Genomic DNA, 135,762 nt, shown 5'->3' with positions numbered 1-135,762 from the left:
ATGACATAAAAATTGCATACTAGACAAAGCCTTAACTTTTGTTTAAAAAGACCTCTGTAGGATTGACCAAGTAATACGTGCACTGAAGAACAAAGTTAGTGATAAGTCCATGATGTTCTTCCCCCGGGCAGCAGGGGCGGATCTAGAGAAATTTTTTTAGCGTGGCATGAGGGTGGCAAAGAAATCAAATGGGGTGGCAAAATCAAAGATTTTTTCCCAAACACATATGCAGGTGGTTACATATGTTTAAAATGATTCAAATGCAGTAAGTATACACGTTTTTGATATAAATATAGTCTATAACTTAATTATTGTCTGTAGCCCACATAATTACACACTTTAGTTACATAAAACATGTGAGTTTTTATTTTATGTACTGTATAGCCTGTATAATAAATAAATATGTAGCCCAATAAGTATAAAATCCAGAAAGCTACACAACATGGGGCGGTTCATTTACAAACACAAGTCTAACTTAAGTTTCACTGGTTTTTTTTAGAAAACAATCACATTGTTAGATGCTTATGTAACCCATGGTTATTTTATTGACAATTGTATTGTATTTTTATTCTAATTTTAAGTGTTACTGTTTTGTTAAGTGCTGAGTTTTCCCATGTACCGTGAATGCACCATAGCGCTGTGCGTGGTGACTTTCTTTCACTGCATCCGCCTGCACGGAGCTAGATGCACAAAGCTGTGTGGAGATTCAGTCCTGTAACGTGTTGCGCTACGGAATTAATGTTTTCTTTGAAGAATATCCTGGCTGGTTTTTTTGTGGTAGAAATCTGCTGCAAGGACCGAGTGGTGCCATCTAAGGACTGGATGCCACTGGAGGTGCCTAGAAAGGACATTCTCAATCTGGAGGCCACCTGTTTCCTTGGAGGGTGGTAGGATACAACGATTTGCAATTTTTTTTTTTTTAAGGATTAACGTTTTTACTGAGATCTCAGGACGCTTTATGTTGTTACTTTTTTTCCTTTTTTGGGTCAGATCTGATTCCACTTAGCACAAAAAACTGATGCATCTAAAAGCAAAACTGTGACTAAAGACAATTAACACTTACTAAGAACACTGAATACGAAGTGCACTGAACTGAAATGGACAGCCTACCTAATACATTTATGGACACTTTAAATGATATATTGTACATTGTTGATATTTACATGTTTGAATTGATTTAAATGTTTTGTTCATGTCTATGTTTTCGACCATTTAAATGTTGAATACAGTCAGATCACTTTTTTTCCTTTAAGTTGTTGTCAGTGTCTCATTCTGAGTGGAGGGTTTTTCCTTCTTTAAGTTGAGTTACCACTGCCAGTCTCCTTACGATCCTAACTGAACCCAACAAGAGTAGATTCTGAAATATTGTTTTTTCTTGACTTTGGATGACAGATTACTGTGGATTTGATTGATTTTTGACTACTCAGTTAAAAAGGGTGACAACTAGTGGCGAGCCAGCCAGGAGATTGTCATAGTGGTTTTACCTCCAACTCATATGACACACTGAGTGATACGTTTATTTTCGAAAATGGCACTTGACCTTTGTGAACGCTTTAGAGTTGATAGCCAGAAAACCCTGCTTATTACAGGTATTGAAAGACACCGTAGTGAACATGATATAACTAATGTTTTCGAAGTGAATGGTAAGATCTCTAACATCGTCAGGGTCCCTGATGAGCCACATCAGCCCGAAGGCAGAACACTTATAGTGTACGAGTCTGAACAGGCTATCTTAAAGATAGACCCTTCCACCTTAGGGGAAGTTGTCAGCCCTGTAGACCCTACAGTGAAATGGGTTTCCAAAACGGTCAGAGATATCACCCAAGAAGAAATGGGCAAAGAAGTGGCCCGTAGATACCTGAAGGAACTTGAGTTTATGGGGGGCAGTGGGAGAGCAGGCTTCCTTAGCATTTTCCAAGGCGAGTTGCAGGCCAGCCCCACACCCCATACTCAGACACGACCACCCATTGACCATAACATTAATATGACAGCTGACAACATTCCCAATACTGATTCAAGTGAACCCGTAGAACCCACAAGTGCTTTCAGCCCACGTTCTGACGCTTTTGCTGGTCCAGTACATGTAGACGAGAGCATCTACAACCCGTCGCATATTCAGAAAGTAGTGGTTGAACATGTTATTCGTAATGAGCCAAGTCACGCACCCCTTGCTCATGCTAAGATACGTACCTTCTCAGGCCGACTTCCACGGCCCAATGGTGAAGTCGACTATGAGACATGGCGTACCCAAGTCGATCTTCTACTCAGTGACCCTTTTCTGACTGATGCCCTCAAAGTGAGGAAGATACTTGAGAGCTTACTTAGCCCTGCATCTGAAGTTGTAAAGCCTCTAGGGGTCACTGCATCACCAAGTGCTTATGTCACTCAGCTTGATTCAGCCTTTGGAGTTGTTGAGGACGGTGAAGAGCTTTTCACTGCCTTCCTTGGCTCGAATCAAAACAGCGGAGAAAACCCATCTGCCTTCTTGAACCGTCTTCACAGCCTTCTCACACGAGTCATTTCTAGAGGGGGAGCCCCTCCTGCAAATGTAAATGAACTGCTTCTTAAGCAATTCATTAGAGGTTGCTGGGACCAAAGCTTGATAATAAGTCTCCAGCTTGAAGCAAAAAAGAGCTTTCCACCCTCGTTTCCAGAGCTTCTCCTCATGTTGAGAACCGAGGAAGAGCGTCGTTCAGCCAAATTGGACCGCATGAAGAAACATTTGGGTGCAACAAAAGCTGCTGCACATGCACATTCAGTTTTTAGTATGCCCACCTTTGACCAAGTACCACTTGCAACTCCTACTCCAACTGACAGTGAAGCTGTGAAACTCGAACAAAGAGTCAATGAGCTCACAAAGCAAGTTGAACAGTTAACTTTAACTCAAAGGCAAAGGAGCACCACCCCAAGTACTGAACCTCTTGTAAGCACTAAATCCAAATCTGTGAACCCAAAACCGAATGAAACTGCCAAGCTTGAAAGTCAAATAGCCGAGTTGACCAAACAAGTCCAAATGCTTGTCCAAAGCCAAAGACATTCAACCAAACCAGAGAACATTGAGCCCACAAATTCTCTAGCTGTTAATACCAGAAACCCACGGGCTTTTGCTAAAGTACCTGGCACACCCCGGGCATGGTTTTGCTTTAAGTGTGGGGAAGACAATCATATCGCAGTAAGCTGCACAAATGATGCTAATCCCACACTTGTCCGAGAAAAGCATGCAGAGTTGAGAAAGAAACAGGCTGATTTTGCTGCACGACAGGCCACAGCCCCGTTTGCTTTAAACTAGCGGCAGCTCCTGTCGTGGGACACACAGGAGCTGAAACCCTTGATTCCCCCAGTCCCGAGACATTAGCTCGTGGTCCTGAAGTGCAAATCACAGAACCCATTCAACCCATAGACAGCCTAGATCCTAACTCCCTCTTGCCTCAAGGTCTCATAGGCCCACGCTGTGCAGCGTCAGTACTCGTTGATGGGGTGCCCTGTGAATCCATAATGGACTCAGGCTCACAGGTTACGACCATTTCTGAGTCTTTTCACAAGATGCACCTTTCCCACCTTCCCATCCAGCCAATACATGCTCTTCTTGAAATTGAAGGAGCAGGAGGGCAAAACGTGCCATACTTGGGTTATGTTCAGACTTGCATTACATTTCCTGAAAGCATTGCAGGCAAAGAACAACAATTAGCTGTTTTGGCCCTCGTTGTTCCTGAGTGTCACTTTAACAGTAGAATTCCGCTGTTGATAGGGACAAATGTGCTTTTACGGGTTTATGGACAGTTAGTACATCAAGATGGTCCCAAGTTCATTTGTAAGCTACACTCTAAGCAGTTTGCAACGATCCTTCAACATGTTGCCCAAGTACAAAGAAATGATACTCATTCCTGCCATGTCACGTTGCATAGCAAAGGGGCAGTGACAATCCCTGCAAGACACAAACAATGCCTAATGGGAAATGTGAGATTAAGAAAGAACAACCGGAACACAAGTTTTGTCCTTGAGCCGCACGAGAAATACAAGTTACCAGGTGGATTGCTTCTTGAATCGGCTTTAGTAGACATTCCTTTTAATTCCAGCAGTAAAGTACCTGTCATTGTACACAATGTTAGTGAACATGCTGTTACGTTGCAGTCAAATAGCATTGTCGCTCAAGCTTGTGCAGCCCAACATGTTTCCCCACTAGCATCGAGTCAAACTCGGAATCCTCCAAGTCGAAATGAACCAAACAGCGACAACCTCACATTCAACCTTGATGATTCTCCCATCCCAGAGCAATGGAAAGAGCGAATTCTGGGAAAACTGAGGTCCATCCCTGAAGTTTTTGCTCTCGATGACATGTCCCATGGCCACACCACAGCTGTGAAGCACCAAATCAAATTGAACAATGAAACACCTTTCAAAGAGCAGCCAAGGCCCATACACCCAAGTGACAGAGAAGCTGTCAAACAACATCTGAGAGAACTACTGGATGCAGGCATCATTCGAGAGTCACAAAGTCCTTTCGCCTCACCAATTGTATTGGTAAGGAAAAAGAATGGCTCGATAAGGCTATGCATAGATTACCGTAAACTAAATCTAAGAACTATTCGAGATGCATATGCCCTGCCAAATATTGAGGAGACATTCACAGCTCTGAGTGGAGCTAAATGGTTTTCGGTCATGGACCTTAAGTCCGGTTACTATCAGGTGGAGGTAGCCGAGGAGGACAAGCCTAAGACAGCCTTTGTGTGTCCTCTTGGCTTCTATGAATTTAATAGGATGCCACAGGGTGTTACAAATGCCCCAAGCACCTTCCAACGCCTGATGGAGAAGTGTGTGGGTGATCTCCACCTCACTGAAGTGCTTGTCTTTTTAGACGACCTCATTGTGTTCTCAGACACATTAGAAGAGCACGAATCCCGGCTAATGAAAGTTCTTACTCGCTTGAGAGACTACGGTCTTAAATTATCCCCAGAAAAATGCCACTTCTTCAAAACATCTGTGAAGTATTTAGGGCATGTTGTGGATGCTCACGGAGTCCACACCGATCCCGAAAAGATCTCTGCTCTGAAAAGTTGGCCGCGCCCATCTAATTTCAAAGAGCTCAAATGTTTTTTAGGCTTCGCTGGATACTATAGGCGTTTCGTCGAAGGGTACTCCAAGATAGCCAAACCGTTGAATCGTCTCACTGCCGGTTACCGGCCACCGAAGAAGAGAGGCAAGATTTACAAGAGAGAACCGCCCAGACTTTCTTACAGTCCCACTCAGCCTCTCGGGGAACAATGGACTCATGAGTGTGAAACCTCCTTCCGAACAATAATCGAAAAACTGACTTCTGCACCAGTTCTTGCTTTTGCCAACCCACAACTCCCCTATGTATTGCACACGGATGCTTGTCGGGATGGGTTGGGAGCTGCGCTCTATCAGGAGCAAGAGGGGAGGCTGAGAGCAATTGCTTACGCTAGCAGGGGGCTTTCTAAGAGTGAACAGAACTATCCCACACACAAACTTGAATTCTTAGCCCTCAAGTGGGCTGTGTGTGAAAAGTTCAATGACTACCTTTACGGTTCTAGCTTCACTGTACTCACCGACAATAACCCGCTAACTTATGTTTTGACAACTGCGAAATTAGATGCGGCAGGACACAGGTGGCTGGCTGCCTTGTCTACTTACAATTTCAATATTAAGTACAGGGCAGGTCAAGCAAACAAAGATGCTGATGGGTTGTCTCGGCGGCCCCAAGAGCCTCCTCGTGAAGATGAGGCATTTGTCAAAGAAAAAGCTCGTATTGATGACATGAAAGAACGTCTCATTAACATGCCAAACAATCTTGACCATGAAACGTTTTCTGCTTTGTGTCAGCGTCATTCAGTTTCATGCCATTCAGAAACCCTCTCAGTTGTCGAGAGTCTTGCTATTGACCCCAGCTCAGTCACTGAGGCTTATGGAGAAGACATCTTACCCTCAATGACAGATGCTGATTGGTGCGCTGCACAAAAGGATGATCCTTCTCTCGCTCGTGTTATAGCCCTGTTGGGAAGAGGCTTGAAACCCAGCCCCAAAGAAACAAATCTTGAATCGTCAGATGTTAAACTCCTTCTGAAACAATGGAACAAATTCGAGCTCAGTAATGGCGTGCTTTACAGGAAATTCAATGACAGAGATTCCCTTGTGTACCAGTTAGTACTGCCCCAAAAGTACCGTGACAGAGCCCTGAAAGGTGTACATGACGAGGTTGGTCACCTCGGGTTTGAGCGTGCCTTACATCTCGCTCGGGCAAGGTTTTACTGGCCACGGATGGCTCAGTCCATTGAAGAGAAGTGCAAGAAATGCTCACGTTGTCTCATGAGAAAGGCCCTTCCCCAAAAGGCTGCTCCACTACAGAATATTCAGGCAACTTACCCCCTTGAGCTAGTGTGCATTGATTACTTGTCTATTGAGCCAGATAGTCGGGACACCAGAAATGTGTTAGTGTTGACAGACCATTTCACAAAGTTTGCAGTCGCGGTCCCGACAAAAGATCAAAAGGCTAAGACCATAGCCAAGGCTCTTTGGGATCACCTTATCATCCCCTATGGTATCCCTAGCCGTCTGCTTAGTGACCAAGGCAGAGATTTTGAATCTAAGCTTGTTAAAGAACTCTGCACATTGATTGGGACAAGTAAAATTCGCACGACGCCCTATCATCCACGGGGAAACCCGGTGGAAAGGTACAATAGGACTCTCTTAGACATGTTAGGCACACTGGAGGACAAAGACAAGTACCATTGGAGAGACTTTGTTAGACCATTAACACATGCTTATAACTGTACACGAAATGACACAACAGGGTACTGTCCATACGAACTTATGTTCGGCAGACAGCCGAGGTTGCCTGTTGATCTCGTCCTTGGTACTCACCCGGGCAAAACCAGTCCAAAGTCTTACTCTGACTATGTTAAAAGTCTTCGCCAAAACCTCCAAGAGAGTTACACCCTTGCCAGCGAACACTCACAAAAGATGGGTGAGAAAAATAAAATGAGGTTTGATAAAAGATCAAAGCTGCAGAACTGTTTCAGGTGAAGAGAGTTTTAGTAAGGAACGTGAACGTTAGAGGGAAGCACAAACTCGCTAACCGTTGGGAACAAAATATTCACATTGTTGTCAAACGTGTCAAAGACAGCCCAGTGTATGTTGTCAGACCGGAAAATGGAGACGGTCCCCAGCGTACATTACACAGGGATTTGCTTCTCCCTTGCGGGTTCTTACCTGTTGAAGGTCAGATTGGATCGGACTCCCAAAATGGAAATCGAAGGAAAATGAGAACCAGGAGTAAACCAAACCGCACAAAAGGCAATGATAATGGAGGAGAGTACAGTGATGAGATGAGTGATGAAGAGGAATTATGTATTGGCACATGGAATCCACAGATCATCACAAAAGGCCCTTACTTTCAACCTGAGTCAACTCATCCTAAAGCCCAACAGCAGATGGACAGTCATCCCCCTGTATCATCCCCTGACACTGTTGTACCGGAAACGTCCTTACCTGATATTGGCAAATCTACCTTGACACAACCTGAAGTCTCTAACACAAGTCGTGTGGACTATGTTCCTTCCGATGCTAGGTCTTCAGACCATGTTGTGATTGACATTCCCGAACCCGACTTGACACCTACCATGACTGACGCAGATCTCACTCCACAAGAGCCTGCAGTCATTAATGATGATACTGTTAGTACTGATGCTGGTGCTACAGAACCAGTGATGTTGAGGCGCTCTGACAGAGAAAGACGCCCACCTCAGAAGTTCACTTATGATGAGTTAGGAGAGCCGCTGACCTTGGCTATTAGCTCCTTTTTCCAAACCTTAGGTGTTGCATTCTCCAAAACTGTCATGTCACCTCCACCAGGTCCCAGTTGGTCAACGATGCATGAAGGGACTCATGCCGTTTAGAGGGGGAGAGTGTAACCCATGGTTATTTTATTGACAATTGTATTGTATTTTTATTCTAATTTTAAGTGTTACTGTTTTGTTAAGTGCTGAGTTTTCCCATGTACCGTGAATGCACCATAGCGCTGTGCGTGGTGACTTTCTTTCACTGCATCCGCCTGCACGGAGCTAGATGCACAAAGCTGTGTGGAGATTCAGTCCTGTAACGTGTTGCGCTACGGAATTAATGTTTTCTTTGAAGAATATCCTGGCTGGTTTTTTTGTGGTAGAAATCTGCTGCAAGGACCGAGTGGTGCCATCTAAGGACTGGATGCCACTGGAGGTGCCTAGAAAGGACATTCTCAATCTGGAGGCCACCTGTTTCCTTGGAGGGTGGTAGGATACAACGATTTGCAATTTTTTTTTAAGGATTAACGTTTTTTACTGAGATCTCAGGACGCTTTATGTTGTTACTTTTTTCCTTTTTTTGGGTCAGATCTGATTCCACTTAGCACAAAAAACTGATGCATCTAAAAGCAAAACTGTGACTAAAGACAATTAACACTTACTAAGAACACTGAATACGAAGTGCACTGAACTGAAATGGACAGCCTACCTAATACATTTATGGACACTTTAAATGATATATTGTACATTGTTGATATTTACATGTTTGAATTGATTTAAATGTTTTGTTCATGTCTATGTTTTCGACCATTTAAATGTTGAATACAGTCAGATCACTTTTTTTCCTTTAAGTTGTTGTCAGTGTCTCATTCTGAGTGGAGGGTTTTTCCTTCTTTAAGTTGAGTTACCACTGCCAGTCTCCTTACGATCCTAACTGAACCCAACAAGAGTAGATTCTGAAATATTGTTTTTTCTTGACTTTGGATGACAGATTACTGTGGATTTGATTGATTTTTGACTACTCAGTTAAAAAGGGTGACACTTAAATTACACAAAATGTCAGAAATCTGCACTGTCATGAACAAAAATTTAAACCTAATTTTTCATCGTTTGTTGGATTAACCCACTGAGGTCTGAAATACAACCGGCCATTTTTGACTCCTTTTGAGTTTACGTTTGTATTTCACCCTCAAATTGTTTCATTTTATTTTTTCCCCCTTGCCTTGTTTGGTATCATTCTTTTCAGCTCAACTGAATTTAGTTGTTTTTTTCACTGACATACTGCATTAGTATTACTGTCCTGAAATCACACAAAGAACTTAAAATCCTAGTAGTATTTTTTACTGTAAAAAAACATAGACATGTTGAGTAAATTTTTATAACTTGAAATGCAAATATAATATAATTGTACATTTTGTAAACATATACAACTATTTACTAAAAATGCAGCCAATACACCTGCCGAGTTTTTAAATTTTGCACAACCATTTAAAAATATTACTAAAACTAAAATGAGAGAACAATAATAATGGATTGCATTTATATAGCGCTTTTCGGGACCCCTCAAAGTGCTTTACAATTCCACTATTCATTCACTCTCACATTCAAACACTGGTGAAGGCAAGCTACAGTTGTAGCCACAACTGCCCTGGGGCACACTGACAGAAGCGAGGCTGCCATATTGCGCCATCTGGCCATCACCAGTAGGCGGTAGGTGAAGTGTCTTGCCCAAGGACACAACGACCGAGACTGTCCGAGCCAGGGCTCGAACTGGCAACCTTCCGATTACAAGATGAACACCCAACTCTTGAGCCATGATCGCCCCAACAATCAGGTTTCGCAATAAGATGCTCCTTACTGATGTGTGCCAGTAAAAACAAAGTTTGTCCACCAAAAGACAGAGGAGAACAGCACAGGGATAAACCCGCAGGCCTGACAACAGGTGGTGTATCACTCCGCTGGTGTTCTACTTAGTGACAGTGTTTACGTTGCAAATGTGCCTTTGTGACATTCATTAGTGCCCTTGTTCTGACAAAACGTCCTACCTTGTCAAAACATCCTACCGTAGCGTAAATTTATGGTCTTGTCTATCAATCCATGCTACCTTATCAGAATATGCTACCTTACGTGGTTAATGGCTCCGTCGTATAGGTAGGACGTTCAGATGGCCAAATCACACTATTTTCTTTTTCTTTTTTTGCCTGTCCCGTTTGGTTCTTTTGCCATCAGAATTATTGTCTAAAGGTGAAGGAAGATGCCCAACGGATTTACTTTACCAAATGGACCATCCCAGCCTTGCCGTAATGGTCTATTTCAGGGGTGTCGAAGTCCAGGCCTCGAGGGCCGGTGTCCTGCAGGTTTTAGATAACACCCTGGGTGAACACACCTGAATCAAATGAGTAGTTCATTACCAGGCCTCTGAAGAACTACAAGACATGTTGAGGAGGTAATTTAGCCATTTAAATCAGCTGTGTAGGATCAAGGTCACATCCAAAACCTGCAGGACACCGGCCCTTGAGGGAGGCCTGGAGTTCGACACCTGTGGTCTATTTGATTCACCTTTTATTGTTTATTTTATTTTTTATTTTCACTTGCTAAATACGGGACAAACTTGAATGAGGAAAAGAAAGGGGAGAAAGAAAGAGGGAAAGAAAAACAGCGGAGAAGAGGGACGGGGATAAAGGGCAAAAAACTAAAAACCAACAAAATAAAAAGACAAAAAATACATATATCAATCACCTGGATCACCTGTTGAGAAAGAAAAAAGAAAACAAGCAGAAGAAAAAGAGAGCAATAGAATAAACAACATCACGATGATCTATGTGAATATAACAGTAAATACTAAATATTAAACATTATTGTGCAGCACGTAAGATGGACAGCACACAGTGTGCTTTGAGGTAGGAGCCAAAAAGGGTGTAGTTTGTGTGTGTGAGTCCCCGTGTGTACACCTGTGAGCATGAGCGTGCTTGTATTAAAAGGTTCCTTCATGTAATGATTTGCTAGAGGGTGTGGGGAGCCACAGCCCCGTCCTCCAGGGCATGAAGCAGGTATGGAGGAGATCAAGACTCCAGACATCCAGAGGCCCCCAGAACACAAGAGACCAAGGAAGACCAACAGAGGGGCAGCCGCGCCACTATCCCAGAAAGAGCTGAGGAGAGTCCCAGATGAGGGGTCACTCAGCAGCCGCGGAGCAGAAGCCAGGGGGGGTTGCAGTGACGTGCCCATAAGCTCCACCGGCAGCCAGCTGTGCCAGAGTGACCGAGCCCCGGGCCGAGGGCACCCCACCCCCGAAGTGGCCCGAGCGAGCCCCAGGCTCCAGGCCCAAGCAGCCACCAAGGAGTGAGCCGGTGTGTACCTGGGCGCCCACCCCCGGACACAAAGAACCACCAACACACCGACGTCTGAGGGCGTCTGCCACTGGCAGGGGGAGTGGTGGGGGGAGATACGCCTCCATACCTTGGAGGACCTGAGATGTCCCCAGAGAGGTGGCGTCTGATACCCAACCTGACATATGGACACAGACATACAGGCACACACAGATACAAACATCCATTCCCACCCTCATGCTCTCATATGCAATTACTCAACACTCACCCAAGACAGACATAAAGAGACGCTGCACACACAATCACACTCCCCAAGCGTACTCTAAGCCCCAAGTCTAGGTACCCTTGCCCCTGGAGGGGGAAACTGCACCCAGACCCAGGTGGTGTTACCCTTTTCCCTGGGGTGGAGAGAAGCAGACTGCCCCGACTCGGCAGCAGCAGGGAGGCCCCACATTCCAGACCCCAGTCGGACGGCCAACTCCTCCTCCTAGCCCCCCCGCACCAGCAGCCGCAGACAACGGGGGTGTGTGAAGACTCCAAACCTGCCTCCGCCCGCTCATATGTAGTGTTGATGCATGTGTGTTCTAAGGTGCATTTAAAGCCCGGGAGGGCATGGAGCTACCTGCCAGAGCAGCAGGTAAGCGCGTAGCCCCTCCTGATAGCCCTCAATGTCTACATGTATTTAAAATTGAGAGGTGGGCAACGGCACCAGGGGTGAGGTGTACACCCTGATGGTCTTTTGGATTCTGTGTAGCGTGCCCACCCCCAAGATCCTATATGTATGTGTAATGAGAGTGTGAGTAATGTGAATGTCTAAGTTGTGAGATAAAATTGAGGCACAGGCAGCCAGAAGGGGACAGGGGGGGGGATGCCTCCCCTGCACCCTGGGGCAAGTGACCCCTCGCTGGGGCCAGCTCCCCCGCTGACCCCAGTAGGCACCCCCATACTCTGCAACCCACCAGGGCAAGGGGGCCCAGGCCCATCCGGACCGGGGCCCAGTACAGCACCGCCACCTGGCCCCACAGAGCCCGGGACAGTCCACCCGACCCCACCACAGAGAAAACTACACCCACCCCGTCATCCACTCATCTTCCAGACTACACAAGACAATAGACGCCCAGGCTGAGCTCTTCCTCCACCTCTCCTGTATCTCCCCCTCCTGCAGAGTGAGTTCCTGAAGAGAGGAAAGCTCCTGCAAGATAGGTAGCATGTTCAGATGGCCAAATCACACTATTAAAACATGCTTCTTGTAGGGCTGTTCGATATAACGATATATATCGGATGACGATATAAAAACGTTTGTTGTTTTATTTTACGCTATCGTTTGTTTCGTGGTGTCGCAAAATAAACTGTTTACGGCAATATTTTTTCATTATTTTGATGGTCACTGTAGTGGCTATATTAATTTCTTAAAGTTCTCTCTTTCTCTTGTATTTAATATAACCACACTACGGACGGAAAAGCGACTGTTTTATGCGTTGTCGTTAGCAACAACGACGGTAAAACCACGGCGTGTCCGCTTGTTTATTTTCCACATAAACCTTTCACAATAAAGCTCAAGATCCTGTTGAGACTTTTCAAAATAAACTGAATCACGTGAAAGATGCAGAGTATTTACGGATGAGAAGCAAAAAAGAGCCGCCAGGTGCTAAAAAAATAAACCTTAGACTCAAACGTTAGAACAGGCTTTTCCCCGCAGCACGCTGTGTAATAAATACTCACAAAGAAAACGGCGGCCGTTACAACCTGTGTCTAAAAATGTATCGTTTCATGCATCAGTTAAAACACTCGAGTCCAGGTACGCGACGCCCAGCTGGAAACACTTCACGCAAGTCGAGCTGCCCGACATTCACAGAATTTACAGAAAATGTTACATTTTTGTGATTTATATTGTTATCGGACGATAGATGTCTTAATATCGGGATATGAGATTTTGGTCATATCGCACAGCCCTAGCTTCTTGCTTGGCTTTATCTCTCATCCCTCTGTTGTTCTTTCTCTCTCCTTCTGTTTACTTTACTCCCAAGTTCTCTTTTCTTCTTATTTCTCTTTCCCGTCCCAGAGTCCGTCCGTCCTGATTGAAATAACTTGAAATAAGAATAAATAATAAAGCTCGAATAAACTATGACAATCAAGTGGATCACTATAGCAAAAGGTCCACTTGTGGGGAAAAAAAGGAGAAAAAAATAATTAATTAAATGTCTATGTAATTTATTAAAACTGGAAATAATTTATTGCATGTTTTCATTAAAATAAATAGACATCCATCCATCCATCTTCATTATCCGGGGCGGGTCGCGGGGGCAGCAGCCTAATCAGAGAAGCCCAGACCTCCCACTCCCCAGCCACCTCCTCCAGCTTATCCGGGGGGACACCAAGGCGCTCCCAGGCCAGCCGAGAGATATAACTTCTCACCCTATCTCTAAGGGAGAGGCCAGCCACCCTTCGGCGGAAGCTCACTCAGCTCCCTCTTCACCACGACGGATCGGTGCAGCCGAAGCCGCAGCACCAATCCGTCTGTTGATCTCCGGCTCCCTTCTCCCATCACTCGCGAACAAGACCCCGAGATACTCCACTTGGGGCAGGAACTCATCCCCAACACTGATGACATTTAATTGTTTATCTATTTATTTATTAATTCAAGTTTCAGTTAATTATGTCATATTTAATTCATTCATTTTGGAACTCCTGGCCCTGTTTTTCTACATTTTAAAAAACTTTTTTTCACTTGAGCAAAGAAGTTGAATCCGTACTTCAGCTTTTACTTGAGTATTTTTAATACTATTGGTACTTCTACTGAACTACAGAATGTCTGTACTTTTGCCACCTCTGGTAGTAGTAGTATCTGTGTTATTTGTGGTGGTTTTCAGAAACCAGAAAGTTGCTGTGAAGCTAATGTGGACTCACGTGCATGTTACAAGAAACAGCCCTCCTCTTCCTCAGAAAAAATACAGATAAATCACTTATTTACAGACCAATGGCTGGTCAGTGGTCTATGACGCTCTCAGCTGAGATGCAGAAACGAAACTTAACGTCCCCTCGTGGTGCCTTCAAAGACCCCTCCTGAAGTCATGTAGAACAGAAAGCCCAACCTTCTCGTCGGTACGCTTTCCTCCTGTCTCAAATGTGTGCCTCCCGTCTCCTAACATAGTTTATATTTATGGTCATTAAATTCACGAGAGGAGAGGAGAGGAGAGGAGAAACACAAGCACATGGATTCTCACTTTTACCTGTTTTCATCGGGGCCCTGAAGGCAGCAGGAGAAGGGCTGTTTGTGGTTTGTGTAACTGAGGTGAGAGCTTCACAGATCGGTCCACGCACTCTTCGTGTTCAGTCATCACTTTGCTGAGTCTGAGGAGGAGGAGGTCTCTGTTTGCTCCAACATGAGGTCAGTCTGCCAAATCTTTGATAAATAATCGGTCATTTATCACAAGTTGAACCACCTGAGTGGACTTTAAATCCAGCAGGAGTTTAGTTTACCTGGCGCTCAGGTGCACGGAGAGGGATACAAAGAAACACAGTCCAAAAATCTGTGAATCGTTGGTTTCATATTAGAAATTTTAATGTTTGATTAGTTGAACTGAATACTGGATATGACATATGACATAATAAGAGGATGAGGTGACTTTTTGTTTGTGTTACATGGTCTCATTGGTACTTTCAGTACCAGCTGTCATTTGTCCCTTGTTACTTGTCACAGGTTGCACTAACACTTTAACCTCAGGACTCTCACCCTTCGGTTCTTGTGCAGTCGACCCTTTATATCGCATCAATTTCAAAATACTCTTGTATACATTTAAGGCTATTCATCATCTCTCTCCTCCATATCTCTCTGACCTGGTTAAGATCACCGCCCCATCTCGTGCTTGCCTTCTTCAGTGCTCAACTCTTCAACAATATTAATTCCACATCATGAACACTGGTAACTGAAAAACAGGGTCAACTGATGCATCTTGTCAGGGTCCTGGGTTTTTTGATGAAGTGTTTTGAGTTTCCTGTGTTTTTTGTCACTTTGTGTTGTAAATTATGTCCTCATTGTTGGTCTTTAGTTACTCCCTTAAATTTAGTTTTTTTGTGTTCCATGCTTAGTATTTCCCTCTATGTATTTTGGTTCTTATAGTTCTCTGCTTTATGGTTTATGTCTCTGTGTTTCTTAGTTGCTCTGTCTCCACCCTGTCAAGTTCACGTATCAGTGTTGTACTTCCTGTTTTACTTTGAAGGTCTGTCTCATGTGAGTGTATCCTGCTTTGCTTCCTTGTCTCGTGAGTCCTGATTTCTCCCAGCTGTGCCCTCCTTCTGTGTCTCATTCCCTCGTTACTTCCCAGTGTATTTAAGCCCTGTGTTTCTCTGAGTCAGTGTTGTGTCATTCCTCATGCTGTGTGTTCCCTTGTGTGCCTCACTGTGTAGTTTAGCTTTGTATCCTTTCCTTGAGTCTGCAATAAAGTGGTGCTTTTGAGTTTAATTCCAGTGTCCCTGTGAGTTTGCGTTTGAGTCCTGCCTGAACACAGCCGAAACATGACACATCTAACATCAATAACTAAACTTTTTAACACTGGCATGTGATCAAATGAATTAAACAAAAACAAATTTTGTGGTCTCATATCCAAAAATATTTAACAGAACAATATCAAAAATATTCGACAAGGACAAACCTGTGTATCACAACATTAGCTGTCCCCCTGTGTTTGTGTCTCTCTCCACATCTAAGGTTTCTTCTGGTTCCTCAGTGTGAGGTTCAAACCACAGGTCTACTTCACATCACTGATTTCATTGATTGATCACACAAACTGAATTTTCTCAAGGAGAGGAGCTGGGAAGTGTGGGTGAACTGGCATGAGAGTTTCTGAGTGAGGTTGTTTGATCATGTGCTGGTCGTAGAAACAGGATCCTCAGGTGTGTCAGAGCACTGGGTGAGCATCGGTTCAGCCAGTCCAGGTTTGATGCTCTCCCTCTGATGGTCCTCACAGCTTTTTTCTTTGTGACTCTCTTACAGTGAAGATAGCAGCGCTCTGCTCAGCAGGCTGCAGCAGTTGCAGTGTCACTTCACCTGGGATCTGAAGCCGGACGTGTCCCCAAAAAGACTGATCACCCGAACAGAGATTGACATAGAGTTTCATCAGAGTCCGTATAAAGGAGCAGGTTGCTCCTACAGCCTCTTGGCTTATTTCAGGTACAGTTTCTGTAGCTGTCTAATGAAAGAAAAGCTAAAGTGGATTTATTCTGCTCATTCAAATCTCAACACTTTTATTTCTGGGACTCTGATAGAGACGAGAGGAGCTAACATTAGCCAGAAGAAAGACAGTTTTTCTCACTGAAGTCCGTCTGACCAAAGACAAATTTGACTGTCAAAGGAAACTGTGGTCAGCATCAGCAGGATTTATATTTGAATGATAGAGAGATTGTTTTGTTTTCAGGATCAGATCCAACCCTGAGCTGTGTTTCTTCTGCTAATGTTACCTATCAGCAGTGTTCCTGCTGCTAACACAGATGAATTTTATTTCATGTAACAACATTGTGTCTGGAGTAGATATGGCTGCTCATGTTCAACTCACTTCATAAGTTAACATTATGAATGAGTAATTACCAGATTGATAGCAAAGCTACATCTAGAAGAAAAATTTCAGCTTGCTTTACGTTTACTTCATTATTTCAACCTTAATAGATACACATGATAGGAAGAGAAAAATTATTGGAGTATTGGACTAAAGTTTCTGATTCTGTAAGAATCTTGATATAAATCTGTTTCCTGAAGTTTGTTTGGACTCTTGTTTTTCTGGTGGAAATGCAGTAATTATCTAACCCTGGAGTCATGAACCTCAGATAAAAACCTTAATGAATCAAACTACCAACAAGGTGTAGTTGAACCCTCAAGTCGGTTTCTTGTCAGGTGTTGTAAACACCAGTTGTAGAACATCTGTTGATGACCTGTTGGTCCTCAGGTATCTTCAGGATCAACGAGAGGAAGCGCTGTCACTTTTAAACCAATCAGAGGAGACCATCAGGGAGAGTTATGGTGATGAGAGTGAGAAGCGGCTCATTGTGACGTATGGAGACATGGCCTGGCTGAAATACCATGATGGAGACTTTGCACAGTCAAAAAGCTACTGTCAGAGAGTCGAGGACATACTGGTATGTACACCAATCAGATCAAACATGATGATCACTGCTGTTGAACCTCTGACGCTTCCTTCTCCCTCTGCAGGTGAAGTATCCCACTGGTTCATCAGGAAGTCTCCTTCCAGAGGTGTACGGGGAACAAGGCTGGGCCTATTTTAAGGTGTCGAGGTCTTCTATATCAAAAGCCATCGACTGTTTTCGTAAAGCACTTGAAGTACAGACTCATGATGTTGAGTGGAACACCTGCTACTCCGTTGTCCTCTTTTGCGGAGAAGAGGTCAGTTTTATGATAAGAATTTTTTATTTATTCATAAGGAACCCCATCAGCTTACACAATAGTGGTTGCTGATCTTCCTGGGGCCCAAGCCATCAAGTATAATATAATAAAACATTATACAATAAAGATGATTGTAATAAAGATGCAAAACATCCACATGATTTGGCTCTTACATCCACAATAATCGTAAAAATATAAGCATTGAGGCACAATACACGCGGAAAACAGGTCACAACATTACCCTCTTACAATATTTACAATATTTATTAAAACTGTGTAAATAGGCTTTTAAATGTTTATTATCATTATTATTATTATTATGAAAAGTTGCTAGTTGTCTAATTGCATAAGGCAGTTTATTCAACTTAAAAGATGCTCTGAATGTAACAGAGTTTTTTCAAAAAGTTACTTTTTGCTCCAGGAATCACTAAATTGCTAAAAATGATGTAGCATAATTATGTAGTTTATCTGGATACTGCAGCTGAGCACAGAAGAAATGTGGTGTATTTAACAGTATTGCTTTCTTTACAAATAAAAGTAAGTCATAGTTTAATTTAGCTTTTACTGGAAGGCAAAAAAGTTTATTGTGCATTTTAAAAATACTGGTATAGTATAAACATCTTAACACTAATCTTAACACTAAGAATGAAAAGTTTATAACCTTATATGGGTATATTCCTCCTCAATTCAAATTCGTTATTGTCCCACAAGGGGAAATTAGTTTAGCAGCAGGATAAAAGTAAACAGAACAATAATATGAAATAATAATGACAATAATAGTGATAGAAAGTCCAAGGACAGTTATTTGACATTAGGAGACGAGATGCAGTGGGGATAAAAGAAACCTGGAGTCTTTTGGTCTTCCTCACAGGTACTCTAAAGCAACAACTCAAACTCACTGTGAAGTGGATGGTTCAAACAATCAATAATAGAATGAGCCTTACTCAGCACATTTCTATTGTAAATGGCCAAAAGTCCATCTTGCCAGCATGCTGAAATTTTCTTGCAGTTTTTACCAGAAGTCCCAACCGATTCTTATTCTTCACCGTCAGGTTACCAAACCAGGCAGTGATACAAAAGGACATCACAGATTCAATAAAACTTCTATAAAACAAAGACAACATCTCAGATGAGACATTAAAAGATCTGATTTCCCTTAAAAAGATCAGTCTTTGTTGAACTTTTTTAGTAGTGGCATCAGCATGAGATTCAAAACACAGTTTATGGTCAAGTACCAAACCTAGATATTTATAACTCAACGATCCCAATATCAGCAGCTTTAATGACAGTAGGTGATGAGATATAAGAGGACTTCCTAAAATCAAGACAGCACCAAATGATGAGAGTAAACTTTAGTTGCTTCGGTTACTTCAGCGTCATATAATTTTTAATAACTAATATTTAGTCAAGCAAAAGAAACTGTGGACTAACCAGTTTCTCATCTGCAGTGGGTTTCAGAAAATTTACAGAAAGATGAGGAATCCCAGGCCATCAAACAGCTTCGCTTTGCATTGGAGATTAACCCAGATAACGCTGCTCTGCAGTGCATGCTGGGTGCGAAGCTGGCGGCCTATAAGAAATACGAAGAGGCTGAGAGTCTGGTGATGAAAGCGCTAGAAAATGATCCTGATAACCCTCATATCATCCGCCACTCAGGAAAATACTTACGTAATCAGGTAAGTCTGCAACTTTGGTCTTATAAATTCTTACTTCTGCTTACTGGGTCTTTGGCTTAGTAACAGCAGACCAAACAAAAGTTAAGAAATCCGTCTGTAGAGACTCATCCTCAGTTTTTTTAAAACGTTTTCTTCATAGAAAAACAGTATTTACAGTATGTCAAGGCACCTGCAGTGATATACTTAGAAATTAATTCAATGTTAACAACTTGGTGACAGTGGGGAGACGAGACCACCAACAGACTCCAACTCTGCCTGACCTGAGGGTAAAGGTACCAGATGATAGAAGTCCAAGATTCTAGTCTGGAAATCTTTCTGGGGCCACCATTCATGCCATTAGCTGCTGTCTTTAAATGAAAGCACATTCACCATCAACTTTAACCTCCTAAGACCTGAACTCTTCCATGGCATGCATTTTTAATTTCTCTTTGATATTTGGGCTGATTGGGACCCGATGAACGTAAAACCAAGATTTACCAGATTTTTTTTTTTTACCCGATTTTTGTTTCTAAGAAAAATGAGAGCCACATATAAGAACATTCGTTTTAAATTTTTATAAAACAGAGGCAGTATAATGTCCTCGTAAGTGGATATCAGGCCCTTGTGGAGCTAAATTTAGTATTTTGGTCTAGACAACCCAAAATGTGATGTCCACATGTGTGGACGCCAGGTACTAGGAGGTTAAGGCATCCTCAACCATACAAGCCTTAATAGAGCATCATCAACAGCAGCCAGGTCAATAAAGACACTTTATTTAAAGGTTATAAAACCTGTCCTCATATGAATCTCCAAAAGTTTGGTGTTCATTTTGGGCTCCTGGGAGTTTTTAGAACAACTCTGTGATCTCTGGGGATGCTGGCTGGCTTTAGGCTTTCATTTCCTTTCCTATTTTGGGTGTTTTTGCTCTCCTTAATCCTGATACTGTACTGATTCAGGGACAGGAACAACCAACCATTTAACCTGCGGTAGACAGTCAACTGTGGCGTCCACTGCTGCAAATTTGTATTAATGTTTTACAGGAAGTTTCATAAATTTCCCATGGTAAGTACAGACACACTGATTCAATTTCAGATTTATGAATATCCATCCATCCATTCATCTTCTTCCACTTATTTCAATGTGGAGGAGCAGCGGCTCTACTCTGAGCCCCTTTTGGACGGCCCAAACTCCTCACCTTATCTCAAAGGGAGAGGCCAGCCGCCCTTTGGAGAAACCTAATTTCTGCCCCTTGTATCTACAATCAGATTTGGTCACTAGTCAAAGTTTGCGACCATAGGTGAGGGTATAGACGTAGATCGACCGGTAAATCAAGAGCTTCACTTTTATGCTCTCTCTTCACCACATCTGACCGGGCCAGCATCACAGCAGCTGCAGGACCAATCCATCTGCCAATGTCCCCTCACTTGTGAACAAGACCCTGAGACACTTCAATTCCTCCACTTGGGGCAGTAATTTGTCCCTGAATCAGAGTGGGCACTCCACCCTTTTCTGGCTGAGGACCATGGCCTCTCATTTAGAGGTGCAGATTCTAATTGCTGCCACTTCACACTTGCCTGCAAACCGCTCCAGTGCGAGTTGGAAGTCAAAACCTGATGAAGCATATAGAACCACATCACCTACAAAAAGCAGAGCCGAAATCCTGATCCAGCCCTAATTATATGCTTTAGGAAAAAGGAAAGTTTTAAGCCTAATCTTAAAAGTAGAGATGTGTCTGTCTCCTGATTGTCTCCTGAGCTTGGAGTCTGGATTTGTCTGAGGGATTCCATTCGTCTTTTTTCCCCTTTCCCTCCTTGTTCCAGGACAAGTTTTTTTCTTTTTTATAGACTTTCATGCATTTATATAAGTTGCTGGTGTGAGCAAGAGAGAATTTCCTTCTAAATTCATCACTTTTCCAGTGTTTGCATTTATTGTCAGGGCTCTGTGTGCAGGCGGATGGAGAGGTGGATCCAATCGCAGGACTCAGACACTGAATTGTAACTTAAACCTCAGCTTTATTGCTGGCACGAAAACAAAACATAAACTGAGCAATGGTAGCGAGTACTGAACACTAACATGGAAACACACAGGCATAGTCTGATGGTATGACGCGACACCGGGTTGAGGAAAACACAGGGCTTAAATACACAGGGTAGTAATGAGGGAATGGGCAACGGAAGGGAGACACAGCTGGGAGAGATCAGAGCTAACAAGACGGGGGAACCAAGCTGCACACACTAACATAAGACAAAGACTTTCACAATAAAACGGGAAACATGAATTACTGAACAAGCACGCAGACTTAACACTGAGAGACAGAAAATACCACATGGAACTCAAACAATACATGAAACCACAAATCCTAAAGCACGGAATAAACAGAAACATGAACTCTAATAATAACCATCATCACCACCACCACAAGAGAATGAGAAAACAATCCAAAACACCAAGATAACTGAAACACAAAGTACCAGAGAAACATAAAGAATAATCCATGATGCAAAAGTAAACCAAAACATAATAAACTCAAAATACTGGGTCCGACGGACCCAGAACCGTGACATTTATAGCTGTTAAGAGAGTTTAAGCCATTCTTCTGTTATTTTTCTTCTTTTATCCTCAAATTGATCTGAGTATTTGTATCTGATTAGTGTTTTTAAATGTGTTTCAGAATCGACTGGATGAGGCTGTTGTTGTGTTTGAGCGAGGACTGAAAAGGGGCACTCAGTTATCTTCCTTCAACTACCAGCTGGCTCTGTGCTACAAGCAGAAAATGATTGCTGAGGAGTGTCGCAGGCCCTTCAGCAACAGAGGTACACAGAAATATACTGCATGTTTTTCTTTAATTAACACAACTCAAATCATCCTTTAATGCTCCACAGAAAAGGTGCGTAAGTGGAGGCGTATTTGTATCAGTCACCTTGAAGAATCTGTGAAGAGGAAGAGACCTTTTGTCCGGGCGTGGGCTGATCTGGCACTGCTGTGTGCAGAGGAAGGGGATATGAGCAGGTACCCGTCTAAACAAAGCTGCAGGGTTTCCTTCTTTCTTTCCTCTGGCTGTAGATTCCTCATCATCTCTTTGTTTCTCAGGGCTGAGGAGGCCTATCAGCAGTGCTTGGAGAAGTTACCAGAGGTGGAGGAGGAAAAGGATTGTCAGACTATCCATCAGCGCTGCGGTGACTTTCATCTTTATCACAAAAAAAATGAGGCTCAAGCCATCGCTCACTATACCAAGGTAAGTTTCTAGGTGCCAGACTCTGATTGGTCCTCACTGAAGAAAAAATGAAGGTGACAGGTAGCTGATTCATCAGGGGGCAAATTACACCAAGGTGAGGCAGCTGATGTCCAGTGTTAGACATGCAGCTGCCTCTTAATGTTCCACGTTTCAACCCAAGAATAACAATGACAGAAGAAAAACTAACAGCCCTTGTTTGGAGGGTGGAGGTGTCGGGGCAGTAATGTGAAACATTTCACCGCTCACATCTACCACATGAACTTAGTATGGATGGATTTATCTTCATGATAGTTTTCTGCTGTTTTCTCTCTGCAGGGGCTGCTGATACCACTGAAAAAATATGAGTGGAGACAGTGTGCTAAGGTGAGCACTAGAGACATAACAAAGGTTACGTGTTATACAAACTCAGTGTTGTTACTAACTCATGCGGTGTGAGCAAAACCTCATATCAAAGCTCCCTTGATTTAAATGATTTGTTCAATACCACCTACTTGTGCTCCTGAGGACTGTTTTCAACTTAGGTTTTGAAAACTACTGGTGACTGCCAGTGGTACTGTCTTTCACTAGGTCTTGTGAGATGTGGCATCCATCACACTTTGGACGAAACTCCTTTCATTTCAAAAAGTCTGGCCAAATTTATGAAAAACCCCCAAGTCACTATCCAGAGTTGCAGTTTTGTTTGTTTTTATATTGCTCCTGTCGTGTGTCACTCAAGAAATCGGGTCATTACTGGTGTACGATCGCCAATCGCTTCTGAACCTCCGAAGTTCTGGACAAAATACAGCTCCATTTTCTAACGGAGGTCAGAATTCATGGTGTCCGCTGCTGTCACATATCCCAACTTGCCTATGCCGTGCAGTCATGCTACCTCCCCGGCGAAGACGTCGGGGTAGGTGCAGTGGTCGGCTGGTTAAACTCAAGATCTTTTTAGCGCACCACCCCAATACGGTCAAAGGAATACAGAGATTATTTCCTGGAGTTTTTGTGCACCGACGTTTCCTAGACCCCGTGGATTCCTGCCTCATCCCCGTGGTCTGCCAGGATGACGCGCCGCTCCGTGACCCCTGTCCTGCCCGGCTCAACGTGCGCCGGGCGAACCTCCGCAATCTGAGGCCGCTGTGTTGGACTCCCTGTGCCGCTGGGGCTTATACCTCATCCCCGGCTCCTGTCAGGATTGGGCTGGTAAACGCCAGATCGCTGGTGAACAAATCTTTTATTCTGAATGAGTCATTCATCTCCTGGAAACTGGACTTCATGTGTGTCACGGAGACTTGGCTTAATACTGGTGAGTCCAGTACTTTATCTGAACTTTTACCAGCGGGTTGTTCCTATTTTAACACACCAAGGACATCAGGGAGAGGAGGAGGTACGGTGGTTGTTTTTAAAAAGGATTTTAAATGTAAACAGTGTGCTTTACAGCCCTCGTTTTCCAGCTTTGAGCTCACGTGTTTTGAAGTTAATCGCTCTCACTCTGTGCTCTTTGCTGTTATTTATCGTCCCCCTAAATACAATAAGAATTTCATAAATGACTTTTCAGAATTTCTAGCTGGGATTATGCCCAATTACGATCATGTTCTTATTGTGGGAGATTTTAATATCCATGTCTGCTGCCCTGATAAACCTCTGGTGAAGGAGTTTTTAAGCCTCATTGACTCTTTTAATCTGGTCCAGTCCGTACCTGGTCCTACACATGAACACGGACACACACTAGACCTGGTCTTGTCACACAGTCTACCTGTGTCTAACGTGGAAGTGACTGACACTGCCTTCTCTGACCATATGGCTGTATTATTTGATGCTGTGTTTTCACGCACTACAGTTCAAACCAGCGCTCCTGTTCGCCGCTGTCGGATTATTAACCCTTCCACTGCTGCCCAGTTCGCAACTGCTTTTAACCAGCTGTCTATCCCCGCCGATCGTACTCCCTTGGACACAGAGATCCTCAGCTCCTGGTTTCAATATTCTTGCCTTACTATTCTGGACTCTGTGGCACCATTAAAAACCAGGAAGCCCAAGGCTAAAACTGACCCTTGGTTTAATGACGCCACTCGGGCTGTGAGGAGGGAGTGTCGTAGAGCTGAACGCAGATGGAAGAGGGACAAACTGCAGGTGTCTCTTCAAATCCTAAAGGACTGCTGGCGCCTCTATCAGGATACAGTCAAAGAGGCTAAAAGAAAATATTTCTCTAAGATCATTTCCTCCAACAGTCAAAATCCACGTGTGTTATTTAAATCTATTGACTCAGTCTTAAATGCTCCACAAAGTGGCTGTTTGGAGGCCTCTCATAAACTGTCTAATGATTTTATGTGTTTTTCATTGAGAAGGTTGCAACCACGCGGGCTCTCATTTCTTCCCTGAGTCTGACCCCTCTGTCTTGATCCCTTGCTCTGCTGTTTTTAACCAGTTTGAGCCTGTGTCCCTTTCTTATTTAGAGGATGTGGTCAGCCACCTGAGGCCCTCTGGTTCCCCAAATGATCCTGTCCCACCACAGTTTTTTAAGGAGATTTTTCCTAGCATAGGCCAGGCTGTTCTTACTGTTATAAACAGCAGTTTAATATCTGGTGTAGTCCCTGCTAATTTTAAGCATGCGGTAGTACAACCCTTGCTTAAGAAACCTGCCCTGGACCACACTGTATTGGCTAACTACAGACCTATCTCCAAGTTGTCCTTTATGTCTAAAATCTTAGAGAAAATTGTACATTGCCAATTGATGGATTTTTTAAACTCTTAAAGGTTTTTAATGATATCCTCCTTACCTGTGACTCTGGTAATCATGTTGTTCTTGTCCTCCTTGACCTAACAGCTGCCTTTGACACTGTAGACCACAACATTTTACTGTCTCGCTTGCACCATCTTGCAGGCATTCGTGGTACTGCTTTGAAATGGTTTAGGTCTTATCTTTGTGACAGAACTTTTAGTGTTAACTTTTTAGGGTATGAGTCTTCCTCTGCCACTTTTCAGTCTGGGGTCCCGCAGGGCTCAATTTTAGGGCCTCTGCTTTTTCATTATATTTACAGCCCTGGGAACCATCCTCAGAAGGCATGGAATATCCTTCCACTGCTATGCTGACGACTGTCAGATTTATCTGCCTCTGAAGCAGAAAGAGGCCTTCTCTATTAAGCCACTTCTAGCATGTCTAGAAGACATTAAATCTTGGATGTCCCTAAACTTTCTAAGGTGTAATTCAAGCAAAACTGAGGTGATTCTGTTTGGTCCTAGTGGACCTTGTGAACCCTCTGCTATTGATTTGGGACCCCTGGCAGAGTATTTTAAATCTGTTGTTACAAACCTGGGTTTTAAGATGGACAGTGATTTTAAATTAGACAGTCAAATTAGGGCTACTGTCAAGTCCAGCTTTTACCATTTAAGGTGCTTGGCAAAGATAAGACCTATTTTATCCAGGCCGCATCTTGAAACAGTAATCCATGCTTTTATTTCATGTCGTCTAGATTACTGTAATGCTCTGTATTGTGGAGTTAGTCAGCATCTTCTCTCTCGTCTGCAGCTCGTCCAGAATTCTGCTGCACGACTTTTAACCAAAACTCGTAAAGGAGAGCACATAACTCCCATCCTGGCTTCACTCCATTGGCTGCCTGTATATCATAGAGTTCATTTTAAAATCCTCATGTTTGTTTTTAAATGTTTAAACGGTCTTGCCCCAACTTACCTCTCTGAGCTTCTGCATCCTTACTCACCCCCAGGTCTCTCAGGTCAGCTGACAAGCTGCTCCTGGAGGTACCCAGGTCCAAGAGGAAGCTCAGAGGGGACAGGGCCTTCTCTATTGCTGCTCCTAATCTGTGGAACAATCTGCCCCAGCACATTAGAGAGGCCCCTTCACTGTCCACTTTTAAAACACATCTTAAAACCCATTTTTACTCCTTGGCATATGACACAGTCTGACCCGATTTTATTGATTTTATTGTTTTGATCTAATGTGCTGATTTTATTGTTTTAAATGTAATTCTCATCATCATTTTTATACTATTTTATTATTGTCTTTGCTATTTGTGCTAATTTTATTTATTTTAATGTCATTTTAATAATCATTTTTATATATATATTTTATTTATTTTTATATTATTATTTTTCTTATTTTTTAACATGTTCAATGTATCACTTTGGCATGTCATGATCTGCTTGCTTGCTTGCTTGCAGTCTTACACACCTCTCTATAGCTTTTCTCCTTCTGTTGTTCCCCGAAAACTCTTCCCCTTAGAAACATTTTAAGCTGGTAATCAGGCCCCATCTTATCTTAAAGACCTTATGGTACCATATCAGAGCAATTCAATTAGAGCAATTCAACCTCAGACTGCGGGCTTACTTGTGGTGCCTATACTATTTAAATGTAGATCCTTTAGCCTCCAGAGTTCAAATTTCAAAATGTCGCTTTTTTAATTAAAGCATAATGACTGTAATGTTTTCTCCCACTGAAAACGTTACGTCCAGATGAACAGACTCTACTTCTTTGGAACATAAATTAATATTTCATTGTTCCTCTATTTTTTCCTGCAGAAACTGAAGCAGATCGCTGACAGACGTCTGTCAAAGAATCAGGGTGATGGTGAAGCTCTCGCTCTGCTGGGTCAGGTGGCCAGAGCTGAGGGCGACTGCAAGAAAGCTGCTTTTTTTTATGAGAAAGCTCTGAACTATGACAAGGACAATGAAGAGTACCTGTCTGCTCTGTGCGAGCTGCGCCTGGAGCTGCAGGGATCATCCTCTGATTAATCATGATCAATGCAAAAACTGGCTATAACAAACTCTTACAATCTTATATGCAAACCACAGAGTATTTTGATCTTGTTTTGAGAGCGAGACACTCAGAAAGAGCAGGATGGAATTAATCTTTTAGAATGTGTATTTTATCTCTTAGCTTTTAAATCATAAAAGTTGTTATTTGCATATGTAATTTTTTTGTTTTGTTTATATATCTTGGAGAAAAATATTAAATGTTGCACAATTTTTAACAGAAGAGTATTCAAAAACGATAAATAGGAAAGTTAGGAGAGTTTAAGTGTTTAAGTTTAAGTGTAGAAAGGAAAATCATGTCGAAATACTTTTTTGCAGAATATAACTAATGTTGATTAATTCATAAGAATAAGAGAAAGTTTCCACCCTTTAACTGCAGCCAGGAGGTGGCAGCACATCTCCTTTCTTCTTAGCTTTCTACTCATCTACATGTACCACTGCTCTCATCTCAGTCTACAAGGTCTGGATTGATTCTAATGTAGAGGACAGAGTGTGTACAATAACACACATAAAGATAAATAGAAAAACCTTTTTTCTGTCTCTCATTCTTTTTCCTCTGACACCATGAAAACTAAAGAAAACACACAACAGCACCAGGGGCAGTCAGTGTTAACCCAGACTGAACCAGTGTGCTAAGCTCATTCATGATGATTTACATGTTTGATTTGTCAAATATTTTATGACTGATTCATGACACAACCCTCCCCATGTATCTGAGCTTGGCACTGCCACTAGGAGTACACTGGACTGTGTCCTCCCCATGTCTGTGTTCACCATGCAGAATCTAATAAGCCAAAGTTATCAGACAGAGCTGGTGCAGTAAGTATACATGACCTAGTGGTTCACTGTGCAGTTTCCCACCACCAAGAGGCTAAGCTAGCGAGGACCCTTGTCTCACGTCAATGTTTCTAGTTTTGCTTCCCGTTGGTCTCCTCAGGTGTGATTACTCCCTGCTGTGTCTCATCCCCTCGTTTGCCCTCAGTGTATTTTAGCCCTGTGTTTCTTTCTGTACCCTCATGGTTGTGTGTGTCCCTGTGTGCCTTTCTGTGTGTCTAGTTTATATTATTTCCCAGAGTAGTTTATATTGTTTTACCAGCCAGAAAATAAAGCTGTGTTGTTTTGAGTTTACTCTTCACCTCTGTGAGTTTGCATTTGAGTCCTCTCCTGCCTGCACACAGCCAGGAACCTGCCCGGTTTTCCAGACAGTCAGTCACACACTCCCCACTCTGACCAGCTCTGCTCTGGCTCAAAATCCTCAGCTTAACCACAAACCCCTATATATTTATGAATCATATCTGGCCAGCTCTGCCTCGTGCAGCGGGAGCCTTCATGTGAAAATCTGTGTAAACAATAACCTGGCCCCAGAAGTGGCTTCATATTAATTTCTATGAGGTGAAATGTCTTCCTTTTTCTCCTTTTTATCCCACTCACCCAAACATTCAGTATTTGATGATTAACCCCATTTTAGGGAAAGTCATGAAATATGAGATCTTTGGGTTTTGTTTTTTTTTCTTAAAGCTTTGAGGTTCCAGTGGTGGTTCTACTGTTAACAGAGTGGAAAGCCAATACAGACACAAACAACATGATGCAGACACTAGCAGCACGACTACAGGGAGGGTGTGAGACTTTTTGCAGGATGATGCAGTAACAGAAACTTGTTCCTGAATGCAGAAAAGACCCCAAACAAAACTGGTATTTGACTTCAGAGGAAAGCGGCCCATGCATGTGGAGCTTGTGCAGCATGTAAGATTCCTGAAAGTCTGCCCTTGACCCCGTACACCTCCTTCATTGTATAATTAAAAACAGTAAAGGTTTGCCATTACCTGAACGTCCTCATGAAAGAGCTCATCTCAACTCTGCACCTGTCCTTTCTACTTAACTTTATTCTATATTTTACAGCCTCAGATCACAATGGAACATCTCAGTAAAAGTAAAAATGAGATAAAAGGAAGATTTCTGCCTTTATTTCTGTTAAGAATGCTGCAGAAAACAGTTAAAGCGTCCAGATGTGCCGTTGCAGTGCAGGAAGGGTTCTGCATGGGAAAGAAAAATTTCACATTACATGGAACATATTTTTCAGATTTAGAGATTCTCTACAAAGTGATTACATCTGCGATATCCATCAAATGTTTCAATAATTTTAACAAATGTATGTTCTTACTGGTCCCAAGAACCAGTGTGTTTGAATGTATTTCTTTGAACTGTGTCTCAGGGTTTGCATCTGTTTTTAATTCAAAGCAGAGATTTTTTTGTTGAATTTGTTTTTATTTATCTTGTTCTTATTCTAATGAAATTGCACATTCAATGCATATAAACATATTTCATCATATAGTATTCATCATTTTCAGTCACATGACCGACTCACCACCCTGTTGTGCAAAACATTACTTCATTGTGACAGTCAGCAGTCCTGCAGTCTTTTTCTTTTTCACCTGTCCTGAGCCAAAACTACTTGGATCACCTATCCATGGAAGAAAACAAAGATATGAAGAGAAAGTATGAATTTCTGGGGGTGTGATAAAAAGATATAAGCATTCATAGTACGGACAGCTAAGTGTAGTTTCAATCTGGATGGCTAAATAATACCACTGTATAAAAAGACAAGAACAAGAAATTGTTTATCGTTAAAGCCAATGTAAGCTCTACCTATCCAGCTGAAACAAATCGCATGCAAGCCTTACTTTTTGTTGACTTGAACATTTACAGTGTACGGCCAGAAAAGTTCTGGTTTTCTTGCTCTACTCTGTCATAACTAACAGTATGTGTTGCTATGGAGAAGCAGGCATTGGTGTGATTTGGTCTGTAAGGCAGGGTTAGGAGAGGTGTGCTCACATGTGGGTGTCATACTCTACATTCTTCTGACAGCTGTAAATAAGCACTGATTAGTGCATCCGAGAGCACAGCAAACATCTGGCACTTTAGTTAAACACAGTTTAACTGTGGGCAGGATTAAATATTGTAGGAGTGGGATTAGAAATACTCCCACATACAGCTCTACTCTGAACTAACCTGAGTTTAATTTCTCTTTAGTTCTGATCTCACTGCTGAGCTGCACCACAAACCAAGGTCAGTAACTTTCCTCTGTCCCACTGTAAACATGACTCACTCTTCAAGGAGACTGTGGGACACATTTATTAAGACCATGGTACAGCTAACTGCAGACAGACTCGCCTTCAGTCCCATGAGTCATGGGCGATCGTGGCTCAAGAGTTGGCAATTCGCCTTGTAATCGGAAGGTTGCCGGTTCGAGCCCCGGCTCTGACAGTCTCGGTCGTTGTGTCCTTGGGCAAGACACTTCACCTGTTGCCTACTGGTGGTGGTCAGAGGGCCCGGTGGCGCCAGTGTCCGGCAGCCTCGCCTCTGTCAGTGCGCCCCAGGGTGGCTGTGGCTACAATGTAGCTGCCATCACCTGTGTGTGAATGGGTGGGTGTGTAAAGCGCTTTGGGGTCCTTAGGGACTAGTAAAGCGCTATACAAATACAGGCCATTTACCATGAGTGATACCTATCCTCCTCCTCGCAATCCAAAGGTTTTCATTTCCTACTTACTTTAAACATACTAAAAATCCTGTTGTTGATGTTCAGCCGATATTAAGAAATTAAATTTTCTTTTTTAAAACATCCAATACTCAGAAATGGCAGCTGATTTGAGGAGTTTAGTGTTTGTAAGGGGTGTCTGATTGCTAAATTAATTAAACATTTCTATATTTCCTCCTCACAGCTCGTCTGACTGTGAGTCCCAGCAGCTCTCAGTTCTTTAAAGGAGACTTTGTGTCTCTGAGCTGTGAGGAGGACGACAGCTCTGCTGGATGGACTCTGAGGAGAAACACAAGCAGAGACACCAGAGCTGAGTGTGAATACTGGGCAGAGGCTGCTGGTTCTTCCTGTAACTTTAGCCACATCGTCCCATTGGATAATGGAGTTTACTGGTGTGAGTCCAGAGAGGGTCCCATCAGTAACATGGTTAACCTGACAGTCACTGGTAAGCTGAGTGTGTGGAGTTAGTGTTGATGAAGCTGTGTGTAAATGGATGAAATGCTGTAGTTTGTCTCTGTGTTGAGGTGGATCAGTGATCCTGCAGAGTCCTGTCCTCCCTGTGATGGAGGAGATGACGTCACTCTGCTCTGTAAAACAAAGACCACTCCTCCAACCTCCCAGCTGCTTTCTATAAAGATGGCTCCCTCATCAGGAAGCAGCCTACAGGTCACATGACCATCCAGCATGTTTCCAGGTCTGATGAAGGCCTCTACAAGTGTGACATCAGCGGTCATGGAGAGTCTCCATCCAGCTGGATCACTGTCACAGGTGAGGCTTCTGATTTGTTTTTTCTTCTTTTTTTGCAGTTTGTGTGTGTCGGGGGGACCCAACAAACAAAACCTAAAAGATTTTTTTTTAAATCAATTCCAGGTTCTCCCACATCTCCTCCTCCATCAACCTCCACTGCCTCCCTCTCCTCCTCATTTTACTCTCCTCCTCCTCCTCCGCCGCCTCATCCGCCTCGTCCGCCTCCTCCTGCTCTGCGATCCTCTCCTCCTCTCTCTGTGCTGGTGTCTGTTCCCTCCATATTTGGGCTGCTGCTGGTTCTACTGGTTGTACTGGTGAAAAGACGTGTCCGGAAGAAACCTGAAGGTGAGACACACATTCTGTTCACACTTAATGTGAACATATTAAATAGTTTAAAAGGAAAGTTCACCTGTAAAATGAATCAGACATCTCAAATTGTTGGCAATTCACACTAATCTAAGTGGAAACAGCGCTTCAGACCAAACACATGTAGTTGTGATTATGGGGCGAACTTTCCCTTTAATGACGCACAAGAATTTGTGATCACATAGTGTGGGTGTGAACAGAAGCTTTCTGTTTTATGACTCACAATCTTTGTGTAGGACTCCCTGGCATCAAGAATGACAGAAGAGTCTCTAACGGGTGCAGCCATTTATTTCCTCACCAAACACATAGGCTCATTCTCTGCACATCGCAGAGCAATGTGAAAACTTCAAAATAAGGAAAAATTGCTTCTCGCACAGTCCCTTTGAATTATGCTTTACTAATAAGCAATAACAAAAAATAAGCTTAAATTAAGTCAGGTTAATTTAAAAACAAGCAATTCTGAGATTTACAGTCACTAATTAAATAAAACAAAAAAGGTCATTTTAAACTGCATCAAGGTGCTTCACAGTTCAATTGAATAAAATATAACATCACATATCTCACTCTGCTTGCCAAGGGTGCAAACTCCAGTGAACACTTAAACATTTGGTTCGTCTCTCATGGGCTGCTGCTAGCTTGAGTGACACGCATGTCTAAAAATAGCATAAATTCTGCTCTACAAGTGTGACATCAGCGGTCATGGAGAGTCTCCATCCAGCTGGATCACTGTCACAGGTGAGGCTTTTGTTTATTTTGCAGATTTTAAAACCAAAGTGACTCAAACTTATTAGAAAGACTGTTTTTTCTCTGTAGTTGCAGGTTCCTCTCCTCCTCAGCGATCCTCTCCTGCTCTTTCTGTGATGATGTCTATTTCCTCCATATTTGGGCTTTTGCTGGTTGTACTGGTTGTACTGGTGAGACGATGTGTTCAGAGGAAACCTGAAGGTGAGACAAACATTCTGCTCAGACTCTCTGAGTAACGGTTATAAAATCAGTTTTAAAGGGACATTTAACTTCAAAATCAAATCTACAGTTTTTGGCTCCTGAGTGCCACAAAGCTGACATATCAAACATTTCAAACTAAAATCATCAAAAGTGGATACAAACCAAACACATGTAGAGGTGATTCTGAAGTGACCTGTTTAAAAACAACAACAACAAAAAGCAGTCACATGATGCACAGGAAGCATTGTTGTCTGTGTGAGGAACTTTTCAAATTGAAAGTTACATTAAATTAGCAACTAAACTATTCTGTCCTTCAGCATTTCACATTAAACATTATATATTTAATATATTTAAATATATACGTTTAATAAATTACAAATGTATACACATTTTTTCTTGTTTTCCTGTGTGTGAACTGTGATGCTACATATGAGACTTTGTGGTTGAAGAGTTTCCATGTGAAGAACATGTGCCGCCGTCCAGTTTCCTGTTTTTTGACTTAAAAACTTGACATGGTGTTACTATTTGTATTGATATAAGACATTATTAGCTGATTTATAAATCTTAATGTTCCAAATGTTGGAAGTGCAGCAGTATCAGTTCTGTTATAAGTGAAATCTTTGGATTTGGTTTTAACGAGAGAGATCCTCCAGCAGCAGCAGCCATCTACTCATCAGTGAGAAGAACAGCAGCAGACGACCGATACGGGTCAAAGAGGAGTAAAGGTACAGAAAGTTTACTGCTAGATTCATTTGAAGGCAGAGAAGCCCACAGGAAGTCAGAATATTGAACAATAAATAAAATCATTGTGGAAACATTTGAACTTAAACACAGTTGAAGCACAAACTTCACTCTGGAGTTAATAAGACCTGAAACAGCAGGAACCAGAGAACAGGACGAACATTTGATACTGAGACTGAAGCCTGTTTCACTCGATCATGTGACCAATGATGTTTCATACGTCTCAGTGAAACACTGGAAGTGAGGTGACTGTTTCAAATCTTTGGTGCTGGTTCATTAGTTATAAGGAGACATGAAAAGCTCGGTGTGTCCTCGCTGCCTCATAGTGTTGAGAATTGTAATGGTTAAACCAGCATCATGTTCTCTTAATGAAAGAAATCCCAGGATGTCCTATTGATCATCACCACTGTAAATGGCTTCCACTAAACTGCATGAGAACTTTTCACAAACAGTCAGTCAAAGCTCCAAAACACCGATATTGAAATAACTGTCGTCTCACTCCACAGAACAAAGCTGTCATATCTGTCTAAGGCAGGTTTCAAGTGATTAGAAGGATTAACATGAAAACACGTTTAAACATTTTATCGGTAAATGGACAAAATGCTGTAACACTTTCATGTGTGGACAGCGATTCTCAGAATGAAAAATCTATTGCTTTTATATTGAAATTTCAATCAATAACATATGTAGTTGGATGCCATAACTGGAGCTGATGATCCTACCCCATATCACTGGCCTGTCTTTGAGGTTTGGAAGCTTCAAATCTTTTTTCTTTACAGGCCTCAAAAGCTTCACAAGGCTCCAATCGCAGCTCTCTAGTGAGATCTTTTTCCTGAAATGCTTTTATTTCTCCTGTTCTGGTTTCATCCAGCTCTAAAGTACCGTTCTTGGATTCTATTAGTGTAGCTTTGCATGAGTCACAGTTCAAATAGAAGAATAGAATAGAATTGTCACGGTTTGCGGGTGCAAGCAGTGTGGAAATTAATTAGGACCAGGCAGCGGCAGCTCAAGTGTAGGTGAGAATTTATTAACAGTGATACAAATAAACAGGAATGGCGGGTGACGCTAACAGGTAAACCTAAACTGGGAAAACTAACAAAACAAACCAGAAACGAAGATGCAGGGAGGTCCGGGGAAATCACACATGGAGAGACGCAGGGAGATCGAGGGGAAACAACACAGACGAACCAGCCACGAGGACGAGTGAACACACACAATAAATACACACCAGTAATCAGGGGGATGGGAAACAGGAGGGAACACACCTGGGAGACATAACAGCTGACGAGGTGGGGGAACGTAAACAGGACACACTGACATAAGACACAGACCGTCACAATAAAACAGGAACTACACATACAAGGACACACACGGGCCGAACAGAGTAAACACTAAACAGAAGAAGAACAGAACCAAAATCACACCAAATAGAAAAACACAAAACGCTGGGTCAAACGGACCCAGGATCATGACAGTACCCCCCCAGCAAAGGCTGGCCCCAGACAGCCCAACACAAGAAAACAAAACAGCCAGAAAAACAGAAAACCAACCCGACCAGGGCGGGTGGCGGGGGCCCAGGAAGGAGGCCTCGAAGCAAACAAAAACAAAAAAACAGAAGCACGAGAAAGTAAAAAAAAACAAACAAAACATGAGTCCAAAACCAAAAGAAAGGAAACACACCAGAGCACAGGAAAACAGAACACCGCAGGGGGCCGGCCGTGAGGACGGCAACGTGGACACAGTTCAGGGGGCCAGCCAGGGGGCCGACAGCACCGGAGCCCAGACAGTTCAGGGGGCCGGCCGTGCGGAAGGCAGCGGCGGCCACGTGGAAGCAGTTCAGGGGGCCGACAGCACCGGGGCCCAAACAGTTCAGGGGGCCGGCCGTGCGGAAGGCAGCGGCGGCCACGTGGAAGCAGTTCAGGGGGCCGACCGTGAGGGCGGCAATGGCGTCGTCGTTGGCGAACGAGGTGATGGAGCTGGTCCGGAGGCCGACCGTGCGGAAGGCAACGGTGGCGACTCAGGCGAAGGGAGTCTGGGGGCCGCCCACGACGGTGATGGCGCCTGGCCAGTGGCCTGGAGAGTGGCCGGTTAGCTGAAGGTGAAGACACGGAGGCTGGACCAGACGACGCTGAAGACACGGAGGCTGGACCAGACGACGCTGAAGACTCGGAGGCTGGACCAGACGACGCTGAAGACCCGGAGGCTGCTGCTGGCGTAGCTGATGAGGCCGCAGGTGACGGCGTGGAAGCCGGAGACAGAGGCACTACAGCTGGCGTGGACGAAGAGGCTGCAGCTGGCGTGGACGAAGAGGCTGCAGCTGGCGTGGAAGCCGGAGACGGAGGCGCTGCAGGCGGCGGCGTGGAAGCTGGAGACGACGTAGGCGGTGGCGCTGCAGCTGGCGTGGATGGTGAGGCTGCAGCTGGCGGCGGCGTGGAAGCCGGAGGCGGAGGCGCTGCAGGCTGGACGGATCCCTCGGACCCTCCAGCGGAGACAGGAGACAAAGGCCGGAGCGATCCCTCGGACCCTCCAGCGGAGACAGGAGACAAAGGCCGGAGCGATCCCTCGGACCCTCCAGCGGAGACGGAGGCGAAGGCGGGCGGTCCCTCGGACCTCCAGCGGAGACGGAGCGAAGGCGGGCGGTCCTCGGACCCTCCAGCGGAGACGGAGACGAAGGCGGGCGGTCCCTCGGACCCTCCAGCGGAGACGGGAGGCGAAAGCCGGTGCGGTCCCTCGGACCCTCCAGCGGAGACGGAGGCGAAGGCGGGCGGTCCCTCGGACCCTCCAGCGGAGACGGGAGACGAAGGCCGGAGCGGTCCCTCGGACCCTCCAGCGGAGACGGGAGACGAAGGCCGGAGCGATCCCTCGGACCCTCCAGCGGAGACGGGAGACGAAGGCCGGAGCGGTCCCTCGGACCCTCCAGCAGAAGCAATCACTAAGCCAGCGGCCATGAAGGCCACTAGCAAACACGAAAACAACTGGCACAGCACTGAGCACTGGCTCTGCCCAGGCAACGCTGACAGGATGTGGTTCTCAGGGGGCTGCTTAAACTGCAGGGGTCCAGAATTGGCTGGGGACCGAGACCCAGCCTCTGGGGAAGCCCTGGAGTGGCTAACTGTGCCAACGGCGGCTAAACCCTGAAAAGTACACTGCGTAGACATAAAGCCTTCTCCCTGCATGGAGTGAACGGGTGAATCTGGTAATACTGGAACCTGAACTACAAGTAACGGTGACACTGGAGGCACAGGGGCCTTACCTACAGGTGACACTGGGGGCACAGGGGACTGAGCTACGGGCGGCACTGGAGGCACTGGAGACTGAGCTACGGGCGGCACTGGAGGCACTGGAGACTGAGCTACGGGCGGCACTGGAGGCACTGGAGACTGAGCTACGGGCGGCACTGGAGGCACTGGAGACTGAGCTACGGGCGGCACTGGAGGCACTGGAGACTGAGCTACGGGCGGCACTGGAGGCACTGGAGGCACTGGAGACTGAGCTACGGGCGGCACTGGAGGCACTGGAGACTGAGCTACTGGAGGCACTGGAGACTGAGCTATGGGCGGCACTGGAGGCACTGGAGACTGAGCTATGGGCGGCACTGGAGGCACTGGAGGCACTGGAGGCACTGGAGACTGAGCTACGGGCGGCACTGGAGGCACTGGAGACTGAGCTACTGGAGGCACTGGAGACTGAGCTATGGGCGGCACTGGAGGCACTGGAGACTGAGCTACTGGAGGCACTGGAGACTGAGCTATGGGCGGCACTGGAGGCACTGGAGACTGAGCTATGGGCGGCACTGGAGGCACTGGAGGCACTGGAGGCACTGGAGACTGAGCTACAGGCGGTACTGGAGGCACTGGAGACTGAGCTACTGGAGGCACTGGAGACTGAGCTATGGGCGGCACTGGAGGCACTGGAGACTGAGCTATGGGCGGCACTGGAGGCACTGGAGGCACTGGAGGCACTGGAGGCACTGGAGACTGAGCTACGGGCGGCACTGGAGGCACTGGAGACTGAGCTACTGGAGGCACTGGAGGCACTGGAGGCACTGGAGTCTGAGCTACGGGCGGCACTGGAGGCACTGGAGGCACTGGAGACTGAGCTACGGGCGGCACTGGAGGCACTGGAGACTGAGCTACGGGCGGCACTGGAGGCACTGGAGACTGAGCTACAGGCGGCACTGGAGGCACTGGAGACTGAGCTACGGGCGGCACTGGGGCCTGGACGACAGGCGGCACTGGGGCCTGCACTGAGGGTGAAGCTGGGAGCACTGGAGACTGCACTGAGGGTGAAGCTGGGAGCACTGGAGGCTGCACTGAGGGTGAAGCTGGGAGCACTGGAGGCTGCACTGAGGGTGAAGCTGGGAGCACTGGAGGCTGCACTGAGGGTGAAGCTGGGAGCACTGGAGACTGCTGCGGGGCAGCTAACTGAGCTGAGAGCGGCTGCGGGGCAGCTAACTGAGCTACTGGAGGCTGGGCAGCTACTGGAGGCTGGGGAGGAGTGGTGGAGCGAGGCTGGGACGAGGAGGTGGGAAGTTTGTGTAGCTCCGATCTTGAAAGTCCCAAAAACAAAGCAAAGGATTGCAGCGGAGTAAGCCCAGTGTCTTCCACCACATAATCCTTCTTTCGCCGCTGCTTGCTCCTCCTGCAGGGCCTGAATTCTGAAAGCCGCGGTGGAGTGACACCAGAAAACTGAGCTGAGAGCGGCTGCTGAGCAGGCGATGAGCTGTTCACATAATCATCTGCCGCACAGAAGACAACCCCAGAATGAACAGTCACACAGTCCGGAAAAAAGTCCTTACTCACCACAGCCGGCGAATTAAAAGTCCGAATGTCTGGCTGTGGGGTGGTGCGCCGGCGGCGCGATCGACATTTCCTCCCCGCCGACGGCTCCAACAGGCCAGGCAAGGTCACATCCGGCGAGTCGGGCAGCGAGGCAGGAGTGGCAGAGAGAAGGTGTGGTGTGAGGTGGAGAAAGGCCTGCATGGTCGGGGAAAGAGACGCCAACAGCCATGGCAGGCCGGAAAAGAGACGTTGTAGCCGGCTTTCCACTGCGTGGCGAAGCTCTTCCGGGGGGTGTTCCAGCCACAGGCTGAGAAGATTCTCCACATTAAAAATGATGTCGTCCCGAAGCTCCTCGGACGGATTTACTGCTGCTGGGTCCATGGTGGTTCGTGCTGTCACGGTTTGCGGGTGCAAGCCGTGTGGAAATTAATTAGGACCAGGCAGCGGCAGCTCAAGTGCAGGTGAGAATTTATTAACAGTGATACAAATAAACAGGAATGGCGGGTGACGCTAACAGGTAAACCTAAACTGGGAAAACTAACAAAACAAACCAGAAACGAAGATGCAGGGAGGTCCGGGGAAATCACACATGGAGAGACGCAGGGAGATCGAGGGGAAACAACACAGACGAACCAGCCACGAGGACGAGTGAACACACACAATAAATACACACCAGTAATCAGGGGGATGGGAAACAGGAGGGAACACACCTGGGAGACATAACAGCTGACGAGGTGGGGGAACGTAAACAGGACACACTGACATAAGACACAGACCGTCACAATAAAACAGGAACTACACATACAAGGACACACACGGGCCGAACAGAGTAAACACTAAACAGAAGAAGAACAGAACCAAAATCACACCAAATAGAAAAACACAAAACGCTGGGTCAAACGGACCCAGGATCATGACAAGAATAGAATAATCCTTTAATTGTCCCACAAGGGGAAATTTGGTTGTAATAGCAGCCAAAAAGACAAATATACCAACAAACAGTACACAGGACACAGAACAGAAACATACACAATTTTTTTTCTTACATATTCACATCAAGAACAATGGTTACTATAAACAGAGTACTGTACCGTTATTAAATTAAATAAAATTAACAACAGAAAAGAGGCAAACCAGGTTGTAGTGCGAATCGGTTAATTAACTTATTGCAGTTAAAGCGCAGATGTAAACATCTGTGTTTGTTGGGAGCAGTTCTGATTGTACAGTCTGACAGCTGCAGGGAGGAAGGACCTGCGGAAACGCTCCTTCATGCATCGAGGATGCAGCAGTCTGTCACTGAAGCAGCTCTGCAGTTCAGCAACATTTACATGCATGGGGTGGGAGACTCTGTCCATCAGAGATGTTATTTGGCCAGAGTCCTTCTGTCTCCCACCACCTGCACTGGGTCCAGGGTGCATCCCAGAACAGAGCTGGCCTTCCTGATGAGTTTATCCAACCTCTTCCTCTCAGCTGCCGATAAACTGCTGCTCCAACATACAACACTGTAAAAAATGACAGATGCCACCACAGAGTCATAGAAGGTCTTTAAAAGCGTTCCCTGGACTCCAAATGACCTCAGCCGCCTCAGCAGGTAGAGTCTGCTCTGACCCTTCCCGTAAAGAGCATCAGTGTTGTGGCTCCAGTCCAGTTTATTATTCAGGTGAACACCCAGGTACCTATAAGAGTCCACTATCTCAATGTCCACTCCCTGGACGTTCACTGGTGTCAGAGTGGTGGGTCTGCGTCTCTGGAAGTCCACCACCAACTCCTTGGTTTTCCCGGCGTTGATCAGCAGGTGGTTCTGCTGACACCAGTCTACAAAGTCCAGAGTCCACTGTCTGTACTCTGAGTCGTCCTCACCTGTGATGAGGCCGACTATGGCAGAGTCGTCAGAGAACTTCTGTAGGTGGCAGCGTGGGGAGTTGATGGAGAAGTCTGCAGTGTAGAGGGTGAAGAGGAACAGTGCCAGCACAGTTCCCTGTGGGGCCCCCGTACTGCAGACCAGCGTATCAGAGACACAGCCCTGTGACCTCACATACTGTGGGTGTTCTGTGGAAAAGTTATCATTGGTACAAAACCTCAGTTCATGTTGTCTTTCTTTAGCATCTGTGGGAACTGAAAGTTTGTATAACAAAACAAACAACCACCCTTATTTCACAAATGCACAATCATACAGAGTACAACATGTAGTGAAATGCTTGTGTCTAAGCGGACATGCAGATGAGGCTGCGCCATCTCAGGGGCTTGTCGAACGAGGACCCTTACTGGATACCACTGCCAGGCGGGAATCAAACTCGAGACTGCTCCAAGGGGGTGCAGTCTTACAAGTAGCGGTTTTTGATACGGGCAACACGAGCGGTTGCCCGGGGCGGCATCGTGGTGGGGGGTGGCATCACGGACATCGGCAAAAAATAAAAGTAAAAAAATTGCTCGTACTCATGCTGCCCCGACATCATGCCAGCGCATACCGGGAATGGCATAGGCACCGATCGTTTTTCTATCGCCCATTGGCTGGGAGTAAGGGCGCCCTCCGTTTGCGAGGTGCGCCTGCATCTTGCGGCACAGGGAGGAGAGGGCGGGGCGGCGGGGGATTCTCTGGCTGGCTGGAGCAGCATCTAATAACCAACTTGCAAAATAAAACAAAATAAAAACAAACCAACAAACACGAAAACACCAGACATTATGATACAGACTTATAATTTGCACCGATGTTTTTTTCGAAATTCTATACGCGAAAAGTGAGCTTTATGGCTTTTCCTATAATACCTGATGGGCCGGTCTCTAGTCAAAATGCCCGGGGTGAATTTTTTGTCCCAGTCCAGCCCTCATACCGACCCGGTACTGGTAATTTTTCTTATGCAGATGAGGCTTTATTTCTGTACCATCATTTAATTCCAGAGATTTTTAAGTTTGTTTGTTTTTTGCACTTGTTGACTTGTAAAAGCCTATATGACATATTTTATTTCATAATTCATTAACCGCACAGAGAAGGCATCGTTTAAGTATGTTAATAAATATGTTTCTTTAAGCAAGTTCTTCATTACTGAGCTACGTGTCCTCTTTTTTTGAAATCAAAATATGGTCATCCTATATGGTGCAGAGCTTAAAAAGCTAGTTAGCACTTTGATTCCAATAAATCCAAAAGTTTTGGTTTGAAAAGTTTAAGGAAGAACTGTTGGTAGTGAAAAACTGAAAAACCCCACTCAAATCTAAACTCATATTAATATATATACATACATACTCTTCATGATGCAACAAATGTATGTTACTGATAAAGTAGAACAGTCAGAGTGCTAGCTTATTGGGGGTAGAGCCTTGAAATTTGCTTTTCCAGATTAGCCAAAAATAAAAATATAAGAAAACCAACAAAAACTAGGAAATAATGTCATAACTAGCCAGAAATAATACATCAACTATGTATAACTACTACAAATGTATACATTAAAATCAGGCGGGATAATCAAGAATTTAAATTAAAACATGTTTTTTCAAATACAGCACACAGTCCTGCTAATACCTAAAGTTTATCCACTGCACTCATGGTGAGCAGAAACATTTGGTTTTCTGTGCAGCATTTGAACACAGAACAGTCCAGCTCTGTGATGAGGCCGTACTCATGATCAGGTACAAATTTACTGCAAAGCCTTTTATTTGATATTGCTTGGATTATTTGGTTTCATGGCTTAGCAGCGTTTTGTTTTTACAAGCTGCAATGTGTGAGTGTTACATAGTTTTGACACGTGAGCAGCTCTGTTGTCATTACACTTCCTGTTTTGAAAAGTAAACTCAACAGAAGTGTTAAAGTCACTTCAGGTTAAAGCCAGGTGTCTGTGTCCTCGTGTTTGTAGCTCTAATTCATGAAAACTCCATTTTAATCTCATCCTAATTGATGATTTTCATGTCAGTCACATGATGTTGTTTTGTTTTGGTAGAGAGCGATCTACCTGCAGTTTATTCATCAACAGATGACATCAGTTATGGAGAAATCACCATCAGGACAAACAGCAGGCACAGAGGTACAGCTGCTCCTCTTTGATACTGGCTCCAAAAATGTGCTCACATGAAGGTAAAGGGTAAACAGATCAGATCATTAAGACTGTAATAATATTATTACAGGACAGAGAGGAAAGGTGGAAAGAGAAACAGTTTGACTCCTGACATCTAAACGTTCTCTAATCTGTGTGTTTGTGTTCAGATCTTCCACCAGAGCCAGCAGTCATCTACTCCTCACTGAAGCTGAGCCACACACATTCAACACAGTTTAACCAGTCTGACCAGTGTGACCAGTGAAGTCTATCTGGCTGCCAAACACATCCCTGCTCTCCTCTCTATATTATTTATTTAATCATATTCTGTGTGTGTTTAGTTGCACTGAAATTAGTGATGAAGTGGAAATAAAATGTTTTTTGATATAAAGCAGTTTCCCCCCGTGCTGATGCAACATCAGAGATTCAAAAAGTTTCTTACCTGAAACAGAATGAACAAAGTTCAGCCTGCATGTCTGTAGAACTCATTTATGTAAACAGCTGCAGCACATTAGCATACAACACTCTTTTATGTTTTAGCCTTTCACCTGACCTAGAATCATTTTAAGGAGTGGTATCACCTTCAGGCTTCTCCTTAAATTTCTTCTGTTTGCAATTTCTCCTTTAGCAGACAGCACTTCCTCTCTGCTGAAATGCAAACAGGGGGGTCGAGGTAGCAGGTATCCTGTCCCCAAAGCATCATTTCAAACAAGTGCCAATGAAATATGTCAATGACACAAATGCATCAAACTGCTTTGCCCAACTACAGCTGGATTTTATCATTAGAGGCACTGCCACAAAGCAACAATCACACAATGTGTTGCTACACGTGCACCGAAGTTCCTGACAGGCTTCATTTCTTGGGCCACTTCTAAATAAATTCATGACATGTTGCAATGTGGCAGATATCAGAGCTTTCTAACAGAAGCAGTGACGGGCACAGACTCTCATCATGATAAAAACTTGTAGATTTAGTTATTATTTTCAAGTTGGGCACCTAGTTGCTTTTCTTTTGTTCTCTTTATTCATTCTTATAATAAGTCTTCAGTCTGTGCTGTAAATATGTTGCAATAATCCACTGCTGTGAAGAACCACAGGAATATCAGACTGGGCTCTCGACTGTTTAACAGGAATTAAACCTCCACCTCTCAGTTGCTGCATGAAAAACCTGATGAACAGCTGCCAAACAGCCAACAGTGGTGGTTTAATTTAGGTGGTGGCCACATTATTCATTATCAAAACATTCAATGACCCAAAACATATGTGTGCCACCTTCAACTTTGTTCAAAGACAGGCTTACAAATCAGGCTTTTTCTTAGTTATATGCTGACTTACAAATAACTAAGAAAACTAAAATATTTGATAACATCTGGCAGTAAAACGTCTTTAACGCAGAATCAAAAAAAAAGTTGTTTGGCTCTCAGTCATCCAGGTCATTGTAGTCTAAGGAGCTTGGAAAGAAAAGCGTCTGGACTTCTTTAAGTTGCTTGAAGACGTTTCACGTCTCATCCAAGAAGCTTCTTCAGTTCTAAGGTCAAATGGTGGAGAGTCCCAGATTTAAACCCAGTGGGAGTTTCCCCCCAAAGAGAGACAAAAGGACCCCCTGATGATCCTCTACCTAATCACATGAGCCAAGGTGTGAAAACGGGTGTGGGTCACAATCAGCCAGGGTTTCGGGTGAGCAGGATGTGAGTGGGCGTTAAGGCGTCTGGGGAGGGAACTCAAAACTGGATTATAGATGGCAGACAGTTGGTGTCGTAAACCACCGCCTCTGTTCAAAGATGGTCGCTCACAGTGGACATAAATGGCTTCTTTCACTCCTCTTTCAAACCATCTGTCCTCTCCAGTGTTGGTCAAGTTACTTGAAAAAAGTAATCAGTTACTAATTACTGATTACTTCCCCCAAAAAGTAATCCCGTTACTTTACTGATTACTTATTTTCAAAAGTAATTAATTACTTAGTTACTTAGTTACTTTTTAAAAACACAATTTACAACCTGAATAGGTGATAAAGCGATAGATCTTTCAGCCCAATTCTACTTTTTCTGCATAATCCATCATACAAAATGTAATCAAATGGAAAAGTCTCTTTTTAAAACTTGTTTTATTAGTTTTAATCTTTTAACTTTATGCATCAAGCAAAAATTAAATTATATGCAACATTCTCTGACTGGAAGAAATTTGTTTAACATTTAAACCTATTTTCTGCACATTCCAGCACATAAAATAAAATATTTTTTGTGTTTACACTCACTCTTTCAAATAGATGCAAGTAAAACACAGCAGAAAATAAATAAAATCAAAGACTAGCGGTCCTGTTGCTCTATTTTCACCTGTAAAGCAGGAGTGGGGTAGGCGGAGGTTTACCCTGGTGCAGGTGTGCTGCAGCGGTCAGTGGAAGAATCATGAGTTTCTCTGTGAATTTCACATTATGTCATAGCGCACTCGGTGCTTGCTTGGAAGTTTAGGGTTTTTTCGCTGTAAAAGAAGTTTTCTTCCACGCACAACGGACACTAATGTTTTTGTCACTTTTATGGAATCAAACTCAAAATAAGGTCAGTACTTCCACGCTTTAAAACGCTGCATGCTACACTCTGTCCGCACTCGATATATTATGATCTGCAGACAGCTGTTGTCACGAACGTCGCACTCGCCACGTCACTGTCATGAGACATTCTCGCAAAAATCACGGTTTTAGTAACGCAGTAACGCAGCGTTCCTACGTGAAAGTAACAGTAATCTAATTACCGTTTTTGCAATAGTAATCCCTTACATTACTCGTTACTTGAAAAAAGTAATCAGATTACAGTAACGCGTTACAAGTAACGCGTTGCTGCCCATCTCTGGTCCTCTCTGTCCAAAATGTGAACATTGGCATCCTTGAAAGAGTGACCTTTATCCTTATACTCCCACTAGGTTTAAATCTGGGACTCCCCACCATTTGACCCTAGAACCTTATTTGTTCCAGGTTTAATTCTTTGTTTGACTTTAATCTCCCTGTGAATATGATGCACTAACCCACTGCTTTAAACAACCAAAGGAATAAAAAACTGGATTTAATGGATTAACAGTGATTTATTTTTGCCTCTTCTTATAGGAATCCTGCTGAATCAGCACCAAAGACCACACAGCAAACCCTCTGAGCTTTGCTTCAGGTTATCATGTCATCATCAGAGCAATCAGTGAGAACAATCTGATGTGTGTTTACTTAAACTCAGTGAAAGGCTTCCTGTCAGCTCTGTGCTAACGTCTGATAAACCTTCTTTAACTAGAACTTAGAACAAAGATTAAAGCTGTTTGACTCTTAAAGCTCAGGCTGTTCTCCTAAGACTTTTATGACATTAACTTCTTTTTTAGCGGACGTAATGTAATATAATCACTCAGTGAACAGTCGTTCAGCGGTGTGACTCACAGGAAAAACTTTCCCTGTGTGCAGCAAATGATAATGATATCATTGGTTGTTTTAGGCTGTTTTTTTTCTTTTATTTCTATATTTTAAAATAAAAAACTGTCACATGTTGGGTTATTTTGAAGAGAATAATTATCACCATCAGATAACACAGGGTTAGGACTGCCAGTTTATTTACACTCCAAACTCATGAAGAGCATAGCTGACTAAGAAGTCTCCTCTCCTCTCCTCTCCTCTCCTCTCCTCTCCTCTCCTCTTACTTCCCACATTCCAAAGAGCACCCACCTCCTTTCCTTCATGATTGTACACGCCTTCTAGAAGCATCAAGCATCCCCAAATTTCCGACAGATGTGTGATAAAAGAGGAACACGCACTTTCCTTCCTTCATTCATTCAAACATTAGCTCTAGATACAAGTTTATATAAAAATCTGAATTTATCAATAGATTCGCCGATTCAAACCTAATTTTGAACATCATTTATAGAAAACAGATAAAACAATGGTGCGATCGGCAAATCTGTGCCCTGGAATGGCTGTTTTGATAACTGCGTCACACCTGTGGATTCTGTCCTCTGCCTTCCTCCTGGAGTTTACTTCTGCAGGTGAGATGTGTTAATAATGCTTTCGATTATGCTGAGCGAGTTCTTACATGGTGACATGTTTTTTCAGGTGTTTTCTGCTGCTTTTAATAGTTTTCACTTGACATACTTTACCTACATAACCCGCCAGGAGGTTACTGATGTTTATTCATTCATTCATTTGCTGATCAGAGAATAAAAATGATTACGAATCAAACAGTTATGATGCTTCCTGTGGAGAGAACAGAAACTATGTCTGTGGCTGTTCTGTTCTCCTAATCTTAAGGAGCTTCAATTATTCCTTTATTGCGCAGTTTAGCACAGGATAGGAAAAGTGAGTCAGTGAGTCAGTCATTATATGCAGTAAAAATATATAGAAAACAAGAGAGCAACACAACGCCCCCTGCTGGACATAGAACAGAATAAACCTTTATTGTCCCACAAATGAGACATTTATATTTGTAGAGCAGTCCCATATACATAAGCAACTGAAATTCACATACACAGATAAAAATGTAGGTAAATATATACACAAGAGTGGGTGGTGTATGAATGCTCCTGGTGAAATATACAGTGTACAAACAAGCTGTTAACAAGCAATTAAAAACATGTGATCCGTTAATTAAACAGGTGATGAGTAAGATAACCATGTTAAGCTGCATCATAGAGTCTGACAGCTGCTGGTAAGAATGACCTGTGGTAGCGTTCCTTCCTACACTGTGGGTGTAAAAGTCCACTGCTGATCGAGCTGCTCAGTGCTCTCGTACAGTCTCATGCAGAGGGTGGGAGGTGTTGTCCATGATGGATGTTAGCTTAGACAACATCCTCTCCTCCCCAACCTGCTCGATGGTCTTCAGTGGACAGTCCAGCACAGAGCTGGCCCTCCTGACCAGTTTGTTGAGTTTCTCCCTGTCCCTCTCTGCCATTCCACCACTCCAACAGACCACAGCATAGAAAATAGCAGACGCCACCACAGTGTCGTAAAACGTCCTTAGGACTGTCCTGTTCACTCTGAAGGATCTCAGCCACCGTAGCAGGTGGAGACGACTTAGACCCTTTTTTAAAGTGCATTTGTTTTCATGGACCAGTCCAGTTTGTTATTGAGGTGAACACCCAGGTATTTGTACTCCTCCACCGTTTCAGTGTCCAAACCCTGGATGTTCACTGGTGTAATAGCGGGTGGCTTCTTGCTGAAGTCAATCACCAGCGCCTTCTCTTGCTGGCATTGATGCAAACATGGTTCTGTTCACACCAGCTGACGAAGTCATTGATGACCCCCCTGTACTCCAGTTCGTTTCACTCCGACACCCGACCCCCAAAGGTGGCGGCGTCTGAGAACTTCATGAGTTATACTAAAACTTGCTGATGTCAGCATTGTTGTGTAAATGGAGTGTATTAAATTCATTTGTTTCTGTGCCTTTAAGAAGTTGTATGAAGTTATATTGAAAAAAGTATTTGTTATTTTTTAATTCAACTGTTTTATGTAAACATCAGTAATTTACCATCTGCCATGATTGGAAAACACTGTCAACCTAGACTAGCCTCTGTTGTTCAGTTTATTAACGGACATATTAAAAATAGGAACTAGATGTAAAACTATGATATTAAATAACATTTAATACTTGTGTGATAGTTTGACCAGTGTGCATAACTCCAGTGTCTTCTGATTGGCTACTTTAGAAATGAACAGTTATACTTGGATCCCTTTAACCTCTCTGCTCTGTGTTTTTTCCTCTTTCAGACCAGAAAAACATCACAGCTGAGTCTGGACAGGACGTCACTCTGACATGTCGAGCTCCAAACAACAACTTCATAATTGTACAGTGGAGCAGAGCTGACCTGGGAGATGAATATGTTTTTGTGCACCGGGGCGGTAAATTTGTTCCAGATGAGCAGCATCCATCTTTTAAGAACCGGGTGGATCTGCAGGACAGACAGATGAAGGATGGAGACGTGTCTTTGATTCTGAAGGACGTGACGATTAATGACACTGGAACATACGAGTGTCGTGTTGTCCAGGAAGAGGGAGGACCTATGATTCTGATTAACAGCACCAACCTGGTTGTTGATCCTCCAGGTGAGTGAGTAGAGTTGAGTGTGTGTGTGATCAGAGGTGAAGCTGCTTCCTGGTTGTTGATGTTTGTTTCTAAAGATGTTGTTGATGAGACTTTGTAGAAAGCAGCTGGTCTGAGTGATGTGATCAGAGTGCAGTAGATAATGTCTGACAGCAGTTTGAAGAGGAAATGGATTCTGTTCTGTTCTTCACTCATCACCTACCTGACAGCTGACACCTCACACCTGTTTCTCACCTGCAGGTCAGACAGGAGGACACACAGAGGATGGAGGGAAGGAGGATGGAGGAAAGAAGGATGGAGGAGAGAAGAGTGGATCTGTTGGACTAATAGTTGGTCTGTCAGTTGCTACTGTCCTCATTGTTGCCACTGTTGCTGGTTTTTTGATCTACAGAAAACATAAGAAGCAGAAACAGGATTCATACCAGCCTCCTGTTGAAATGCACCATGTTTGAAATGTCTCAGAGCTTTTCAAAATGAGCTCTCAGTCTCCTGGTTTTTCTCCAATTTCCCATCATTGTCACTGAGCACAGTAAAAAAAAACTGATCTGAGGACGTGTTTATCATGAAAAGAGCCCAAAATTTGGTTTTCAGGGTTTTTCTAAAGGGGATTTATTTCTGTGACTGAAAAAAAAAAACTGACTGAAATCCTGGATTTTCCTCTGTTCTTTACTCATCACCAGCTCACACCTTCTTCTCACCTGCAGGTCCTCCAGGAGGACATGGAGGGTTTGTGGGACTGGTAGTGAGTCTGTCAGTTTTGGTGTGTTTATTCTTGTACCCAATGATTTGATCTCTAAAAGAAGAAAAGGGAACGGTGCTGAATATGTGATTTCTGCTTCTCAGAGATCCTGTTAAAGTCTAAAGACATTGGGAGGGTTTCAAACTGTTTGAAGCAGGGAAACAGGTACTAATGGTGCAGCACTGACTGATGTGTTTGTGGATATGAACTCGTACACATGAACATACCTCAGGTTCATATCTACAAATTCATGTCCCAGGACACACACTTTACATTTCAAGCTTTTAATGAGTGAAATTTTTTACATTTGGACATCTGTGGGGTTGGTGATGGAGGGAATCATTTAACAGCTCACAGGTTTCTATACTTATGAATTAAAAATGTATCACTTTAAGCATTAAATCTATTAAGTTAGATAAAGATGAGGGTTTGGGATAAAATTGTTTACACTCTTTAATCTCTGTTTCTTAGTTGTCATGGTGATGCATCCTTGGCAATGATAAATGAAAAATATCTCAGAGTGAAACACTTTAGTTACAGTCATGTTGACTGTCATGAACATTTTTATAACTCCCTCTTTAAAACTCTTGTTACTGTGTAAAGTTTCCTAAATTTACACAAACAGGGATTTTAGACTTTTAAAGGGACTTTTGCACAGCTAAAAATGGCAAATTTTGTTTTATGAAAACTGAAGTTAATGCAGCAATGACTGGAAAATGACCTGTTCTACAAAATAGACCATCTCAGTACCACTGACTTTATGGTATTTTTTAAATTTGTTTATTTATTTCCTTCAGCAGGTACTTGAACTTCCTTCAGTGGAAAATGGAAACAGAAGTGTTACAGAAACCTGTGTTTTACATTTCCTATTTGTGAAACTTTGTCTTTTTGTGAATGCTGTGATCTGTATAAAAAAAACACTGTTGCTGTTTGTGCATGTGTCAAGTCAGCCATTAAATCCTGACGGTATCAGAGTAAAAAAGCTGGTTTAGATTTCATTTGTTTGTTTCTCACCTCTCCTCCAGGAGCTGCTGAAACAGTCCAGGTGTCTTTTTTCTGCTCAGTTTCCTGGAGGAAAGTGTGCAAGGAAGGAGGAATGTTGTGCAGCATGTGTTGATTTGATCACTTACAGAGCAGCTTCACTCATGTACTGTCTGTGTTCACCTGTTTACATTTTCTGTTAATGATACATCAACCACTGCCCGACTGTTATGGGGTTCAGTCTGGTGCAGAACTTTTCCCTCATTTGTTCCCTGGTTTAATTCTGTTATTTGTTTGATTTTAATCTCCCCGTGAATCTGATGCACTGAGCCACTGAAGTAGAGAATCAAAGAAATAAAAAACTGGACTGTTGACTGTTTAACAGTGATTTATTTTTGCGTCTTCTCACAGCAATCCTGCTGAATCAGCACCAAACACACAGCAAACACTCTGAGCTTTGCTTCAGCTCATCATGTTATTCATCATCAGAGCGATCAGTGAGAACAATCTGATGTGTGTTTACATAAACTCAGTAAAAGGCTTCTTCTCACTTAAGTCCCTCTTTAAAACAGAGCACGTATAGCACACGCTGGATGCTGACATTTATCACACTGTGATGTTTGTTATCAGAGGATCATTCTGCACAAACCCCTCCAGTGTGTCTAAGGCCCACTGAGGAGTTCAGAAAGGACACAAGGAGAGAGGAGTCTGTGTAGTAGTAAACTGTGGTAATTAAATAACATTAAAATACAACTAGAATACAAACAGTGCTCCACAACTATTTTATAAATGAGAAATCCTTCAGCATGAAGCTCTGAGATTGATTTTCAGATAACAGGCAGAAAGACGGAGGAGATCAGGAGGCACAAATTAGAAAGAGTCCTCAGTTTTCCCGCCCCTGTGCAACAAGAGCCAATCAAACAGAAGCAGGAAACATATTAGCCTGTTTAAGTAAGTAAGTAAAAGTAAGTAAAGTAAAATTTTATTTATATAGCACCTTTCAAGATAAAAATCACAAAGTACAGAGGCAGAAAACAGACATTAAAATCCAAAACAAAACAAAATCAACCAAAAGCAAGTTTAAACAGACTGGTTTTTAACTGCTTTTTAAAAGACATGACTGAGTCCACAGATACAAACGCTCTGTCACCTTTTGTTTTTAACCTTGTATGCGGGACAACCAGCAACCCCTGGTCACAGGACCTCAGGGACCTGCTGGGGTGATAAGAAAGAAGAAGATCACTTAAGTAAGTTGGAGCTACACGGTGCAGGGCCCTATACGTCATGATTATGATCTTAAATTGGACCCTGAACTTGACAGGTAGCCAATGCAGTTGAATCAGGAGGGGAGTGGCATGGGAGTGTTTGTGATGCTTTGTCAGAAGCCTAGCAGCAGCATTCTGAACATCCTGCAGCCGTTCCAGGGAAGCATTACTTAAGCAAGTAAACAAGGAATTACCATAGTCTAAGCGAGATGACACAAAAGCATGAATAATCATTTCCAATTCGGAACGTGACACAATGGGACTCAGCTTAGCGATATTTCTTAAATGGTAAAAAGAAGAGCGAACCAAAGATTTAACGTGTGTGTCCAGCATCAGAGCTGTATCAAATGTAACACCAAGGTTCCTAATGGAGGATTTAATATAAGAAGCAAGAGTGCCTAGATTTTTAACCACGAGGGGAACAAATTTCTTAGGAGCAAAGACAATGACTTCAATTTCATCACCATTTAGTTGAAGGTAATTAACAGCCATCCAATCTCTAACGGAATCCAAGCAGGACTGCAAGATTTGGAGCTTAGAAACATCAGGTGGCCTAAAAGAGATATATAGCTGAATATCATCTGCATAACAATGATATGAAATATCAGAGAAAGAGCAAATAAGTTGCAGAGGAGGGAGTAAATACAACAAAAACAATAATGGTCCCAAGACAGAGCCCTGAGGCACCCCATAGGCAAGAGAGCTGACGGAGGATCTGAACTTAGAGGTAGCCACAGAGAAAGATCGATTTGACAAATAGGATTTAAACCATTTCAATGCGGTACCTGATACACCCACCCAGTGGTTTAATCTATCTAACAAAATAAGATGATTAACAGTGTCAAAAGCAGAGGTCAGATCCAGCAACATCAAAACAGTGCACTCTCCAGCATCATAATGCATCAAAATATCATTAGACACTCTAAGAAGTGCAGTTTCGGTAGAGTGAGCCTTACAAAAGCCAGACTGAAATTTATCAAGAACGTTGGGTTCATGTAGAAAATCCGTGAGTTGCTTGGCCACAACCTTTTCTAAAATCTTGGCAATAAAAGGCAATTTTGAGGCTGTCCGCTACACTTTTCATAGTGAATATAAATCTGTTATAAAAATGTGGAATTTGATCTATGTTGTTAGAATGTAAACAGCAGAGAAAAAGAAAAAGATCATTTTATAGAAATGGATAAATTTCAAAAAGTTGATTCTGTTCATCTGGACGTTTCAGTGGGAAAAACACTCATCCAAGTGACTTCTGCAGTGAAACAGGATATAAATAAAAGGGATGAGTTCTTCAAAGAGTCCTACTTCCAGGCCTCCTCCTGACACACTGCTCTCCTCTACATAAGTATGGAACGCCAGGACTGCCATAATGAATTAATTAAATACACCATTAAATAATTAATTAAATGTGGCAATAATTAATTAAAATTGGAATTAATTAATTAAATAAATAGTTATGACACATGTAATTAATTAATTATTGACACATTTAATTAATTATTTAATGATATATTTATTTATTTCATTTTGGCAGTCCTGGCGCCTGGCTCTCATCTTGAATTAATTTTATCTGTCAGCCTCACCCATCAAACTCAGGGGGCGGGGTTAACGCTGCCCATGCAGCTTCTCTAACATTTGATTGGTTGCCGTGCAAAGTAAGCCAAAACAGGTCGATCCTAGATAATCGATTGCTTCTGTAGACTTGAGGCAGCCAGGTATCCCAGAATGCGTTTCAAATCACAGGCAGCAATGGTGGTGGTGTAGTTTTAAAATACCCCGTTTTTCTGTCACCAACTACACTTTTAACAGTTTTAGCCGCGAATGTCGTGCCGTAATCTTTACATGTCTGGTCAGGTTGTCAACATAGAACATGTTTGCAAAAGTGCTCAGATGTTTTCAGAGATTTCACTGCTCTGCTAACAGTCAGCATGCAGAGTGCACCGAGGGGGTTACGTCAACCGGTTTACATATTCCACTCTCCGTGTTCCACATTTTGCATTCGCAGATTCTCATTTTCACCAAATGATCGTCTCTTTCCAACTGGTCTTGTGTCTCTGTGCTTCTGTCACATAAAGAACGAGCTGACATTTTTCTCAGCGATCAGCTCAACAGACCCTCAGTTTACCTGCATGCATCCTCCTCCTCACCTGACAGCTGTTTAACACCTGCTGCTAATTCAAGAAACACGCCCACGTTAGCTGGTGATAGTCACAGTTTAACTGGGCAGTTGTTGCGCGATATAACGCAGCGGCTGATGTCCAATCACCGGCACACAGCTTTGAAACCTCACCTGAGTTTTAGCTCTCAGTGGTTAAACGCTGGACTTAATTCACTCAGGTTTTGTCTGTCGGGTCACGTTTACTTCGTTGTTTTATTTACAATTGAGCAAATCGGTCTGGCTGAGGCTAAAGTTACGTTTCATAACTGCATAGTTTTACAGACGTTTAATGGTTCACTGGCACATGTGTTAGACTGAACCATTCGCTTTTCTTTATCTGGTGTGTTTCGGATTTAACAGTGAATTTTGAGATTAAACTGACTTTTAAAATGTTTTTATACAAAGAGGAAAGAGAAGGCGCATTTCCACCGAGAGGAGCAGAGTTTGCAACAGCATGTTCATCATGAAGACTGCAACCTGGACAGAAATATTATATCATCTGTTTTTTAATAGTTATTCAACTGTATTCTAAGCACCAGCTATCTGCTAGAATTTTTAGATTTTACTTAACTAAAAATAAATGAGCTTAACATATAATTTGTGTGATTTTTTTTCTCTCTCTCTCTTTTTTTTTTCTTTTTCGGTCATGTTATGTTTAACTGTCAAAGGTTTGTTACAAACTATGAAACACATCATGCAGACTTCTGGATGTTAGAAGAAAACTAATACTGCTCATGAATGAGACTAAAGGCAGGGAGGTGTCCTTTAAAACTAAACATGTTAGTAGGACCTCCCTATTTATATCATAGTGTATGATATAGCACGTGTATTTCAGTAATAGCCTACTGATTTCAGTGCAGTGGTGAACAGTCACACAGCTCCGTGGGCGTTATCTGTGATACTCCTTAACTATAATTTATCCAAGTTAACTTCAGTTAACCATTCAGACAGTTCTTTTGCAATGAAAAACATAAACGCATGCTGCCGGTAGGCCGGTTGGCAAAGCAGATTTTTAGTGATTTTCTCACTATCCCTCTTCTCATCCCTCTGTTGTTCTTTCTCTCTCCTTCTGTTTAATTTACTCCCAACTTCTCTTTTCTTCTTATTTCTCTTTCCTGTCCCCGACTCCTGTCCGTTCTGATTGTAATAACTTGAAATAAAAATAAATAATAAAGCATGAATAAACTATGACAATTAAGTGGACCAGTATAGCAAAAGGTCCACTTGTGGAAAAAAGGAGAGAAAAAATCCACGCCCTCTAACTTTGATTGGTGAGGCTGATTCAATCAACTTCAATGAGCATACAGAACACCCTCTGAGCTCACATAAATCCCACAATATTAATTATTAGAGCGAATAAAATCGAATGTACACCTTTTGTCACAGCTTTGGTGACAAACTTCAGACACTAGGTGGCAGTACACGTCCGTTGTCCTCACGGTCACTTCATTATCACAGCCAAACCCCCGCCATGCCTCCACTGCTGTTCCGAATGACTGACAGTTCATACAGGTGAAACATTGTGATCTGACCGCCCTCTATGGAGCTTTGTGGTCTTTGCATACCAGGTTGTGATACAGACACACAGAATAAAATCAATAGAAGTTGGTATACCAAACCACCTCAGCTGCTGCAGAAAGAAGAGCTGCTGTCTTGTTGTTTTGTGATCACATCTATGTGATGTGACCAGCTGAGGCCAACCTGAAGGATGTGACTCTCTCTACCTCTGTCCCCTCAATGTAAATGTGGGTGTAAATTTGAGGAGTGGACAAGGGTTAATTTACATTTAAACACTATAACTAAATTACTTGTGAAATCAGTACCTCAGATCTGAGTAAAGGGCCTGTTCTTCCACCTCGCTTGACTTTCAAATGTGGATGCAAAGTTTCTGCTCTCTTGTTACTTGTGTACACTTTCCTCTGTGTTTCCTGTTTAATTTACTCTCTGATTCAGGATTCTGTGCCAAGATGAGATCACAGCAAACAAGTATAAGTTAAGGTGTTTGGGATTCGGGAGATTTCATTGATTATTATAAGTTATAATGAATTTTTAAATAAAGAATAATGTGAGAAAAAGAAAGTAAAACATTACGTTTTGTTTTATAAGAACGAAGTTCGTGGGGGGGGGGATGCTTTCAGTTGGGAAAATATTTGTGATTGTAATCAATGAAGATAATTTAATTACTTATAATGAATATTTAATGATGATTTAATAATGTAATCCATCTGAACCACACAATGTACACAATGTATGTGTGTATCTGAAGGAATAATAAGAAGTTGTAATGTAACACACACGTGTGTTGTGAGGGCAGATTTCCATTCATGGGGCCATCTGCTGCATTTGTTCATGTGATATTACTCAGCCAGAGGAAAAGAGATTCCTATGCCTTTGTTTTCCCTCAACAGTATGTGGTCTTTCTGTCATTCACACACAGAAACTAATAGTTAAATAAACAAAATTAAACTTAGTAAATCCATACTGGCACTCAACAATACCAAACAAAAAATCTAAACTTGCACAAGTAAATCCACCTTAGAAACCAGGTGAAATGAAATGATGTGTTACATTCTACACTGCTATGCTTGTGCAGGTTTGGCCTCCAGTATGATCATCCATGGTCAAGAAAACTGTAAGGGGACTTGTAACAGCTGTTGAAATGCTAGTGTTTCACCACTATGGGGAGCTCTTGTAATGCTAATGTCATTAATAATACCAGAGTGGTGAATCAGGGGAGTGTCTCTCAGCATTCAGCATTTAATTGCATTTTTTTTTTTTTTAATTCAAACTTAAAACTGTTTGTTCCTGCCATTCAGCAGGAGCGGGAGGTAAGCAATAGAAGGGAGATCTGCTGTTGCTATTAAAAAAACCTAGATAACTCACTTAAATATTATGATCTAAACTACTTACAGACAAAGCGTAAGAGGAGAGTGGACTCAGCAAGCAGTGGATCAGCACCACAGATCTCTGATTAAAACAGGCCCTGTGCTGAATTTGAATTTCAAATGTGCAAACAACGTTTCTCCTCTGCTGTTATCTCTCATCTCATCTGTGTACTCTCTCTTTTGTGTGATGGCTCTGCACAGTCAGAGCAAATAAACCAAAGAAGTTTAACTGAGGCTGTTTCAGATTGAGGGGATTGGTGATTGTCAGTTATCTGTAGCTCTCTTTTGAAGAGGAGAGATGTTTATTTATGGACTTTTACTATTTATGTGAAAAACGCTCTTCAATCATATTTAATAAAAGCAGAGTGGTGAATCAGAGGAGGAGTGTCTCTCAGTGTTCATCAGCACTGCCACACACACACACACACACACACACACACACACACACACACACACACATCGTGTAATCCTGTCTCATCATGTCTGGAATGCCGTTCAACCATTTCTTACAAACCCTTGAGACTTCATGATGTTTCATAATAAAAATGACTACATAATGTTTGCTAGTACTGTCATGGGTTGACAGTCCTCGCTGGGCAGCCTGCTCGTTTTGTGTCTGTGCGTGTTTTTGTCTCTCCGTCGGCCTCTCTGTCTCCCTGGGTTTATGTTTTCAAGGAGGTGCACACTTCCGGAAGCAAATACCAGAAGGCCTCAGAGCAGGAATAATATATTTATTGGTTTCAAACTAATATAAGGTCAGTTTTGTATCCATGAATATCATTAATCAACATGGCCTCCCTCTGGGTTTCCCTCTTTCTGCGTTGCATGTACTCTTGAGCTTCAGTCATAGTGCTTATCTGGCCTCATCATTACTTTTACCCTGACGTGCTTTACAATTATGTAGTGTTCATCATGTAGATGACACATTCACTTGATATTAAGATAAGATAAGATAAGATAAGATAAGATAAGATAAGATAACCTTTATTAGTCCCACACGTGGGAAATTTGTTTTGTCACAGCAGGAAGTGGACAGTGCAAAAGTTATGAAGCAAAAATTAGAATAAAATAAAATAAGAATAAATACAGCACACAACTGTACAGAATAGAATAAAATAAAATACTATATACAGTAGAATAAAATAGAATAAAATATACAATAAGATAAAAATAGAATACAAATGCTAACACCACATTATTGCAAACAACAGCAACAGCATTACCCACACGTGCTGTAATGCAGCGACTGCTTTCATTCACATCCTGCAGGGAGTTTCCCTTCTACACTGTTGCTTAGTTCATGTTAGAAGAACTAGAACATGTGCAATATAATTACTTCCCTTGTTCAGTTCATTCACTTCTCTATTGTCTCTACAAAGGAAATGTTTTGTTTAGTTAATGGATAAGAAACGGAAATCCAGTCTTCATATGCTTCATAAGCAGGTGTGATGCAGCAGTGTCATGAAGGTTTATTAATTTAATATGTTTGAATGTTGAGTCATCTCTTGCTGAATCACTGAATTTATAGTATTATTAATTCATATTTGGGATACAGGAGTTATTATAAGTCATTCTGAAAAAGGCTCTAAGAGAGAAAAATAAAGTAAAGCTGTAATGTAGAGGCTGAGCCTGGGTTTGAAGTCAGTGAGGCTGACGTGATGCTACTGTTGTGAATGAAAGTTGTTGTATGGGGAAAGTCCAATAACTCCATCCATACTGATCTTATGAGCTCAAGCATTTACTGCTTACCATGATTTCCATGTCACAGTTCATCATCCAATATAAATCACTGCAGCAGAGCCGTCACAAACAGGACCAACAACAGCCTAATTTAATGTTCCTACCTTAAATACAATTATTTACAAAGAAAAAAGAAAGAAAGTCACACATAAGTTGATAAACAAAGGACGAAAATGGAGAAAGTAAGTTTTAGTTTTACAAGAAATGGGGGAGCGTTGGGCTCCACCTACTCTGTAGCAGTTTGTCTGTCAGAACTGATTCACTTTTTTTTCAGTCACAAAAGAAAAAATAAGTAAACAAGTGAGCTCATAGCAAACAAAAAAGCTGGAAGCCAGAGGTCAGATTTAAACATTAGGGGACTTTTCTTATAAACAAGACAAACGGACATTTTGAGAAGATGATGTCATTGTTGTTGTTTACCTAGTTATCTATGAGCTCTACTAACTGGAGCACACACTCATGTAGGTCACACCTAAACTTGATGACACAGATTTACTCACCCTGATGCTGTCAATGAACTTCGAAACTATATCTAGTCAGCCTGACGAGGAAACGGTACATATACTGTCAAAGAACATGCAAATAAGACTGGTTGACTCACAGCCCTGATCCCACATTTAGTTTTTTAAACCATCTTATCAAGTTACTGAGTTCATGAGTTGCTGCTTGTAAAACAAATTACAGGAAAAGAAAAGAACAGGTTCAAACTGATAACACAAACCATTGTTAAAACTGATCTGACCACATTTTAATATCAACAGTTTTCCTTCAGACAGTTAAATGTTCTTTGGATTCTTAAAGACTTGAATAATGAGTTTGTTTTAAAACAGAAGAAAAAAACGATTACACTTTCATGTATGTCTTTTGTATCTTAAAACTGCTTCCTCAAACTGAACAGTGGGTCTGATGAACCTGAACACAAACCACAAAAACTCCTCCATGTTGTTTGCATGTGACTCCTAACAGTCACAGGCTTGTTAGCAGTTGTGCAGGTTACATTTTAAATGTATAATTTCTTTGTATCATGGTTAAAGGTAATATTCAGGTTTATTAGCAGCTTTGAATGGACAGAATCATCCTGTGATGCAAAGTTATGGCTTCATGTAGGCTACATGTCTAACCTGCATGAGATCTGAAACATATTATTAATAGATAATTTATTCTCACCAGATAGTTATAATATGACAGTCTGAAAAAGTTATATCCATCATATTAACAAAATTTTTGTCCTTGCCATTGTTGAGCAAGTTTGACTAGTGTGATCACTGATGCTGTTCCAGGTAGAAATTAAACTGTGTGGGCCCAGCTGTCATTTCTGTGTAGTGTGCACACTGAGTACGATCCTCTTTCTCTGTAGAAACCTATACACTTAGCATGTGAGAAATTACTGTGATATCACTTCCCTTATAATGATGACATGACCCTGACCATGTTCTATCACTCGGTGTTGGAGAGCGTCGTGTTCTTTGCAGCTGTGTGCTGGGGAAGTGGGGTGAAGACAGCTGATGCCAACAGGCTGAACAAACTGATTAGAAAGGCTGGTTCTGTCCTGGGTGTCAGACTTGAGAACCTGGAGGAGGTGTCCGAGAGGAGAATGCTAAAAAAGCTTCTTTCTATCATGGACAACCCCTCCCACCCCATGCACGCCCCCATGATGGACCATCGGAGCAAACGCAGCAAAAGACTCATTGCCCTGAAATGCAGAACTGACCGCCACAGGAAATCCTTTGTGCCGGTGGCAATAAGACTGTTTAACTCTTCCTCACTCTGTAGGTGATTCTCCTGAGATGATTACCAATGTTATACTGTTCCCTCCCAGACCGTGCAATATTACCCAACAGTACTTATTGAATATTTGTTTTCATCCCCCCATCATACGCTGCTACTCCCTTTATTCTATTGCACAATACTTTGTCACTTTCTAGAACCGCCTGCACTGATAGTTCAGTTATTTATTCACCAGGATATAGTTATGTATATTACTTTGTTAGTGCAAGACATAGTATCGGATAACTCTATCCTACTGTATATTACTGTACACTATTCTTATTGTATATATTGTATATCTTATATCTATTTCATCTGTTCCTCTGTCTCTCCTGCTGCTTTGAGCATGTACATGACAAAAGAATTTCCCTCGGGATAAATAAAGTTGTTCTTATTCTTATTCTTATAAAAGACCAGAAAAACATGAAAACAGACATTTTGTTGGGGCTGAGCTGAAATAAAAATTCAGTCACTTTAAATCAAAAGATCTTTACTTTTTTTAAAGAACATGAACGATTTGAAAAGCAGAGCTTACAAAGTTTTAACACCTGAACATTGTTAATAACACACATGACACACTGAGAATTAACTTTGACATCATTTATTTCCTCATTATTTGAGCATTTCTGATCAATTACAGAATATTAAACATTATGATCTTTTCAGATCTGCTTCTGGCAGCTGAGGATTCCTGAAAGATGTGTCATGGTCTGTTTGTATTCTGCTCTTAGGTTTTGGTATAATTACTGAGAATTATGTGTAATAATTTATCAATACAATAAAGAAACAGAAATAAACTAATGAGAACATTTAATAACAATGAACGTCTGATTTTACTGATCACACTGTTGCCTCTGTGATGAAGAGGCACCTGTCAGACTATTTGATCTGTTTTCTATTAGTGTGAAGTTTGTTCTTTGACACTCAGCAGGACAACAAGCATAAAAACAATGAAATGACAGTAAATAGATTTTCATGTATGCAGCGCTAAAGCTGAAATAGACTGATTCTATTTTCTACTAAAGCTTCACTAACTGATAGCAGAAGGAACATTAGTTGGACATTTTGTAATGAGGCAAATAAATAGGTTATAAAGCATGAGGTAGATTAAATAGTACTGCAGTAATCTGAAAGCTCAACTGTCAGATTTTACTTATGAAACATTTCATTAGCTTATAATATAAATGTAGTTTAAGACCAGCTTTTGTTCAGTACAAGGAGGAGGTGAAAAATAGTTTCAGGTTAAAAAACAAAAGAGTCACACCAAAAATTGAGAGACCAGCTTCCAGCCTCTGTGAGTCCTCCTGTCTGACCTGCAGGTGAGAAACAGGTGTGAGGTGTCAGCTGTCAGGTAGGTGATGAGTGAAGAACAGAACAGAATCCATTTCCTCTTCAAACTGCTGTCAGACATTATCTACTGCACTCTGATGTTTCTCTCTGGAAGCAGTCCAGCTGTTTCCTGAGGAGGAGGATGAAGTTTTCTCAAGTGTCAGAGTGACATCAGGGATCCTTGTGGATTAATCGTGACAGTTGTTTGCTTTCAGCTCAGTTCTGTCATTGTATTCAGCAGCAGGAGATTCAGAGTTTAGAAAACTCTCAGACATTTCAATCTGTGGTTCAGCAGGAGGAGGATGTGAGTCCTGATTACATTGTAAATGTTTTCTATAGATCAAAATAAGAACAACAGCAGCAGAAAACACCACAGCAACAATTGAAAGGCCAATGACGAGTCCAACAGATCCAGCATCCTTCCCTCCATCCTCTGTGTGTCCTCCTGTCTGACCTGCAGGTGAGAAACAGGTGTGAGGTGTCAGCTGTCAGGTAGGTGATGAGTGAAGAACAGAACAGAATCCATTTCCTCTTCAAACTGCTGTCAGACATTATCTACTGCACTCTGATCACATCACTCAGACCAGCTGCTTTCTACAAAGTCTCATCAACAACATCTTTAGAAACAAACATCAACAACCAGGAAGCAGCTTCACCTCTGATCACACACACACTCAACTCTACTCACTCACCTGGAGGATCAACAGTCATGTTGGTGCTGTTTATGAGCTCCAATGAGTGTGTTTCTTCCGACCAGACACGACACTCGTATGTTCCAGCATCATTAATCGTCACATCCTTCAGAATCAAAGACACGTCTCCATCCTTCATCTGTCTGTCCTGCAGATCCACCCGGTTCTTAAAAGATGGATGCTGTTTGTCTGGATGAAAGTTCCCATGCCGATACATAAGGACATATTCATCTCCCAGGTCAGCTCTGCTCCATTCTACAAGAACAATGTTCTTGTTTGGAGCTCGACATGTCAGAGTGACGTTCTGTCCAGCTGTGATGTTTTTCTGGTCTGAAAGAGAGAACGTAACACAAAGCAGAGGTTAAAGGGATCAAATACGATTATTAACTTCTGGAGCTTTTATATCACAATTATAGAAACAATTAAGTTTAAAACTAAAGTGACCATTTAACATTTTTTTCTTCTTTTGATGAAAAAACGCTTGTTCACACTTTTACTAATTAGTAGTTAATAAGTAAACCAGAGTAACTACAACACAAAACAAATAGAAGTGTTGTAAACAGCACAGTCAAACTCATGCTTTAACAAATGACGGATGGGCTGTTCGCTTTAGTTCCTAGCTCCTCTCTGCTTTGCTGTCAGCCCGGCAAATAACTACATCGGTAGGCTATATGCAAGGTCTGCTGGGTAATGTAGTTCCAATAAGATAAAAGGGCCTTTGCTACACGACAAAGACAGTAAATGCTGGATGGCACAAACTTCCTGCAGCCAAATATGGATAAGACTGAGTTGTCATTGGCCGCTGTGTATGTAGCGCACTCACAAACACATCTAAGCCACCGATCTATAAAACTGGACCAATAATGTAAAATCCTCACAATCACTTCTGATTAAGGAAGCATGAACAAATCTAGTAATCTGCTTTCATCTTCTCTAGATTAGATCACTGTAACTCCTTATTCACATGCTTTACAACAACAACGTTCACACAAACTACAGTGCAAGAAAATCATATAGAAATACAACAGTTCACAGATTACACAACTTCAACCTGCTCTTGATAAAGAAAGAGCTAAACGGCACCATCTTAAATCACTTGAAATGTGTCACATGACCAACGTCTTACAAGTAATGTAAGATGGCGTCGCAGTCTCTCTCTTTTTCCTCTTTAAACGGAACAAAAACAATAACAACGGAAATTCTGCAGTGCTTGAAACATTCTTTCTTTTCTATTTTTGTATTAATCTCAATATTGAGTTTAAGACTTTAGTTTTGACTTTTACTGCCTCCTCTGGACTAGATATATCGTGGTATCTCAGATCTTGTAAGCTGTAGCATTGAGCTAACTCTCTCTCCCCGAGAATATCAGATTGAATAATCATCATCGTCTTTCAGGTCCCTCTTAAACACATATTTTTTTTTAATAAAAAGGACACTTTCTGTGCCTCCACTTTGTTATTTTGGGGTTATAAATATTTAAAGAATAATAAAGACAATTTTATACCAGCACCCGCAGCTATTTATCGTGTTCATTTCAGATATAGTGCTGACTTAAACAAACTTCAGCCGTGGACACACAACATGAAGCATTAAACAGAGAGCATAATATCGCACTGGGTATGACAAACTCAAACTCAAATCAGGAAATTCAATAGAATTGAGGTTTATGATGTTTTAAAAAAAATACATGCTAATAGTTGTATATACGTGATGGTGTTCATGCAAGGTTTATATCTACGCTATGATCATTATATTAAAGAGAATTGCTTTTAATTTTATTTAATACATATCTTAAAACCTTCGACACCTAGTATGACCGTGAACCCTCGATTGTAATATGATATATATATATATGTATATATATGTATATATATATATATATATATATATATATATATATACATATATGTATATATATATATATATATATATATATATATATATATATATATATGTATATATATGTATAAAATTGTTAACATCAACAACAGCAATAATAATAATAACAATAATAATAATAATAATAATGACGATGATAACACCATTTATTTTGAAACACTAACCCTAGAAGTATGTATACAGTTATGACCACATTTCATTATCACTGGTTAAAAGGAACACACAAAGTGCTCAATTTACAAGAACTTAAATATCTGCTCAGTTTACCGTTATGGACGGATGCCCGCAGTTCTCCGACAAACAGCAGAGCCCAGAGCAGTTCAATACAAAGAAAATCCATCATACTTTCTCTCCCTCGATAAACCATCAAAGATCTGTGTATCACGGAGAGTGATAATCAGTGTTGTCTGTAAAGCCAAAGTCTTCCTTAATGTGGACGCCTCACAAACCACTGTTTACAAACCAAACAGGCCTTGTGTGATAAATGTAGCTTTGATCAGGAGCAATTGGATTGGCCCATTGTTTTCACTTATATGGACTGCCCATCTGTCGTGAGCAGTTATAGGGACTGCCCACAACAGACTCTTTGCCTAAACCACCGGTCGGTCTAGTTTGTCCTGTTGTTCCTCTGTAAGCAGCCACGGAGAAGAGGGAAGTTGAAGTGAAGTAACACAGAGCAGTGAACAGAAACTGAGTCTTAGGAACAATGAAGCGTCCACTGCAGCTGCTGCCTCTGCTTTTCACAAATATTGATCTATGAAGTTGTTGTTTTGTTTTTTCCTGATTGTCTTTAGATGACATAGTAGGTCAGTAGCTACTACCTGTGACTGTCAGGTCCCAGCTAAACTCACAGCAGAGCACAGTTAAAGATTCAACGTTCAGGTTTACCAGCTTTAACCAGGCGTCCCTGTTTGCCTCACATTAGCTGGGAAGCTCGCACTGTGAACTAAGCAGGTAAAAATAAAAGGAAAAAAGTGACAATGAAAACAATTTAAACACGACCTCACCATTAATCTCCCTCCATCGTCTGTGGAGGGACGCAGTTGTTCCACTGTCTCCTTTAGCTCCATTTAAAGGTCTTCAGTATATTTCAAATATATCTGATAACATCAATATAATCTCCAATTCTAAAGGTATGAAAAAGCACTGAGGGTGCTTATTGAGCCACTGCGGAAAGTCCCTAAAGTGAAAGCAACAGCTGTGTTATAGCTCAAATATATGAAGGCGTGGTTGTAGCGATGCCTCCAATCACTGCCAGACCCAGTCTTCCTGGAATGAAGCGTCTAACCAAGTTTTGCTTTTCAATGAGCATAAAACAAAATATTAACATCACACTGAGGTTACTGAGTGAGTTTCATTTTGAATGTTTATCAAAGGAGGGACAGAGAAGGTCCCACCCAGCAACCCTAAGATCAAGTTTGTTGATCAGCGGAAAATTCCAACAGTTATTCTGTGATATTAATTCTCAAATTAAATGCAGAGAAAAGGCTCGAACTTTGGAGGTCAAAGGTCTGTTTAAAACCCTCACACTGCTCGTATAAACAGGACAGGGTGGGATTAAAAACAAACGCGGTGGAGAGTAAGGAGAAACACGCAAACATTTGTTCATAGTCCTGATACATACACACAGTAAACATATCTGTACTTGACTGGAATGCAGTTCAGCTGCTGGGTGGAGAGAATTATCACGGTCAGTGTTTCATGGAATAGACTGGTTAGAGCTTCACTTCCATTCAACCTACATCAGATCTCTATGTATACGTCCTCCCTGTGTTTCTACAAACACATTCACATATTTTTGCTTATAATCTGGATTTTCTGATCCAGAAATACAGTCTTCATAATGACACAGCTGCCGTGCGAGCAGACTCACATTGAAACTGCTGCCACTTTGTTTCTGAATGACATGAAAAAATGCTATATTTGCCTCTACAGTGTTTTTGTTTATTCAAAGTAATCATATAAAATCAATGAGAACAACAGAGAAATTTTCAAATAAAATTCAGATACCTGAAATTCTACTTAAGTACAGTAATGAAGTATTTTTATTTCACTACTTCCCACATCTGGTCTTATCATGTTACAGCAGAGGATTTTCAGTTTCTCCTCTGTTGTTATCTCTCATCTTATATCTCTCTCCTTTGTGTGATGGCTCTGCACAGTCAGAGCAAATAAACCAAGGGGATTGGTGATTGTAAGTTATCTCTAGCTCTTTTTTGAACAGGAAAGATGTTTATTTATGGACTTCTACTTTTTATGAGAGAAATGCTCTTCAATCATATTTAGTAAAAACGGAGTGGTGAATCAGTACCATGCTACAGACACCACTATGAAATAACATAAACCTAATAAAATGGGATTTATAATTCCAAATAATGTTTCCAACAATGTTTTTAAAATGTAAAGATGTAGAAATGGATTACATCATGTTAGCTAGTCGACTCTATTTAACATTGAAACCAGGTGAAACAGTATCAAAGGTTAAAATGCTTTAAAAAGTAAGGAACAGAAATGTCACAGCAACAATAAAGCAACATATTTAATTAATAAAAGTAAGACTAAACAAAGAAATCATGGAGGAAACTTCAGAAAATGTACAGTGATCAACACGATATGCTTCATATGCTTCATTCATCACACCTGCCTATGAGGTGTAATCCCATTGACTGTGTGTAAGAAAGCAGATGGTCTCACTCTCTCACTCTTTCTGACAGCAACAGGATTCATTAAGAAAAAAAGAGGCTCTTGGGCAAAAAGAAAGTAAAGCAGTAAGTTTTGTTTTACAAGAAATGAGAGAGGGGGGGGGGGCTACACTGCACTGTAGCAGTCTCAGAATTGTGTCTGTGAGTATAAAAAAAAAAGCACTGCTCTTATAAACAAAATGTTTGTCACATTTTGTAACATTTATGATGTTTATTCTGCTCTTTAATTGTCTTTGATAAACCCAGAGCGTTGGCTCACAGGAGGAGTGTTTGAATGGGATATGTACAGAGGAGAGTAAAGGGAATGTGTTTGCAGTATGCAGTATAAGTGCAGCTGTAGCTGTATATAAAAAACTGTATATAAGGAAAACTCTAAGACAGAAAAGGAAAAGTAACGCAGTAAGTTTCATTTTACTCTAAATGAAGTGGGAGGGAGTGTTGGTCTACACTCTGCCGAAGTCAGACAGAAATGGCAGAACATTTTTTTTCTGTTCACAGAAGACAAACATATATAACAGCTTATCCCTCTAGAGGCAAGAGGTCAGACAGACTATCTTATAAATAGTACAGACATTATGTCTGTGTTTGTAACATTTGTGACATTTATTCTAGTCTTTAGTTGTATTTAATAAACCTAGGGTGTTGGCTCACAGGAGTTGCAGTACTTTATTGGAAAGTCAGTCTCTAAGAAACCCCTGAGAAGTCACACATCAGTCCTTCATTAAAAAGCATCTTGTGACTGAACAGCTTCACTGTTATCACCCTGTCTAATCTGTCCCTGTGCTTCCTTCCTCCTGTTTCTGCACAAACACATGTAAAAACTGCCTTCAGTACCTTCTCCTCACTTCACTTGGCACAGCTTCTAATAACCCAAGGACAATGAGTGTGAACAGCATGAGGACAGGCTGTAGTTGTCCTCATCCTGTCTGTCCCTGCCGAAGCAGGCTGCTCTGTGCTTAATCATTTTCAAACCTTCAACACAGTGATGAGTCACATTTTAAGAACCCATCGAGCATCAAACTGCATCAGGGCTGACTGTGGATATGCACTTGGCAACAAACCCTTTCTGATTCTGAATGGTCAGATATGTTTTTGTTTGTTCTTCAAACTGTTTTCTTTTCTTTTCTCTTGTTGTTTTCTTCATTAGGCAATAACTTTATTCTGCACATTTAGACTTTCAAAATAGCATTTTGAGGTTAATCTCGAAATTTTGACTGAACAGTAATATTTTTCTTACTGTAACCTTAGCTGAACTTAAAAACGGACGTATAAATCAGGCTTTTTATTAGTTATGTGATGACTTCAAAATTCTTAGGAAAATATCAGATAAACTCTGAGAGTAAACCTTCTTTAAGTGTTTAGAATCAAAGATAAAAGGGTTTTTTTTTGTTCTTAAAACTTAGTTTGTTTCTCTAAGACAGCAGAGAAAACTAAATGAAAGGTAACAAATTATAGAAATAAGTGTTTGTGGTTGGAAGCTATTCTGAGCTCTGCTACACTTTCCTGTCCATTCAACAGAGAACGTTGAAGATGGTTGCCTGATATTCTCTGTTGGATCAGCATTATAAGGCAACCTGTGTGCTTGCATATGTGTGGTAACGTCCCTCTGTGGTTATCAGAATATTCTTGATGAAATGTTATAATTAGGGATGGGTACCGGTATCCGGTGCCATGATGGCACCGGTTCTGACATAAACGGTGCCCAAGGTGAAGCGGTCAAAAGTCTGGCTGTACTTCACAGCAAAAGATGCAAACTCAGCAGCCTGCAACAAGTGCTTTAAGCTGATACTGTGATACTGTCAAAGGAGGTAACACCTCGAATCTGATGAAACACCTGGCGATGCATAGCGTTTTTTTTAAGATGCACCGTATTTGATAGCTTGCTGCGAGACCTCACACATCTACTGCGGGTGTGGTGCCTGTTATCGGACCCGGAGTTAGCAACATCCCCCCAAAAACCTGAAGAGTAGAGTCCTGGCCCCTAGCCCTGCCAGTGTAGCAGAAATGAGGACGGATGATGATGGCAGCAGCAGCTGTTCTTCTCTGCGTGAGTAGCTTAATGTTGTTCGTGTGTAAGTTACGTTGAGTAGGCTAACCACATTATTACATTAATGCATGTAAGATGAACTAGCAAACATCATCATAGCTACATGCGGCTGTCTTCTTGTTTGATGGCAGATACTCCCTTCACCCTGGCCAAAAAGGCTAAAATTGTCATGATTCGGCTGTATGGCAGGCAGGAAGTGGACCCAAACGCAAGCTCACAGAGGCAGGAATGAACTCGAAACACAGCTTTATTGCTGGAAGGAAACGATGAAACAAACTGATAAGAAACTACACTGGGAAACAATACACTAGCACACAGAGAAACACACGGCCATGAATGAGGGAGAACGCGACACAGAACTGAGGGAGACGCAGACATAAATACACAGAGGGTTAACGAGGGAAGTGGGAGCACACGGGGAACACAGGTGACACTGATAATCATAACAAGACACGGCAGGAGTAAACGCAACACTGACGGCAGACTGTCAAAGTAAAACAGGAAGTACACAGAGGTTCAGACAGGAGGAGAGAGAGCACGGGGAGAGCACAGACATAACGGGCTGGGGAAAACATGGAATAAAACACAAGAAGAGACGAGGGCTCACAGATACACAGAGGGGCACACAGAGGCTAAATAAGGAACAAAATACAAAAATACATGAAAACCAAGAATACTGGGCCAACATGGCCCAGGACCATGACATCAATGACCAAAAGAAAAAGTGGAAAACAGCTAAACATGAGAGGTTTTTGGACAAAAATTGTGTTTTTTCCATTGTTTAAGCACTGCTTCCAGCCAAGAGTGATACCATATATGCCCTATAGCTGCAGAAAAGGCTGACATTGTTATCTTTTTACAAAAAAAACAGCTAAACATGAAAGGTTTTTGGACCAATTGTGTGTTCTCCATTCTTTAAGCACTGGTTCAGCACCGGTTCAGCACCGTTTAAGCACCGGCACCGTTTCAAAAGTACCGGTTTGGCACTGGTATCAGATAAAACCTAAATGATACCCATTCCTAGTTATAATAATGTAACACTCGTGTATCTTAAATTCACGCATGCTCAGTCGTCCAGGTACGTTTCAGGTGAACTGCAGGTTTCAAAGGCATTTCCAGTGGAAATGGGCAGACATTTCCTGAGTGTAACCCTGTATAACATCCACAGAACTTAAAAAGAGGTTATATTCACACGATACGGTAATATTATGTTGAAGCGCAGTACGTATTACTACACGAGGCTCCAGCCGTAATGCTACAACAATCCATCAAGCGGTGTGGATTTATAGCTTACCAAAGTCGTACTAAAACATTTTTGAAGGATGTTTGAGCGCCGTGTACCACATAAAATCAGTCCGAGGTCAGTGAGCACAACCAGAATTCATACATACTGTAAGGCACACCAGATTATAAGGGGCACCGTCGATTTTTCAGAAGATCAAAGGATTTTAAGAGTGCCTTATTTTCCGAAAAACACGGTAATAATGGTAACGAAAGCCTGCTTGCATGTTCTACAAAATATTATGCTTTGGTGGTTGGACAAAAGCCAAACCATTTCCACATCACTCAAGTTGCAGCATTTTTACAGACCAATTCTGGTTCATCAGTTTCATTCAATGATCCGCTTTCATCCCTCTCATTCTCCGTTGCCGCCGCGCTTTTTCCGCCATGTGCATATGAAAACAAAGGAACTGCGCATGCGCGTTTTACCCATATTCTATCGCGATATTTCATTTTCTTATCATTGCCTAACATTATGCCAGTATTACCATGAACAGAATGATATGGCCCAGCACTAGTCTGAATTAGTCTTCAGCATAAGCGTGACTTTAATTTAATGGAATTCACTAAACACCATTCTTAAACTCAGTTTTTTCGGGTGTTGGTGACAGAGCTCCACCCAGCACTGCACATGCCTGAAACGTCCAATAAAAGCGGCCCTGATGTGTGTAATGCTTCGTTGTTTATAATTTAATACCTAAAAGAAAGGTGGGAATGAAAGGCTCCATTTGTTAGAATTGTGCAGACCTTGAAGCACAAGATCAAGCACATTCAGCGGGCTGAAGTATGATGTAACAGGAGTGCAGCAATCATAGTTAATCAGAGGATGATCCCTGCAGCTGCAGACGAAGCTCGTACAGAGCAGACAGATACTCTTCATTGTCCTTGTCACAGTTCAGAGCTTTCTCATAAAACTCAGCAGCTTCCTTCCTGTTGCCCTCAGCTCTGGCCACCTGACCCAGCAGAGCGAGAGCTTCACCATCACCTGGATTCCTTGCCAGAAGTTTCTCAGCGATCTGCTTCAGTTTCTGCAGGAAAGATTGAGGGACAAAGAAAGATGACTTTTTGTGGATTTAAAGTAACAGACTTGCATTTTCAGTCACTTTCTCAGACCAGAATTTAAAAAAACATTTAATGTCTAATTGAAGACATATGAGTACAGCAGCTCCCAGCCTTAAACCACAGTACAGGACTGATTCATGCTGGTTGGCAAGTATGAGAAAGGACAGCTGTGGGAACGATCCAGACCCCACTTCCTCAGTACTGTGTTGAGATGTTGTGTGGAAACAGTGTACACTGAGTGTGCTTTATCAGATCAGAGCCAGGGTCTATATGAAGGTGCAGGAGAACCAGTCCCTGTTCAGCAGGTGGGGGTTTCTGCTGAAGTACTCAAAATACGCGCAAATAGCTGGATCTTGTTTGTGTTAGTGAATTTTGGCCCTACACAGAGATAAAGGAGTAATCCTTTGATGGACAAATTAAATATCACATACAAAGTTTTCTGCAAAGGAAAGAGTCTAAAATCATCGTCCACCACCTGGACTGCTGAAACCTTCCACCTGACAGATTAGCCTCCCTCTGATTTCACGTCCTGCTAATGAAAATGGTCCAGAGGTGCAGCAGACAGGAGACTTGGTCTCAGCACATTTTGACAATAAGCCACTGATTAGACTTTAATCACATAACCTTTAGTGCTCACCTTAGCACAGACTTTCTTCTCATATTTCTTCAGCGGTATCAGGAGACCCTGCAGACAGGACACAGCAGGAGGCAGATTCATAACACAGATATAACTGATTGCTCATTAATAACATTCAAGTGTGAGGGTGTATGTTCTGATTGTTCACTGCCACGTGGCCCTCTGGATTTGGGCTCATTTAGCCTTATGAGGGACCAAGCAGCCAAAGCATAGAGGACACAGGCAAAAAAAGTATCTTCAAAAAGGGTTTTCTTTATTTTAACCCTCAAAAAGTCCAAAATTAACAAAATTCAAAAACATACTTAGCAGGCCCGTAAAAGAGGTCAACTAAATATAACTACGAAAAATAATTTCCAGAAACTTAAACAAAACAAAGTGAGACACAACTTAACTCACAAACTGACCTAATTACAAAGACACATGAGGTTAGCTTTTATAATGATTTGGCCAAACCATTTTCACACAATAGGGGGGAAAACAAAACACACACTAATATTAACTAAGCACAGAATAACCTAACTAAACCTAAAACACCCCTGCTCCTGGTAAGCCTATGGTTGGTCCTGCTGAGCAGGCATTTTGTTCTCAGAGTCCTCAGCCACGCCTTTTGCCCAGACAGGAAACAGCCACCGCCCAAACCCAGGTAACTCAAAAAGAAAAAAACATAATATATATATATATAACAAAACATTTTAGAAAAACCACACAATGTTACTATGCGCGCGCCTCATAATACCAGTGTTAGGTTTAACCAAATGATTAATGAATTAAATTGAAGAAAACTGCAAAGCAAACTAATAAAGTGAAAAATGAACTGATTTACCCCTGTGTGGCTGATGCCATCACACACCCCCCCTCTTCAGGACTCTCGCTGGTACAGCGAGAGAGGAAGTCGGCGGTAACGTTGTTCTTCCCAGGAATGTGCTTGATGACAAACCGAAAAGGTTGCAGCGCAAGGTACCATCTTGTAATCCTTCCTTTCTTATCTTTCATCTTTTCCATCCACTGAAGTGCACTGTGATCCGTCTCCAGGGTGAATTCTCTTCCAAGAAGGTAGTACCTGAAGGAATCAAGGGCCCACTTGATGGCAAGGGCCTCTTTTTCCACTGTTGAATACCGAACCTCTCTTGGGAACAGCTTTCGGCTGATGTAAGCAACAGGGTGACGTTCTCCTTCCAAACCTTGAAGTAGCATTGCTCCCAGACCCCTATGAGATGCATCAGTTTGAAGGAAAAAGGGCTCATTAAAGTCTGGACTGTACAAAACCGGTTCACTACTCAGTGAATGACTGATGTCCTTGAAAGCTGCTATAGCCTCCTCTGTCCAGTTAATCTGATTAGGACACTTGATGCCTGTCAAGTCCGTTAGTGGAGCTGCCCTGGTGGAGAATCGTGGTATAAACCGACGATAAAAACCTGCCATGCCCAAAAAGGATCTTAGTTGTTTCCTTGTCTGTGGGAGAGGACAAGACTCAATGGCTTGGATCTTACTGACCTGAGGCTTGATCACCCCATTCCCGATCACATGACCCAGGTACTCAGTCTCAGCAGAGGCAAAAACACACTTTGAGGGGTTCACCGTCAACCCAGCAGCGCCAAGACGGTCGAAAACAGCGTGCAGATGTTCCAAGTGTTCCTCCCATGTGGTGCTGTAGATGACAATATCATCAAGATATGCAGATGCAACATCTGAGAGACCACATAGTACCTGGTCCATTAATCTCTGAAAGGTTGCTGGAGCCCCATGCAGCCCGAATGGCATCACTGTAAATTGGAAGAGCCCCCAAGGTGTTCGAAAGGCAGTTAACTTCTTTGATCGCTCCGTGAGTGGCACCTGCCAATATCCCTTGCACAAGTCAAGTGTGGTCAAGTACTTTGCCTTCCCCAGCCGTTCCAGCAAATCATCAATGCGTGGCGTGGGGTATGAGTCAAACAGTGATATTGAGTTTAGGTACCTGAAGTCTATACAGAACCTCATGCTTTCATCCTTCTTTGGCACTAGGACCACCGGATTACACCACTCACTCTTTGATGGCTCGATGATCCCCAAGGACAACATGAGGTCAATTTCCTTCTTCAGGGATGTCAGCAGACGTTCAGGGATCCTGTAGCTCAAACGCTTTACTGAGACACCCTCTTTAATGACAATGTCATGCTCAACAATATCTGTTCGGCCAGGATTCACTTTAAACACTTCAGGGTTGCATGCAGCTCTCACCTGAAGCTGTTTATCATCTGGCAGATGACTAAGGTCAAAGTCTGCTGCATCAGCAGAAGGTAAGTATTGCTCACCAACCTCTTCTTCCTCTGGCACACCCCTTATGAGCATCACTTCTGCTGTCTTTTCAGGGCGCTGCACCCATTCCTTCAAAATATTTATGTGCAGAACCCTGCTGGAGTGTGGCTTTCCAGGGATGAACACCTGGTAAGTAGTGGACCCCAATTTCTTCTGAACCTCAAAGGGCCCTTGCCACTTAGCCAAGAGCTTGTTGTTGTCAGTAGGGAGGAGCACCAACACCTTTTGTCCAGGACTAAAAGATCTCTGACGAGCTGCTCGGTCATACCAAAACTTCTGCTTCTGCTGGATTTTGGTCATATTTGACTGAGCAAGCTCACTCATTTTCTGCAGTCGCTCCCTCATCTGCAGAACATAGGAAACAATGTTAACAGAGTCCATCTTTTCCTTGCCTCCCTCCCAGATTTTTCTTAACAGGGCTAAAGGTCCTTGTACCTCATACCCATACAAAGGTTCGAATGGAGAGAAACCAGTGGAGGCTTGTGGTACTTCCCTGTAGGCAAAGAGAAGATAAGGAAGCCACTGATCCCAATCAACACCATTCTCATCTACCACCTTCCGGAGCATCTGCTTCAGAGTCTGATTGAACCGTTCTGTTAGCCCATCAGTCTGAGGATGGTATGGGGTGGTCCTCAGGCTTCTAATGCCCAGCAGCTTGTACACTTATTTTAGTAAGTTGGACATAAAGTTACTCCCCTGATCAGTCAGTATTTCCTGTGGGAACCCTACTCTTGCGAAGAGCTGTACAAGGCAGAAGGCTACTGATTTTGCCTTGATGGATTTCAGTGGGAAGACCTCTGGATATTTAGTTGCATAATCAGTGATTACAAGCATATAGCGATTCCCTGACTTACTCTTCTCAACGGGTCCAACAATATCCATTCCGAGGCGCTCAAATGGGGTACCAATAATAGGCAGTGGTTGGAGTGGAGCTTTGGAAGGGACTTTGGAGGATGTCATTTGGCACTGAGGACAGCTCTTACAAAAGTAGGCTACATCTCTGTGGAGGCCAGGCCAGAAAAAATGTTGTTTAATGCGAGCTGTGGTTTTGTGCTTACCCAGGTGGCCAGCCCAGGGAATAGAGTGTCCCAAATTAAGCACCGTTTCTCTAACTTCTTGGGGAACCACTAGCTTCAGAAGTGAGCCCACCTGATGGTAAAGTATGCCATTTTGCAAGACATAGTCACTTTTGTTAATGTCTACCTCCTTTACTTGGTTCTTGTCTACCGCTCGCTGAAAGCAGGAAGTTAAACTAGGATCAGTTTTTTGCAACTCTATTATATTGCCAGGAATTTGAAGTCCCAAAGGCAAGTCTGGGTCAGTATGCATTTCTGGGTGTACTATAGTATGCTGGAACTTCTCCTGTCTCCTCTGTCTGCGACTTTTCCGAGGCTTCCCAGGTGCAGCTTCCCATTCCTCATTAAAAAATGGCAAGGCACTGAAAACTTCTGAGGTTTCACTTGATTTTTGAGCTTGGGCTCTAGTAACAGCCACATTGCATTGATGGTTCTGGTCCGACTCCAATAAATCAAAAAGCACTGGAAAATCTCGTCCCAGAATAGCTGAATAAGGCAGGTTATCAACCACCCCAACATTTAAAAGGTAAGTCTGTCCATTCACCTTAATGTACATGTCAGCTGTTGAGTACATCTTCTCATCTCCATGTACACAACAAATGGGGATGGTATCACTAACACGGACGATATTGGGGGGCACAAAATCTCTGTGTATCAGTGTACGAGAACTGCCAGAATCAAGTAAAGCTCTTAAAGTTGTTCCATTAGCTTCAATTTGTATCATTTTAACAGTCTGGTCACACTGGAGCCCACGTTCAGCATGTGGACGTGGCATGAAACACATTTGAACCATCTTAGCTGAAGTTTTTGGGCACATTGGCTTTGTGTGGCCCTCTAACCCACAGAGGTAACAAAAGATCTTTTTTGAATTTTTTAATGGTCTGCCAGCAAACTGGTTCTCACCCACAGGAGTTTTATCAGTTGACACTGGCCTCTGATGGTACATCCGGTCTGATTTGGGGCCTTCCTTTGGCATTTTATTTGCATTACAGGTCCAAGGTTGTCCTTTCCTCCTGGCAGCTACAAACACTTCTGCCAGCTCAGCTGCCTTCGCTGCAGAAGACGGATTGTGCTCTCGAATCCAAACCTGTAGCTCAGGGGACAACATTCTCAAATATTGTTCAAGGATGATTATTTCACCAATTTCTTGGTTCGTTTTACCTTTTGGTTGAATCCATTTTCCGTACAGATCTTTAAGTCGAGCATACAATTCCTTAGGGTTCTCATCAGGCCTGACTTCAAGTGCACGAAATCGCTGCCTGTAGGTCTCAGGGTTAACATCATACTTGGACAAAATTGCAGCTTTAACTTTGTCATAGCTGAGAGAGTCATCAATATCCATATGAACGTATGCCCCTCTCGCCTTGCCCGTTAGCAGTGGTATTAAACGAAAAACCCAGTCTGGTTTTTCCCAACGATATGCTAAGGCAATGCGTTCAAATGTGGTCAAAAAATGCTCAATATCATCACTATCCGTCAACTTTTCCAGTCTGGGTTCATGCAATGGAAACTGACCTGATAATGACTGACTGGATTCAGCTTGAGCATGAGGAGAACAAGAAATGTTAGGTAGCTCCCTTGACTCTGATGACTCTGTGGTAGGTAATGGTAGCTCAGGTACTGGTGATGTCCGGGACTGCACCTCTAACTGTAAAAGCTGGAACTGATGTTGCAATGCTTTGAATTTTTGTTCTTGTCGTGCAGTTACCTCTTCCTGCCTTGCTTCCCGAGCCTCCTGTTGACCCATATGAGCTTGCAATATTGACATCAGATCCAACAGAGATGGCTCCCTTTCTTCAACCTCAGTGCTCTCAACCATTTCAGAGGCTCCAATTTCCTCCTCAGCATCAGCTTCCTTCTGAACAGTTACTCATTTCTTCTTTTCCACCTTTCCTGCCCGATGCATTTTCCTTCTTTTTTCTGGGGGTGAAAAACGTCAAAAAAATTAAAAAGCAAAAACTGTGTTCTCAACTGGCAAATCCCACTGCTGCCACCAATTGTGAGGGACCAAGCAGCCAAAGCATAGAGGACACAGGCAAAAAAGTATCTTCAAAAAGGGTTTTCTTTATTTTAACCCTCAAAAAGTCCAAAATTAACAAAATTCAAAAACATACTTAGCAGGCCCGTAAAAGAGGTCAACTAAATATAACTCTACGAAAAATAATTTCCAGAAACTTAAACAAAACAAAGTGAGACACAACTTAACTCACAAACTGACCTAATTACAAAGACACATGAGGTTAGCTTTTATAATGATTTGGCCAAACCATTTTCACACAATAGGGGGGAAAACAAAACACACACTAATATTAACTAAGCACAGAATAACCTAACTAAACCTAAAACACCCCTGCTCCTGGTAAGCCTATGGTTGGTCCTGCTGAGCAGGCATTTTGTTCTCAGAGTCCTCAGCCACGCCTTTTGCCCAGACAGGAAACAGTCACTGCCCAAACCCAGGTAACTCAAAAAGAAAAAAACATAATATCTATATATATATAACAAAACATTTTAGAAAAACCACACAATGTTACTATGCGCGTGCCTCATAATACCAGTGTTAGGTTTAACCAAATGATTAATGAATTAAATTGAAGAAAACTGCAAAGCAAACTAATAAAGTGAAAAATGAACTGATTTACCCCTGTGTGGCTGATGCCATCACAGCCTGAATTCTTATTGTACACCATGTTTTACATGGTGGGCGAGATTCAGCCCACTTTAATCGTAAGTGGGCTGAATCAGTGAAACATATTTAACTATTTTCCTACATTATGAAAGAAAAGGACCTGTGACAAAGAGGCAATCTGTAATAGGAGCATTTCATTGTTTATTACCTAATTGCTTTGTGCGAATGGCCATAAGGGAGGTTTTTTTAGGAGTAAAAACTGTAACACTTATGAAAACACAGTTAAAAGTCCAGAATTTCTGCTTGTACTTGTTTGTGGTGATCAGCAGATCAAACAAGTTAAGAATTATAAATGGCGTCAAGCGCACATTCAGGCCCGTGAGATTCATTTAGGCAACGTCTACACTAGCCTGGATAGATTTGAAAATGGTGTTTTTGTCTGAAAACGCTCCGCATCCACGCTATCGTTTTCAGTAGTTTTCAGAGGGTTGTGCGTCCACAATGAAATGGCCAAAAACACTTATGTTCCTGTACTGTACATACGTGAAACGCAAGACGATTTGACCTGCCTCATTTCTGTCTGCTGTTTATTTACATTCCAGCTCTTTGAAACATCGTGCAAAATGTTGAGGCAAAGCACAAAGTCTTTTAAATGGACTAACAATGAGGTGGAGTTGTTGCTGTGAGAAACACAAAAGCCCAAACTTGCAAAAGCGAGTGAGAATCTGAAGAAAAGCTATCAGGAAAAAAGAAAAAAAAAGCTTACAGTGAAGATGGATGGCCAAAACAGAGAGAAAAAGATGTGTTTTTAAAAGAAAACGTATTAGTGTGGACATGGCCTTAGACCAGGGGTGGGCAAACTTTTTGATTCGTGGGCCACATTGAGTTCTAACATTTGACAAAGGGGCCGGAACAGGAGCAGATAGACAGAGTGCTTTGAAAACATCACCTCATTGGGGGAAAAATACACATCTTGGGATATGGAAAAAACATGTGCTTTAATTTCCAATGAAAATGAATTAAAGCATTACAATAAAATCTCTGACTTTCTTTAAACACTGAAAATCAAATAAATGAACATTTTATTTTAAAGCACTGAACGTTCTGTTATCCTTCAGGACATCACCATCACTCTCCTCCTGACTCTTTTTTTTTTTTTTTTCAAAAACGGTAGGAGATGCAGAAGTACTTGTCCTGTTCCTTTTATTCAATTTGTTTCCCCGGTGCCAAAAGTCAACAACGACCAGTGCAAGAACGAAACAGTTGCAGCAAGTCAGTCTGTAAAGCGTTATATTCGAGCTGCGCGCACTGTTTATTTTAACAACGTGCGTATTACGGAGACACACACATTTTAATGGGAGCAGTGTTTTTGGTCTCCTTTTTTAGCCAGCGCATCAAAGTCTGGAGTTAGTTTTGTTGTGGCGATTCTCAGGATGGATCTGAGGTGTAGGTCTGTTAACTTGGATCTGTGGCTGGCTTTGTTGATGTTCATGACGCTGAATGTCTGTTCACACACGAAGGTAGAGCCGAACAAAGCCAACATCATTTGCGCTTTTCGCCTTAGATTTGGAAACGCGGCATCATTGAGTGAAGCATAGAAGTCATTAAGTTTCAGAGAGCTGAACTTCTCTTTTAAGGCAGGGTCGGACTGAAGGTCGATGAGTTCGAGCTGAAGCTCCTCTGGAGCTGTTTCGGGGTCTTGTGACAGAGGAAAGGCCACCAATTGAAGTGACTTGTCAATTTTATCGAAATCCAAAAACCGACGGCAGAATTCTCCGTGCAGTGCATCCAGTGACTCACTGTATTTCTTTACTTTTGCTCCGGCCTCTTTCAGCGTGGCTAGTGTAGGAAAATGAGTGAATGACTTGTTCAAAATCTGCCTGGAGAATAAAGCCAGCTTGGATTTGAAGGCTTTCACGTTTGTGTGCATGTCATGCACAAACTGCTCCTTCCCCTGCAGTTTCACGTTGAGCTCATTCAAGTGTGAAAATATGTCCGTAGCAAACGCAAAGTCACACATCCAGCTCTTGTTGCTCAGCTCAGGAAATTCCTCAGTCTTCCCCTGCTGCTCCAAAAACACGCCAATCTCCTCTTTGAGCTCCCACACTCGTTGAAACACTTTGCCCAAACTCAACCAGCGGACACGGGAGTGATAAAGCAGGTCCTGGGAAGCTTACTCCAGGGAAGCTTCATGTTTTCGGTGGCAGCAGACACCCGTTCAAACAAGTCCTCTCCCCGTGTTTGTCCTTTCAGAGACTCCATTGTCAAAAACTCCTCCGTTATTTCAAAAGTTTCATTGATTCCTCGGATAAAAATGAGGAGCTGAGCAGTGTCTTTGACATCGTTGCTTTCATCCAGTGCTAAAGAATAAAAAGTGAATGACTTCGCCTTTTTGTTTAATATGCTGGTGATATCTTCATCTATTAGTTCTACACGGCGAGTCACTGTCCGCCGTGATAAACTGATTTTCTCAAATTTGTCTTTCGTCTCTGGGCACAAAATACCTGCTGTCTCTACCATACATTCTTTTAAAAACTCGACCTCAGACAGTGGTTTGCTGGCCTTTGCTATTTTGAATGAAAGCATAAAACTGGCCTTGGTACTTGACTCTTGAATGGCAGTTTGACGGTGAAAAAAACTTTGCTGAGCCTTCAAATTAGCTGCCAACTTCTCAGCAGCAGCTTCCCGTTCTTTTGTTGAGAGCTTGCTAGCATAATTAGCGTGCTTTGTGGCAAAGTGACGGCTAATATTATAGTCTTTAAAAACTGCCACAGTTTCTTGGCATATCAGGCAAACAGCAGATGATCGGTGTTCAGTGAAAAAATATTTAGTTGTCCACTCTTTTTTGAACACTCGACATTCTCTGTCCACTTTCCTTTTCTTGGGACCGCTCATCTTCATAGAGGGGCGGTGGGTCACAGGGTAAAGTGCAAACGTGGAGTAATAGGCCTACGCTTCACCTCAACAAAGCTAATATACCTAGAGTGCGCCATCTAGTGAGGAAACATTAGAATTGCAGGGGAAATAAAACATTAAGAAGGTTAATTTATTAATTTTTTTTCAAGTTTGGCGGGCCGGATCAAAACGTTTAATGTGGCCGTATTTTGCCCATGCCTGCCTTAGACACTCAGACACTGAGTTGTGGTCCATGCCTTAAATTCACAGACATGGATTCTTTTCCATGCCTGGCAGCTCCACCTCCATCATCCATTGTCCAGTGCTTCTGTTAAGACGAGCTACTGCAGGGACTTTTTACTCATTTAGTAAATTTATACGTGACTTATGTGGATTTCGGATGTCGATTTTTTTTTAACTTAGTGCATACATCTACTGCCTTTTAGCAAAAAGACAGCAGTTTTCTCCAGATCTCTTCTGATACAACTTTCTTGGAAGGGACACCAAAGATTCCCAAGACAGCCGAGGATTATAATCTTTCCAGAGTGTGCTGGAAAAATGAGGACATTCTCATGTAACGCATGCTTCAAACACCTAGGAGACATCCAGGTGAAAGAGTAGCAGCTCTACTCTGAGCTCCTCATGAATGATAAAACTCCTCACCCCACCTCTAAGGCTAAGCCCTGGACACGTTACAGAGGAGGGTCGTTTTGCAGCTAGGATCCTTTATCTCTTTCAGTCGCTGCCCACAACTCGTGGCTACAGGTGAAGGTGGACTGATCAGTAAATAAACAGAGTCAACTTCAAATTCAGCTCTCTCTCTACAACAACAAACCAGTACAGCTGCTGTGTTCACTGCTTTATTCCGGGACATGTTTTGCCCTTCAGGGCTCTGTGCTGGTCATGTGACAGAGTTTTGAGGTCCTGTGATTCACGTTCCAATGAATACTAGTTTTAATCGTATTCAGTCGATTGCTTTGCACCTCTTAACCACCCTTGGTGTAGTGAACGATGGCTTGAGCTTCATTTCTTTTGTGATGGTAATGAAAGTCACCATAGCGCTGATGGATAGCCTGAGAAAGTCTTTCATTACACTCTGGTAACTTCAACAAGCACTGCTGGAAAATCTCCTCTGCCCTGAGAAACAAAGAGATGATCATGATGATGCCAAACATGCGCCGAGCAAAAAGACAACAGTCACTGCTGCTTTCTACAGAGGAGTACCTTCTTAAATTCCTTTCCTCTGCATACAGCAGTGCCAGGTCAGCCCACGCAAGATGAAAGGTCGGCTTTATCTTAACAGCCATTTCAAATTCACGAATACAACAACGCCTCCAGTACCGCACCTCTCCTGTGGAGCCGGAAATCATGGTTTATCTTTGAGTTTGAGGATAACTGGACCTTTAGACATGCAGTATGTTTGTGCATACTTTGACTGCTGAAGGGCTTGCGGCTCTGCTCAGCAATCTTCTTCCTCTTGTAGCACAGCGCCAGCTGGTGGTGGATGAAAGATGACTGGGTGGCCCTCTTCAACGCTCGCTCCAACATATCAATAGACTCATCCAATCGATGCTGAAACAACATTTAATGGTCATTTTTACAACAATTTGTAAAAAACTAAAGAAGAATACCTCAATCCTTGAAGAAGCACCTCAACAATTACTGAATCTCCCGGAGGAACCCACCCGAGGGATTAATAAAGTTTCATCTAATGTAATCTAATGTAATCTAATTTAATCTAATATAACAATTTAGTGGAAACATAAACTTCCTCTGTCTTCACTGAAGGAAGAAACTCAGAACCACTAAATTAAGCATAAAAAACTTTAGTAATCTGTAATTTCAGTCTCAAGCCTGATTCAGGTCACTGGTCAGAAAAAACTGATACAGATTTTACTATTTCTGAATCAGGAGAATTCAGGAAGGTGAAACTACAGATAAAAGGACAGAAACAGATCAGAATTAGAGAATGGGAAACGCAGCCCAACCAGCATGGCTCATTTAAGAAAAGGCAGATTTAGTCTTTAACAACGATCACAGATAATCTAAAAACTCTGTGGAAGCTATAATGTACGGAGCTGTACATATTTGACAGCCCTCTTTGAAAGGATTAAGGGTCAGTGTGCATGTGCATGTGCATCTTTAAATAAAGGATCTTCATGGACCTGTACACTTACTATTACATGATCCTGGCAGAATCACATTATCTGTGGCTGCATGAGTAGTAAGCATTTATAATATCCTACATTCAGACCTACATGATTACGAAAGTATTTTCCTACGTAGCGGCTGACATGAGGGTTATCAGGATCAGTTTTCAGTGCTTTCTTCAGCAGACCCACAGCCTCTTCATATTTCTTATAGGCTGCGAGCTTCACAGCCAGCATCGACTGCAGAACAGCATCATCGGGGTTGAGCTCCAGGGCAGAGTGAAGCTGTTTGATGGATAGAGGCTCCTCAGTTTCCTCTAAGTTAAGCGTAAAGCGGTCAAAAATAAATCACCTCTGTTTGAATGTCAGCAAGACAAAACAGATGGTGGTTGACCTCCAGAGGGAGAAAAAAAACTGTGACTAGGTTCATCAACACGATCATCAGTGCCTGAGATGGAGCAGGATCAACAAACTAATCCGTACGAGTGGAAATATCATTGGTTAGAATCTGGAGGTGTTTGAAACATGGATGAACAAACTGCTCTCCATCATGGACAACCACTCTATCTATCTATCTATCTATCTATCTATCTATCCACCGACAAGATCAGCCTGTTGCTATGTTGCTGGCATTTGCATCTCGCCAGTAGTTAAATTAGTTGAATTACCCAGAAGTAATTGTGCCCACTGCTGTGGAAACTGTACCTGACATAAGCCAAGAAGCTGTATGATCGAGCCACTGCCCCGCGCTGGCCGAGCTGCAGTTTTATGTGGTCCTGTAGTCGGGTGCTCAGGTTCTTCAGGTCCACGTCCTTCTTCAGATCCCAGGTGAAGTGACACTGCAGCTGCTGCAGCCTCCTGAGCAGAGCGCTGCTGCCTTCACTTTAAGAGAGTCACAAAGAAAAACAAAGTAAGTTACCTTTGCATTTCAGAGACTGCACTTTGTTTTGTTTTTACTGTAATCCGTACTTCAGCTTTTACTGGAGTATTTTTAACACTAGTACTTCTACCACCTCTGCTAATAGTAGTACAGGCATAGTATTTGGGTAGTTTTCGAAAGTCGGAAATCAGCTGTGAAGCTAATGCGAACTCACGTCATGTTACAGGAAACAGTCCTCCTCTTCCTCAGAGTACACACCGATGAAGATGAAGAAACGACTATGCGCCGACTGATCGGTCACTGAGTGGTCGATCAGTGAGAAACGCTGACCTCAGATCAATCATTTACCAAACCCTGAAGTCAGATCAATCATTTACAGATCAATGGCTGATCAGTGATCTTTGGAGACGCTCTCAGCTGAAATGCAGAAACGAAACCTAACGTCCCTTTGTGGTGCCTTCATGTACCTCTCATATGAAACAGAAAGCCCAGACTTCTCGTCGGAAAGCTTTCCTCCTTTCTGAAATGTGTGCCTTCCGTCTCCTAACATAGTTTATATTTATGGCTATTAAGTTCTCGAGAGGACAGGAGAGGAGAGGATGAGCGATCTGAGCCACCAGCAGATGAATTCTCACTTTTACCTGTTTTCAGCGAGGCCCTGAAGGCACCACGAGAAGTGTGTGTGGTTTGTGTGACAAAGGTGACAGCTTCACAGATCGGTCCACGAACTCTTCGTGTTCAGTCATCAGTTTGCTGTGTCTAAGGAGGAGAAGGTCTCTGTTTGCTCCAACATGAGGTCAGTTTGCCAAACCTCTGATCAATAATCGATCATTTATCACAAATTGAACCACCTGATGGACTTTAAATGCAGCAGTAATTTAGCTTACCTGGCGCTCAGGTGCACGCAGAGAGATACAAAGTAACACAGTCCGTCTACCTGTGCATGTAACAGGGGACTGATATCAGAGGAAGAGGAGAAAGTGGGCATTAACAAATTATAAACCTTGTATGTGAAAATAATAACTTGTGCTGCAACAATCAATTATTTTTTTAATCAAATATTCTATCAGTTATTTAATTGATAAATCAAATAAGAAATACGTTTGTCTTATTAATGAGTAATAAATATTTATAATAAACATTTAAAAGAGAAAAATAAAAATGTGTTTATTATAATGAGATGCTCGTTGGTTTCATATTTTTGAAATGTTAATGTTTGATTATATGACATCACTGTTTTTACAGCCACATTAATATGGTCTGTTATCACACACAGAGAGAGCGTGTGAGAGAGAGACATTCACATTATATGTGTTTACAGATAATGTTCTGATCATTATTGAGCATATTTAACTATTCAGTAAATTCACACATGAATCAGACTATTATTATTGTTCAAAAGTATAATGACGAGTTAGAGACACCCATCGTTATCTTCTCAAACTCAGACATGAATAAAAAGGTTGATGATGGATCATTTATGTCTTCACACACAAAATCTAAACATCAGAATAAACATTGTCACTACTCAGTCTACATGTTTCTGCTAATCTATTGATCAGGCTTATATCTTTATTTACCTTTGATTAAGATTAAATTTGATCTACTTTCTACACTGATCTCTGGTTTAGCACTCTGACCATCCACACATTTTTAACACATAAGGCTGAGTGTCAAGCTCAGCTGTGACAGATGCAAGAAGCCTTTCACTTCATGAGGCTCTCACAGTTGTTTATTAGAAAATATTCCAAGTCTCTCTGCATATTGGGCCAAAAGAAACCTTAATCAGGTTTATCCTTTCTTTGCCTAATTAGCCTTTATTATTATTATTCAGCTCAACTATAAAAGTGGACGGTACACTTCTGAGAGGATGAGGCAACTCCCTTGTTACTTGTCAGAGGTTGCACTAACTCTTTAACCTCAGGACTCTCACCCTTCAGTTCTTGTGCAGTTTCACAATCATGCATAGAGTCTCGGTACAGTGACTGAACTGTGTCAAGCAAACAGTCTCAGTTCCTGGAGAGCAATGCATGGCACTGCACTGAGGAGTGCACAGAGTGCTGCACACTTAGTGCTGCTTGGTGCACTTCATTCATTCTACTACCAGCCTAAACGTCCCAACCTTCAACATCACTGCAATGTTGAGATGTGCATCATGTGCACATCGATCCTTGGGTCTCAAAATCCACACAATTAAGCCCTGTTTGCTGACAACTACCTATCATGTACGCACAAGTCCATGTTCCTGCTTACCTTCTTCAGTGCTCACCTCTTCAACAATATTAATTCCAGATCATGAGCACTGGTAACTGAAAAAACACGGGCAACTGATGCATCTTACATTGATAACTACAATCTTAACACTGGCATGTGCTCAGTTGAGTTAAACGAGAACAAATTGTGTGGTCTCATATCCCAAAAATATTTTACAGAACAATATCAAAAATATTCCACAAGTACAAACCTGCGTGGCACAACAATAGCTCTCCCCTAACACAAACTCTGTGTTTGTGTCTCACTCCATATATAAGGTTTCTTCTGGTTCCTCAGTGTGAGATTCAAACCACATGACTGATTTCACTGATTGATCTTTGTGACTCTCTTACAGTGAAGATAGCAGCGCTCTGCTCAGCAGGCTGGAGCAGTTGCAGTGTCACTTCACCTGGGATCTGAAGCTGGACGTGGACCTGGAAACCCTGAGCCACCGACTACAGATTGACATTGATTTTCATCAGAGTCACCATGAGGGAGAGAGTTGCACCTACAGCCTTTTGGCTTATTTGAGGTACAGTTTCTGTAGCTGTCTGATGAAAGAAAAGCTAAAGTGGATTTATTCTGCTCATTCAAATCTCAACACTTTTATTTCTGGGACTCTGCTACAGAAGAGAAGAGCTAACATTAGCCAGACTTTCCAGCAGGATTTATATTTGAATGATAGAGAGATTGTTTTGTTTTCAGGATCAGATCCAAACCTGAGTTGTGTTTCTTCTGCTAATGTTACCTACCAGCAGTGTTCCTGCTGCTAACACAAATGAATTTAATTTCACATTCCAATATTTTGTTGGGAGTAGATATGGCTGGCTCATTTTCAACTCACTTCATAAGTTAACAATATGAATGAGCCATCACCAGATTTATGCAGCATAGCAAAGCTACAGCTAGAAGAAAAACATCAGCTTGCTTTAAGTTTACCTCATTATTTCAACCTTAATACAAACATGTAATATGAAGAGAAACATTATTTGAGTGTTGGACTAAAGTTTCTGATTCCTTAAGAATCTTGATATAAATCTGTTTCCTGAAGCTTGTTTGGACTCTTGTTTTTCTGGTGGAAATGCAGTAATTATCTGCCCTGGAGTCAAGAACCTCAGATAAAAACCTTAATGAATCAAACTACCAACAAGGTGTTTGTTGAACTCTCAGATCAGTTTCTTGTCAGGTGTTGTAAACACCAGATGTGGAACATCTGTTGATGACCTGTTGGTCCTCAGGCATCTTCAGGATCAACAAGAGGAAGCGCTGTCACTTTTAAACCAATCAGAGAAGACCATCAGGGAGCGTCATGGTGATGAGAGTGAGAGGCGGCTCATTGTGACGTATGGAGACATGGCCTGGCTGAAATACCATGATGGAGACTTTGCACAGTCAAAAAGCTACTGTCAGAGAGTCGAGGACATACTGGTATGTACACCAATCAGATCAAATGTTATAGATAACTGCTGTTGAACCTCTGACGCTTCCTTCTCTCTCTGCAGGTGAAGTATTCCACTGGTTCATCAGGAAGTTTCATTCCAGAGGTCTACGGAGAACAAGCCTGGACCTATTTTAAGATGTCGAGGTCTTTTCTCTCAGACGCCATCGACTGTTTTCGTAAAGCACTTGAGGTAAAGACTCGTGACATTGAGTGGAACGCCGGCTACGCCATCGCTCTCTTTTGCAGAGAACAGGTCAGTTTTATGATAAAAATGAAGAGTATTCGGATATTTCTCTAGACAGCACCAAATGATAAACTTAAGGCTCCTTCAGTGACATTGGTTACTTCAGTGTCAGTGTGATTTTTAGAAGTTTCAATGACTAATTGTTTTTATTCGAGCGAAATAAACTGTAGACTAACCAGTTTCTCATCTGCAGTGGTTTGCAGAAAACAAACAGGAAGATGAGGAATCCCAGGCCACCAAACAGCTTCGCTTTGCATTGAAAATCAACCCAAATAACGCTGCTCTGCAGTGCATGCTGGCTGTGAAGCTGGTGACCTATAAGAAATACGAAGAGGCTGACGGTTTGGTGAAGAAAGCACTAGAAAATGATCCTTATAACCCTCATGTCATTCGCCACTCAGGAAATTACTTACTTAATCAGGTAAGTCTGCAACCTTGGTGTTATTAATTCTTACTGCTGCTTACTGGGTCTTGGGCCCCGGACTCTGTTTCCTGTACTGAAGGTGTGTCAGTTGAATTAAGGAGCTCCTCAAAGTATTACTTCCACCACCCAACAATATCCTCAGTTGAAGCCAGCAGTGCTCTACTACACTATACACCAGGGGTGGGCACCGAGGGCCGGTGTCCCTGCAGGTTTTACATGTGTCCTTGAACCAACACAGCTGATTTAAATGGCTAAATTATCTCCTCAACATGTCCTGATGTTCTCCAGAGGCCTGGTAACGAACTAATCATGTGATTCAGGTGTGTTGACCCAAGGTGAGATCTAAAACCTGCAGGGACACCGGCCCTCGGGGCCTGGAATTGCCCACCCCTGCTATACACAGTGCAGGTAGGGCACTGCTTTCCATTTTGAGTAGTCTGATGGGCAGGGTGGGACTCAATTAAAAAAATTAATCTAACTAATTAGAGGCTTTGTGCTTAATTAATCTTGATTAATCACATTTAATCACACAGGAAAATGTGCCCCAAATTTAAAGAGTTTTAGTGAGCTGGGGTCTATCACACAAGGCAAGACCCCAGGTGCAGGCTGTGTAAAGATGCCCCAGAACAACACGTTCTCACTCCTTAATTTGACTGCCTGCTCAACCATTTGGTTGAGCATATACATTTGTTTGTTTCATTGTGATCATTATTGACCTAAAGTATTAGAAAATATGGACAAATAATTCTTTCATTGTATTTTTCTTGGTGAGGCAGTCAAAGGGTTAAGCGTAATATTTTACGCTAGGTGACAAATCGTCAACATTTTACGCTGTGGCTCCAGCAGATCCCAGAAACAACATCAGAGATCTCTGTCCAGAAGAGCGCAGTCCTAGGAACAGCTAAGATACTGCGCAGGACCCTCAAGCTCCCAGGCCTCTGGTAGAGGACCCGAGCTGCATTTTGCACCATCTGTAAACCTCTAAAACCTTTCTTTGGTAGCCCAGAAAGGAGAGCGTTACAATAATCGATACATGAAGACACAAATGCATGGAGATGGACCTCTGCAGTGTTGCTTGATAAATGTTGTCTGATTTTGGGTATGTTCCTTAAATGATAAAAAGAAGTCTTTGTTGTCTCTTTTACATGGGACTCGAAGGAGAGCATGTAGAACCACACGCCCAAGTTTTTAACCTTGACATAGTCATCAATTTTCAAGATGAAATTTCGGGACAAGTATGGCTTTGGAACAAAGATTCTAAAGGACAAGATGGAGTTATTGGACTCTAGCAAGTTTAACAAGTTCATTTATACCAGTGACATCACATCACTCCACCAACAAACACCTCAGTGGCTTCAAGCGTAGGCTTAGCCTCTCTCCTTATATATTTGTATCTGACTGGTGTTTTTAAATCTGTTCCAGAATCGACTGGATGAGGCTATTGATGTGATTAAGAAAGGACTGAAAAGGGGCGATCAAGTACCTTCCTTCACCTACCAGCTGGCTATGTGCTACAAGCAGAAGAAAATTGCTGAAGAGCACCGCGGGCCCTGCAGCAACAGAGGTACACAGAAATATACTGCATGTTATCCTTTAATCAACGCAACTCAAATCACCCTTTAATGCTCCACAGAAGAGGTTGGTAAGTGGAGGTGTTGCTGTATCAGTCACCTTGAAGACACTGTGGAGATGAAACCATCCTTTGTCCGAGCGTGGGCTGAACTGGCACTGTTGTACGCAGAGGAAGAGGATTTGAGCAGGTGCTTGTCTAAACAAAGCTGCACGATTTCCTCGTTTATTTCCTTTGGCTGTAAATTCCTAAACATCTTGTTGTTTCTCAGGGCTGAGAAGACTTTCAAGCACTGCTTGGAGAAGTTACCAGAGTTGAAGGAGAAAAGGGTTTGTCAGATTATCCATCAGTACTACGGTGACTTTCTTCATTATCACAAAGAAAATGAGGCTCAAGCCATCGCTCACTATACCAAGGTAAGTTTCAGGGTGCCAGACTCTGATTGGTCCTCACTGACGAAAAAATGTATGAAAGCGTAAATTATACCAAAGTGAGGCAGCTGCATGTGTTAGACATAGAACTTAATGTTCCATGGTTCATCTAAGGATGGACCGACACAAAATACAGTATTGGTATTAATGCGATGCTGACCTAAATTACTGGACCGGATATTGGGTAGAAATTAAAAATGTAACCCAATCCATTAAATATCACAAAAGCACCTCACAAAACTTGTGACATGGTGTAACCCAGGTGGTCCCCTTATCATGTTGGAGCAGTTTGCGTCACGTGACAGAGTGACTGTTGTGTACAAGACCTGTCAGCAGTCTGGAGTCACTTCACACTGAAAGCATTTGGAGCCTCGTTACGTGCTGACAAACCAGGTCTCCAAGCAAGCTATCCCAGAAAAATAAAGCAAGTGTGTAAGTTAATCTCTGAATGCTTGCAATGCATTCCTACATTAAGCTTATCAACCGATATATGAAGCTGGGACATCTGTCATTGCTAAGTCAATGGATAGACCTGAGTTTTACTTTGAAAAGAACTGTGTTGCAGGCTAAACAGTTCTGTGGTTCGAAAGAAAAACAACAACAACAAAACAATGAAAACTCTTTTTTTCATACATGTTAAGTTTTGTATAGAAATTGCACAAAATTAAATCTCAGGTAAATGTGATAGAAACAGCTCACACTAACATCCATCTTGATAAAAGATGAGAGTCATGAAGCCATGTTTGCATTGATTTGTACTGCTTTCCACTCTGGATGTCTGTTTCTGTTCAGCTTTAAGTATAAAAGGGTCCATTCTACAACCTCTTTTTCTTCTTAATTTGTTGAATATAAACGTTATTTTGTGCTGATATTGCACTTCTTTTTTTCAGAACCAAAGAGTTGTTGAAATCTACATAGAATTGCATTTTATATTACTTTTCAATATTACTTTAAATACTTTAAAGTTCTGCTAAAAGTTTAAGTAAAAAGATCAGTATTGCTGAACTGAAGTATTTTGGGTGCAGTGTTTTTTGCATCCAAGTACAATAGAATAGCTTTGTTGTTTTGGCTTTTTAAACATGAGTATGAACTTATACAAAATGCAGCAAATATAAAAAAAATTTTTATTGATTTTAAAATAGACAATATCGGATTCATATCGGTTTCAGCAGATTTTCAAATTTATGATATCGGTATCGGACATAAAAAAGAGGTATCGTGCCATCTCTAGTTTCAACCCAAGAATAACAATGAGGGAAGATAAGCTAACAGGCCTTGTTTGGAGGGTGGAGGTGTCGGGGCAGTAATGTGAAACATTTCACCGCTCACATCTACCACATGACCTTGGTTTGGATGGATTTATCTTCCTGATAGTTTTCTGCTGTTTTCTCTCTGCAGGGGCTGCTGATACCACTGAAGAAATATGAGTGGAGACAGTGTGCTCAGGTGAGCACCAGAGACATAACAAAGATTCTGTGTTATATAAACTCAATGTTGTTACTAACTCATGGGGTGTGAGCAAAACCTCATATCAAAGCTCGCTTGATTTAAATGATTTGTTCAATACCACCTACTTGTGCTCCTGAAGACTGTTTTCAACTTCAACTTAAAAACTACTGGTGACTGCCAGTGGTACTGTCTTTCACTAGGTCATGTGAGGAGCTGTGGCATCAGTCCCACTTTGGATGGTGCACCTGTCATTTCTAAAAATCTTGTAAAATTGTAAAACATCTTTTTTTTTAAAAAAAAATTAAAGCATAAAGGCTGTAATGTTTTCTCCCACTGAAAACGTTACGTCCAGATGAACAGAATCTACTTCTTTGGAACAGAAATTTATATTTCATTGTACCTTTATTTTTCCTGCAGAGACTGAAGCAGATCGCTGAGAGACGTCTGGCAAAGAATCGTGGTGATGGTGAAGCTCTCGCTCTGCTGGGTCAGGTGGCCAGAGCTGAGGACGACAACAAGAAAGCTGCTGAGTTTTATGAAGAAGCTCTGAACTATGACAAAGACAATGAAGAGTACCTGTCTGCTCTGTGCGAGCTGCAGGGATCATCCTCTGATTAAGTCCAGAGTGCCTCACTTCAGTTGTGCTTGACAGCTTCTTTGTATGTAGTAAAAGATACTGCATATGTACATTTTTTGTTTAGTTTATATATCTTGGAGAAAAAATATTAAGTGTTGCACAATTTTTAAGAGAACAGTATTCAAAAACAAAAAATGACAGGTTCTGATATCACATAACTAACTCTTACAATCTTACAAGACATTTAAATTAGTATTTCTTTCTTCTTTTGTAGTTTCATGTGATCAGTGCTTAAATAAAGGTTGTTGTATATATGCTTTAATTCATGTAGTGTAAATGCTTTGTCTTGGTCCTTTAATAAAATTCTTGCTCAGTTGCTCTTGTTTTAAGATATTTTCCCTTAAAGTGAGAAAGAAGTAGAGACATTTTGAGTTTATTTGGCATAATTTCTGATGAATTCTCACTTCATTAAATACAAGACGTTGGAAATAATGATGTAGAAATACTTAGTGAAATACTTAGTTTATGCATATTACTCCCTCACACAGTTTTCCTCCTACTGATTAAAAAAATGGCAGTAATCGGTATTTTCCCATGGTGCAACTTTGATATGTTTATATGATCACAGAACAAATTTCTGGGGAGTTTTGGATGATGTGTGGAGCTGTAAAGTTGTGGATTCTGCTGTGATTTTGAGCTACAGATTTAATTAAAAACATGTCAGTATAACAGACAGTGAGTTGTCTGTGTGAACCTTATAACTGATGTTAGATTTAAAGAATTTAAAATAAAGTTCATGATATCTAAAACATGATCAGCTGGTGCTCATTCAGTGTGCTGTTAGGGGCTGGTTGAACTTCTCCAACATTTCTACTTTAGACTATTCATATTATCTTTTGATTGTTTTTCTGCTCTTCAGTTTGAGCTGAACCACTTTGACCCTGTTGCTGTGTCCATGTATCATCTGGATAAATTTGTAGTTGGCACAGATTTCCATTCAAAGTCCTGACTGCCAAACTTTTATTCGTGCCTGGTTTTTATCCGGAGGAAAAGTGTTCCCAACTCTTCCTACCGTCCTCTGTCAGCATGACTCCTTCACTTTCAGTCAAAGGTTAGCCACTTTCAGTGGAATGTGGAAACACAGATAAGACAGGAAAGGAAATAAAATGGAAGAAGTTAAATATGGAGTGAAACATTTGTGGTTCTGTTACACCAAACAAAGAATTTCCTCTTTAAGAAGACTTAACGTGTTATGAAGAGAATCAAGGTGAACTCCATATAATGCAGCTGCTGACTGTTTACTGACCAACAGGAAATGTGCCTCACTTCACTTGTGCTTGCCTTCACCTCTATATGCAGTAAAAGATAATGCACGTTATTTTTATTTTTTTGGTTAAATATCTTGGATTTGTTTTTGGTTAAAATACCAAGTGTTGCACAGTTTTTAATAAAACTGTATTTAAAAAACAAAAACGACATGGTCTGATATCACACAGGTAGAACTGGGCACATCAGGGGGTAAAAACAGCTGGTGATAATTTACTGTTAAAGTTCAAGAGGATGCACATAAGAAAAAGGAACGTTAGGAAAACTCAAATTAAAGTTTAAGTGTAGAAATTAATAGACAACACTTTCTTTTTATATTCTAAACATGCTTTTGCTGTAGAATATAATTAATGTTGATTAATTTATGAGAATAAGAGAATAAAATGTCCACATTTCAACTGCAGCCAGGAGGTGGCAGCACATCTCCTTTATCCTCACTTTCTACTACATGTACCACTGCTCTTATCTCAGTCTACAAGGACTGGATTGATTATAATGTAGAGGACAGAGTGTGTACAGTGACACAGCCATAAAGATAAATGGAACGACTTGTTCTGCAAGTCTTTTATATGTCAGCCCTTCATAACTCCTGTTGACTGCAGGCTATTTACCAATAAAAGTAAAGATATTAGGCTTAAAAACACACAGAAACCTGCAACACATCATTATTGTGCTATTGTACACAAACAGGAATCCATATACAACACTGAACACAAGCAAGAACAACATTCTAATAACCACAAAATTACTGAGACTTTTACTTTTCACTCACAGCTGTAAAGTCACTCTACACAATGCTCCTCTTTCTCTTTTTGTTTTTCTATGCTGATATTATTATACAGGCTATACTAACAAAACAATGGCTACACATCATACTTGTACTTGTATTCAGAGGTTTTATTTTTCTCTCTGTGTCACTCTTCAAACACTCTGAAAAATAAAGAAAACACAAAAGTTAACAACGTGTGGACATGTTAGTGATGGTGCCAGGCCACAGCAATGGTTTCTGCTCAAGCAGCATTGACCCCGCCCACTGGGTGGACATTGAGGGTTCTCAGGAGGGGCCGTGCTGACACCCGCTGCTCTCTGGTACAAAGCACCATGCCCCTCCCGTGTTCTAAATGCACTCAGAACAACACCAACCAGCAACACCACATATGAGTGGGTGGAGAGAGGTATAGGGTATAGTTCTCTGTTTGCCATTGGGGTGGAGCAGCTCTCCTCAGCTCTTTCCAGGAGGATGGTGCCCCTCTGGTCGTCCTCCTTGGGCTCTCGTGCTCTGTGGGCCTCCGGAGCTCCCCCATGCCTGCTTCATGCCCCTGGTGGGCAGGGCTATGACTCCCCACACCTACTATCAGATGCTTACATGGAGAAACCTTATAAATACTCTCTCACACACAGGTGTACAAGCAGATACTCACAGACACACACATTGGTTGGCTGCTGCCTCTAAACATATCATGCGTTGTCGGTTTTGTGTGCTACTCAGTGAGATTTAGTATTTATTATTTACTCTTACCTGTGCTGTTTGTTGTTTGTTGCTGTAGTTTTCCTGCTGTGCTCTTTTCTTTTTGCTTGTTTGTTTTTTCAGCAGTGGATGAAGCAGATTTTTACTGTCTTTTCTCTCTATCTCTCGTCCTTCTGTTGTTCTTTCTCTCTTCTTCTGTTTAATTTACTGCCAACTTTTCTTTTCTTCTTATTTCTCTTTCCCATCCCGACTCCTGTCCGTTCTGACTGTAATAACCTGAAATAAAAATAAATAATAAAGCTAGAATAAATTATGACAATCGAGTGGCTGCCCTCTAACTTTGATTGGTGAGGCTGATCCAATGCATTTATGAACACAGCAGCAGGGCCAGGAATCCAAAATAAATTAAATAATCAATTAAATGTATAATTAATTAATTAATTAATTAAATGTCTATGTAATTAATTAAAACTGGAAATAAATAATTTATTGCATGTTTTCAATAAAATGAATCAGCATTTAATTGTTTATCTATTTATTTCATTAATTAATTAAAATTTCAATTAATTACGTCTTATTTAATTCAATCATTTTGGAACTCCTGGACCCCCTTTTTTACCTTTCCTAAAACTATTTTCACTTGAGTAAGAAGTTGAATCCATACTTCAGCTTTTACTTGAGTGTTTTTAACACTAATATTTGTACTTCTACTGAACTACAGAATGTCTTTACTTTTGCCACCTCTGTTAGTAGTAGTGTCTGTGTTATTTGTGGTGGTTTTTAGAAACCAGAAAGTTGCTATGAAGCTAATGTGGACTCATGTCATGTTACATGTCATGTTATAAGGAACAGCCCCTCAGTGTACACACCGATGAAGATGACGAAGCGATTATGTGCCAACCGATCAGTGAGAAACCCTGAACTCAGATCAGTTATTTACAGACCAATGGCTGATCAGTGATCTTTGGAGACTCTCAGCTGAGATGCAGAAGCGAAACTAAACGTCCCCTTGTGCTGCTTTCAAAGACCCCTCCTGAGGTCAGGTGAAATAGAAAGCCCAGCCTTCTCTTCGGAAGGCTTTCCTGTCTCAAATATGTGCGTCTCGTCTCCTGATATAGTTTATATGTATGGCCATTAAATTCACGAGAGGAGAGGATGGGCGACCTGAGACATGAGCAGATGAATTCTCCCTTTCACCTGTTTCCAGCGGGACCCTGAAAGCACCACGAGAAAAGGTGGGGATGTGTGTGGTTTGTGTAACTGAGGTGACAGCTTCACAGATGAGTTCACAAACTCTTCGTGTTCAGTCATCAGTTTGCTGTGTCTGAGGAGGAGAAGGTCTCTGTTTGCTCCAACATGAGGTAAGTCTGCCAAATCTCTGATTATTAATCCATCATTTATCATGAAGTGAACCACGTGAGTGCACTTTAAATCCAGCAATAATTTAGTTTACCTGGCGCTCAGGAGGATACAAAATAACACAGTCCAGAGTCTGTGGACCTGTGCATGTAAGAGGTGACTGATATCAGAAAGAGGAGAAACTGGAGATTATAAAATTATTTTAGTAATCAAATATTCTATGAGTTATTTAATTGATAAATCAAATAAGAAATACTTTTGTCTTATTAATGAGTAATGATAAATATTTAAAAGAGAAAAACAAAAATATGTTTTTATAATGAGCTGCTCGTTGGTTTCATTTTAGAAATGTTAATGTTTGATTAACTGATACTGTATATGACATCACTGTTTTTACAACCACATTAATATGGTCAGTTATCTCTCTCTCTCTCTCTCTCTATCTCTCTCTCTCTCTCACACACACACACACACACACACACACACACACACACAAAGACACATTATATGTGTTTATATTTACAGATTATTTTCTGATCAGTAACAAATTCAGACATGAATCAGACTATTATTCTTGTTCAAAAGTATAATGACGAGTTAGAGACGCATTATCATTATAAGCGTTGTCATTGTCTTCTCAACTAGACATTCTCACTACTCAGACTACATCTCGCTGCTAAGTTATTGATCAAACTTATATCTTTATTTACCTTTGATTAAGATTAAAGTTGATCTACTTACTACTTCTGGTTTAGCCCTCTGACTATCAACACATTTTTAACACAGGCTGAGTGTCAAGCTCAGCTGTGATGAGGGAGAGGTAAGAGATAAGTAGAGGAGCTGGGAGGTCTGACATGTGCTGGTCGTAGAAACAGGATCCTCAGGTGTGTCAGAGGTCTGAGTGAGCCTCGGTTCAGCCAGTCCAGGTTTGATGCTCTCCCTCTGATGGTCCTCACAGCTGTTTCTTTGTGACTCTCTTACAGTGAAGATAGCAGCGCTGTGCGCAGCAGGCTGCAGCAGTTGCAGTGTCACTTCACCTGGGATCCGAAGCTGGACGTGGACCTGGAAAAACTGATCACCCGACTAAAGATCGACATAGATTTTCATCGGAGTCAGTGTGAGGGAGGGAGTTGCTTCTACAGCCTCTTGGCTTATTGCAGGTACAGTTTCTGGAGCTGTCTGATGAAAGAAAAGCTAAAGTGGATTTATTCTGCTCATTTAAATCTCAACACTTTTATTTCTGGGACTCTGCTACAGAAGAGAAGAGCTAACATTAGCCAGAAGAAAGTTTTTTCCACTGATGTCCGTTTGACCAAAGAGAAGTTTGACCGTCAAAGGAAACTGTGGTCAGCATCAGCAGGATTTATATTTGAATGATAGAGAGATAGTTTTGTTTTCAGGATCAGATCCAACCCTGAGCTGTCTTTCTTCTGCTAATGTTACCTACCAGCAGTGTTCCTGCTGCTAACACTGACTAATTTTAAATGATTTCATGTAAAAGGTTATGTCTGGAGTAGATTTGTCTGCATGACTGTGAGCCATCACCAGATTCATGTGGCATAACAAAGCTACAGCTAGCAGAGAAAACTTTAGCTTGTTTTATATTTAGCTCATTATTTCTACTTTAATAGAAACATAGAATATGAAGAGAAAAATTATTGGAGTTTTGGACTAGAGTTTCTCATTCTTTATGAAGCTGGCACTATCTGAAAAATTAATCTGCCTCCTGAAGCTCTTTTGGACTCTTGTTTTTCTGGTGAAAATGCAGTAATTATCTAACCCTGGAGTCAAGAACCTCAGATAAAAACCTTAGTTAAATAGTTAAATACCAGATGTGGAACAGCTGTTGATGACCTGTTGGTCCTCAGGTATCTTCAGGGTCAACGAGAGGAAGCGCTGAAACTTTTAAACCAATCAGAGGAGACCATTAGGGAGAGATACGGTGATGAAAGTGAGAGGCGACTCATTGTGACATATGGAGACATGGCCTGGCTGAAATACCATGATGGAGACTCTGAACAGTCACAAAGCTACTGTCAGAGAGTCGAGGACATACTGGTATGTACACCAATCAGATCAAATGTTATGATCACTGCTGTTGAACCTCTGACGCTTCCTTCTCTCTCTGCAGGTGAAGTATCCCACTGGTTCATCAGGAATTCTCCTTCCAGAGGTCTACGGAGAACAAGCCTGGACCTATTTCAAATTTTCATGGTCTTCTCTCTCCAAAGCCATCGAGTGTTTTCGTAAAGCACTTGAGGTAAAGACTCGTGACATTGAGTGGAACGCCGGCTATGCCATCGCCCTCTTTTGCAGAGAACAGGTCAGTTTTATGATAAGAATGAAGAGTGCATTAGCTTATATGGGTATATTCCGTAAGACAGCACCAAATGATGAGAGAAAACTTTAGGGCTCTGTCAGTGGCGATAAAACCTGTAAACTAATCAGTTTGTCGTCTGCAGTGGTTTTTTGAAAATTTACAGGAAGGTGAGGAATCCCAGGCCACCGAACAGCTTCGCCTTGCGTTGCAGATCAACCCAAATAACGCTGCTCTGCAGTGTATGCTGGCCGTGAAGCTGGTGGCCTATAAGAAATATCAAGAGGCTGATGGTTTGGTGGAGATGGCTCTAGAAAATGATCCTGACAACCCTCATGTCATCCGCCACTCAGGGAAATACTTTCGTAATCGGGTAAGTCTGCAGCCTTGGCTTTATAAATGCTTACTTCTGCTTACTGGGTCTTTGGCTTAGTAGCAGTAGACCAAACAAAAGTGAAGAAAACCATCTCCAGAGACTCCTTCTCAGTTTTTGAAGGAGGATTTTGAATTCAATTCTGGGTTTAACAGGAAGCCAATGAAGGGAAGCCAAAACAGGAGAAATATGCTCTCTCTTTCTAGTCCCTGTCAGTACTCTTGCTGCAGCATTTTGGATTAGCTGAAGACTTTTCAGTTTTTAGGACATCCTGATAATAATTTATTACTTCCAGCCTGGAAGTAACTCTGAGACAGGATATTTCTCATTTTAGAGATATTGAACAAATATCTATAACTTTGTCTAATATGTGCATTGAAAGACATATTCTGGTCAAAAAAGATACCTCACAGTGTTACTGGAGGCCAAGGTAATGGCATCCAGAGTACGTATCTGGTTAGAATTATATTTCTAAGAATTTTAGGACCAAGTAAAATAACCTCATTTTTATCTTACATTAGAAGCGGAAGTTAAGAGGTCATCAAGAGCTTTATATCTTTTTTTTTTGCCTGTCCCTCCCCTTGATTCTTTAGCTGTCAGAATTGTTGTCTGAAGACCAACAAGAGCTTTATATCTTTAAGACATTCCTGCAGTTTAACTAATTGGTGTGTGTTATCTGGCTTCATGGATAGATAATATGGTAAATGGCCTGTATTTGTATAGCGCTTTACTAGTCCCTAAGGACCCCAATGCGCTTTACACATTCAGTCATCCACCCATTCACACACACTGATGATGGCAAGCTACATTGTAGCCACAGCTGCCCTGGGGCGCACTGACAGAGTCCAGGCTGCCGGACACTGGCGCCACCCGGCCCTCTGACCACCACCAGTAGGCAACGGGTGAAGTGTCTTCCCCAAGGACACAACGACCGAGACTGTCTGAGCCGGGGCTCGAACCGGCAACCTTCCGATTACAAGACGAACTGCCAACTCTTGAGCCACGATAAAGCTGTGTGTCATAAGCATAGCAGTGAATGTATGCTATGTCTTCTAATGATACTGCCTAAGGGAAGCATGCATAATGTAAACAGAATTGGTTCTAGCACTGAACCCTGTGGAACACCATAGTTAACCTAAATGTGTGAAGAGGACTCTCCATTTACATGAACAAATTCAAATTGGAGTCTATTGGAGACATATCATACAAACCACTGCAGCACAGTACCTGTAATACCTACAGCGTGCTCTAATCACTCTAAAAAATATATGGTCAATGGCGTAGGGTCTAGCAGGACAAGCACAAAGATGAGTCCACTGTCAGAGGCTATAACAAGATCATTTGCACCAACAGGTTAATGATCTCTGAAAGGACTGTGACCTCTGAGCTTGGAGTCTGGGTTTGTCTGGGGGATTTTCATATATTTATATAAGTTGCTGGTGTGCAGAGGAGAGAATTTCCTTTGAACATTCATCACTTTTCCAGTGTATTTACAGCTGTTAAGAGAGTTTGAACAATGTTTTTTTCTTTTATTTAACCTCAAATTGATCTGAATATTTGTATCTGATTGGTGTTTTAAATTGTGCTTCAGAATCGACTGGATGAGGCTATTGATATGTTTAAGCGAGGCCTGATAAGGGATGATGAATCAGCTTTCTTTCACCACCAGCTGGCTATGTGCTACAAGCAGAAGAAAATTGCTGAACAATGCCACAAGCCCTGGAGCAACAGAGGTACACAGAAATATACTGCATGTTATCCTTAAATAAACACCACTCAAATCACCCTTTAATGCTCCACAGAAGAGGTGCGTAAGTGGAGGCGTATTTGTATCAGTCACCTTGAAGATGCTGTAAAGATAAAACCATCCTTTTTCCTGGCGTGGGCTGAACTGGCACTGCTGTATGCAGAGGAAGGGGATTTGAGTAGGTACCCGTCTAAACAAAGATGCAGGGCTTCCTTCTTTCTTTCCTCTGGCTGTAAATTCCTCATCATCTCTTTGTTTCTCAGGGCTGAGGAGACTTTCCAGCAGTGCTTGGAGAAGTTACCAGAGTTGGAGGAAACGCTTTGTCAGACTATCCATCAGCGCTACGGTGACTTTCATCTTTATCACAAAAGCAATGAGGCTCAAGCCATCGCTCACTATACCAAGGTAAGTTTCTAGGTGCCAGACTCTGATTGGTCCTCACTGATCGTCCTTGAAGAGAAAATGAAGGTGACATTTAGCTGATTCATCAGAGGATAAATTATACCAAGATGAGGCAGCTTATGTTCAGTGTTAGACATGCAGCTGCCTCCTAATGTTCCACGTTTCAACCGAAGAAGAACAATGAAAGACGAAAAACAAAAATGTTTGGAGGGTGGAGGTGTCGGGGCAGTAATGTGAAACATGTTACCGCTCACATCTGCCACATGACCTTAGTATGGATGGATTTATCTTCATGATAGTTTTCTGCTGTTTTCTCTCTGCAGGGGCTGCTGATACCACTGAAAAATTATAATTGGAAACAGTGTGTTAAGGTGAGCACTAGAGTCATAACAAAGGTTACGTGTTATATAAACTCAGTGTTTTTACTAACTCATGGGGTGTGAGCAGAATGTCCTGAGGCCGAGTCTGTGAATATAAAACCTTGCTTGAATTAAATGTTTTGTTCAATATCACCTACTTGTGCACCTGAGGACTGTTTTCAACTTTGTTTTTATTTTTGAAAAATACAGCAGTACTGTCTTTTACTACGTCTTGTTAGGATAGATGGCATCTGTCCCACCTTGGATGGAGCACCTCTTACTTTTTTCTGTCATTGAGCACAAACCACCTTGAGGCAACTAATGATCAGGAGAGTTGGGGAGTAGCTGCAGTCACAGCATTGTAAGATGCTGTAAGATGCAATCACAGCATCTTACAATGTCGTGATTGCATCCATTCCCCATCGCTCTGTGAATTGTACGGATGGTCATTTATCAATGTTCAATGAACAGGTGAGACAAATGTTACCATCTATGTGCTAAAATCTACAAAGACGTGGATCCAACAGAGACTTACAATGATTCTAGATGAGAATACTCTTAAAAGGGTTTTAGAGTTCACTTAGAAGGCTCGTCTAGCACAACATGAAAAGCCTAATACCAGGCAACAAAGGAAGTTTGACTTACTTGTTGTGAGTTGTAAACACCAGCAAAATACGGAGAGTGTCCTCAGCCGTTGAATGAGTGAAGGATGCTGCACCGAGGATGTGGACAAGTGGGTGAAAAATTTGTCTGACAGACAGCTCACCCAAGTAGAGAGAAAAATCCTTGCAAAAGGGTTGAACTTTGCTGTGACACCATAACAAATCCCACTAGTGGAACTGATCAGAGCCACAGAAACAGCAATTCGAAACAACAAGATTACACATGTGGAAGCAGAGTAACTACAGACGAAAGTTTAGGGCCTGCCTCAGCAATACAAAGCCCCCAGCATCCAACATCACCATGGAGGAGAGGAAGGCACTCACATCACTTAGTGATGACAAAAACATTATCATCCAGGACACCTTGGATTTTGTTGAGAAGGTGAGAGATGTCATTATGGGGGAAGATATGAAAAGTGGCAGGTTGGCCTTCTTAGACTGTGAGATTTCCATCAGTAATGGAGGACATCTAAAAGCAGACGTGTACCGTAAACCTATGCATATGGATCAGTATCTAAGGTTTGACTCCCATCATCCACTGGAGCACAAACTGGGTGTCATCAGGACGCTACAACACAGAGCGAACACCATCCCCACTGACACAGCGGCCAGGGAGGCAGAAGAACAGCACATCAAGAAGGCCCTGAGTAAATGTGGAAATTTGTCAAAGCTTGGAAGGCTCCTAAAGAAAGCTCCAGGCATCAATCATTTTCATAATAATGATCAAGAAACTAACAGCCCGTTGTTCCTTCAGTGGTGTTGGTTTCATTCATTATGCAAATGTACTGTTTATAAGATTTGGGGAAACCTGCAGTCAGCTGAGACTGAAGAAGTCACTTGGATGAGTGACGAAAGGTTTCTCCCACAAAACGCTACGTCCAGATGAACAGAATCAACTTCTTTAGAACATGAATTAATATTTCATTGTTCTTCTATTTTTTCCTGCAGAAACTGAAGCAGATCGCTGAGAGACGTCTGACAAAGAATCCAGGTGATGGTGAAGCTCTCGCTCTGCTGGGTCAGGTGGCCAGAGCTGAGGGCGACAGCAAGAAAGCTGCTGAGTTTTATGAAGAAGCTCTGAACTGTGACAAGGACAATGAAGAGTACCTGTCTGCTCAGTTTGAGCTTCGTCTGCAGCTGCAGGGATCATCCTCTGATTAAGTCCAGAGTGCCTCACTTCACTTGTGCTTGCCAGCTTCTCTGTATGTAGCAAAATATACTGCATATGTAATTTTTTTGTTTTGTTTATATATCTTGGAGAAAAACTTTTAAGCGTTGCACAATTTTTAAGAGAACAGTATTCAAAAACAAAAAATGACATGTTCTGATATCACAGAGTTAGAAGTGGGGACATCAGAGGGTAAAAACAGCTGGTGATAATTTACTGTCAAAGTTCAAGAGGAGACACATAAAAAACTAACCTTGATAATAAAAAGGAAAGTTAGGAAAACTCAAATAAAAGTGAAAAAAATCTAAATTATAGAAAATATTTTCTATTTATAGTCTAAACACATTTTTTTGTAGAATATAATTAATGTTGATTAATTTATGAGAATAAGAGAATAAAATGTCCACCTTTCAACTACAGCCAGGAGGTGGCAGCACATCTCCTTTATCTTCACCTTTCCTTTCTCCATCACTGCTCTTCTCTCAGTCTACAACGACTGGATTGAATATAATGTAGAGGACAAAGTATGTACAGTAACACAGTTATAAAGATAAATGGAACGACTTGTTCTGCAAGTATTTCAAATGTAACCCATTCATAACTCCTGTTGACTGCATGCTATTTACCAATACAAGACATTAACCATAAAAACACGCATGAACCTGAAACACATCATTATTGTGTTATTGAACACAAACATGAATCCATATACAACACTGAACACAAAAATGCAAAAATACTGAAAATCTCCTTTTATTACCAATGTCAAAGCATGTATAAACATTTTATACAATATACATAAAAGTCATTACTGTGTGCGCCTCTTGGACCACATGCAGAATAACATTACTTTCAGGTGTATCTGTAGCTCTGTGTTCGTGCTAGTTCTGACACACCATGGTTGTGCTCTCAGTTAAACTCTGGTCATGAGACCATCAAACTGTACCTCAAACAGCACTTTATATTTTATGCCACTTTTATTTTTTTTAATCACATATTTTAGGCAAGTTCCTAATAAATGCTACACTTTTTTATTATCTTATTCAATACATGTCTAACCCTTTTCAAGAAATATATGAACTAAAATTAACATGAATCTTCACAGAAACATAAAAACACCTTTATTGAACTGTCTCTGGGACAGTTACAGGTTGGCTTGATGGGCCACTGAACACCAGGAGTGAGGAGCAGACGTGGTAAGAAAACAGACTGACCTTATGACTAAATCAGGTTTAAAACCCTTTTGTCCCCTAGAATTTTGACATCCTTTTTAACTTTCTAACAGTCACTTAAGACAAAAGATAAAAGAATATAAACATCTTTATTAAAACAATCACAGCAAAACATAAAAAGTCTGTACATCATCACCCCTCAAACATGCAAACATACAGATGCTACAATCATTATAGCTTGATTCATGATACATAACATTGTGACACACAACTCTAAACTTACATATCATTTGATGCTCAGTTAAACTGTCAAATGCAAAAACACATGATTGTGGGATTTTTATAAAATATCTACATACATCATATAAATGCTGGCACTTTTAATTCGATATTTGTCAGGAGGGTTTGTTGGGCAAATGTGGTTCGCAATGTCCTGACAAACAAACAAACCACTGACTAACAAAGAAGTGGAATAACAATGCAATGAAACATACAGTACAAACCACTGATTTTGCTGTATTCAGGTCACTTCAGGGTTTTCTGTACTAAACGTGGTTTTCTTCTTACCGGGGTAAATCGTCATGGTAACTTATGTTGTGTGAAATGAACAGCTATAAACATCGCAGCCTACTGACTAATCAATTCTCTGGAAAATAGCATCATAATTCATGGAAGATCCCTCGGACATCTGTAGTGAGAGTAGGAGGGTCTAATTTTAAATTTCTAAACTCAACTTTACTCGTTGATCTTCTTTTCGTTTTTGCAGCAAACAATTTTATCCCTATTTGATTGTTCTAAACAATCAAAAACAGGACACCTGCACTGCACTTGCTGGCTTCATATCAAATTTGAATTTTGTTGTTGTATTTAAAATGCAGGTGAAAGGATAAAAACAAACTGTCAGGAGGAGATTATGTTCTGGGTTTCAGCTTCAAATCATCTACAGTTTGTGCTCCATTCACTGGATTTAGTAAAGTCAGGCTTAACCTGCTTCTGACAGTTTTAGTTTTTATTCTTTCAGCTGTTTAAGTGTTTGAGAGTAAAGATTAAAATCACACCTTTTCAAACACATTCACATCTTTATGGAACAGCAGAACCTCCAATCATTCAGGAGTACACAGACCTCAGGCATTTTACATCAGCTGTTTAACATTTGCTGTTAGCTGCAGATAATTTCTATGCTGTTTTCTGTGGCTATGAAAGGAAGCAACTTATCCCTGTCTCTTCCATCCTTGTCTCCTCCATCCTTGGTGTCTTCATCTATGAAACCTGCAGAGTAGAAACAGGTGTGAGGAGTCCAACCACCAAGTATGCTGAAAATATTTCATCTTTCACATTTTCAAACTGTTATATAGCTGCTGGGAGTAATGCAGAACAATCAGAATAATACATATTGATTGCATCTGCTGATTTTTGGCTATCAACTGTTGTGTAGAGCTGCTGTGGTCATGGTTGACAGTTTTACAGCATATTCAGCAGCTAACTGGAGCAAAGAACAGCATCCAGCAGCAAAAGACTACACCGGCTGCAGAAAGTCTTCTTTTTTCATGTTCTCTCAAACTGCTGCAGATGCATTTATAATCGACTGACACGACATGATTCAAAACAAAAAGCTACTTCCATTTCACCCATCTTGCTCCAGTTTCCAGCTTTAAACTCTTCGTCCTATCTGACTCTCTTTCACCTCCCACATGTGATGGCAGCTAAGGTGAATTTATTTTGTTCTTCTCCTGAGTTTCTTACAAATATTTATTTTGATGATTTTAATGACTTACAATCAAGTTCTTTGAATTACCTTTGAAGTTCTTTATTAACAATTGTCCCTACTCCATTTCTCTTTCTGACAACACCACAGTAGAAAAGTTTGAATCCACCTCCAGTGCGCCTGGCCTTGATTTCCTTTCACCTGGTCTCCTACCCACACACTCCTACCCATACTGTCCTACTTTGAAGGTGTCCACACTCTTGCCTTTGCTTCTCTCCAACAGTTGCACAGTTTCACCCTTTTGGCCAAAAGCACCAGGGGCAGTGAGTGTTAACCCAGACTGATCCAGTGTGCTAAACCCATTTGTAATGATTTACATGTTGGATTTGTCAAATATTGTATGTCTGATTCCTGACACAACCCTCCCCATGTATCTGAGCTTGACACTGGCTCTAGAAGTACACTGGACTGTGTCCTCCCCATGTCTATGTCCATGCAGAATCTGATAAGCAACAAGTTATCAGACAGAGCTGGTGCAATAAGTTTAAATGACCTTGTGGTTCACTGTGCAATTTTCCACCACCATGAGGCTAAGATAGGGAGACGTTCACTGCTGACACCCTAACAAACTAACACAGAATCACACACACTGTAAGTCAAACATCTATCTACAAACTCACCGGAGGTGGTGACTGTGAGGTTGACCGAGTGCTTAGTCTCAGTTATGACACCTTCTTTGTTCCTGGTTGTAATCTCACACTCGTGTGTTCCCGTATCACTGGTGCTGACATTCTTCAGAATCACTGAAATGTAAGTAAGTAAGTAAGTAAACTTTATTTATTAAGCGCTCTTCACAGATAGACAATCACAAAGCGCTGTACATAAATATTACAATAAACAATACAATGTCTCCGTCTTTCATGGATGGATCTCTCAGCTCCACTCGGCCTTTGAAGAAGTCATGCTGGTAGTTTTCATATGGAAGCTGGTTTCGGAAGAAGAACACATAGGTGTCTGACTTGAGATCAGATCTTCTCCACTCCAGCAGGATGATGACATCACCTCTGGAACTCTGACACTGAAGAATGGGATCTTCTCCAGGCCTCACTTTGAGCTCTGTGGGATATAAACATAAAGAGAACAGAAAAAAAAGAAACATCAGTAACGTGTTACTGCACATTTATGTACTGTGTGGATCAAAGTGTTAATATACTGGCTTAATTGTGAAAGCTTTGTTTCCTTACTGAAATGTTTCTGTTTACCTTTGATGTTTGAAACCCTCTGCTATTGCTAGCTATACTGCTTTAGGCTTTTGAACATGACAGCTCTCCTCCACTTAATGTGGCAATAATGCTTTCTCCTGAAAGCCACTCAAACCTGCGACTGTATGTAAAAAGAAGCAACAACTTTAATGATTAATGTATGAAGAAAGCCAGTAAGAATGTGCATGTTGCTCTAAACACTAAGCTATAGTTTTAAGAAAGTTTTCACTTTTTAAGGAGATTCTTTTTTGCTGATAGGAGAGGGTTTGGATACATTTTAAAACAAATATATCAGAAAACAAGAGAAAAAATCCATTTAAACTATAATTTTCCTTATTTATAACATAAAAATTGCATACTAGACAAAGCCTTAACTTTTGTTTAAAAAGACCTCTGTAGGATTGACCATGTGATACGTGCACAGAAGAACAAAGTTAGTGATAAGTCCATGATGTTCTTCCCCTGGGCAGCAGGGGCGGGTCTAGAGAAATTTTCTTAGCACGGCATGAGGGTGGCAAAGAAATCAAATGGGGTGGCAAAATCAAAGATTTTTTTTCAAATGCAGTAAGTATACACGTTTTTCATATAAATATAGTCTATAACGTAATTATTTTCTGTAGCCCACATAATTACACACTTTAGTTACATAAAACATGTGAGTTTTGATTTCATGTACTGTAAAGCCTATATAATAAATAAATATATAGCCCAATAAGTATAAAATCCGGAAAGCTACACAACATGGGGCGGTTCATTCACAAGCCCAAGTCTAACTTAAGTTTCACACTGTTTTTTGTTAGAAAACAATCACATTGTTACAGCTTAAATTGCACAAAATGTCAGAAATCTGCACTGTTATGAACAAAAATGTAAACATAATTTTGTTTGTTTGTTGGATTAACCCACTGAGGTCTGAAATACAACCGGACATTTTTGACTCCTTTTGAGTTTATGTTTGTATTTCACCCTCAAATTGTTTCATTAAATTTTTTTCCCCTTGCCTTGTTTGGTATCTTTCTTTTTTAGCTCAACTGAATTTAGTAGTTTTTTTCACTGACATACTGCATTAGTATTACTGTCCTGAAATCACACAAAGAACTTAAAATGTGGGACACAGCCCCGTCCTCCAGGGCATGAAGCAGGTATGGAGGAGATCAAAACTCCAGACATCCAGACGCCCCCAGAACACAAGAGACCAAGGAAGACCAACAGAGGGGCAGCCGCGTCACTATCCCAGAAAGAGCTGAGCAGAGTCTCAGATGAGGGGTCACCCAGCAGCCGCGGAGCAGAAGCCACGGGGGGCTGCAGTGACGTGCCCGTGAGCTCTGCCGGCAGCCAGCTGTGCCTGAGTGACCGAGCCCCAGGCCAAGAGGCCGAGGGCACCCCACCCCCGAAGTGGTCCGAGCGAGCCCCATGCCTCCCCTGCACCCTGGTGACACACCTTTACCCCAAGGCCCTGCATGTCTGGGTGATTGTGGTGGAGCGGGAAGAGGGAGTATTTTACGCCTCGGGAGTGAGAATGGGTTGGAATCAGACTATTATTATTGTTCAAAAGTATAATGACGAGTTAGAGACGCCCATTGTTATCTTCTCAAACTCAGACATGAATAAAAAGGTTGATCATTTATGTCTTCACACACAAAATCTAAACATCAGAATAAACATTGTCACTACTCAGTCTACATGTTTCTGCTAATCTATTGATCAGGCTTATATCTTTATTTACCTTTGATTAAGATTAAATTTGATCTACTTTCTACACTGATCTCTGGTTTAGCACTCTGACCATCCACACATTTCTAACACATAAGGCTGAGTGTCAAGCTCAGCTGTGACAGATGCAAGAAGCCTTTCACTTCATGAGGCTCTCACAGTTGTTTATTAGAAAATATTCCAAGTCTCTCTGCATATTGGGCCAAAAGAAACCTTAATCAGGTTTATCCTTTCTTTGCCTAATTAGCCTTTATTATTATTATTCAGCTCAACTATAAAAGTGGACGGTACACTTCTGAGAGGATGAGGCAACTCCCTTGTTACTTGTCAGAGGTTGCACTAACTCTTTAACCTCAGGACTCTCACCCTTCAGTTCTTGTGCAGTTTCACAATCATGCATAGAGTCTCGGTACAGTGACTGAACTGCGTCAAGCAAACAGTCTCAGTTCCTGGAGAGCAATGCATGGCACTGCACTGAGGAGTGCACAGAGTGCTGCACACTTAGTGCTGCTTGGTGCACTTCATTCATTCTACTACCAGCCTAAACGTCCCAACCTTCAACATCACTGCAATGTTGAGATGTGCATCATGTGCACATCGATCCTTGGGTCTCAAAATCCACACAATTAAGCCCTGTTTGCTGACAACTACCTATCATGTACGCACAAGTCCATGTTCCTGCTTACCTTCTTCAGTGCTCACCTCTTCAACAATATTAATTCCAGATCATGAGCACTGGTAACTGAAAAAACACGGGCAACTGATGCATCTTACATTGATAACTAGACATCTTAACACTGGCATGTGCTCAGTTGAGTTAAATGAGAACAAATTGTGTGGTCTCATATCCCAAAAATATTTTACAGAACAATATCAAAAATATTCCACAAGTACAAACCTGCGTATCACAACAATAGCTCTCCCCTAACACAAACTCTGTGTTTGTGTCTCACTCCATATCTAAGGTTTCTTCTGGTTCCTCAGTGTGAGATTCAAACCACATGACTGATTTCACTGATTGATCTTTGTGACTCTTACAGTGAAGATAGCAGCGCTCTGCTCAGCAGGCTGGAGCAGTTGCAGTGTCACTTCACCTGGGATCTGAAGCTGGACGTGGACCTGGAAACCCTGAGCCACCGACTACAGATTGACATAGATTTTCATCAGAGTCAGCATGAGGGAGAGAGTTGCACCTACAGCCTTTTGGCTTATTTCAGGTACAGTTTCTGAAGCTGTCTGATGAAAGAAAAGCTAAAGTGGATTTATTCTGCTCATTCAAATCTCAACACTTTTATTTCTGGGACTCTGCTACAGAAGAGAAGAGCTAACATTAGCCAGACTTAGCAGCAGGATTTATATTTGAATGATAGAGAGATTGTTTTGTTTTCAGGATCAGATCCAAACCTGAGCTGTGTTTCTTCTGCTAATGTTACCTATCAGCAGTGTTCCTGCTGCTAACACAGATGAATTTAATTTCACATTCCAATATTTTGTTGGGAGTAGATATGGCTGGCTCATTTTCAACTCATTCATAAGTTAACAATATGAATGAGCCATCACCAGATTTATGCAGCATAGCAAAGCTACAGCTAGAAGAAAAACATCAGCTTGCTTTAAGTTTACCTCATTATTTCAACCTTAATACAAACATGTAATATGAAGAGAAACATTATTTGAGTGTTGGACTAAAGTTTCTGATTCCTTAAGAATCTTGATATAAATCTGTTTCCTGAAGTTTGTTTGGACTCTTGTTTTTCTGGTGGAAATGCAGTAATTATCTGCCCTGGAATCATGAACCTCAGATAAAAACCTTAATGAATCAAACTACCAACAAGGTGTTTGTTGAACTCTCAGATCAGTTTCTTGTCAGGTGTTGTAAACACCAGCTGTGGAACATCTGTTGATGACCTGTTGGTCCTCAGGCATCTTCAGGATCAACAAGAGGAAGCGCTGTCACTTTTAAACCAATCAGAGAAGACCATCAGGGAGCGTCATGGTGATGAGAGTGAGAGGCGGCTCATTGTGACGTATGGAGACATGGCCTGGCTGAAATACCATGATGGAGACTTTGCACAGTCAAAAAGCTACTGTCAGAGAGTCGAGGACATACTGGTATGTACACCAATCAGATCAAATGTTATAGATAACTGCTGTTGAACCTCTGACGCTTCCTTCTCTCTCTGCAGGTGAAGTATTCCACTGGTTCATCAGGAAGTTTCATTCCAGAGGTCTACGGAGAACAAGCCTGGACCTATTTTAAGATGTCGAGGTCTTTTCTCTCAGACGCCATCGACTGTTTTCGTAAAGCACTTGAGGTAAAGACTCGTGACATTGAGTGGAACGCCGGCTACGCCATCGCTCTCTTTTGCAGAGAACAGGTCAGTTTTATGATAAAAATGAAGAGTATTCGGATATTTCTCTAGACAGCACCAAATGATAAACTTAAGGCTCCTTCAGTGGCATTGGTTACTTCAGTGTCAGTATGATTTTTAGAAGTTTCAATGACTAATTGTTTTTATTTGAGTGAAATAAACTGTAGACTAACCAGTTTCTCATCTGCAGTGGTTTGCAGAAAACAAACAGGAAGATGAGGAATCCCAGGCCACCAAACAGCTTCGCTTTGCATTGGAAATCAACCCAAATAACGCTGCTCTGCAGTGCATGCTGGCTGTGAAGCTGGTGACCTATAAGAAATACGAAGAGGCTGACGGTTTGGTGAAGAAAGCACTAGAAAATGATCCTGATAACCCTCATGTCATTCGCCACTCAGGAAATTACTTACTTAATCAGGTAAGTCTGCAACCTTGGTCTTATAAATTCTTACTTCTGCTTACTGGGTCTTGGGCCCAGTAGCAGTAGACTAAACCAAAGTCAATAAATCCATCTATAGAGACTTCTCCTCAGTTGGCTTCCATTTTCTTTGTTAAAACTGTCTTACAATATTTACAGTATGTCAAGTTACCTGCAGTGTTTTACTTAGAAATGAATTCATTGTTAACAACTTGGTGACAGTGGGGAGAAGAGACCACCAACAGAAAACCGTCCTTTGTGCCACTGCCTTCTGGTTTTACATATAAAAAACGCAGTAACTGAAGGCACATTCAACATCCACTTTAAGGCATCCTCAACCATAAAAGCCCTTATAGAGTATCATCAACAGCAGCCAGGTCAACAAGGTTTGGTGTTACCTAATCTTGGAAACTTGAGAGGTTTTAGATTGCCTCTGAGACCGCTGAACATGCTGGTTGGCTTCAGAATTTGAGCTTCCTTTTTTTTCCCTATTTAATAATCCTTGACTCTCTTTTTATATACCGAAAACAGCTTGAATGTTTTCGCTCTCCTCAATCCTTTTGACTGATTCAGGAATAGGAACAACCAACCATGAAAAGGTGGACTGAGTTGTTTAACTGCCTCAATAACCTCATGCCCAGTGATGGACAAATTGTTCCCCTCGTCCCCGGACTCTGTTTCCTGTACTGAAGGTGTGTCAGTTGAATTAAGGAGCTCCTCAAAGTATTACTTCCACCACCCAACAATATCCTCAGTTGAAGCCAGCAGTGCTCTACTACACTATACACAGTGCAGGTAGGGCACTGCTTTCCATTTTGAGTAGTCTGATGGGCAGGGTGGGACTCAATTAAAAAAATTAATCTAACTAATTAGAGGTTTTGTGCTTAATTAATCTTGATTAATCACATTTAATCACACAGGAAAATGTGCCCCAAATTTAAAGAGTTTTAGTGAGCTGGGGTCTATCACACAAGGCAAGACCCCAGGTGCAGGCTGTGTAAAGATGCCCCAGAACAACACGTTCTCACTCCTTAAGCGTAATATTTTACGCTAGTTGACAAATCGTCAACATTTTATGCTTTTGGGTACCCTACACGTTCCTGAATGACGACATCGGAAAAATGACAAACCATGAGAACCATTTGGACTCAATCTACACCTTTTCGTTCATTTTCTTAAAATTGCTTTCAAAAACACTATTTCATGTCATTTCTGTGATGGTTAAGGTTAGGAATAGGGTTAGGGTTAAGTATAAGGTTACGTTTAGGGCTGGAATACATGGCTGGACCGTCTATTACCAACGGTACCGTCATTCCATTGAAATTCATCCATAACCCGCCGCGTACCATCAGAACGCGGCAGGTCACCTCTCACGTTCCTCACGAACGCCGCGGGACGTGACAAAACGTCGGTATGCTACGCACAGCAGGGTGCAAGATGCTAGCAGGCAAGGCATACATGGAACGCCATAACCAAGTGTCCAGCATAGTGTACAGGAACATCTGTGCTGAATATGCCCTGGAAGTCTCGATATCAAATGGGAGACATCCCCTAGGGTGGTGGAGAATGACCGAGCTAAGAACCTGTGGGACTTCCAGACAGACAAAACAGTGGTGGTTAAGCAACCGGACATAGTGGTGGTAAAGAAACAGAAGAAGACGGCCGTAGTGATCGATGTAGCGGTTCCGAATGACAGCAATATTAGGAAGAAGGAACACGAGAAGCTGGAGAAATACCAAGGGCTCAGAGAAGAGCTCGTGAAGATGTGGAGGGTGAAGGTAACAGTGGCCCCAGTGTTAATCGGAGCACTAGGTGCAGTGACTCCCAAGCTAGGCGAGTGGCTCCAGCAGATCCCAGAAACAACATCGGAGATCTCTGTCCAGAAGAGCGCAGTCCTAGGAACAGCTAAGATACTGTGCAGGACCCTCAAGCTCCCAGGCCTCTGGTAGAGGACCCGAGCTGCATTTTGCACCATCTGTAAACCTCTAAAACCTTTCTTTGGTAGCCCAGAAAGGAGAGCGTTACAATAATCGATACATGAAGACACAAATGCATGGAGATGGACCTCTGCAGTGTTGCTTGATAAATGATGTCTGATTTTGGGTATGTTCCTTAAATGATAAAAGGCAGTCTTTGTTGTCTCTTTTACATGGGACTCGAAGGAGAGCATGTAGAACCACACGCCCAAGTTTTTAACCTTGACATAGTCATCAATTTTCAAGATGAAATTTCGGGACAAGTATGGCTTTGGAACAAAGATTCTAAAGGACAAGGTGGAGTTATTGGACTGTAGCAAGTTTAACAAGTTCATTTATACCAGTGACATCACATCACCCCACCAACAAACGCCTCAGTGGCTTCAAGCGTAGGCTTAGCCTCTCTCCTTATATATTTGTATCTGACTGGTGTTTTTAAATCTGTTCCAGAATCGACTGGATGAGGCTATTGATGTGCTTAAGCGAAGGTGGAGAAGGGGTGATCAATTACCTTCCTTCACCTACCAGCTGGCTCTGTGCTACAAGCAGAAGAAAATTGCTGAAGAGCGCCGCGGGCCCTGCAGCAACACAGGTACACAGAAATATACCGCATGTTATCCTTTAATCAACACAACTCAAATCACCCTTTAATGCTCCACAGAAGAGGTGTGTAAGTGGAGGCGTTGCTGTATCAGTCACCTTGAAGACGCTGTGGACATGAAACCATCCTTTGTCCGGGCGTGGGCTGAACTGGCACCGTTGTACGCAGAGGAAGGGGATATGAGCAGGTACTTGTCTAAACAAAGATGCACGATTTCCTCCTTTCTTTCCTCTGGCTGTAAATTCCTCATCATCTCGTTGTTTCTCAGGGCTGAGGAGACTTTCAAGCACTGCTTGGAGAAGTTACCAGAGTTGAAGGAGAAAAGGGTTTGTCAGATTATCCATCAGCACTACGGTGACTTTCTTCATTATCACAAAGAAAATGAGGCTCAAGCCATCGCTCACTATACCAAGGTAAGTTTCTAGGTGCCAGACTCTGATTGGTCCTCACTGACGAAAAAATGTATGAAAGTGTAAATTATACCAAAGTGAGGCAGCTGCATGTGTTAGACATAGAACTTAATGTTCCATGGTTCATCTAAGGATGGACCGACACAAAATACAGTATTGATATTAGTGCGATGCTGACCTAAATTACTGGACCGGATATTGGGTAGAAATTAAAAATGTAGCCCAATCCATTAAATATCACAAAAGCACCTCACAAAACTTGTGACATGGTGTAACCCAGGTGGTCCCCTTATCGTGTTGGAGCAGTTTGCGTCACGTGATAGACCAGCTGTTGTGTACAAGACCTGTCGGTGGTCTGGAGTCACTTCACACTGAAAGCATTTGGAGCCTCGTTACGTGCTGACAAACCAGGTGTCCAATCAAGCTATCCCAGAAAAATAAAGCAAGTGTGTAAGTTAATCTCTGAATGCTTGCAATGCATTCCTACATTAAGCTTATCAACCGATATATGAAGCTGGGACATCTGTCATTGCTAAGTCAATGGATAGACTCGAGTTTTACTTTGAAAAGAACTGTGTTGCAGGCTAAACAGTTCTGTGGTTCGAAAGAAAAACAACAACAACAAAACAATGAAAACACTTTTTTTCATACATGTTAAGTTTTGTATAGAAATTGCACAAAATTAAATCTCAGGTAAATGTGATAGAAACAGCTCACACTGACATCCATCTTGATAAAAGATGAGAGTCATGAAGCCATGTTTGCATTGATTTGTACTGCTTTCCACTCTGGATGTCTGTTTCTGTTCAGCTTTAAGTATAAAAGGGTCCATTCTACAACCTCTTTTTCTTCTTAATTTGTTGAATATAAACGTTATTTTGTGCTGATATTGTACTTCTTTTTTTCAGAACCAAAGAGTTGTTGAAATCTACATAAAATTGCATTTTATATTACTTTTCAATATTACTTTAAATACTTGAAGGGTCTACTAAAAGTTTAAGTAAAAAAGATCAGTATTGCTGAACTGAAGTATTTTGGGTGCAGTGTTTTTTTGCATCCAAGTATAATAGAATAGCTTTACTGTTTTGTCTTTTAAAACTTGAGTAGCGACTTGTGCAAAGTTCGCAGCAAATATTAAAAAAACAACTTTCTTGATTATAAAATAGACAATATCGGATTCATATCGGTTTCAGCAGATTTTCAAATTTATGATATCGGTATCAGACTTAAAAAACAGGTATCGTGCCATCTCTAGTTTCAACCCAAGAAGAACAATGAAAGAAGAAAAACTAACAGGCCTTGTTTGGAGGGTGGAGGTGTCGGGGCAGTAATGTGAAGCATTTCACCGCTCACATCTACCACATGACCTTGGTATGGATGGATTTATCTTAATGATAGTTTTCTGCTGTTTTCTCTCTGCAGGGGCTGCTGATACCACTGAAAAAATATGAGTGGAGACAGTGTGCTCAGGTGAGCACTAGAGACATAACAAAGATTACGTGTTATATAAACTCAATGTTTTTACTAACTCATGGGGTGTGAGCAAAACCTCATATCAAAGCTCGCTTGATTTAAATGTTTTGTTCAATACCACCTACTTGTGCTCCTGAGGACTGTTTTCAACTTCAACTTGAAAACTACTGGTGGCTGCCAGTTGTTCTGTCTTTCACTAGGTCATGTGAGGAGATGTGGCATCAGTCCCACTTTGGATGGTGCACCTGTCATTTCTAAAAATCTTGTAAAATTGTAAAACATCTTTTTAAAAAAAAAAAATTAAAGCATAAAGGCTGTAATGTTTTCTCCCACTAAAAACGTTGCATCCAGATGAACAGAATCTACTTCTTTGGAACAGAAATTTATATTTCATTGTACCTTTATTTTTCCTGTAGAAACTGAAGCAGATCGCTGAGAGACGTCTGGCAAAGAATCGGGGTGATGGTGAAGCTCTCGCTCTGCTGGGTCAGGTGGCCAAAGCTGAGGGCGACAACAAGAAAGCTGCTGAGTTTTATGAAGAAGCTCTGAACTATGACAAGGACAATGAAGAGTACCTGTCTGCTCTGTGCGAGCTGCAGGGATCATCCTCTGATTAAGTCCAGAGTGCCTCACTTCAGTTGTGCTTGACAGCTTCTTTGTATGTAGTAAAAGATACTGCATATGTACATTTTTTGTTTAGTTTATATATCTTGGAGAAAAAATATTAAATGTTGCACAATTTTTAAGAGAACAGTATTCAAAAACACAAAATGACAGGTTCTGATATCACATAACTAACTCTTACAATCTTACAAGGAGCCAAAAAGTATTTGTGATCTTGTTTAGAGAGTGATACACTCAGAGAGAGCAGGATGGAATTAATCTTTTACAATATGTGTTTTATCTCTTACCTTTAAAATACTAAAATGAGTTATTTAATTGCATATTAGGTTAATCGATATCACCAAGGCACTGAGATGATGCACTTGTGAATGCTTGTCGGTCCCTCTGTGTAGTACCGCGCCTCTCGCCTTATGGCAGCTGTGATAAACCCTGAGCTGGAAAAGCAGAGGATGGAGGGACATTAGTACACATTTGAATTAGTATTTCTTTCTTCTTTTGCAGTTTCATGTGATCAGTGCTTAAATAAAGGTTGTTGTATATATGCTTTAATTCATGTAATGTAATTGCTTTGTCTTGGTCCTTTAATAAAATTCTTGCTCAGTTGCTCTTGTTTTAAGATATTTTCCCTTAAAGTGAGAAAGAAGTAGAGACATTTTGAGTTTATTTGGCATAATTTCTGATGAATTCTCACTTCATTAAATACAAGACGTTGGAAATAATGATGTAGAAATACTTAGTGAAATACTTAGTTTATGCATATTACTCCCTCACACAGTTTTCCTCCTACTGATTAAAAAATGGCAGTAATCGGTATTTTCCCATGGTGCAACTTTGATATGTTTATATGATCACAGAACAAATTTCTGTGGAGTTTTGGATGATGTGTGGAGCTGTAAAGTGCTGCTGCTCCTTTTTGAACATGAAAGTTATTTGTAGTTGTGGTTGCTCGTTTTCCTTTTGTTTTGCTTTGTTTATTTGTCTCTTTGAATTCTATGTTGTTGTACTTTTTTAACATGTTCAAAATAAAGATTCAATCAATCAATCAATCAAAAGTTGTGGATTCACCTGTGATTTTTCAGCTATAGATTTAATTAAAAACATGTCAGTATAACAGACAGTGAGTTGTCTGTGTGAACCTTATAACTGATGTTAGATTTAAAGAATTTAAAATAAAGTTCATGATATCTAAAACATGATCAGCTGGTGCTCATTCAGTGTGCTGTTAGGGGCGGGTTGAACTTCTTCAACATTTCTACTTTAGACTATTCATATTATCTTTTGATTGTTTTTCTGCTCTTCAGTTTGAGCTGAACCACTTTGACCCTGTTGCTGTGTCCATGTATCATCTGGAGAAATTTGTAGTTGGCACAGATTTCCATTCAAAGTCCTGACTGCCAAACTTTTATCCGTGCCTGGTTTTTATCCGGAGGAAAAGTGTTACCAACTGTTCCTACCGTCCTCTGTCAGCATGACTCCTTCACTTTCAGTCAGCGGTTAGCCACTTTCAGTGTGATAAGACAGGAAAGAAAATAAAATGGAAGAAGCTAAATATGGAGTGAAACATTTGTGGTTCTGTTACACCAAACAAAGAATTTCCTCTTTAAGAAGACTTAACGTGTTATGAAGAGAATCAAGGTGAACTCCATATAATGCAGCTGCTGACTGTTTACTGACCAACAGGAAATGTGCCTCACTTCACTTGTGCTTGCCTTCACCTCTATATGCAGTAAAAGATAATGCACATGTTATTTTTATTTTTTTGGTTAAATATCTTGGATTTCTTTTTGGTTAAAATATCAAGTGTTGCACAGTTTTTAATAAAACTGTATTTAAAAAACAAAAACGACATGTTCTGATATCACACAGGTAGAACTGGGCACATCAGGGGGTAAAAACAGCTGGTGATAATTTACTGTTAAAGTTCAAGAGGATGCACATAAGAAAAAGGAACGTTAGGAGAACTCAAATTAAAGTTTAAGTGTAGAAATTAATAGACAACACTTTCTTTTTGTATTCTAAACATGTTTTTGCTGTAGAATATAATTAATGTTGATTAATTTATGAGAATAAGAGAATAAAATGTCCACATTTCAACTACAGCCAGGAGGTGGCAGCACATCTCCTTTATCCTCACTTTCTACTACATGTACCACTGCTCTTATCTCAGTCTACAAGGACTGGAGTGATTATAATGTAGAGGACAGAGTGTGTACAGTAACACAGCCATAAAGATAAATGGAGCGACTTGTTCTGCAAGTCTTTTATATGTCAGCCCTTCATAACTCCTGTTGACTGCAGGCTATTTACCAATAAAAGTAAAGATATTAGGCATAAAAACACACAGAAAACTGCAACACATCATTATTGTGCTATTGTACACAAACAGGAATCCATATACAACACTGAACACAAGCAAGAACAACATTCTAATAACCACAAAATTACTGAGACTTTTACTTTTCACTCACAGCTGTAAAGTAACTCTACACAATGCTCCTCTTTCTCTTTTTGTTTTTCTGTGCTGATATCATTATACACTAACAAAACAATGGCTACGCATAATACTTGTACTTGTATTCAGAAGTTTTATTTTTCTCTTTGTGTCACTCTTCAAACACTGTGAAAACTAAAGAAAACACAAAAGTTAACAACGTGTGGACATGTTAGTGTCAGTGTCAGGCCACAGCAATGGTTTCTGCTCAAGCAGCATTAACCCCGCCCCCTGGGTGGACGTTGAGGGTTCTCAGGAGGGGCCATGCTGACACCCGCTGCTCTCTGGTACAAAGCCCCTCCTGTGTTCTAAATGCACTCAGAACAACACCAACCAGCAACACCACATATGAGTGGGTGGAGAGAGGTATAGGGTATAGTTCTCTGTTCGCCATTGGGGTGGGGCTGCTGGTTGACCTCATGTCTGGGGCTCTCCTCAGCTCTTTCCAGGAGGGTGGTGTGGCTGCCCCTCCGGTCGTCCTCCTTGGGCTCTCGTGCTCTGTGGGCCTCTGGATCTCCTCCATGCCTGCTTCATGCCCCTGGTGGGCAGGGCTATGACTCCACACACCTACAATCAGACACTTACATGGAGAAACCTTATAAATACTCTCTCACACACAGGTGTACAAGCAGATACTCACAGACACACACATTGGTTGGCTGCTGCCTCTAAAACTTATCATGCGTTGTCGGTTTTGTGTGCTACTCAGTGAGATTTAGTATTTATTATTTTCTCTTACCTGTGCTTATGTTGTTTGTTGCTGTAGTTTTCCTGCTGTGCTCTTTTCTTTTTGCTTGTTTGTTTTTTCAGCAGTGGATGAAGCAGATTTTTAGTGTCTTTTCTCTCTATCTCTCATCCTTCTGTTGTTCTTTCTCTCTCCTTCTGTTTACTTTACTGCCAACTTTTCTTTTCTTCTTATTTCTCTTTCCCATCCCAACTCCAGTCCGTTCTGACTGTAATAACCTGAAATAAAAATAAACAATAAAGCTGAGTGGCTCACTATAGCAAAAGGTCCACTTGAGGAAAAAAGGAGAAAAAAACCCTCTAACTTTGATTGTTGAGGCTGATTCAATGCATTTATGAACACAGCAGCAGGGCCAGGAATCCAAAATAAATTAAATAATTCATTAAATGTATAATTAATTAATTAATTAATTAAATGTCTATGCAATTAATTATAACTGGAAATAAATAATTTATTGCATGTTTTCAATAAAATGAATCAGCATTTAATTGTTTATCTATTTATTTCATTAATTAATTACAATTTCAATTAATTATGTTTTATTTAATTCAATCATTTTGGAACTCCGGGACCCCCTTTTTTTTACCTTTCCTAAAACTATTTTCACTTGAGTAAGAAGTTGAATCCATACTTTAGCTTTTACTTAACATTAATATTGTACTTCTACTGAACTACAGAATGTCTGTACTTTTGCCAACCCTGTTAGTGGTATATCTGTGTTATTTGTGGTGGTTTTCAGAAACCATAAAGTTGCTATGAAGCTAATGTGGACTCACGCCATGTTACAAGAAACAGCCCCTCTCTTCATCAGTGTACACACCGATGAAGATGAATAAGCGATTATGTGCCAACCAATCAGTGAGAAACCCTGAACTCAGATCAGTTATTTACAGACCAATGGCTGATCAGTGATCTTTGGAGACTCTCAGCTGAGATGCAGAAGCGAAACTTAACGTCCCCTCGTGCTGCTTTCAAAGACCCCTCCTGAGGTCAGGTGAAATAGAAAGCCCAGCCTTCTCTTCGGAAGGCTTTCCTGTCTCAAATATGCACGTCTCGTCTCCTAACATAGTTTATATGTATGGCCATTAAATTGACGAGAGGAGAGGATGGGCGACCAGAGACATGAGCAGATGAATTCTCCCTTTCACCTGTTTCCAGTGGTGCCATGAAAGCACCACGAGAAAAGGTGGGGATGTGTGTGGTTTGTGTAACTGAGTCATCAGTTTGCTGAGTCTGAGGAGGAGAAGGTATCTTTTTGCTCCAACATGAGGTAAGTCTGCCAAATCTCTGATTATTAATCGATCATGAGTAATGATAAATATTTAAAAGAGAAAAACAAAAATATGTTTTTATAATGAGCTGCTCATTGGTTTCATTTTAGAAATGTTAATGTTTGATTAGCTGATACTGTATACGACATCACTGTTTTTACAACCACATGTACAGTTGAGTTATTGCACATAGGATTGCTATAAATAGTGGTGGTCCATAGAGGAAGTGGGAAGTGGGGGGCTGTGTTATCGGTGCATGAGTGAGTTCAGGGTGGTTATCGCTTTGGGGAAGAAACTGTTTTTGAGTCTGTGGGTTTTTGTGCTGATGCACCTGTAGCGCTTCCCTGAGGGAAGCAGGCTGAACATGTTGAAGCCAGGGTGGGAGCTGTCCTTGATAATGTTTGCTGCTCTGCTGAGGCAGCGGGAGGAATAAATGTCCATCAGGGAGGGGAGAGGGCAGCCGATGATCTTTTGTGCTGTCTTGCCCACACTCTGAAGCCTCACTCTATCTGCCTTGGTGCAGCTGCCGTACCATACCGTGATGCAGTAGGTTAGCAGGCTCTTAATGGACGAGCGGTAGAAGGTCAGCAGCAGGTTGGAGTTCAGCTTGTACTTCCTGAGGACTCTCAGGAAGTACAGCCGCTGTTGGGCCTTCTTGATGACCGCTGAGATGTTTTCCGTCCAGGAGATGTCAGCAGAGATGAGGACACCAAGGAACCGGAAAGTGTGGACCCTCTCCACACACTCCCCGTTGATGTAAAGGGGGGCCAAGTCGGTGCTGTGTCTCCTGAAGTCAACAATGAGCTCTTTGGTTTTCTTGGTGTTCAGTGCCAGGTTGTTTTCTGAACACCATGCTGCCAGCTTCAGGACTTCCTCTCTGTAGTCTGCCTCGTCTCCCTTTGAGATGAGTCCGACTACCGTGGTGTCATCAGCAAACTTGATGATGAGAGTGTTGTTGTGGGTCGGACTGCAGTCGTGGGTGTAGAGAGAATACAGGAGGAGGCTCAGCACACAGCCCTGTGGGGAGCCGGTGCTCAGTGTGCGAGTGGAGGAGAGATGAGGAGAGTCTCACACTCTGTGGCCGGTTTGTGAGGAAATCCTTTATCCAGGCACATGTGAGAGGAGGGAGGCCAAGAGTGACCAGTTTGGTGATGAGGATGTCCGGGATGATTGTATTAAAGGCTGAGCTGTAGTCCACAAAGAGCATTTGGACGTAGCTCTGCCGCTGCTCTAGGTGACTCAGCACAGCGTGGAGGGCTGTGGCGATGGCGTCTTCTGTGGATCTGTTTGCGCGGTATGCAAACTGGTGGGGGTCGAATTCTGGGGGGAGGTAATCCTTGATGTGCTGAAGGACTAGTCTCTCAAAGCATTTCATGATTACCGGTGTGGGGGCCACAGGGCGGTAATCATTCAGGCTGGAGATGGGAGACTTCTTCGGCACTGGGATGATTGTGGCTGATTTTAGACAGGATGGGATGGCTGCCTGATCCAGTGAGAGGAGCTGGGAGGTCTGACATGTGCTGGTCATAGAAACAGGATCCTCAGGTGTGTCAGAGCACTGAGTGAGCCTGACACACCAGTCCAGGTTTGATGCTCTCACTCTGATGGTCCTCACAGCTTTTTCTTTTTGACTCTCTTACAGTGAAGATAGCAGTGCTCTGCTCAGCAGGCTGCAGCAGTTGCAGTGTCACTTCACCTGGGATCTGAAGAAGGACGTGGACCCGAAAATACTGATCACCCGACTAAAGACTGACATAGATTTTCATCGGAGTCAGTGTGAGGGAGGGAGTTGCTTCTACAGCCTCTTGGCTTATTGCAGGTACAGTTTCTGGAGCTGTCTGATGAAAGAAAAGCTAAAGTGGATTTATTCTGATCATTCAAATCTCAACACTTTTATTTCTGGGACTCTGCTACAGAAGAGAAGAGCTAACATTAGCCAGAAGAAAGTTTTTTCCACTGAAGTCCGTCTGACCAAAGGGAAATTTTACTGTCAAAGGAAACTGTGGTCAGCATCAGCAGGATTTATACTAGAATGATAGAGATATTGTTTTGTTTTCAGGATCAGATCCAACCCTGAGCTGTGTTTCTTCTGGATAATGTTACCTACCAGCAGCGTTCCTGCTGCTAACACTGACTAATTTTAAATGATTTCATGTAAAAGGTTATGTCTGGAGTAGATTTGTCTGCATGACTGTGAGCCATCACCAGATTCATGCGGCATAACAAAGCTACAGCTAGCAGAGAAAACTTTAGCTTGTTTTATATTTAGCTCATTATTTCTACTTTAATAAAAACATAGAATATGAAGAGAAAAATTATTGGAGTTTTGGACTAGAGTTTCTCATTGTTTATGAAGCTGGCACTATCTTAAAAATTAACCTGCCTCCTGAAGCTTGTTTTGACTCTTGTTGTTTTGACTCTGGTGGAAATGCAGTAATTATCTAACCCTGGAGTCAAGAACCTCAGGTAAAAACCTTAATGAATCATCAACAAGTGTTTCTTGAACTCTCAAGTAATTTTCTTGTCAGGTGTTGTAAATGCCTCATAGTTAAATACCAGATGTGGAACATCTGTTGATGACCTGTTGGTCCTCAGATATCTTCAGGATCAACGAGAGGAAGCGCTGACACTTTTAAACCAATCAGAGGAGACTATCAGGGAGAGTTACGGTGATGAGAGTGAGAGGAGGCTGATTGTGACGTATGGAGACATGGCCTGGCTGAAATACCATGATGGAGACTTTGCACAGTCACAAAGCTACTGTCAGAGAGTCGAGGACATACTGGTATGTACACCAATCAGATCAAACCTTATGATCACTGCTGTTGAACCTCTGACGCTTCCTTCTCCGTCTGCAGGTGAAGTATCCCACTGGTTCATCAGCAAGTCTCCTTCCAGAGGTGTACGGAGAACAAGGCTGGGCCTATTTTAAGGTGTCATGGTCTTCTCTCTCCAAAGCCATCGAGTGTTTTCGTAAAGCACTTGAGGTACAAACTCGTGACACCGAGTGGAACGCCGGCTACGCCATCGCCCTCTTTTGTAGAGAACAGGTCAGTTTTATGATAAGAATGAAGAGTGCATTAGCTTATATGGGTATATTCCTTAAGACAGCACCAAATGATCAGAGAAAACTTTAGGGCTCTGTCAGTGGCGACAGAAACTGTAAACTAATCAGTTTGTCGTCTGCAGTGGTTTTTTGAAAATTTACAGGAAGGGGAGGAATCCCAGGCCACCGAACAGCTTCGCCTTGCGTTGCAGATCAACCCAAATAACGCTGCTCTGCAGTGTATGCTTGCCGTGAAGCTGGTGGCCTATAAGAAATATCAAGAGGCTGATCGTCTGGTGGAGATGGCTCTAGAAAATGATCCTGACAACCCTCATGTCATCCGCCACTCAGGAAATTACTTTCGTAATAGGGTAAGTCTGCAGCCTTGGCTTTATAAATTCTTACTTCTGCTTACTGGGTCTTTGGCTTAGTAACAGCAGACCAAACAAAAGTGAAGAAATCCATCTGTAGAGACTCATTCTCAGTTTTTGAAGGAGGATTTTGAATTCAATTCTGGATTTAACAGGAAGCCAGTGAAGGGAAGCCCAAACAGGAGAAATATGCTCTCTCTTTCTAGTCCCTGTCAGTACTCTTGCTGCAGCATTTTGGATTATCTGAAGGCTTTTCAGGGAGTTTTTAGGACATCCTGATAATATTTTTTTTAATTAAAGTTTTTTATTAAGATAAGATAAGATAAGATAAGATAAGATAAGATGGCCTTTATTAGTCCCACAGGTGGGAAATTTGTTTTGTTACAGCAAAAGTGCAAAGTTATGTAGCAGAAATTAGAAAACACTGGAATGCAATAAAATACAATAAAATAAAATAAAATACTATATACAATAGAATAAAATAGAATAGAATAATATATACAATAGAATAAAATAGAAATACAAATACTATATACAACTGAGTAGGAAAATACAAAAACACAACTTCGTCAGAAGAAGAATTGCACGTATAGCAGTCTTATTGCACATGTGTGGGTTTGTGTGTTTGATCAGCTGCAAAAGTCTTTATTGTAGAGTCTGACAGCAGTGGGGAGGAAAGACCTGCGAAATCTCTCCGTCCCACACCGTGGGTGCCGCAGTCTCCCACTGAAGGAGCTGCTCAGTGCTGTCACAGTCTCATGCATGGGGTGGGAGATGTTGTCCAACAGGGATAACAGCTTAGCCACCATTCTCCTGTCACTCACCACCTCCACTGGGTCCAGAGGGCATCCTAGAACAGAGCTGGCCCTTCGGATCAGCCTGTTCAGTCTCTTCCTGTCCCCAGCAGAGATGCTGCCCCCCCAGCAGACCACACCATAAAAGATGGCTGAGGCCACCACAGAGTCATAGAAGGTCTTCAGGAGTGGGCCCTCCACTCCAAACGACCTGAGTCTCTCCGCAGCAGGTACAGCCTGCTCTGCCCTTTCCTGTAGAGGGCGTCTGAGTTATGAGTCCAGTCCAGTTTGTTGTTCAGATGAACACCAAGGTACCTGTAGCTGTCCACAGCCTCGATGTCCATACCTTGGATGTTCAGTGGTTGCAGTGGAGGATGCTTGTGCCTGCGGAAGTCTACCACCAGCTCCTTGGTTTTACTGGCGTTGATCTGGAGGTAGTTCAGCTGGCACCAGTCCACAAAGTCCTGAGTCAGTCCTCTGTACTCCTTGTCGTCCCCATCAGTGATGAGGCCGACTACTGCAGAGTCATCAGAGAACTTCTGCAGGAAGCACTGGGTGGAGTTGTGGGAGAAGTCTGCAGTGTAGATGGTGAAGAGGAACGGAGCCAGAACCGTTCCCTGTGGGGCCCCGTGACTGCAGGCGACCCTGTCCGACACACAGCCCTGAGTCCTCACATACTGTGGTCGGTCGGTGAGGTAGTCCAGAATCCAGGTAGTGAGGTGATGGTCCACTCCAGAGTTCTCCAGCTTGTCCTTCAGAACCGAGGGAAGAATAGTGTTGAAGGCACTGGAGAAATCAAAGAACGTGATTCTCACAGTGCTCCCAGCGGTCTCCAGGTGAGCGAGGGAACGATGTAGGAGGTGAATGACGGCATCATCCACTCCAATGCCTGGCTGGTAGGCAAACTGAAGTGGGTCCAGTGATGATGAGCTCACAAGGCGCCGAAGCTGAGCCAGGACCAGCCGCCCAGGGTCTTCATCAGGTGGGATGTCAGAGCCACCGGCCTGTAGCTGTTGAGGTCCTTGGGGCGTGAAGTCTTTGGCACTGGAACAACACAGGAAGTTTTCCAGAGCTGTGGGACTCTTCCCAGCCTCAGGCTCAGGTTGAAGAGGTGCTCCATCACACCACACAGTTGGTCCGCGCAGGACCTGACGACCCTCGAGCTGATGCCATCTGGACCCGCTGCCTTCTTGGCTTTAATCCTCCTCAGTTCCCTCCGAACCTGGGTGGTTGAGAGAGACAGGCTGGAGCCTTGTGTTGAGTGTGTATTGGATGCTGTTGTTGGGGTGGGAGGAGTGAGCAGGGTGAATAGAGGAGGTGTGAAGTGTCTGAGGTGTCAGAGGTGGAACAGCAGCAGTGGGGGTGAGTGAGTCTGCAGCCGATGTTGGAGACTGCCTCATGGCTGAATCAAATCTGTTGAAGAAATGATTCAGTTCATTTGCCCACCTCACATCCCTCCCAGGCAGAGAGTTCTGATGTTTGTGGCCTGAGATCGTTCTGAGGCCTCTCCAGACTTCACCAACGTTATTTTGCTGAAGCTGGTTCTCCATCTTCTGCCTGTAGCTGTCCTTCCCATTCCTTATCAGTCCCCTCAGCTCTCTCTGCACCCTTTTCAACTCCTCTTTGTCTCTGGATTTGAAGGCCCTCCTCTTCTGCTTGAGGACAGCTTTAATTTCTGAAGTAATCCAGGGTTTGTTGTTGGAGAAACACCGTACAGTCCTGGTAGGTACGGTGTTATCCACACAGAAATTAATATAGTCAGTAATGCATGTAGTAAGGCTGTCGATGTCCTCTCCGTGGTCGTCACAGATCACCTCCCACACAGTGGACTCAAAACAATCCTTAAGAGCCTCCTCGCTCTCCTCCAACCATCTCTGCACTGTGCGGGTGGCTGGTGGCTCCCTGCGCACTAAGGGCTCATACACAGGGACAAGGTGCACCAGGTTGTGATCAGATCTACCTAGGGGAGGGAGAGGTGATGAACTGTATGCCTCTTCAGCATTGGCATACAGTAAGTCCAGTGTTTTATTTATTTATTTATTTATTTATTATTTTAAACAATTAAGAAAACCATAACATAACAACCCAAAACAACAAAAAACACACTCAGTGAAGAAAACAAATAAATACATTGTCAGGAGATTTCCTGTATTGCAACTCAGGTCAGAATAAAAACGCTCAGACAGGTTAACGTGTACACAGGTGAGCCTGAGGGAGACTCGCACCCTGCAGCAAAAAGAAAGAGTCTTTATTCAGAGAGCACATACAGGAAGAGAGAAAATAGAACTGCAGGCACAGAGTGTAACTTCCCCATTTAGGAGTCTGCACAGAGTGTGACTTCCCCATTTAAGCTTAATACTGAAGGAGCAAACACATTTAGATAAAGAAACGTACTTTTAAGCATAACATAATAAAAATCCTAGAATCCTAAAATTCTCTTAACATACATAAATAAAATAAATAAATAAATAAACTGTTGCACACACAGTTAATTCTTAATTCATACTGTATCTCATCTTGTCTTCATGTTGTAGGCCCATATAAACAAAAAAAACTCTCCCATTGTTCTGTTAGAGTCTCTGTCTTACTGCTCAGTCTTCCCAGCATTTTCTCACATGCGGCATTTTCAGTCATTTTCTCCTTCCACTTTTTTAGTGTTGGAGTCCGAGGGTCTTTCCAAAGTGTTAAAATGAGACGAACACACGTCACAATCCCAGTGTTTAACACTCTAAAGCCTGCTTTGTCTAACTTTGGCACCTCGCCTCTGTCCCCCAATAGGCACAGTCTTGGTGATCTAGGTAATTTAAGTTTCACCCAACCCTCCATATATTTTAAAACATTTTGGGAGACCAGTGGACATTCCCATAAAGCATGTGCTAACGTACCTTTTCCTTCTTGGCACTTCCAGCACAGGTCATCTTTACTGATTCCCATTTTATAAAGTCTCGTTGGTGTATAAAAGTACCTATAGAGAATTTTATATTGAATACATTTGCCTCTAGCTTCCCTGATGTAAAACCCATTTTCAGAAACAATTGAATCCCATGTTCCCTCATCGAAGGAACAATCCAGATCTTTTTCCCAAGCCCTTTTAAGACTTTTACATATGTTGTTTTTAACCCAATGACATAAATGATACCATGTTGATGCCTTTGCATTTAAGGGTGGAAGTACAAGAAATTCTCTATGACATTTTTCTCCTGAGACAATTTTATTTAATCTTTCAGACAGTCTCTCATTTGTAAATATCGCCAAAAATGGCCGGGTCCTTCCAAATTAAACTTTATTGTCAAATCATTGAAGGACATAAACATGTTATCTTCATATAAATCACTTATTAATCTTATGCCTTTTTTATGCCACTGTGGCCAATAAATTGTTTGTTTACCTATTTTTATTTTTGGGTTGTGCCACAGGGGTGCATATTTGTGAAAGTATGGGGAGAGATTACAGCTCTTGTGGACCTCTTGCCACACCATTTTTGAAAACTTTAAAATAGGGTTATCTACTCTATTCCCTGTATTGTCCGGTTTTTGAGCCAACACCTCAATAAGAGTGAATGGAAAAACCAGTTCACGTTCCATTAGAACCCAGTTTAGGTCCGAATTTATTGCTGCCCAGTGTTTACACAGCTTGAACATCTCAAATGAGATGCTGTACTGTTTTATGTTGGGTAGGGATAAACCTCCTTCTTTTCTCAGTTGGTACAGTCTGCCAAGATTAATCCGCGGTCTACCACCATCCCAACGAAAGTGTTTTATCATATTATCATATCTTGAGAAAATTTGAGGTGAAATACAAATTGGTATCATTCCAATGAAATAATTGAACAGAGAGGCGAATGCCAACTTTATCGTATTTACTTTGCCCCATAATGTCAAATGCAACTTACCCCATTTCTCCAAATTAGTTTTAATCCTAGTTAGTAGTTTTCCTACATTATCATTCATAATCTCATCGACATTCGGATTAAGTGTTATTCCTAAGTATTTCATCCCTTTTTCTAACACATTGAAATTAAAAGGTGATAATGAATTAGCAATACATGTTTGAGATAGGGCAGCACGGTGGTTAGCACTGTTGCCGCACAGCAAGAAGGTCTTGAGTTCAATTCCAACATCAGGCTGGGGTCTTTCTGTGTGGAGTTTGCATGTTCTCCCCGTGTTTGCGTGGGTTCCCTCCGGGTACTCCGGCTTCCTCCCACCGTCCAAAGACATGCAGTTTGAGGGGATAGGTGAATTGGATAATCCAAATTACCACTAGGCGTGAATGGTTGTCTGTCCCTGTGTGTTGGCCCTGCGACAGACTGGCGACCCTGAAAAGGATAAGCGGAAGCGAATGGATGGATGTTTGACATATTGGCATTGCCTCCGACTTATGCCAGTTAATTTTGTAGCCTGATATCTTAGAGAATTCACCAATAACATTTAGCAATTTTGTTATAGAATTAGTAGGGTCTTCCTGACACACCACCAAAATATCGTCTGCATATAAAAATAATTTATGTTCTCTCCCCCATCCGTTCACACCCACGATACTTGAATCTTCCCTAATTTTAATAGCCAGGGGTTCCAAAAAGATAGAGAACAAGAGTGGGCTAAGACTACAACCCTGACGGGTAGACCTGGAAATATATAAAAAAAAAGGGAACATCTGTCCATTGGTGAGAACAGAGGCTTTGGGCCTCTGTAGAGTGTCTTAACCCATCTACAAAAATTATCACCAATTCCAGTGCGGTAAATAAAAAACTCCATTCAACCCTGTCAAAAGCTTTCTGTCCATCAAGCGAAATTATTACTACCGGTTTCAGGTTATTTTTATTGGCCCACATAAGATGTAATAATCTCCTCATATTATCAGCTGATGATCAATGCTTAATAAACCCCACTTGGTCTTTGTGAACAATCCGTGGCAACACCGTCTCCAATCTTGCTACCAAGATCTTTGACAGTATTTTACAATCCACATTTATTAAACTAATAGGTCTAAAATTGGTTGGGTCAGTTAAATCTTTATCATCTTTTGACAAGAGAGTTATAATAGCTTGATTGAAACTTTCAGGAAGCGTTCCATATTGGAACGCTTCCTGAAATACTTTAGTTAAAAATGGGGCAAGTATCTCTGTAAACTCTGTAAACCGATAATATTCGGCTGTAAAGCCATCTACACCCGGTGAATCCTGATAATAATTTATTACTTCCAGCCTGGAAGTAATGCAGTTTTTCAGTGTCACTCTGAAACAGGATATTTCTCATTTTAGAGATATTGAGCAAATATCTATGAAAAGACATACTCTGGTCAAAAAAGATTCCTCACAATGTTACTGGAGGCCAAGGTAATGACATCCAGAGTAAGAATCTGGTTAGAATTATATTTCTAAGAATTTTAGGACCAAGTAAAATAACCTCATTTTTATCTTACATTAGAAGCGGGAAGTTAAGAGGTCATCAAGAGCTTTATATCTTTCTTTTTTTTTTGCCTGTCCCTTGGTTCTTTAGCTGTCAGAATTGTTGTCTGAAGTTCAACAAGAGCTTTATATCTTTAAGACATTCCTGCCGTTAAATAATTGTTGTTTGTCATCTGGCTTCATGGATAGATAAAATGGTAAATGGCCTGTATTTGTATAGCGCTTTTCTAGTCCCTAAGGCACCCAATGCGCTTTACACATTCAGTCATCCACCCATTCACACACAGGTGATGGTAAGCTACAATGTAGCCACAGCTGCCCTGGGGCGCACTGACAGAGTCGAGGCTGCCGGACACTGGCACCACCGGGCTCTCTGACCACGACCAGTTGGCAACAGGTGAAGTGTCTTGCCCAAGGACAAACGACCAAGACTGTCGGAGCTGGGGCTCGGACCGACAACCTTCCGATTACAAGACGAACTGCCAACTCTTGAGCCACAATAAAGCTGTGTGTCATCAGCATAGCAGTGAAAATGTATATTATGTCTTCTAATGATACTGCCTAAGGGAAGCATGTATAGTGTAAACAGAATTGGTTCTAGCACTGAACCCTGTGGAACACCATAGTTAACCTAAATGTGTGAAGAGGACTCTCCATTTACATGAACAAATTCAAATTGGAGTCTATTGGAGAGATATGATACAAACCACTGCAGCGCAGTACCTGTAATACCTACAGCGTGCTCTAATCACTCTAAAAAAATATGGTCAACGGCGTTGAGGTCTAGCAGGACAAGCACAAAGATGAGTCCACTGTCAGAGGCTATAACAAGATCATTTGCACCAACAGGTTAATGATCTCTGAAATGACTGTAACCTCTGAGCTTGGAGTCTGGGTTTGTCTGGGGGATTTCCTATCTCCTATTTTTTGTTTCTTTCACTAATTGTTCCAGGACAAGGTTTTTTTTAAATTTTTTGTAGATTTTCGTATATTTATATAAGTTGCTGGTGTGCAGAGGAGAGAATTTCCTTTGAACATTCATCACTTTTCCAGTGTATTTACAGCTGTTAAGAGAGTTTGAACAATGTTTTTTTTTCTTTTATTTAACCTCAAATTGATCTGAATATTTGTATCTGATTAGTGGTTTAAAATGTGCTTCAGAATCGACTGGATGAGGCTATTGATATGTTTAAGCGAGGCCTGAGAAGGGATGATGAATCAGATTTCTTTCACCACCAGCTGGCTCTGTGCTACAAGCAGAAGAAAATTGCTGAGCAATTCCGCAGGCCCTTCAGCAACAGAGGTACACAGAAATATACTGCATGTTATCCTTAAATCAACACAACTCAAATCATCCTTTAATGATCCACAGAAGAGGTGCGTAAGTGGAGGCGTATTTGTATCAGTCACCTTGAAGATGCTGTAAAGATAAAACCGTCCTTTTTCCTGGCGTGGGCTGATCTGGCACTGCTGTATGCAGAGGCAGGGGATATGAGCAGGTACCCATCTAAACAAAGCAGCAGGGCTTCCTTCTTTCTTTCCTCTGGCTGTAAATTGCTCATCATCTCGTTATTTCTCAGGGCTGAGGAGATTTTCCAGCACTGCTTGGAGAACTTACCAGAGTTGGAGGAAATGCTTTGTCAGATTATCCATCAGCACTGCGGTGACTTTCATCTTTATCACAAAAGCAATGAGGCTCAAGCCATCGCTCACTATACCAAGGTAAGTTTCTAGGTGCCAGACTCTGATTGGTCCTATCTGAAGAAAAAATGAAGGTGACATTTAGCTGATTTTTCAGAGGGCAAATTATACCAAGATGAGGCAGCTTATGTTCAGTGTTAGACATGCAGCTGCCCTTTAATGTTTCATGTTTCAACCCAAGAATAACAATGAAAGACAAAAAACTAAAATGTTTAGTTGGAGGTGTCGGGGCTTTAATGTGAAACATGTTACCGCTCACATCTACCACATGAACTTAGTATGGATGGATTTATCTTCATGATAGTTTTCTGCTGTTTTCTCTCTGCAGGGGCTGCTGATACCACTGAAAAAATATAATTGGAAACTGTGTGTTAAGGTGAGCACTAGAGACATAACAAAGGTTACGTGTGATATAAACTCAGTGTTGTTACTAACTCATGGGGTGTGAGCAGAATGTTCTGAGGCTGAGTCTGTGAATATAAAACCTTGCTTGAATTAAATGTTTTGTTCAGTATCACCTACTTGTGCACCTGAGGACTGTTTTCAAATTTGTTTTCATTTTTGAAAAATACAGCAGTACTGTCTTTTACTACGTCTTGTTAGGATAGATGGCATCTGTCCCACCTCTTATTTTTTTCTGTCATTGAGCACAAACCACCTTGAGGCAACTAATGATCAGGAGAGTTGGGGAGTAGCTGCAGTCACAGCTTTGTAAGATGCTGTAAGATGCAATCACAGCATTTTACAATGCTGTGATTGCATCCATTCCCCATCGCTCTGTGAATTGTACGCATGGTCACTTATCAATGTTCAATGAACAGGTGAGACAAATGTTACCATCTATGTGCTAAAACCTACAAAGATGTGGATCCAACAGAGACTTACAATGCTTCTAGATGAGAATACTCTTAAAAGGGTTTTAGAGTTCACTTAGAAGGCTCGTCTAGCACAACATGAAAAGCCTAATACCAGGCAACAAAGGAAGTTTGACTTACTTGTTGTGAGTTGTAAACACCAGCAAAATATGGAGAGTGTCCTCAACCGGTGGATGAGTGAAGGATGCTGCACCGAGGATGTGGACAAGTGGGTGAAAAATGTGTCTGACAGACAGCTCACCCAAGTAAAGAGAAACATCCTTGCAAAAGGGTTGAACTTTGCTGTGACACCAAGACAAATCCCACTAGTGGAACTGATCACAGCCACAGAAACAGCAATTCGAAACAACAACATTACACATGTGGAAGCAGAGTAACTACAGACGAAAGTTTAGGGCCTGCCTCAGCAATACAAAGCCCCCAGCATCCAACATCAGCATGGAGGAGAGGAAGGCACTCAGATCACTTAGTGATGACAACAACATTATCATCCTTTCAGCAGATAAGGGTAGGTGCACAGTATTGCTGAACCAGAAAGAAAATTCTGTCACTGCTCAATGACAAAAAAATACTTTATGAGACCCAGGAAGTGGCTACAGGAAGAAGGTGATAGACTGTCTGAAGCAGTTAGAACAAGACAAGGCTATTGACTGGACCTCATACCACAGGCTGTACCCAGGAGAGTCTACACCAAGTCTGTATGATTTACCGAAAATACATAAACAGGGTGCACCTTTAAGACCGATTGTCTGCATGATCAACTCTGTCTCCTATAACATCTCCAAGTTTTTGGCTTTGATCCTCAGTATGCAGTTGTAAACACGGCATCCAGGACACCTTGGATTTTGTTGAGAAGGTGAGAGATGTCATTATGGGGGAGGATATGAAAAGTGGCAGGTTAGCCTTCTTAGATCGTGAGATTTCCATCAGTAATGGGGGACATCTAAAAGCTGACGTGTACCGTAAACCTACACATACGGATCAGTATATAAGGTTTGACTCTCATCATCCACTGGAGCACAAACTGGGTGTCATCAGGACGCTACAACACAGAGCGAACACCATCCCCACTGACACAGTGGCCAGGGAGGCAGAAGAACAGCACATCAAGAAGGCCCTGAGTAAATGTGGAAATTTGTCAAAGCTGGGAAGGCACCTAAAGAATATTTCAGGCATCACCCATTTTCATAATAATGATCAAGAAACTGACAGCCTGTTGTTTGTCAGTGGGCTGGTTTCAGTCATTATGCAAATGTACTGTTTATAAGATTTGGGAAAACCTGCAGTCAGCTAGACTGAAGAAGTCACTTGGATGAGTGACGAAACGTTTCTCCCACTGAAAACATTACATCAAGATGAACACACTCTACTTCTTTGGAACATAAATTAATATTTCATTGTTCCTCTATTTTTTCCTGCAGAAACTGAAGCAGATCGCTGAGAGACGTCTGGCAAAGAATCAGGGTGATGGTGAAGCTCTCGCTCTGCTGGGTCAGGTGGCCAGAGCTGAGGGCGACAGCAAGAAAGCTGCTGAGTTTTATGAAGAAGCTCTGAACTATGACAAAGACAATGCAGAGTACCTGTCTGCTCTGTGCGAGCTGCGCCTGGAGCTGCAGGGAACATCTGATTAAGTCCAGAGTGCCTCACTTCACTTGTGCTGCCAGCTTCTCTGTATGTAGTAAAAGATACTGCATATGTAATTTTTTGTTTAGTTTATATATCTTGGAGAAAAAATGTTAAGTGTTGCACAATTTTTAAGAGAACAGTATTCAAAAGCAAAAAAAAAAAAATGACATGTTCTGATATCACAGAGTTAGAACTGAGGACATCAGAGGGTAAAAACAGCTGGTGATAATTTACTGTCAAAGTTCAAGAGGAGACACATAAAAAACTAAACTTAATAATAAAAAGGAAACTTAGGAGAACTCAAATAAAAGTGAATAAAATATAAATTATAGAAAAAATCTCCACCTTTCAACTACCGCCAGAAGGTGGCAGCACATCTCCTTTATCCTCACCTTTCCTTTCTACTCATCTACTACATGCATCACTGCTCTTCACACTTCTACAAGGACTGGATTGATTATAATGTAGAGGACAAAGAATGTACAGTAACACAGTTATAAAGATAAATGGAACGACTTGTTCTGCAAGTATTTTAAATGTATCCCCTTCATAACTCCTGTTAACTGCATGCTATTTACCAATACAAGACATTAACTACATTAACATTAACTATTATATACAATACACATAAAAGTCATTGCTGTGTGCGCCTCTTGGACCACATGCAGAATAACATTAC

At 41.8% G+C, this 135,762-nt stretch overlaps 6 protein-coding genes across 11 annotated transcripts; 3 read left to right on the top strand and 3 right to left on the bottom strand.

The window, feature by feature from the left end:
• Window positions 1-14,236: 14,236 nt before the first annotated feature.
• On the top strand, window positions 14,237-28,278 carry LOC120436331 (interferon-induced protein with tetratricopeptide repeats 5-like). The gene is made up of 10 exons (XM_039607194.1): window positions 14,237-14,513; window positions 16,119-16,295; window positions 17,065-17,254; window positions 17,328-17,519; window positions 18,968-19,195; window positions 21,846-21,987; window positions 22,057-22,183; window positions 22,265-22,409; window positions 22,725-22,772; window positions 26,922-28,278. Exons 1-10 carry the CDS (start codon window positions 14,509-14,511, stop codon window positions 27,132-27,134), a joined length of 1,467 nt encoding a protein of 488 aa, XP_039463128.1. The 5' UTR covers window positions 14,237-14,508; the 3' UTR covers window positions 27,135-28,278.
• An 8,460-nt stretch (window positions 28,279-36,738) lies between these two features.
• On the bottom strand, window positions 36,739-38,651 carry LOC120434086 (pneumococcal serine-rich repeat protein-like). Its single transcript, XM_039601573.1, has 2 exons — window positions 38,292-38,651; window positions 36,739-38,211 (listed from the first exon to the last, which is right to left on the bottom strand). The coding sequence occupies exons 1-2, from the start codon at window positions 38,649-38,651 to the stop codon at window positions 36,739-36,741; spliced, it is 1,833 nt and encodes a 610-aa protein (XP_039457507.1).
• Window positions 38,652-60,474: 21,823 nt separating this feature from the next.
• Window positions 60,475-65,000, bottom strand: LOC120436339 (programmed cell death 1 ligand 1-like). Of its 3 annotated transcripts, none has more exons than XR_005610334.1 (3): window positions 64,817-65,000; window positions 61,911-62,240; window positions 60,475-61,672 (listed from the first exon to the last, which is right to left on the bottom strand). XR_005610334.1 is itself a non-coding variant. In XM_039607211.1 (3 exons), the coding sequence occupies exons 1-3, from the start codon at window positions 64,174-64,176 to the stop codon at window positions 61,407-61,409; spliced, it is 696 nt and encodes a 231-aa protein (XP_039463145.1). In that variant the 5' UTR covers window positions 64,177-64,791; the 3' UTR covers window positions 60,475-61,406. The 3 variants fall into 3 exon arrangements, 2 of the variants coding, with proteins under 2 accessions (XP_039463145.1, XP_039463147.1); XM_039607211.1 differs by lacking the exon at window positions 64,817-65,000 and adding an exon at window positions 64,077-64,791; XM_039607213.1 differs by lacking the exon at window positions 64,817-65,000 and adding an exon at window positions 64,077-64,791 and having other exon boundaries at window positions 60,475-61,202.
• A 4,424-nt stretch (window positions 65,001-69,424) lies between these two features.
• Window positions 69,425-83,815, bottom strand: LOC120434084 (interferon-induced protein with tetratricopeptide repeats 1-like). The gene is made up of 8 exons (XM_039601566.1): window positions 83,675-83,815; window positions 83,249-83,462; window positions 82,689-82,895; window positions 81,861-82,002; window positions 81,655-81,781; window positions 81,425-81,567; window positions 71,539-71,585; window positions 69,425-70,867 (listed from the first exon to the last, which is right to left on the bottom strand). The coding sequence occupies exons 1-8, from the start codon at window positions 83,677-83,679 to the stop codon at window positions 70,655-70,657; spliced, it is 1,098 nt and encodes a 365-aa protein (XP_039457500.1). The 5' UTR covers window positions 83,680-83,815; the 3' UTR covers window positions 69,425-70,654.
• Window positions 83,816-84,118: 303 nt separating this feature from the next.
• Window positions 84,119-103,261, top strand: LOC116330503. The gene is made up of 20 exons (XM_039601559.1): window positions 84,119-84,256; window positions 86,069-86,245; window positions 86,952-87,141; window positions 87,216-87,407; window positions 87,592-87,819; window positions 89,245-89,386; window positions 89,456-89,582; window positions 89,664-89,808; window positions 91,222-91,269; window positions 91,690-91,889; window positions 95,951-96,004; window positions 96,986-97,162; window positions 97,871-98,060; window positions 98,134-98,325; window positions 98,486-98,692; window positions 100,284-100,425; window positions 100,495-100,621; window positions 100,703-100,844; window positions 101,165-101,212; window positions 102,811-103,261. Exons 1-20 carry the CDS (start codon window positions 84,252-84,254, stop codon window positions 103,021-103,023), a joined length of 2,946 nt encoding a protein of 981 aa, XP_039457493.1. The 5' UTR covers window positions 84,119-84,251; the 3' UTR covers window positions 103,024-103,261.
• Window positions 103,262-121,153: 17,892 nt separating this feature from the next.
• On the top strand, window positions 121,154-135,117 carry LOC120436320 (interferon-induced protein with tetratricopeptide repeats 1-like). 4 transcript variants are annotated; one of them, XM_039607147.1, is made up of 10 exons: window positions 121,154-121,262; window positions 122,906-123,082; window positions 123,859-124,048; window positions 124,122-124,313; window positions 124,522-124,680; window positions 132,043-132,184; window positions 132,254-132,380; window positions 132,462-132,603; window positions 132,911-132,958; window positions 134,879-135,117. In XM_039607147.1, exons 1-10 carry the CDS (start codon window positions 121,258-121,260, stop codon window positions 135,086-135,088), a joined length of 1,392 nt encoding a protein of 463 aa, XP_039463081.1. In that variant the 5' UTR covers window positions 121,154-121,257; the 3' UTR covers window positions 135,089-135,117. The 4 variants fall into 4 exon arrangements, with proteins under 4 accessions (XP_039463081.1, XP_039463084.1, XP_039463077.1 ...); XM_039607150.1 differs by having other exon boundaries at window positions 124,453-124,680; window positions 132,121-132,184; XM_039607143.1 differs by having other exon boundaries at window positions 124,453-124,680; window positions 132,257-132,380.
• The last annotated feature ends 645 nt before the right edge of the window (window positions 135,118-135,762 follow it).

This window comes from Oreochromis aureus, linkage group 3, assembly GCF_013358895.1.
Source record: "Oreochromis aureus strain Israel breed Guangdong linkage group 3, ZZ_aureus, whole genome shotgun sequence".
Lineage (NCBI taxonomy): Eukaryota > Metazoa > Chordata > Actinopteri > Cichliformes > Cichlidae > Oreochromis > Oreochromis aureus.
This window is presented reverse-complemented; position numbering and strand designations above follow the sequence as displayed.

What these genes read in the sequence shown, in the direction of transcription:
- LOC120434086 (XM_039601573.1), bottom strand. Translation starts at nt 38,651, where the DNA reads ATGGACCCAGCAGCAGTAAATCCGTCCGAGGAGCTTCGGGACGACATC. An exon ending in CTTTTAATTCGCCGGCTGTG is followed by an intron (nt 38,212 to 38,291) that starts GTGAGTAAGGAC and finishes TTATGTGAACAG; the next exon opens with CTCATCGCCTGCTCAGCAGC.
- LOC120436339 (XM_039607211.1), bottom strand. Translation starts at nt 64,176, where the DNA reads ATGGTTTATCGAGGGAGAGAAAGTATGATGGATTTTCTTTGTATTGAA. An exon ending in GCGGGCATCCGTCCATAACG is followed by an intron (nt 62,241 to 64,076) that starts GTAAACTGAGCA and finishes TCTCTCTTTCAG; the next exon opens with ACCAGAAAAACATCACAGCT. An exon ending in CATGACTGTTGATCCTCCAG is followed by an intron (nt 61,673 to 61,910) that starts GTGAGTGAGTAG and finishes TCTCACCTGCAG; the next exon opens with GTCAGACAGGAGGACACACA.
- LOC120434084 (XM_039601566.1), bottom strand. An exon ending in CAAGCCCTTCAGCAGTCAAA is followed by an intron (nt 81,782 to 81,860) that starts GTATGCACAAAC and finishes CCGGCTCCACAG; the next exon opens with GAGAGGTGCGGTACTGGAGG. An exon ending in AGAAGAAAGTCTGTGCTAAG is followed by an intron (nt 70,868 to 71,538) that starts GTGAGCACTAAA and finishes TCTTTCCTGCAG; the next exon opens with AAACTGAAGCAGATCGCTGA.
- LOC120436320 (XM_039607141.1), top strand. An exon ending in AGCCTCTTGGCTTATTGCAG is followed by an intron (nt 123,083 to 123,858) that starts GTACAGTTTCTG and finishes GTTGGTCCTCAG; the next exon opens with ATATCTTCAGGATCAACGAG. An exon ending in GAGGCAGGGGATATGAGCAG is followed by an intron (nt 132,381 to 132,461) that starts GTACCCATCTAA and finishes GTTATTTCTCAG; the next exon opens with GGCTGAGGAGATTTTCCAGC.
- LOC116330503 (XM_039601559.1), top strand. An exon ending in GAGGAAGAGGATTTGAGCAG is followed by an intron (nt 89,583 to 89,663) that starts GTGCTTGTCTAA and finishes GTTGTTTCTCAG; the next exon opens with GGCTGAGAAGACTTTCAAGC. An exon ending in AGAGAGTCGAGGACATACTG is followed by an intron (nt 98,061 to 98,133) that starts GTATGTACACCA and finishes CTCTCTCTGCAG; the next exon opens with GTGAAGTATCCCACTGGTTC.
- LOC120436331 (XM_039607194.1), top strand. An exon ending in GAGGAAGGGGATATGAGCAG is followed by an intron (nt 22,184 to 22,264) that starts GTACCCGTCTAA and finishes TTTGTTTCTCAG; the next exon opens with GGCTGAGGAGGCCTATCAGC. An exon ending in AGTGGAGACAGTGTGCTAAG is followed by an intron (nt 22,773 to 26,921) that starts GTGAGCACTAGA and finishes TTTTTCCTGCAG; the next exon opens with AAACTGAAGCAGATCGCTGA.